The following is a 144,179-nucleotide window of genomic DNA, read 5'->3' as shown; positions in this document are numbered from 1 at the left end:
GAGAAGAAGACATTGACCAAGGGGCAGCAGAACCTGGGGTGTCTTGACCACAAGGTCCCTGCTCCCAACATCTGGACCCTGCCTGTCCCCCACCTGTTCCTCCTGGGCTCAGCACCCTTCTCACAGCGGGTGGGATGGATGGTCCTGTCTAACCTGGACCTTCAAGAGCTCACCCCCACAAAAGGGCCAGAAGTCTGGTCTTCCATGCCAGATTCCCCTACTTCTAGCCTTGGCAAAGCACTTCTCGTCACTGAGTTTCCATCTGATTATCTCTCTCTCTCTCTCTTTTTTTTTTTTGGTACAGTTTCTGCTCCTGTTCCTATTCTTTTTCCTTCCCTTCTTTTGTCCTTCACTTCCCTCTTCTCCTCCCAGTCATTCTATTTGTCATTCTGTCCAGCCAGGGCACCTGCCTTTTCTTCTTGCAAAACCTCCTCTCCCACCCGGCCCATCCTGAGTCTGTCTGGTGAACTCCTATGCATCCGTCAAAACCCAGCTTGGGCATGCCCCCCAGGTTGCCTTCCTGACTCCTCAAGGTTGGTAAGGTGCCCCTCCTCTGGGCTGTCAGGATCTGCAGGACAGGACTTGTCCTTTTCCAGGCATTTGTTAGGACTGTCTGCACACAGGGTTTGGTGGGTAGGTGGGCGAGTGGGCTTCCCCCATGGCTCCATGCAAGGCCAGTGCTGAAATGTGGCTCCAGGCATCCATGTGATCTCAGGCAGCCCTTGGTGGATGCTCTCAATTTGTCAGCTGCAGATCTTTGCTGGTAGGAGGCAAGGGGCCAGTGTCCACACCTGTCTTGGGATGAGGAAGGAGGAGCTACGCAGGGTTTGCCCTTTACCCGGAACTCACCCATGTTGATGTCTTTATAGATTTGGCCCCTCCCTTCTTTTTATTGCAGTGAAATACACATCACATAACATTTATCATCTTAACCTTTTTTTTTTTGTTTGAGATGGAGTCTTGCTCTGTCGCCCAGGCTGGAGTGCAGTGACACGATCTCAGCTCACTGCAACCTCCACCTCCCGGGTTCAAGTGATTCTTCTGCCTCAGCCTCCTGGGTAGCCAGGATTACAGGCACCCACCATTATGCCCGGCTAATTTTTGTATTTTTAGTGGAGATGGCGTTTCACCACGTTGGCCAGGCTGGTCTCGAACTCCTGACTACAGGCAATTCGACTGCCTTGGCCTCCCAAAGTGCTGGGACTACAGACATGTGCCACCGCTCCTGGCAAATTTTTATATATCTTTTATTAGAGATGGGGTTTCACGATGTTGGCCAGGATGGTCTTGAACTCCTAGCTTCAAGTGATCCGCCCGCCTCAGCCTCCCAAATTGTTGGGATTACAGATGTGAGCCACTGTACCCGGGCCCACATCTTAACCATTTTTAAGTGTCCAGTTCAGTATCATTAAGCACATTCCCATTGCTGTGCAACCATCACCTCCATCTGTCTCCAGAACTTTCTCATCTTCCCAAACTAAAATTCTGTTCCCATGAAACACTCCCTCCTCATTCCCCTCCCCAGCCTCATTCTCCTCCCCAGAAAGGTGGTACCCACCTTTCTACTTTCTGTCTCCATGAATCTGACCAGGCCTGGCGTGGTGGCTCATGTCTTGGAATCCCAGCAATCTGGGAGGATCACTTGAGCCCAGGAGTTTGAGACCCGCCTGGACAACATAACAAGACCCTATCTCTACAAAAAAATTTAAAAGTGAGCTGGGCATGGTGGGAGGCTCCTGTAGTCCCAGCTACTTGGGAGGCTGAGGTGGGAGGATCACTTGAACCTGGGAGGTCAAAGCTGAAGTGAGCTGTGATCGTGCTACCACACTCTGGCCTGGGTGACAAAGCAAGACCCTGTCTCCAAAAAAAAAAAAAAAAAAGCCGGGGGGGTGGGGGTTGGTAAATCTATGAACCCGACGAGTCCAGAGACCACCTACGAGTAGAATCAGACAGTATTTAATTTATCCTTTTCTGTCTGGTTTATTTCACTGAGCATAACATCCTCACGGTTCCTCCACATCGCAGCATGTGTCAGAATTTCCTTCCTTTTTAAGGTTGAATTGTATTCCATTGTGTGGATGGATCACGTCGCATTTATTCATCCATCCATCAACGGACACCTGGGCTCTTTCCATCTGTTGGCTCTTGTGAATAACGCTGCTATCAACATCAGTGTGCAAATATCTGTGAGTCCTTGCTCTCAGTTCTTCTGGGAAGATACCCAGAAGTGGAATTGCTGGATCATATGGTAATTTTATTTTTACATTTATTTATTTTTATATTTATTTATTTATTTATTATTATTTTTTGAGACGGAGTCTCGCTCTGTTGCCCAGGCTGGAGTGCAGTGGTGCAATCTCAGCTCACTGCAAGCTCCACCTCCTGGGTTCACGCCATTCTCCTGCCTCAGCCTCCCGAGTAGCTGGGACTACAGGCGCCCGCCACCACGCCCGGCTGATTTTTTTGTATTTTTAGTAGAGACAGAGTTTCCCTGTGTTAGCCAGGATGGTCTCGATCTCCTGATCTCGTGATCCACCCGCTTCGGCCTCCCAAAGTGCTGGGATTACAGGCATGAGCCACCACACCCGGCCCCTATTTTTTATTTTTTGAGACAGAGTCTTGCTCTGTCGCCCAGGCTGGAGTGCAGTGGCACCATTTCGGCTCACTGCAACCTCCGCCTCCTGGGTTCAAGTAATTCTCGTGCCTCACCCTCCTGAGTAGTTGGGATTACAGGTGTGCACCACCATGTCCGGCTGATTTTTCTATTTTCAGTAGAGACACAGTTTCATCATGTTGCTGAGGCTGGTCTCAAACTCCTGATTTCAGATGATCCTCCCCCGCTCAGCCTCCCAAAGTGCTGGGGTTACAAGCGTGAGCCACTGCGCCCAAACTAATTTATTTTATTTTTTGAGACAGCATCTCCCTCTGTCTCCTGGGCTGGAGTGCAGTATCACAATTGCATGGCAATTTTAGGTTTAACTTTCTTTTTTTTTTTTTTTTTTTAATTTTTTTGAGATGAAGTCTCACTCTGTCTCCCAGGCTGGAGTGCAATGGCATAACCTCAGCTCACTGCAACCTCTGCCTCCCAGGTTCAAACAATTCTTCTGCCTCAGCCTCCCAAGTAGCTGGAATTACAGGTGCCTGCCACAATGTCCGGCTAATTTTTGTATTTTTAGTGGAGACAGAGTTTCACCATCTTGGCCAGGCTGCTCTTGAACTCCTGACCTCATGATTCACCTGCCTCAGCCTCCCAAAGGGCTAGGATTACGGTCGTGAGCCACCATGCCCAGCCAATTTTAGGTTTAACTTTCCTTTATTTCTTTTCTTTTCTTTTTTTTTCCCTGAGACGGAGTTTCACTCTTGTTGCCTAGGCTGGAGTGCAATGGTGCGATCTTGGCTCACCGCAATCTCCGCCTCCCGGGTTCAAGCGATTCTCCTACCTCAGCCTCCCGAGTAGCTGGGATTACAGGCATGTGCCACCACGCCCGGCTAATTTCGTATTTTTAGTAGAGATGGGGTTTCTCCATGTTGCCCAGGCTGGTCTCGAACTCCCTACCTCAGATGATCCATCCGCCTCGGCCTCCCAAAGTGCTGGGATTACAGGCATGAGTCACCACACCCGCCTAATTTTGGATTTTTAGTAGAGACATGGTTTCACCATCTCGGCCAGGCTGCTCTTGAACTCCTGACCTCATGATTCACCCTCCTCGGCCTCCCAAAGTGCTGGGATTATGGGCATGAGCCGCCGCGCCTGGACAATTTTAGGCTTAACTTCCTAAGGACTCACTCTACTGTTTCCACAGCCTGCCTTCTTGAATCTCTCCTTTGTGGCCACTGTCCTCGTTTCCCTCCCTCCTCCCTGCTGACTCCTCCTCTGCCTCCTCTTTCTCCCTCTGCCTTTTGATCACCAGGGTCCCTCTTTCTCGGTCTCTTTCTAAAGAGCCACAGCTCTAGCTCTGGCTGGCCCTCATGTGACTTGGGCGGCAGCCTCCTTTCAAATTCCCACTTACCCCCAAATGGCTCCATTCCTACCCCCAGTGCCTGGACAACCTCCTACTGTCTTTTCTGTCGCTGCCCCCGAAGGATTTTTGTGTCTCTGGTTTTCATCCTCCTGTAAATATAAACACGTCAGGACAGGCTCTTGGCCTGGCTGAGCCTCCCTCTTTCTCCAGCATCTGGCCTCCTTCAGAGGAGGCAGAGGTGGGAGCCAGGCCAGAGATGGGGGTGGAGCTGGAGAGTGGGGAGCCAGGCAGTACAGGCTGTTCCAGCTCCCGTTGGTAGGTACATTGAGGGAGGGAGAGAGGGGGTGTCTCATCTTTTATTTTGGAGCTTGCACCTTTGTTCTGACATATCTTGGGCAAGAAAAGATGAGAGCCAGCCCAGTGGGGGTCTTTCCAGGTATCTGAGTAAGCATCGTACGCTACCCCGCTGGCCCTGACACCCCAGAAAGGATGCTATAAATCCAGGTTCCTGTTCCCTAGACGTGGGGGAGCCTTGGGGGATGGGATCCCCCATCAAACCCAGAGGTGAAACAGCCCAGGGTTCCCTACTCTTCGGAAGGGCTCACCACGCACAGTTTTACATAGTACATGGATAAATGCTTATTTTAAAAATGTAAATAGTTATTGATCTTGTTGTCTATTGGAAAAAGATAACACACCAAAGCAACTTCAAGCATAATGTGTCCCTGGTCCCATTTTGTCATGTAAAAAAGTGGCTTGATTTCAAACAAAATGGCAAGTAAATCATAGAGCAGATAGTCTTTCCTTCTCCTTCCTTCCTTTCTTTCTTTCTTTTCTTTTCTTTCTTTCTTTCTCTTTCTCTTTCTTTTCTTTCCTTCCTTCCTTCCTTCTTTCCATGTGTGCACTACCATGCCCAGATTTTATATATATATATAGATATAGATAGATAGATAGATATTTTTTTTTTTTGAGATGGAGTTTCGCTAATGTTGCCTAGGCTGGAGTGCAATGGTGCGATCTTGGCTCACTGCAACCTCTGCCTCCTGGGTTCAAGTGATTCTCCTGCCTCAGTCTCCCAAGTAGCTGGGATTACAGGTGCCCACCACCATGCCCGGCTAATTTTTGTATTTTTAGTAGAGACAGGTTTCACCATGTTGGCCAGGCTGGTCTCCAACTCCTGACCTCAGGTGATCTGCCCGCCTCAGCCTCCCAAAGTGCTGGGATTACAGGCGTGAGTCACCACGCCTGGCCCCAGCTAGTATTTTTTTATTTTTTGTAGAGACAGAGTCTTGTTATGTTGCCCAGGCTGGTCTTGAAATTCTGGGTTAAAGTGACCCTCCCACCTTGGCCTCCCAAAGTGCTGGAATTACAGACATGAGCCACCGTGCCTCGCAGGGCAGATGGTTTTCAAATGGTCATTGGGTAGAAAGACCTCAGTCAAGGTTTGCATCCTGCTACGGTAGCTGTTGTTAGCTTAGCATGACCTCCATCAAGTACCTAAAGCTCTCTGAGCCTCAGTTTTTTCCATCTCTAAAATGGGCATACTGCCACCTACTTGTAGGATTGTGTTGTGCAGGTGAAATGAGACGCTTGGGCAATGCAAGCCTCGGCTGATGGAATAATATATTGCTGTTTTTAAATTTCAGGAGTCAGGGGGCCAGGGCTGTGGCTCATACCTGTAATCCCAGTGCTTTGGGAGGTTAAAGTAAGAGGATCAGTTGAGACTAGGGGTTTGAGACCAGCCCGGGCAGCATAGCGAGATCCCATCTTTAAAAACAATAACAACAACAACAAAAAAAACTAGCCGGATGTGGTGGCGTGCACCTGTAGTCCCAGCTACTCTGGAAACTGAGGTGGGAGGGTTGCTTGAGTTCAGGAGGCAGAGGTTGCAGTGACCTATGATCACACCACTGCACTCCAACCTGGGTGACAGAGAAGACCTCGTCTCTACAAATAAATGATTAAATTACATAAAATAAATAAATTTCAGGAGTCAGGACCCTTCCTCTGAGCAAGCCTCTGACAGCCCCAAATGGAATCACACGGTCTCCCCTGTCCTCATGGAGCTAATTGGAGAAGATAGATGATTAAGCCAAACCGTTATAATCAAGAATGATAGAAGGTTCCAGCCAGCAGGCTGGGGAAGATCTGAGGGGGAACAGATTACGCTGTCCAAAGAATATCAGGGAGGGCTTCCTGGAGGAAATGGCAGCAAGTGAAGGCCTGAGGACTGAGTAGGAGCTGCCTAGGCAGATACTGCAGGTAAGTACATTCCAGACAGTGAAAGAACAGGACATCCAGAAGTCTGCAGGCTGGAGAGCTCATGGCACCTTTAAGCAACTGGCAAATGTTCCTATGGCTGGAGGTGTGGACAGTTGGGGAACACAAGTCTGGTTGGCCAAAGCATGGATTTAATCTGGAAGTTTCCAATAGTGGTGGTAGGGAGGGCAGTGATTGGCCTTCAGAAAGATTATTCAGCTTGCTGGCCGGGCGCGGTGGCTCACGCCTGTAATCCCAGCACTTCGGGAGGCCTGAGGCAGGTGGATCACATGAGTCCAGGAGTTTGAGAACAGCCTGGCCAACATGGCAAAACCCCATCTCTTCTAAAAATACAAAAATTAGCTGGACATGGTGGTGGGTGCCCTGTAATCTCAGCTACTTAGGAGGCTGAGGCACAAGAATCTCTTGAACCCGGGAGGCGTAGGTTGCAGTGAGCCGAGATTGTGCCACTGCACTCCAGCCTGGGTGATGGAGTGAGACCCTGTCTCAAAAAAAAAAAAAAAAAAATGTATTCAGCTTGCAGAGCAGAGATGGTCTTGGATGGGGCCAAGATGCAGGCAGGTGGCCCAGCCAGGACACTCGTGCAGATTACCTGGGGGAGCCGTGATGGGGACCAACACCAGGGAAGGGGAAGGAGGGTGCAATGCACAGAAATGGAGGGTCCTTGGGGTTCAAAATTCACAGGACTTGGTGCCTGATGGGAGAGGAAGGGACAAGGAAAATGCCCTGGTCTCCAACTCTGATGACCAAGTGGATGATAATAGAGACTCAGGAAGAGGGAGCAGATTTGCCAGTGGGTGGGGGCACAGCCTTGCTGCCTACTCACAGGCCTGCTGCTTCCCCAGAGCCCACCGTTCCCCCATTGCCGTGTTACCCACCCAACTGCCTGTATCCCATGGTTCTCTTTCAAAGAGGTCCAGATCCCAGGGAAGGCGCAGGGCTAAACTCCAGTCCTGGTTCTGTGATCCTTTACTCGGGACCTTCCATGACATCTGGACTAATTACTTCACTGCTTGCATCTCAGTGTATTTTTTTTTTCCTTATTCTATCACCCAGGGTGGAGTGCAATGGTGTGATCTTGGCTCACTGCAATCCCCACCTCCTGGGTTCAAGCCATTCTCTTGCCCCAGTCTCCCAAGTAGCTGGGACTACAGGTGCACACCTCCATGTCCGGCTAATTTTTGTATTTTTAGTAGAGACGGGGTTTCACCCTGTTGCTCAGGCTGGCCTGGGCTGGGCATGTTGCCCAGACTGGTCTCAAACTCCTGACCTCAAGTGATCTGCCCGCCTCGGCCTCCCAAATTGCTGTGATTACATGCATGAGCCACTGTGCCCAGCCCCTCAGTGTCCTCTTCCATAAAACGACAAGCGTGGGTACATGGAATGCCCTTTATGGCTTAACCATAACAGACCCTCCTTCCTTAGTGTAGCGGATGTTGTGGAAAGCCACTCAGATCCCCCGAGGCTGTGGGAGAAGGAACTGTCAGTTCTCAGCTCCCTTCCTGGGCAGCCCATCGGCAATGGTTGATTGACAAGGGGATCAACCATTGTCAATCAATGGTTGACCATTTCAGCCCAACTCCGTCTGAGTCTGCTTCCTGGAGACCCAACACACACCACCTGAATGTCTTGGTCCCTGGTGGAGCTGGAGCTGAACTATGTTTACGAGACCTCTCCCCGGCCCCTGCCCTCTCAAGGATGCACCTTCTAGATGCCACATCTTCCACCCCAGGAGACCTTCCCTGAAGCAGCCTGGAGGCTGTCACCAGGACCTTTGCCACGACCTCAGTCCCAGCCACACACCATTAGGGCTTGATGTTAACTGTGTCCCAACTCCACCCAGGGACCTCAAGCTTTCAGCGTCTTTCTTTTGAGACTGGAGCCTGGGTGCTGGCCTCCCCCACAGGCCCCTGGCATAAGCACTTAGAGAAAGTGTGATGAGAGCAGAGGGTATGGACGCAGGCTGCAGAGTCAGAATGGGCTTGAATCCCAACTCTGCCATGACGGGAACTCAGGCAAATCAGTCTACCTTTCTAGGCTGTATTTGGTTTTAGTCAGCCTTCCTTCCTTCCTTCCTTCCTTCTTCCTTCCTTCCTTCCTTTCTTCCTCTCACCCTTCTTCTCATCTATCCATTCACCCATCCATTATCCATCCATCCTTCCTTCATTCTTTCATTTATCCATCCTCCTTCCTTCCATCAACCCATCCATCCATCTTCCTTACTTCCTTCCTTCTTTCCTTCCTTCCACTCACCCTTCTTCTCATCTATCCATTCACCCATCCATTATCCATCCATCCTTCCTTCATTCTTTTATTTATCCATCCTCCTTCCTTCCATCAACCCATCCATCCATCTTCCTTCCTTCCACTCACCCTTCTTCTCATCCATCCATTCATCCATCCATTATCCATCTATCTTTCCTTCATTCTTTCATTTATCCATTCTCCTTCCTTTCATCCATCCCTCTTCCTTCCTTCCTCTCATCCTTCTACTCATCTATCCATTCACCCACCCATTATTTATCCATCTTTCCTTCATTCATTTATTCATCCTCCTTCCTTCCATCAACCCATCCATCCATCCCCCTTCCTTCCTTTCTTCCTTTCTTCCTTCCTTCTTTTCACTCCCCCTTCTTCTCATCCATCCATTCACCCACCCATTATCCATCCATCCTTCCTTCATTCTTTCATTTATCCATCCTCCTTCATCAATCTAGCCATCTTCTTTCCTTTCACCCATCCATCTTTCTTCCTTCCTTCTTTCCTTCCCTCTTTCCTTCCTTCCTTCCACTCACCTTTCTTCTCATCCATCCACTCACCCAACCATTATCCATCCATCCTTCCTTCATTCTTTCATTTATCCATCCTCTTTCCTTTCATCCATCCATCTTCCTTCCTCTTTCGTTTTATTCATCAATCATTCATGTATCCATCCACCCACATTTCTCATCTTTCTTCCTTCCATTCACTCACCTTTCTACTCTTTCATTCATCAACCATCTCTCCTTCCTTCCTTTAATCCACCCATCCTTCTACCCATCCATCCATACTTCCTTCTTTCCTTCCTTCATTCATCCATCCTCCTTCCTTCCATCGGTCCATCCATCTATCCATCTAGCTGTCTTCTTTTTATTCACCCATCATCCATTTATCCATTCACCCACACTTCTACCCATCTTTCCTCCCTTCCTTCTAGTCATCCATCATCCATTCATCCACCCAACCACCCTTCTATTCATCCATGTATCCATCCATCCATCCATGCATCCATCCATCCATCCATCCTTCTACTCATCTTTCCTTGATTTCCTCTTTCCTTCCATCTATCCATCCATCTATCCAGATATCCCCCCACCCATCCATCTATCCATCCATCCATTCATCCCTCCATTGCTCCTTTCCTCCCTCTTCTTATTTCAGAACAGATTCTGGTTTCCTCATAGGTAAAACAGGATAATAATGACTTTGCAAGTTTCGATGAGGATTCCCTGAGATAATGTACACAAAGTGCCTGGTAAAATGCAGGTACTAAACAAAGTGTACTTGCTGCCACTGTCGTCATCAGCTCCTGCCTGTTTCAGCAGTCAGACACCTGCCTGATCATCCTCCATGGCAGAGAAGTCTGGGTTCTCAGGTTTCCAGGATCCACTGCTGCTCTTGGTGGCTGAAGCCACAGCTCCAGAGTCAAAAGGCTGAACACATGACTTGGGCTCAGAGCCTGTGGAGAAAGGAGGGACAAGGTGTCAGGGATAAGCTGGGAGTGCTGAGGAAGCCAGGACCTGGATTCTGCATCTGTTGCTGGTCACCCTGGACCTCAGTTTTCTCATCTATAAAATGAGTTAGTGAGGGGAGGGGGAGGATGGTCTCAATGATCTTGAAGCCAACATACGTGTCACCTCTTCCCCATCCCAAGCCTGTGGCAGACATTGCTAGTCAATCACGAGGCAATTTCCTGCTTAGCCATTTGCCCCCTCAGGATTCTTCCCAACACACCAGTTCCAGCAGCCATTACCAGGTGATCCAAGTTGGCTTATGTATGAAATCAATTTGTTATGCCTGCTCTAGGAAGAAGCCCTCAGTTGATCAATGATGCTAATGGTCCCATAGACCAAATGCAAGTACCCAATGCCCACATTGTTTTTTCCCTCTCCTCCTCCTCCTCTTCCTCCTCCTCCTCCTCCTCCACCTCCTTCCTTCTTCTTCCTCCTTCTCCTTCTTCCTCCTCCTCTTCTTCTCCTTCCTTTCTTTCTTCCTTCTTCTTCTTCTTCCTCTTCTTCTTGTGTTCTTCTTCTTCTTCTCCCTTCTTCTTCTTCTTCTTCCTCTTCTTCTTCTTCGACAGACTCTTGCTCTGTTGCCCCCAAGCTGGAGTGCAGTGGCGCGATCTTGGCTCACCACAACCTCCGCCTCCCGAGTTCAAGCCATTCTCCTGCCTCAGCCTCCTGAGTAGCTGGGATTACAGGTGCACACCACTGCACCTGGCTAATTTTGTGTGATTAGTAGAGTTGGGGTTTCACCATGTTGGCCAGGCTAGTCTAGAACTCCTGACCTCAGGTGATCCACACGCCTCGGCCTCCCAAAATGTAGGGATTACAGGTGTGAGCCACGGCGCCCGGCCAGTGCTTTATTTGTTTTAGAGCTGAATAATATTCAATTGCACGGAAATACCACATTTCATGTATCCATTGATCTGTTGATGGACATTTGGGTCGTTTTCACCATTTGGTATTTCGAATCATGCTGCCATGAACAATCGCGTACGGATGTACGCAATTGCATGGATGTGTGTTTTCCATTGTCTTGGGTCGTTACCTAGGAAGGGAATTGCTGGAGTACATGCTAATCTATGCTTAACTTTTTGAGGAACTGCTGTTATGCAATCTGTTTTTTGAGACAGAGCCTCGCTCTGTTTCCCAGGCTGGAGTGCAGTGGCGCCATCTCAGCTCACTGCAACCTCCACCTCCGGGATTTGAGCGATTCTCCTGCCTCAGCCTGTTGAGTAGCTGGGATTACACGTGTGCACAACCACACCTGGCTAATTTTTTTATTTTTAGTAGAGACGGGGGTCTTGCTATGTTGGCTAGGCTGGTCCAGAACTCCTGAGCTCAGGCAATCCCCCCGCCTTGGCCTCCCAAAGTGCTGGGATTACAGGCATGAGCCATTGCACCTGGCCTAAAACCATTGAATTGTATGCTTTAAATGGGTGAAGTATATGGTAGCTCAATAAAGCTGTTCCTAAAAAATTTTTTGTCGGAGCTTCTTGCAGAGCTTTGGATAGGGCAGGTACACATGGGGTCTGAAGCTTCAGTTTCCATTGCTTCAAGGTAAATTTGCCCCCTGATGCCACCTGTATTCACAGATTAACTGGGCAATGCCAGGGTTTCCACCATCACTGCTTTCCAGGTTGCCCTCCCAGGCTGGTTGGAGGGACTCTGTTCAGCTGCTGTTGTTAAGCTTTGCATCTGTTCTCTTCCCCACCCAGAAGCTGAAGCAGCATCTATGACTCACAGAAACGAAACAAGCAGGCTGTGAAGGAGGAGGAAAGCCAGATGTAGGGGAGGGTCCTGGAGGTTGGTGGGAGCTTGGGAGGGGAAAGGCAGTCCCATTCCTCAGCCAAGTCCCCTCGGGGCTGGAGGAGAGCCTGCAGGGTTGGCTTGCTTCACTGGACAGGGTCCTTGTGGAGGCCTGAGGCTTCCTGTAGCCTGCAGGACCTCATGCCCTGTATCTGTGAACCCTGAAGGTCTGGGATCCAAAGATCAAAGGTGAAAGGCCAGGGTTGGCCGGGCCCAGTGGCTCACACCTGTAATCCCAGCACTTTGGGAGGCCGAGGCAGGCGGATCACTTGAGGTGAGGAGTTCGAGACCAGCCTGACCAACATGGCGAAACCTAGTCTCTACTGAAAATACAAATATTAGCTGGGCATGGTGGCATGTGCTTATAATTCCAACTATTAGGGAGGCTGACACATGAGAATCTCTTGAGCCAGGGAAGGGGAGGGTGCAGTGAACTGAGATTGTGCCACTGCACTCCAGCCTGGGTGACAGAGTGAGACTCTGTCTCAAAAAAAAAAAAAAAAAAAAAAAAAAGGAAAAGAATAAAAAAAGAAAAGAAAAGAAATTCCAGGGTTGTGTGATTGTGCATGTTTTTGTTGTTGTTGTTGTTGTTGTTGTTGTTGTTGTTTTGTTTCAAGAGAGTCTCACTCTGTCACCCAGGCTGGAGTGGTTCGATCTTGGCTCACTGCAATCTCCACCTCCTGGGTATAAGCGATTCTCCTGCCTCAGACTTCTGAGTAGCTGGGACCACTGATGTGTACCACCATATCCAGCTAATTTTCGCATTTTTAGTTGAAATGGGGTTTCACCATGTTGGCTAGGCTAGTCTTGAACTCCTGGTCTCATATGATCCTCCCACCTCGGCCTCCCAAAGTGCTGGGATTACAGGCATGAGCCACTGTGCCTGGCTGAGTTTTGTTTTTATAGGGAAGCTTCTGACCTAGGAACAGGTTGAGCTTGACCTGATGATGAACTCAACTCTAATCCTAGCTCCCAATGACTGACTCAACTCTGATCCTAGTTTTACAGATTGAACTCCAATCTTTGTGTCACAGACTGAGCCATGATCCTGGTGTCATATACTGAGGCTTGATCCTGATATCACAGACTGAACTTCATCTGGCTGTCATTGGTTGAGCATTCATTCTTGTATCATAGACTGAAACCCCATCCTAGTGTCATAGACTAAGCCTTTATCCTGGTGTCATATACTGACCCCTGATCCTAGTGTCATAGGCTAAGCCCTAATCCTGGTGCCATAGTCTTAGCTCTTATCCTGGTATCATAGACTGAGCCCCAATCCTGGTGTCATAGACTGAATCTTGATCTGGCATCATAGACTGAGCTCCAATCCTGGTGTCATAGGCTGTGTCCTGATTCCAATATTATGAGCTAAGCCCTAATCCCAGTGTCATAGACTGAGCTCTGTTAATTACCAACCACAATTGCCCCAAATGATTGCCAATCACATTTGTCACTGACCCTCAGCTACCAGTCTCTCCCCTGTAGTCCATCTTCTGTCCTGGAGTTGGTGTGTCCTTCTGATATGACCCTCTGATGGTCACTCCCCTTCTACTGATCCCCACCCCCATAGACTCCAGTCCCCTTAGAATGACATTCAGAGCCCCCCTCAGCCTGTCCTCTTACCTCCCTGTCACACACATGCACACCCAACTCACCATTCTCCTGGTATCTCTGTGCTGTTCCTACCACTCTTCCAGCCTGGCAACTGAGGGCTCTGTGTCAGATCCTCTGCAGACAATTTTAGCCACAGGACTTTGGATTGCTCTGCCTAGCTCTTTATAGAAAAGGTTTGCTGATCCATGCTCTAGAGCATGAGGTCTGTGAGGGCAGGCACGATATCTGATCTACTTTTACATCCCCAAGATCCAAGGGGTAAAATCTTGTATCAATCACTTTCTATATGTCTGGCTTAGTGCTAAGCCCATCATGTACTTTTCATTCTTCTATACTTACAACAACTCTGAGTCCTCATTTTATAGAAAGGGAAACTGAGGTTTAGAGAGGTGCACTGACTTTGCCAAGGCCATACCAATCTGGTATGAGGTAGAGCTGGGAGTCAAATTCAGGTATTTCTGAATTCAGAAAAGAACTCCCAATCACCAGGCTATCCTGTGCTGTGTTGGGTTGGGCACAGAGTCAGTGCCCATATATTTGGATAAATGGGTAGACAAATGGATAGATGGTTGGATGGATGGATGGGTGAGTGGATGGTTGAATGGATGGGTGGATGTGTGGAAGGATGAATGGATGGATGAATGAGTGGATAGACAGATGGGTGAATGGTTGGATAGGTAGATGGATGGATAGGTGGATGGATAAATGGTTGGATAGGTAGATGGATGGATAGGTGGATGGATGAATGAGTAGATAATTGGATGTATGAGTGGATGGGTGGATGGATAGGTAGATGGATGAATGGATGTTGAATGGATGGATGGTTGGATGGATGGAATAGTGGATGGATGGACGGATGGATGGAAGGATGGATGGTTGAAGAGTTGGCTGATTGGCTGGTTGACTGGATAGACAGTGGATGGCTGCATGGTTGCAGGGATGAATGGGTAGATAGTGGGATGGATAGGTTATATGGCAGTGTCTAGAGGCAGTGATGCATTACACTCAGGAGATGGCATTCTGAGGGGGTGAGGAAGGAGATGTAGAAGGAAGAGGGACAGAATTGTGGCAGAAGAGCCACACAGGAAGGAAACCAAGGTGAGCGAGGCACAGACTGCACTCATGAGACATGCATCAATAGATTGAGGAATGAATGAAAAAACATGAGAAGAATGGCTGATGGGGGCAGTTGATGGGGAAGGGGCACTGGGACCCTTCACTGAAAGTCTCAGTTCTCCTCTCTCAAGCCTTACTTGCCTCCCCAAGTCCAATCCCACCCTTTCCCCAGGAAATTCCTATTAGGTGCCCAGACAGCCAATTACAGAGCTTAAGAGGGTGACAAAAAGGCCATTCTTCCCTGCTTTCCAAGGCTAATGACAGGAGACACGCTGTAAGGGAGTCACTCTCCCAGGGGAGCTAAGCCAGAGGAGACATGAGGCCTCAGGGAAAGGGGCTCTGCTGGGGATACACCCTGCTCCCCACCCCCATGCTCCTCTCCAAGGAGCTGTCCATCAGCTTGGATTCAGTCCCAGGCAGCCTCCTCCACTATCAGCCCCTGCAGCATCACCCATAAAAGGGTTTAAGAGTCACTGTCAGTTCCCACAGCTCACTCCCCCACCTGCTAGCATATAAATCCTGGCCTCAACTACCTGGGCAGGGAGACAGGGTGAGCTGAGCAGCCACAAGACGGGCAGAACTTCTTAGGGACCTGGGTCACAGGCGGACACTTTGGTAATCCATGGCAGATACACTGATTCTTCAGGATCGCCATCCACCGTTGGATCTAAAAACCCTCCCCAGGCACTCCAGCTGCCCACATTGGCAGCTTTGTTCATCAGTCAGAACACATCAAAGTGGCCTCAGACAGAATCGGCTTCAAATTCCGGTTCCTTCAGCATATACTTGCTGTGTGACCTTGAGCAAGTCGCTCAACCTCTCTGAGCCCAACTTCATGAGAGCTCAACAGCCACCAACAACTTCTATCCTGATGATTACTCTTCTATTGCATCCCAGTTCCCAGGCCATCCTCTCTCCCCCTAACCCCAGCCCTTGGGTCCCCTGACACTCCCATCTGCTCGCTGACCCCGGCGCAGTGCCTGGTACACAATGAGCCTTCAAGGAGAGTCAGTGGAATGAATGAGCTAATGAATCTTCACATTGGCCCCCTCTTTCATGAAAACTCACTGCTACCCTGAACAAGTACGTGGCTCATGCAGGTGATGGTGGCCGTGACTAACAAGTCATGCAGGCTAAGCAATGTGGCTGGCCTGACCAGGAGGCGCTCATATGGGCAGTGGGGAACAGGGGACAAGAAAACCCATGAGGCAATGAGTGCATGACCAGCTCTTATTATATCGTCCGGCACTGTCCTCTCATGCCCTGTGTATCGGGACATCATCTGGTTATCTTCAAGGGCTAAACTCTTGAGCATTAAGAAGTGTCTCTTTGATGGCTGGGTGCGCTGGCTCACACCTATAATCCTAGCACTTTGGGAGGCCGAGGCAGGTGGATCACCTGCAGTCAGGAGTTCGAGACCAGCCTGGTCAACATGGTGAAACCCTGTCTCTACTAAAAATACATAAATTAGCCGGGTGTGGTGGGGGGCACCTGTAATTCCAGCTACCCGAAAGGCTGAGGCAGGAGAATCAATTGAACCCAGGAAGCGGAGTTTGCAGTAGTGAGCTGAGATCGCGCCACTGCACGCCAGCCTCGGCGACTGAGTGAGACTCGGTCTCAGAAAAAAAAAAAAAATAAGTGTCTCTCTTTGCAACAGCAGTTCACTCAGGCCTTTGAGACATAATAAAGGCTGTTATCAGTCCCCAAAGAGGTTACCTGAGGCCTGGGGACCCTGGGGGTTGAGACAGAGGGCACCAGCCGATGTGTGTGTATATGTGTGTTGGAGGGAGGTGTGTGCAAGGGAGGTGTGTGCCCCAGAGCTTCTAATCCCCCCATTTTTGTTTCTGTCCTGAGCCTCCTGTCCTGCAGCTGGGCCAGAAACCAACAGCATCTGGGACCCCTAGGAAATTGCTGGGCTGCCCCTAAGGAGTTCAGCGGCTGAGTTGAGGGCGGACTTTCTTTCTGCAAATTTACCGCCTGAGACAAATTCCTGGCTGAGTCTTGGGAGACATTTCCTCTGAAACAAGAGGGACCCCACAAGTCTGTGATAATTCCAGGGGGCCCTGGAGAATCAGGGGTCATGGAATCCAGGGCCGATGCCAGCGGAGTCAGCACCGCAGCCAAGAAAAAGCTCGAAGGGGGATGGCAGGCAGGCTGTCCTGGGATCCCCACCTGGGTGGATGACTCCCGCTGGTCACTGCCAGCTGCTTACCTCCCTTGGAGGCCCACCGCTTCAGCCACAGCTTGGAGAAGGCCGGCCAGGAGTGGTTGAGCACCGAGTCAGCCATGGGGGCCGTGTGTGCGTGTGAGAGCTCGAGTGTGAGCTGAGCTGGGAATCCCTGCCAGGATGGGGCTGCCAGTAAGAGGGGCGGAGACTGCCTCCAAGGTTTGCCAGATGCATCAGCTGATAGAAGCCTGGGGCTTCAGCAGGGAGGCTGGGGTTTCCAGCTCAGGGCTCCAGGGACCCCTGGTTTGAGGAGAAGCCAAGCCCTTTAGCACCCTCTGTCCCTTAAACCCAGTCTTACAGGCCTCTTACCCTGGCTGGACAAGACAATCTTAGGGAAATACAAGTACAAAATGTGTCCTTCGGGGAGCCTGGGTGTGCATGGATGTCTGAGTGTTTGTGTGTGTGTGTGTGCCATCGGCTTGGTGGGTTTGATGATGCATTTACATGTTGTGTAGAGAGCACGTGCTTTTGGGTTTGTGATTCTGTGTTTCAGGGTGAGTTCTGAATATCAACTTGTCAATGTGGGGGTGTATTTGATTATCTAGATAATTTTAAAAGTGTCTCTATGATTGTCTCTGTGTGTATGTGTGTGTGTGTGAGAAGCCCATTTGTATCTGTGGGGTCAGATCTACCTACATGACTCATCTGTGTCTTGGGGAGATCTGTTTCTAGTATCTGTGAGGTGGTTCTGGTGTCTGCCTGGGTTTCTGTGTTTCTACATATTTGTGTCTTCATCTGTTTCTGTTTTTTGTTTGTTTGTTTGTTTTGAGATGGGGTCTTGCTCTGTCACCCAGGCTGGAGTGCAATGGCATGATCACAGCTCACTGCAGCCTCCAACTCCTGGGCTCAAGGGATCCTCCAGCCTCAGCCTCCTGAGTAGCTAGGACTACAGGTGTGTGCCATCACACTGGCTAAGTTTTGTATTTTTTGTAGAGCTGGGGTCTCACTATGTTGCTCAGGCTGGTCTCAAAACTCCTGGGCGCAAGCGATCCTCCTGCTGCAGCCTCCCAAAGTGCTGGGATTGCAGGCATTGAGCCACATCACCTTTCTCTCTGTACCCAAGTGTGGGGTATGGTGTGTGTGTGTCAATGAGTGCTCATCCGTGCAGGTGCTGCCCCCTCGTGGTGGAAGCTCCTTTATCAGCATCTTCACTCCTTGTGTCTGAAAAATCCCTGCTTCAAATCCCAGCTCCTCCAGCACGTACTTGCTGTGTGACTCCCTCCTTCAGTCCCCCAATTCTTTACATTGCTTCCCAGCCCCAAATCACCCCCAGCCCCAAATCAGCCTCCCAAAGTGCTGGGATAACGGGCATGAGCCACCACGCCCAGCTGTTATTTTTTAAGTTTTATTTTTGAGACAGGATCTCACTCTGTTACCCAGGCTGGAGTAGGGTGATCTATAGCTCACTGCAGCCTTGAACCCCTTGGCTCAAGCAATCCTCTTGCCTCAGACTCCTGAGTAGCTGGGAATATACACGCATGCTATCACACTTGGCTATTTTTTTTTTTTTTCTTTTTTGTAGGGATGGGGTCTTCTATGTTGCCCAGGCTGGTCTCAAACTCCGAACTTCAAGTGACCCTCCTGACTCAGCCTTCCAAAGTTTTGGGATTACAGGCGTGAGCCATGGCACCCAGCCAAATCTCACTTTAAAAATACAACAGGGATATCTATTTATTTTCTTTTTCTTTTTTTTTTTTTAGACAGAGTCTTGCTCTGTCACCCAGACTGGGGTGCAGTGGCTGATCTCAGCTCACTGCAACCTCCAACCTCCACCTGCTAGATTCAAGCGATTCTCCTGCCTCAGCCTCCCGAGTAGCTGGGATCACAGGCATGCACCACCACGCCCAGCTAATTTTTGTGTTTTTAGTAGAGGCAGGCTTTCACCATGTTGGCCAGACTGGTCTTGAACTCCTAACCTCAGGTGATCCTCCCACCTCGGCCTCCCAAAGTGCTGGGATTACAGGTGTGAGCCACACCTGGCTAAATCTCACTTTAAAAAATACAACAGGGATATCTATTTCTTTTTCTTTTTCTTTTCTTTTTTTTTTTGAGATGGAGTTTCACTTTTGTTGCCCAGGCTGGAATGCAATGGTGCAATCTCAGCTCACTGCAACCTCTGCCTCCCGGGTTCAAGTGATTCTCCTGCCTCAGCCTCTCAAGTAGCTGGGATTACAGGCGCCCGCCACCACGCTTGGCTAATTTTTTGTATTCTTAGTAGAGATGGGGCTTTGCCATATTGGCCAGGCTGGTCTCGAACTCCTGACCTCAGGTGATCCGACCGCCTCAGCATCCCAAAGTGCTGAGATTACAGGCGTGAGCCACTGCACCCAGCTGGAATATGTATTTCAAATGATGGCAGGTTAGCTTATTGCAGATTTATCCTCCCACCAAGAACAAATAGAAAAGCTGGACAAAATTGGAAGAGTAAAAAATCACCCTTGCTTGGAAGGCATTGGCAGTCAGAGTTGGAAGAATCACGGCCCTGGAAAGAAAGGAAACCTAGGGGCCGGGCGTGGTGGCTCACACCTGTAATCCCAGCACTTTGGGAGGCCGAGGTGGGCAAATCACCGGAGGTTGGGAGTTCGAGACCAGCCTGGCCAACATGGTGAAACCCCATCTCTACTAAAAATACAAAACTAGCCAGGTGTGGTGGTGGGTGCCTGTAATCCCAGCTATTCGGGAGGCTGAGGCAGGAGAATCACTTGAACCCAGGAGACAGAGGTTGTGATGAGCCAAGATCATGCCACTGCACTCCAGCTTGGATGACAGAGCAAGACTCTGTCTCAAAAAAAAAAGAAAAAAAACGGCCAGGCACGGTGACTCACGCCTGTAATTCCAGCACTTTGGGAGGCCAAGGTGGGTGGATCATGAGGTCAGGAGATTGAGACCATCCCGGCTAACACTGTGAAACCCCGTCTCTACTAAAAATACAAAAAATTAGCCGGGCGTGGTGGCGGGCACCTGTAGTCCCAGCTACTCGGGAGGCTGAGGCAGGAGAATGGCGTGAACCTGGGAGGTGGAGCTTGCAGTGAGCCGAGATCGTGCCACTGCACGACAGCCTGGGTGACAGAGTGAGATTCCATCGCAAAAAAAAAAAGGAAACCTAGGAAAGTGAGGAGGACATATGCAATGCTTTTCTCTCACAAACAAGTTGTTGATTTGAACACAGTTCTTCAGTGAGTGGGAAGCAGACCAGAAAAATCCTGAGAAGCTGAATGTAGCTCTTAGCAATCTTATGTTGGATAAATAAACATTGGAATTCAGGGCCCACAAAGAGGAGGTGATTTAGACCCCTAAAAGACTACACCCTAGGAGCAAGGAGGGACCAGACATAGACTAGCCCTCACCAAGAGCAAAATCCATCTTCAAGTCAGCATAGGTCACAATCAGATTAAAGTGATCTTTCCTTTCTCTAACTGCCTGCCCAAAGCAAAAGTAAACCCTTTATGGAGGAGAATGACACCATAAAGAGACACAAATGATCCCTATAGTTTTTCACAAACAAGGCCTGGCATTTAATCAAAGACTACCAGGCATACTAGAAGACAGAACCTCATGACCAAAAAACAAGAAGAAACACAGACAATAGCAACAGCCCTACAGGAGATAAAGATGCTAGAATTAAAAATACAACAGGCCAGGTGCAGTGGCTTACACCTGTAATCCCAGCACTTTGGGAGGCCAAGGCAGGTGGATCACCTGAGGTCAGGAATTCAAGACCAGCCTGGGTAACATGATGAAACCCTGTCTCTACTAAAACTACTAAAATTAGCCAGGTGTGGTGGTACGCACTTATAATCCCAGCTACTCAGGAGGCTGAGGCAGGAGAACTGCCTGAACCCAGGAGGTGGAGGTTGCAGTGAGCTGAGACTGTACCATTGCACTCCAGGCTGGGCAACTCTGTCTCACTCTGTCTCAAAAAAAAAAAAAAAAAAAGAGAGAGAGAGACAGAGAGAAAATACAGTAGCATATGACACAGGGATGGGTGGATGTGATCCTTAAGAAGTCCACTCTAGCTGGGCACAGTGGCTCACGCCTGTAATTCCAGCACTTTGGGAGGCCAAGTTGGGCGGATCACGAGGTCAGGAGATCAAGACCATCCTGGGTAACACAGTGAAACCCCATCTCTATTAAAAATACAAAAAATTAGCCGGGCATGGTGGCGGGCACCTATAGTCCCAGCTACTCGGGAGGCTGAGGCAGGAGAATGGTGTGAACCCAGGAGGTGGAGCTTGCAGTGAGCCGAGATCATGCCACTGCACTCCAGCCTGGGTGACAGAATGAGACTCCATCTCAAAACAAACAAACAAACAAACAAACAAAAAAGAAGTCCACTCTAGCAGACTTGCTTACGGATTGAGATCCACCATGGGTATGACCCAGAACATTTCAGAAGATGGTGGGACTACTCAGGAAGGAAGGCTTGGGGACAAGGTCAGAGTATGAAGGCATAGGTGAGGCTGACAATGTTTTCTGATCTATTACGTGCCAGACACTGCACTAAGATCTCACAGACCAGACTTCATAACAGGCTGAGCGAGGTGGCTCATGCCTGTAATCCTAGCACTTTGGGAGGCCAAGGCAGGCAGATCACCTGCAGTCAGGAGTTCAAGACCAGCCTAATCAATATGGTGAAACCCTGTCTATACTAAAAATACAAAAATTAGCTGGGCATGGAGGCGTGTGCCTGTAATCCCAGCTACTTGGGAGGCTGAGGCAGGAGAATTGCTTAAACCCAAGAGGCGGAGGTTGCAGTGAGCTGAGATTGCACCAGTGCACTCTAGCCTGGGCGATAGAGCAAGATTCTGTCTCCAACACACAAACACACACACACACACACACCCCCCCCCAAAAACTCATAACAGCCTTTTAACAGATGAGCAAATGAAAGCTCAGAGCAGTTAAGTCATTTGCCTGAGGCCACATAGAGGCCAGGGAACTGGGATTTGAACACCCAGCTGTCCAACACAGTCACCATGTCTTCTACAACAGTATTGAGCATCAGCATATGCCCATCCCTTTGTCAAGGGCTAGGGGATGGCCAGGGAGGCATGGGAGACAGCCCAGACCAGAAGCATCTACTGGTTCTTCCAGGCATAGTGAAAAGGCTGCCTCTACCAGGAAGCCCTCCCAGAGTGACTCCCAGTCACAGCAAGGGAGTTGAAATGTGGCTGATTATGAGGTCAACCCTTTCCTGACCTCCTTTGGTTGTCAGGTTCTTTTCTCAGAACTGCAGGTGACCTGGCCTTGGAGCAGCAGCCCCCAGTGTCACTTACCAGCTCCATCCTCTCTGGCCCCAGCCGTCCACTCTAGCTAAATTCACTCCCTCCTGGTTCTGGGGCCACCTTCCTAGACCTCAGGGTGCCTGAAGCCTGCCCTGCAGCATTGGGGGCTGGCAGGAAACAACAGACTGGGTGTGCCCAGCAGAAACCACAGCCTTCCTCCCCCACCCCTCCCGGTCCCAGGCAGGCGGTGGTGTGGGAGGCCCCCTAAAAGGGGGCCATGAGAGGAGACAGGGGATGTCTCCCAAGGGGGAGAACCCCTCACCTGGAGGAAGGCTGCCTGGGTGGAGGGATGTGCTCTCTGGATGATTTCAGATCAGGACAAGACCCTTCTCAGGGCTGGTTGTCAGCCATCAGCCTTAAGTGTGAGTTTGTTTTGACAGTGGATTCAGAATCTGCATCAGGGAGGTTCTTGGGGGGCCCAGAATCTGCAGTTTAAGATGCAAAGGGCACCTGAGGCTTTGCCACAGCTCCCCCATTCATTCTCTGTCTCCTGTCTCCACGTAGGAGGGCCTTGGTTACAAGGAGCTCTATCCTCCTTTCTTTGCTTTTCTTTTTCTTTTCTTTTCTTTGTTTTGAGACTGAGAGGTTCACTTCAACCTCCGCCTCCCGGGTTCAAGCCATTCTCCTGCCTCAGCCTCCCGAGTAGCTGAGATTACAGCCGCCCGCCACCACAACTGGCTAATTTTTGTATTTTTAGTAGAGACAGGGTTTCACCATGTTGGCCGGGCTGGTTTCCAACTCTTGACCTCAAGTGATCCGCCCTCCTCAGCCTCCCAAAATGCTAGGATTACAGGTGTGAGCCACCGCGCCCGGCCTCCACCCTCCTTTCTTACCTAGCGGCCCCTCACGGATCTCCGTCCCCTGGGGTGACCTCTTGTGACCACAGATCTCCGCACAATGAACACAAGGGTCAAACAGCTTCCCCCACCCACTCAGGAAGCAAGGTGACTGCAAGGGGGAGAGAGACAGTGATGTCTGTCTGCTCGCTGTCCCCCTAGACTTCCCAGACCCCATTGCCATTCTGTCCCGATGGGTCCATCTCTCTGCACTTCCCAGGATAAGTACTTACCAGATGGAGCTCGGTTCTTCAACCTGCAGGCACCTAGCCTGGCTAACAGCTCCTGCAGCCCCCATGACCTACAGCCAGGGTTTCGAGCTGGCCCAAGGGAACCGCTGGCTGGGTAGAGCCTGGGATAACCACAGAATGACCCAACGGCACCTCGACTTCCTCTTTCTCAACGGCCTGCCTGCATGGTTGCCACTCTGCTCCCAGCTGCAGGCCAATCTAGGGGCCTAAAAAGAGCACAGAGGATGGGGGTTCTAGAGGCAGAGAGACCTGCTCCCACCCCTCAGCCCTGCGCATGCAGGTGTCTTGAGGAGGAGGGGTGGGGAGCTGAGGGGAGGCCCAGCGTCCTCAACCCCCACCCCAGCAGCTTCCTGTGGAACCAACTGCTGAAGAGGAACAGGGTGTGGGGGCCTCACCCAGGCACATGGGTGTATAGACAGCAACATATAGGGACATGCAAGTCATGTGTATCCGTAGAGACTCAGGCACCCAGACAAACACCAGCATGGTGGGTACACACAGAGAGACAGAAACACACATGGTTACATTGTTACATGGGTACCTGGAAGCTGGCAGAACAATGTGGTGTGCTGGTAATGTTTAACAACCACCTCTCCGATTTGTAGCCATTGCCAATTCTCCTGGTGTAAATACCCCCAGCATGGCTGATTTCACCTACCATGTGATATCACCGAGCGTGGAGTTGTAGGAAATGCTCAGATTTGGCTTTTTTTTTTTTTAAAAAAAACAACAACAACAACAACAACAAAACTGTTTATTTTATTTTTACAGATAGGGTCTCATTCTGTCATCCAGTCTGGAGTGCAGTGGAAAAATCATAGCTCACTGCAGCCTCAATCTCTTGGGCTCAAGTGATCCTTCTGCTTCAGCCTCCTGAGTAGTTGAGATTACAGGCACATGCCACCATGCCTGGCTAAGTTTTTTGTTTATAGATAATTTATATATACTTTATATATAATTATATATGTATTATATATAGACTTATATATAATTTATATATAATTTTTATATATAATTTTTCTTTTGAGACAGGCTCTCACTCTGTCATCCAGGCTGGAGTGCAGCGGGGGTGATTTTGTTTCATTGCAACCTCCAACCCCTGGGCTCAAGTGATCCTCCCACCTCCGCCTCCTGAGTAGCTGGGACCACAGGCACACATCACCACACCTGGCTATTTTTTTTTGGTTTGTATTTTTAGTAGAGACAGGGTCTCACCATATTGTCCAGGCTGGTCTCGAACTCCTGGGCTCAAGCAGTCCATCCTCCTTGGCCTCCCAAAGTGCTGGGATTAGAGGCATGAGCCACGGTGCCCAGCCTAAGTTAATTTTTTTTTTTTTTTTTTTTGGTAGAGACAGGGATTTTACTATGTTTCCCAGGCTGGTCTTGAACTTGTGGGCTCAAGCAATCCTCCCGCCTTGGCCTCCCAAAGTGCTGGGATTACAGGCATGAGCCATGATGCCCCACAAAACTTGGCTCTTGGGCTGGCTTCAGCCTGTCACTGGAGTGGGTACTCTACAAAAAATTTAAAAATTAGCCAGATTTGGTGGTGCCTGCCTGCAGTCCCAGCTGCTCCAGAGGCTGAGGCGGGGAGGATCACTTGAGCCCAGGTGTTCAAAGCTGCAGTGAGCTATAATTGTGCCACCGTACTCCAGCCTCGGTGACAGAGTGAAATCCCATTTTTTTTAAAGAAGGTTAAAATGGTAAATTTTACGTTATGCCTATTTTACCACATTTAAATTAATAACTTTAACATTATTTTTGCTGCATTTTCCATAATCTATGCTTTTCTTCCTTTTCCTTTTTTTTTTTTTTTTTTTTTGAGATGGAGTCTCGCTCTGTTGCCCAGGCTGGAATGCAGTGGTGCAATCTCAGCTCACTGTAACCTCTGCCTCCTGGGTTCAAGTGATTCTCCTGCCTCAGCCTCCCAGGTAGCTGGGATTACAGGTGACCACCACCACACCAGGCTAATTTTTGTATTTTTAGTAGAGACGGGGTTTCACTATGTTGGCCAGGCTGGTCTCGAACTCCTGACCTCAGAGGATTCGCCCACCTCGGCCTCCGGAAGTGTTGGGGTTACAGGTGTGAGCCACCACACCTGGCCTCATAATCTATGCTTTTGATGTTGCTTTTGTCTACGGAACCTGTTTGGTAGAAATATTGCATAATGGTTTGCTGCTGCCCATCTCTTTCTGACTCACTGTTCAGTGGCATCACTTGAAATTGGCTGTGGTGAGAGTATTTACACCATAAGAACTGGCAATGCTATAAATCAGTGCTCTCCACTGGAGAGGTTCAACATTTACCAGCACACTACTGCACAGTGGTGCACACAGACGGTCTTGGAATACTGCACAATCACGCCTCACACATGGTCACACATAGGCACAGGGACTCACAGAGGCAGGTACAAGTCTGCACAAGTACATGTAGGAGCCACCCCACACACAGAGGACACGAGACACATACACGTGCACAACAGAGCACAATAGCCCTGCACAACAGGGCTGCAGACTCCTGGAAACACGAAGCTCAAGGACACACCCAGAGGACACACAAGGAGATGCAAACACAGACACATGTGCTCACGGGCACAACTTCACACAGGAGCATGCAGTGTCATGTGGACACGCAGAACGGGCATGCAGACGCACACACAACAAACACCCCAACATGCATGTGGACTCACAGTCACACAGAACACACACACACACACACACGAGCAGATGCTGCTGGCCAGGCGCAGTGGCTCACACCTGTAATCCCAGCACTCTGGGAGGCCAAGGCGGGTGGATCACTTGAGGTCACACAAATCAAACACACACACACACACACACACACACACACGATAAGATGTTGCTGGCCGGGCGCGTTGGCTCATGCCTATAGTCCCAGCACTTTGGGAGGCTGAGGAGCATGGATCATCTGAGGTCAGGAGTTCAAGTCCAGCCTGGCCAACATGGTGAAAACCCATTTCTACTAAAAATATAAAAATTAGCTGGGTGTGGTGGCATGTGCCTGTAATCCCAGCTACTCGGGAGGCTGAGGCAGGAGAATGGCTTGAACCCGGGAGGCGGAGGTTGCAGTGAGCCAAGATCGTGCCACTGCACTCCAGCCTGGGTAACAGAGTGAGATTCCATCTTAAACAACAAACAAAAACAAAACAACAACAACAAAAAAAAAGAGCAGATGCTGGCCACCTCTGAGAACACCTCTGGAGACACTGACTTGCACACCGGTTGCCACAGGACCCCTCAAAATCACAAACACACAGACCCAGAAAGCCCTCACCACAAACACTCACTGACCCATAGCTCCACACTTGTCCCCGGGGACACAGGTGGGGCCATCCACAGAACCACACCAACGAGACACACACAGGACACAAGGAGACACAGATATGCACAGATTTGCACACACTCATTCTGTAACCAGTTGATTATTTCTTTCAGGCAACATGCATTTATCGAGCACCCACTGTATGCCAGGCACTGTGGCAGGTGTGGGATCACGGTGAACAAGACAGACACACACCCCCACCCTGCAGGAGCTCCAGCTGGGGGAGGCAAACCGTGAATCAGGAAACACACCTCGGAGATAAATTCAGGTGCTGTGAATTTCCGCAGCAGGAAGTAAACAGAGAGATGGATAGAGTGGGTGGGGGAGGTTGATGCTTTAGCCGGGAAGGTCAGGGAAGGCCATTTGAGCTGAGATCTGTAAGCTCAGAAGAAGTCAAGCATATAAATCAATGTCTAGCTGGGCGCGGTGGCTCACGCCTGTAATCCCAACACTTTGGGAGGCCGAGGCGGGCGGATCACGTGAGGTCAGGAGTTCGAGACCAGCCTGGCCAACATGGGGAAACCCCATCTCTTCTAAAAATACAAAAATTAGCCGGGTGTGGTGGCATCTGTCTGTAATCCCAGCTACTAAGGATGCTGAGGCAGAAGAATCACTAGAACCCGGGAGGCAGAGGCTGCAGTGAGCCGAGATTGTGCCACTCTACTCCAACCTGGGTGATAGAGTGAGACCCGGTCTCAAGAAAGAAAAAAAAATCTAGGGGAAAGTTATTCTGGGTGGTAGGAACTGCCAGAGCAAAGGCTTGGAGGCAAGACTGAGCGTGGGGTGTTTGAGGAACAGGAGGAAGCAGGCGTGGCTGGAGCCAGGCTGGAGGAGGACTGTCACAGGACCCAAAGTGCTGGGATTACAAATATGAGCCACTGCACCTGCCCTTTTCTCCCACTTTTGATAGAGACATAGCAGAGCGAAATATTTCTGTGCTGTAGAAATATTCTGTGCTGTTTGGGAGTGCCGTCCATACTTCCTGTCCACGCTTCCCCACTCTCTGAACCCTGGCCTGTGTCCCCACTGCCCCCTGGACACCTGATATTGGCCTTAAGGCTGAATGCAGAGGCCACCCCTTGGCTGTGCACACCTGGCTCCCTTCCTTCCCCTCCACCACCCCGTCCAGCCCACAGGGAGGCCACCACCTGCTCTACCCTTTACTGCTTGCGTTGGTGGGAAAAGACACATAACATAACATTTACCCTTTTACCTTTTTTTTTTTTTTCTGAGACGGAGTCTCGCTCTGCTGCTCAGGCTGGAGTGCAGTGGCACGATCTCAGCTCAACGCAACCCCTGCCTCCCAGGTTCAAGCAATTCTCCTGCCTCAGCCTCCTGAGTAGCTGGGATTACAGGCACCTGCCATGACACCTGGCTAATGTTTTGTATTTTTAGTAGAGACGGGGTTTCATCTTGTTGGCCAGGCTGGTCTCAAACTCCTGACCTCAAGAGATCTGCCCACCTTGGCCTCTCACAGTGCTGGGATTACAGGCGTGAGCCACCGTGCCTGGCCTTAACCATTTTTTTTTAATTTAAAAAATGATTTTAAAAATGTGTATACATTTAAGGAGTATAAAGGCAACTTTGTTACATGGATAGATTGCGCAGCAAGAAGCCTGGGCTTTAGTGTAACCATCACCCAAGCAATGTACATTGTAGCCATTAAGTCATTTCTCATCCCTTACCCCCTCCTGCCCTTCCTCCTTTACCCCTTCCGAGTCTCCACTGTCTAAAATTCCACACTATGACCACGTATACACATTATTTAATTCCTACTTATAGGTGAGAACATGCGGTATTTGACTTTCTATTTCTGAACTGTTTCACTTAAGATGATAACAGCCTACAGTTCCATTCATATTGCTGCAAAAAACATGATTTAATTCTATATTTTAACCCTTTGTTTGTTTGTTCTGTTTGTTTGTTTTTGAGACAGGGTCTTTGTCACCCAGACTGGAGTGCAGTGGTACAATCACAGCTCACTGCAGCCTCAATGTCCCAGGCTCAAACAATCCTCCTGCCTCAGCCTCCCGAGTAGCTGGGACTACAGGTGCACGCCACCATGCCTGGGTAATTTTTAACTTTTTTTGTACAGAAGGGGTCTCATTATTTTGCCCAGGCTGGTCTTAAACTCCTAGACTCAAACAATCCTCCCTTCTCAGCCTCCCAAAGTGTTGGGATTACAGGCATTAGCCACTGCCCCCAGCCCATTTTAACTTTTTTTTTTTTTTGAGATAGAGTTTCGCTCTTGTTGCTCAGGCTGGTGTGCAATGGTGCGATCTCTGCTCACTGCAACCTCCACCTTCTGGGTTCAAGCGATTCCCCTGCCTCAGCCTCCCAAGTAGCTGGGATTACAGGCACCTGCCACCATGCCCAGCTAATTTTGTATTTTTAGTAGAGATGGGGTTTCACTATGTTGGCCAGGCCGGTCTCAAACTTCTGATGTCAGGTGATCCACCTACCTCGGCCTCCCAAAGTGCTGGGATTACAGGCGTGAGCCACCGCCCCTGTCCCATGTTAACCATTTTTAAGTGCACAGTTCAGTGGCATTAAATGCTTTCAGATTGTTGTGCAATCATCTCCAGCACTTTCTCATCTCCCCAAACTGAAACTCTGTCCCGATGAAACCCTCGCTCCCCATCTCCCTCCCCAGCCCCTGGCACCCACCATTCTACTTTCCGTCTCTGTCAATCTAGTGACGCTAGGGACCCCCTATAAGTGGAATCACACAGGATTTGTCCTTCTGTGCCTGGTTTCTTTCACCCAGCGTAGTGTCTTTAAGGTCCATCCATGTCAGCAGGTGTCAGAATTTCCTTCCTTTTTGCGTCTGAATTATATTCCATTGGTGGATAATTGGGTTCTTTCTATCTTTTGGTAATTGTGAATCATGCTGCTAAGAACATGGGTATATAGGCCAGGCACGGTGGCTCAGGCCTGTAATCCCAGCACTTTGGGAGCCCAAGGCGGGCGGATCATGACGTCAAGAGATTGAGACCATTCTGGCCAACATGGTGAAACCCCATCTCTACTAAAAGTACAAAAATTAGCTGGGCGTGGTGGCGCTCGCCTGTAGTCCCAGCTACTCGGGAGGCTGAGGCAGGAGAATTGCTTGAACCCGGGAGGCGGAGGTTGCAGTGAGCCGAGATCACGCCACTGCACTCCAGCCTGGGCGACAAAGCGAGACTCCGTCTCAAAAAAAAAAAAAAAAAAAAGAACATGGGTGTACAAACATTTGTTTTTAATCCCTGCTTTCAACATTTGGATATGTACCGCTGTAGAGATTTTTTTTTCCTTCCTTCCTTCCTTCCTTCCTTTCTTCCTTCCTTCCTTCCTTCCTTGCTTCCTTTCTTTTTTTGTGATGTTGTTTGTTTGTTTCTGAGACAGAGTCTCACTGTGTTTCCCAGGCTGGAGTGCAGTGGTGCGATCTCGGCTCACTGCACTGCAACCTCTGCATCCTGGGTTCAAGCGATTCTCCTGCCTCAGCCGCCCGAGTAGCTGGGGATTATAGGCGTGTGCCACCACACCTGGATAATTTTTGTATATTTAGTAGAAACAGAGTTTCACCATGTTGGCCAGACTGACCTCAAACTCCTGGCCTCAAGTGATCCACCTGCCTCGGCCTCCCAAAGTGCTGAGATTGCAGGTGTGAGCCATCACGTCCAGCAGAATACATGCAATAGAACATAGGTCAGAAAAGTATAACCCTTAGGCCAAGTTTAACCCAACGCTTACTTTTGTAAATAAAGTTTTTATTCTTGTTGTTTTCTGAGAGACAGGGTCTCATTCTGTCACCCAGGCTGGAGTACGGTGGTGTGATCATAGCTCACTGCAGCCTCGACTTCCCAAGCTCAAGCCAGCCTCCCTCCTCATCCTCTGGAGTAGCTGCGACCACAGGCATACAACACCACGCCTTGCTATTTTATTTTATTTTTGTCTTTTTCAGACAGAGTCTCACCCTATTGCCCAGTCTGGAGTGCAATGGTGCAGTCTTGGCTCACTGCAACCTCCGGCTCCCAGGTTCAAGCAATTCTCCTGCCTCAGCCTCCCAAGTAGCTGGGATTACAGGCATGTGCTGCCATACCTGGCTAATTTTTTTTTTTTTTTTTTTTTTGTATTTTTAGTAGAGACAGGGTTTCACCATGTTGGTAAGGCTGGTTTTGAACTCTTGACCTCAGGTTATCGACCCACCTCGGCTTCCGAAAGTGCTGGGATTACAGGCATGAGCCACCCTGCCCGGCCTTATTTTATTTTTTGTAGAGACAGGGTCTCGCTATATTGCCCAGGCTGATCTCAGACTCCTGGGCTCAAGTGATCCTCCCACCTCGGCCTCCCAAAATGCTGGAATTACAGGCATCAGCCACCCCTGGAGGGTTTTAAGCAGGGGCCTGTGAACCTATTTTGCTTTCAGCTTTAAAAGATGCCTTGGCCAGGTGCGGTGGCTCATGCCTGTAATCCTAGCACTCTGGGAGGCCGAGGTGGGTGGATCATGAGGTCAGGAGTTCAAGACCAGCCTGGCCAATATGGTGAAACCCCGTCTCTACTACAAATCCAAAAATTAGCCGAGCATGGTAGCACACGCCTGTAGTCTCAGCTGCTCAGGAGGCTGAGACAGGAGGATCGCTTGAACCTGGGAGCCGGAGATAGCGGTGAGCCAAGATTGTACCACTGCAATCCAGCCTAGTGACTCCATCTCAAAAAAAAAAAACAAAAAACCGTTTTCCTTCCAGCCTTAGCTGCTATCATGGAGATGGCCACGTGGGGGCAGCACTTCCCCGTGGCTTCTCCTCTGGCCAGAAAGACCACAGAAAGCAAAACAGAAAAAAAAACCGACCCTTGTGGAAAGCCAGAAGGCTTACAGGGGCCAGGCAGCAGCCTGAGTTAGTGAGGGCCATGGGGTATGAGACACGGGTTTACCCTTCCTTCTACCACGCTTATTTTCTTCTTATAACGGAGTAGTCTCACTGTGTTGGCCAGGCTGGTCTCAAACTCCTGGCCTCAAGTGATCCTTCCTCCTCGGCCTCCCAAAGTGCCAGGATTACAAATGTGAGTCACCACACCTGGCCTTTTCTCCCACTTTTGACAGAGACGTGGCAGAGCGAGATAGTCCTGTGCTGTAGAAAACAACATAATTTCAGATGGGTTAAAGATGAAATGTGAACAATAAACCAATACAGATCATAGAAGGAATTTACAAGGCTATTTTTTACAATTGAGGATTGAAAACATGCTTTTTTTGAAATTGTTGTGTGTGTGTTTTAACTAAGACAGAAAACCCAGAAGCTATGAATGAAAACACAGAAATACTTAATACATAAAAATCTATATAAATGTGGCCGGGCGCAGTGGCTGATGCCTGTAATCCCAGCACTTGGGGAGGCTGAGGCAGGTGGATCACTTGAGGCCAGGAGTTAGAGATCAGCCTGGCCAACATGCAGAAACCTTGTCTCTACTAAAAATACAAAAATTAACCGGGTGTGGTGTGGTGGGCACCTATAATTGCAGCTACTCAGAAGGTTGAGTCAGGAGAATCACTTGAAACCTGGAGGCAGAGGTTGCAGTGAGCTGAGATCTCACCACCACACTTCAGCCTGGGTGACAGAGCAAGACCCTGTCTCAAAAACAAAACAAAACAAAACAAAACAAACAAACAAACAAAAACCTATATAAACATCTGTTAAAAATCTTATAATAAAAGTATATTAAATATAACTAACAATAATTTTATAAATTATCAGGGAAATATACACAAAAGCAATAAAGAAAGATGAATTGGTTGTCTGAGAAGGGTTAGTACCTTTATATGCAAAGAGATTTCACACATTGATAAGCAAAAAAACACAACAGAAATAGAAAATTAAGAATGTGGGGCTGGGTTCGGTGGCTCATGCCTGTAATCCCAGCACTTTGGGAGGCTGAGGCAGGTGGATCAGTTGAGGTCAGGAGTTAGAGACCAGCCTGGCCAATGTGCAGAAACCTTGTCTCTACTAAAAATACAAAAATTAACCGGGTGTGGTGTGGTGGGCACCTATAATCGCAGCTACTCAGAAGGCTGAGGCAGGAGAATCACTTGAACCCTAGAGGCAGAGGTTGCAGTGAGCTGAGATCTCACCACCACACTCCAGTCTGGGTGACAGAGCAAGATCCTGTCTCAAAAACAAAACAAAACAAAACAAACAAACAAACAAAACCTATATAAACATCTGTTAAAAATCTTATAATAAAAATATATTAAATATAACTAACAGAATAATTTTATAAATTATCAGGGAAATATATGCAAAAGCAATAAAGAAAGATGAATTGGTTGTCTGAGAAGGGTTAGTACCTTTATATACAAAGAGATTTCACACATTGATAAGCAAAAAAACACAACAGAAATAGAAAATTAAGAATGTGGGGCTGGGCTTGGTGGCTCATGCCTGTAATCCCAGCACTTTGGGAGGCTGAGGCAGGTGGATCAGTTGAGGTCAGGAGTTCGAGACCAGACTGGCCAACATGGTGAAACCCCATCTCTACTAAAAATACAAAAATTAGCCGGGCAGGTGGTGGGCACCTATAGACCCAGCTACTCGGGAGGCTGATGCAGGAGAATCACTTGAACCTGGGAGGCAGAGGTTGCATCAGTGAGCTGAGATTATGCCATTGCACTCCAGCCTGGGCAACAGACGGAGACTCTGTCTCAAAAAAAAAAGAAGAAAAAGAAAGAAAGAAAAGAAAAAAAAAGAAAGAAAGGATGTGAACAGGCATGTCTCAGAAAAGCACAGACGGGAGCCGAGAGCCAAAGAATGATGAAAATATAGTTCTCAGAAGCCCAGAGAGTGCGAATTTCAATAATAGGGAGCTGTTCACTTCATATCTAAGAGTGCGGCAATAGCAACCACCAAAAGGAATGTATCTAATTATCATCTTACTATAGTTGAAATTATATTGGAAATTAGAAAATGTATTTATGAAATTCTACAGGCTTAATTTGTCTATATGATTTCTAATATTTTCTTTTTTCTTTCTTTCTTCTTTTTTTTGGGGGTGTCTGGAGACAGGGTCTCCCTCTGTCACCCAGGCTGGAGTGCAATGGCACAATTTCAGCCCACGGTAACCTCAACCTCTCAGGCTTAAGTGATCTTCCCACCTCAGCCTCCTGAGTAGCTGGACAACAGGTGGCCACCCCAAGTGGCATTTCTTTTTCTTTCTTTCTTTTTTTTTTTTTCTTTGAGACGGAGTCTCACTCGGTCTCCCAGCAGTGGCACAATCTCGGCTCACTGCAACCTCTGTCTCCCAGATTCCAGCGATTCTCCTCCCTCAGCCTCCCGAGTAGCTGGGACTACAAGTGCGCGCCACCACATCCAGTTAATTTTTGTATTTTTAGAGACAGGGTTTCACCATGTTGGCCAGGATGGTCTCAATCTCTTGACCTCGTGATCCTCCCACCCTGGCCTCCCAAAGTGTTGGGATTACAGGTGTGACCCACCACACCCGGCCAAATTGTATATTTTCTTGGCAATTATGAATAATATCACTACAAACATTTATGTCAAGACTTCAATGTGAATATGCTTTCATTTATCTTGGTAAAATACATAGGAATAGAATTTCTGGGTCTTATGGCAAATGTATATTTAGTGTTGTAAGAAACATTTTAACTGTTTCTTTTTTCTTTTCTTTTCTTTTTTTGTGACAGAGTCTCCGTCTGTCACCCAGGCTGGAGTGTAATAACACGATCTCGGCTCACTGCAACCTCTGCCTCCCTGGTTCAAGTGATTCTCCTGCTTCAGCTTCCCGAGTAGCTGGAATTACAGGTGCATGCCACCATGCCCAGCTAATTTTTGTGTTTTTAGTAGAGACGGGGTTTTGCCATGTTGGCCAGGCTGGTCTCAAACTCCTGATCTCAAGTGATCCTCCAGCCTCGGCCTCTCAAAGTGCTGGGATTATAGGCATGAGCCACTGCACCCAGCTGGACTATTCTTCTTTATTCTTCTTTTGGTCCTCTTTCAGTTCTCTCTCTCTCTGTCTCTGTCTCTCTCTCTTTCTCTCTCCGTGTGTGTGTGTGCTTGTGTGTGTGCAGGCAAAAAGCTTAGATTAGCTAATTAGGCTGGGCACAGTGGCTCATGCTTGTAATCCCAGCACTTTGGGAGGCTGAGGCAGGAGAGTCAATTCAGTCCGGGAGTTCAAGATCAGCCTGGGCAGCATAGCAAGATCCTATCTCTACAAAAAATTTAGAAATTAGCCAGGCATGGTGGTGCCCACCTGTTGACCTAGCTACTCAGGAGACTGAGATGGGAGGATCCTTCAAGCCTGGGAGGTGGAGACTGCAGTGAGCTATGATTGCACCACTGCATTCCAGCCTGGACAATAGAGTGAGATCCGGTCTCAAAAAAAGAAAAGAAAAGAAAAAAAAGTAAAATAGATCTATATATATGCGGGAGATGTTACTTATTCAGACAAGTGAGAGTACCTAGCACACTTCTAGAAATAGGGTTGCCAGATCAAATATAGGAACCTGAGTATCTTATATATTTATCCGTTAAATGTGGCAAGCCAATTCAGGGACTCTTTGTGGTAGCATCTGTGTCCCCAGGGGCTGGTTCCCCAATTGTCATAATAACACGGGGTGGGGCAGCAGGCTGGGCTCTTTCTTTTTCGCATCCAGGCTGTTGGACCCCAGAGAAACCACAAGGGACTTTAGAGGCTTCAACAGGAAAACCACATCTTAATATAACCCAAGAACTGAACATTCTTGTAATGAGATGTCCACAGAAGCACAGCGCCATTACTTTACTTACTTCCAATGGCAAGATGTGTCCTGGCATGGCTTCTGGCGCTGGCTATGAATCATAAAAGAGAGGTCACCCCTCTCTGAGCACTTTCTATGTAGTTTATTTAATCTCATGCAATCTTCACAACCATCCAAGGAGGAAGGCCCTGTTGGCCCTATTGGCCCCATTCTGTAGATGAGGAAGCTGAGGCTCAGTGAGGCAAGGCTCTGTGACACACTGTCCCCCAGAGGCTGCAGTGTGCAGAACCCCTTAGAACATCTGCTTTGTTGACGGCATGTTGAGAGAGACAGCCTCTGGGAACCTGTGTTAGGCACGTTGGCCAAGGGTCCGGGCACCCGTATTGCTAACCCTGCCTGTCTCTGCCAGTGACCTGAACTCATGTGGATGGTGCAGTGGACAACCTCTGCCCACCACTTGCACCTGCAGAAGACTCATCGGGGGACACAGGGCCATGCCCCAGCAGTTCCCTTCCCACACTGCATTATTCAGTAAGCACAAAGCAATATGGCAGGTGTGATAGCTGGAGCCCGGGTGAGCAGCCCCTGAGCCCCAGACTTGGAAGTCCAGGGAGGCTTCCTCAGGAAGCAGTGCCCAGCAGATACCTGAAGGACGTGAGGGACCTGGGACAAGCACAGGACCACAGGTGATTGCACTCATCCACAGCAAGGAGAACCAAGAGGGAAAGTGGCTATAATGGGGGAAGCTGGAGACAGAGGCCATTGTGTCTGGGTCCAATGGCATAGCTTTAGGTTTTATCCCTAAGGCAATGGGGAGACATGGGAGGTTTTATGCGGAGGGGAGGCAAAGTCTGCTCTTTGTTTCAGAAAGCTCCCTTTAACTGGGCATGGAAGGAATGGATAGAGGGTATTATCCCGGAAGCTGGCAAGGTGGCAATGCTGTCATTCAGGAAGACAGGACAGTGGCCCAGGCATAGGAGGGAGAAAAGTGGGTGACTCTGGGGGGAATTTGAGAGGCAAAATGAGCTGGACTTTATGTAGATATGGTTGGATGGGGAGCGAGAATGCCACCCAGCTCTCAGCCTGGCTCCCCAGTGGACAGGGTCTGGGACAGGCTCCAGGGTCAGCACTTTTGACTGACAGCTTCAATTCCCACCAGTCTATGGGTGTAGTGTCCCTGTCCACTTCTCTCCATTCATCTATTTGCATTTCCTGAGCCTGGAACTTTCCAGCTGCTCCACTGGTTGCCCTGGAAGGGAGAGGGCTGGGAAGGAGGTTTCCCACCCCAGCAGCTGGCCCGCAAGGCAGAGGCTGCCCCTGGCTGACGCTCGTCCTTTTCCTCCAGGTAGCACTGTGCCAGGGCATCTGGGAACCCCAGAGGAAGGGCAGGGTGTCCAGCGGGTGGGCAAGGGGTCATGGCTATGGGCACCCCTCTTCCCATGAGCTCATGGGCTCAGCACCCTGCCCGGTGTCAGCAGGAGAGGGCTCAGGAATCCCAGGTGGACGGTGGGGGCTGAGAACCTGTGTTTGTCATCTGGACAGGTGTGTGGATGTCACCCTGGGGGCACATCTGGCTCTTTATCCTTTAGTCTGCTCAAACAGTACTCCCTCAAGGGACTTTGCCTCTCTCTATCTCTCTGCTCCCCTCCATACCTCCCCCGTTTTGTTTTCTGAATTGTCTTTATTTTATTTATACATTTATTTTTGAGACAGGGTCTCACTCTGTCACCCAGGCTGGAGTGCAGTGGCACCATTTCAGCTCACAGCCACCTCCGCCTCCAGGGTTCAAGTGATTCTCCCGCCTCAGACTCCTGGGTAGCTGGGACTGCAGGCTTGCACCACTGTGCCCGGCTAATTTTTTTTTTTTTAGTAGAAACAGGGTTTCACCATGTTTGCCAGGCTAGTCTCACACTCCTGGCCTCAAGAGATCTGCCTGCCTCAGCCTCCCACAGTGCTGGGATTACAGGCATGAGCCACCTTGGGTCCAGCCTAGTTGTATAATAATTTCATTATATATTACAATGTAGTAATAATATAATAATAGTGCATCATAGTGCACAATAAATGTAATGTTCTTGAATCATCCTGAAACCACCACCTTCCAATTGTCTTCCATGAAACTGGTCCCTGGTGCCAAAAAGGTTGAGGATCTCTGGCTTTAGCACTATCCCCTTTGTGCTATTCTTGTGATAGTGTGATAGTAAGTTCTCGTGAGATCCTGTCATTTAAAAGTGTGTGACACCTCTCCCCTCCCCTCACTCTCTCTTGCTCCTGTTCCTGCCATGTAAGACGTGCCTGCTCCTTCTTCACCTTCTGCCATGATTGTAAGTTCCCTGAGGCCACCCCAGAAGCCTGCTTCCTGTACAGCCTGCAGAACTGTGAGCCAGTTAAACCTCTTTTCTTTGTAAATTACCAGTCTCAGGTATTTCTTTATAGCAATATGAGAATGGACTAATACATCATCTATCCATCCATCCATCCATCCATCTAACTATGACTCTAACTATGTATCTATCTATGTGGTATGTATCTATTTTTTTTTTTTTTTGAGACAGGGTCTCGGGCTGTCATGCCCAGGCTGAGTGCAGTGGTGCCATCATAGCTTAGTGCAGCCTCAACCTTTCAAGCTCAAGTTATCCTCCCACCTCAGCCTCTCAAGTAGCTGAGAGCACAGATGTTTACCAGCACACACAGCTACTTTTTAATTTTTTTGTGGGGACAGGTTCTCACTATATCGCCCAGACTGGTCTCAAACTCCTGGACTCAAGGGATTCTCCCACCTTTGCCTCCCAAAGGATTACAGGCCTGAGCCACTGTGTCTGGCTCTGTCTGTCTGTCTGTCTGTCTATCTATCATCATCATCTATCTATGCATCCATCTATCTATAATTCTATGTATCCATCTCCCTCTCTCTGCCTCTCCCCCTCCCCGACACTCCTTTCCTATCTCCCAGGCTGTCATTCATACAACACAGGTTCTACCAGTCAAACCAATCCATAAAATCACAAAACCAACCCAGGTTCAAGGGCTGAGAGGTAGATTCCACTTCCTAACAAAATCAGACAAAATCGCAGTCATATTTTCAGGTCAACCAGAATAGCCCTTCCCCAACCTCATAGCCCGGGGCTTGGGTCTTGTGATGCTTCCCACAGTGGGGAGTTCAGTTTAAATGCCTTTGCTCCACCATTCAGGGGTTTCTACCCCTAGTTGGCACAAACATCCATTAAAATATAAATGGCCTCAGTTTTATTCTTTCTTTTTCTTTTTTTGAGACAAGGTCTCATTCTGTTGCCCAGGCTGGAGTGCAGTGGCATGATCTCAGCTCACTGCAGCCTCTGCCTCCCAGCCTCAAGCGATCCTCCCACCTCAGCCTCCCTAGTGGCTGGGATTACAGGTGTGCACCACCACGCCTGGCTAATTTTTGTATTTTTAGTAGAGACGGGGTTTCACCATGTTGGTCAGGCTGGTCTTGAACTCCTGACCTCAAGTGATCCACCTGCCTCAGCCTCCCAAAGTGCTGGGATTACAGCGGTGAGCTACCATGCCTGGCCCTTCAGTTTCTTAAGAACCCTGCCTTGAGCAGCAGTCATTGCAGTGTGCATAAATATATAGTCAATACATACAAATATTTTGGATAAAAATGACTTTTGAGCACTTTCTTTTTTTTTTTTTAAGTTTTTCCCTTCTCCAATGTGACTATTGTGTTTAAAAAAAAAAAAAAAAGCAGTCAGCTGTTTTTCTGACTGAGGTTTCTTAGGAGAATGGGAGGAGTGCTGAATCCCCAGCCCTCTTCCTGGAAGGTAGGTGGGGGTGACCCCGGGGCTGTGTTTGAGGACGTGAGAAAGAATGACTCTCTGACTGGTTCCCAAGCTTTCCTGAGCCAGACCTGGGAGAGGTTCCCACGGCAGACGATTCACATCTGAAGGCTAGAGGACTTCCCAAAGCTTAGCCCCCGGGGGCAGCTACGGAGGCGCCCACCTCTCAGAATGAAGTCATAACAGTTGTTGCATTTTGTCAGTGTGGGCTGAGTGCCAGGCCCAGGACTAAGAAGTTATGAACACTACTTTATATCTTCCTCTCAACAAATCGAACACACAGGCTGCCTTTTCGTCCTTCAGACAGACCTCTCTCCAGCCTCCGGGACTTTGCACATGCTGTTCCCTCTGCTCAGCGTTCTCTCTTCCAGGCCCCCTCTGCTTCCCAGATCTTCATGGATGGCCCCTTCTCATTCTCTAGACTTGAAGTCACAAGTCACCTCAGGCAGGCCTCCCTCCACATGCCCCTGACCCCGCTACTTTCTTTATTCTACTCTCACGACACTTTTTGACTTTATTCATTGTTACTGGGATTTATTCATTGTTCTCTCTCTGCAGCTGGAATGGAAGCTCGTACAATCAGGAACCTGTCCAGTTTATTTCCAGCCACATTCCATGCTCCGCTATTTACCACTCATGTGGGAAGGTTGCTTAACATCTGTGCCTCCTTTGTCTGATCTATTCACTGGGTACGATGATAATTTTTTTTTTTTTAACAGAGTCTGGCTCTTGTCGCCGAGGCTGAAGTGCAATGGCGTGATCTCAGCTCACTACAACCTCCGCCTCCCAGGTTCAAGTGATTCTCTTGCCCCAGCCTCCCGAGTAGCTGGGATTATAGGCATGAGCCACCATGCCTGGCTAATTTTTTTTTTTTTTGAGACAGAGTCTCGCTCTGTTGCCCAGGCTGGAGTGCAGTGGTGCGATCTTGGCTCACTGCAAGCTCTGCCTCCTGGGTTCATGCCATTCTCCTGCCTCAGCCTCCCGAGTAGCTGGGACTACAGGCGCCCGCCACCACGCCCGGCTAATTTTTTGTATTTTTAGTAGAGACGGGGTTTCCTCATGTTGGCCAGGCTGGTCTTGAACTCCTGACCTCAAGTGATCTGCCCTTCTTGGCCTCCCAAAGTGCTGGCATGAGCCAGCACACCCAGCATTTTTTTTTTTTTTTTTTTTTTTTTTGAGACAGAGTCTTGCTCTGTCGCCCAAGCTGGAGTGCAGTGGCGCGATCTTGGCTCACTGCAACCTCTGCTCCCTGGGTTTAAGCGATTCTTGTGCCTCAGCCTCTCAAGTAGCTGGGATTACAGGCATGTACCACCCTGCCTGGCTATTTTTTGTATTTTTTCACCATGTTGGCCAGGCTGGTCTGGAACTCCTGGACTCAAGTGATCCGCCCGCCTTGGCCTCCCAAAGAGCTGGGATTACAGGCGTGAGTCACTGCGCCTGGCCAGTGATAATCATTCATACTTCAGAGCAAACCCATGTAAAGTACTTAGAAAACAGTGTCTGGTGTGTGCACTCAAATGATATTCGCTATTATTTATTACTAAGTGCACACCTAAAAAAACCTTCATGGAAGGAAGAAATGGAAGTTAACTGCCCCACTCTGGGCATATAAATCCATTAGTTCAAGTATTTATTTGTTCAACCATCTTTGTTGAGAATCTACCATGCACTGGATTTCCCTCTCTGATCATCCTGCTTCCTCTCCCTTCCTTTCATAGGTGTTGGCCTCTAATAAATATCTTGCACCTAAAACTCTGTTTCTGTGTCTGCTTCCAAAGAGTCCCACTCTAAGACATGGAACTAACACTGACCCTCCCAGGACAATAAAGGGGAAATGCACAAACGGAATGTAAATCTCCTTCTGCCCACCTCTCTCCTGTCCTATGATCTACTGTGGCCCCCCAAACACATGCACCTGTTCACCAGCAGGGTTTCTCATGGTTTTTATATGAATCCCTCAACGCCTTGCCTCCCTCTCTCTTCTGTGGTGTCTCCTGTGTTCGTTTTGTAGGGAGTAAGCTAGCAGCCCACACTAGTGTGTCATCTTATCACGAACTGGATCATTATGAACTTAAAAATAGAACATAATAACAGCAACAAGAATGATAATTATAATAATGATGTTGGTGGTGGTGATGGTGATAATGTTGATGGTGATGATACTGATGATTATGATAGTGATGATGGTGATGATGAAGTTAATGATAGTGATGATGATAGTAATTACAGTGATGATAATGATTATGATAATGGTGGTGGTAATAATGATGGTGATTATGATGGTGATGGTGATATTGATGATTATTATAATGGTGGTGGTGGTGATGATGATGGTGATAATGACAATGGTGTTGATGGTGATGATGCTGGTGATAATGGTGATGGAGATGATGATGGTGATAGTGATGATGATGATGATGACAATGATGATGATATTGACTGTGGCAATGTTGGTGATAATGGCAGTGGAGATGATAATGGTGATATGATGATGGTGGTGATGATAATGAAGATGATGATGGTGATCATAATGATGATGGTGATGATGATGGTGGTGATGATGGTGGTGATGATGGTGATGACAATGTTGGTGATATTGATGGTGGCGATGTTGGTGATAATGGCAATGGAGATGATAATGGTGATATGATGATGGTGGTGATGATAATGAAGATGATGGTGATCATAGTGATGATGGTGATGATGATGGTGGTGATGATGGTTGTGATGATGATGGTGATGACAATGATGGTGATATTGATGTTGGTGAATATAATGATGGAAGTGGTTATGGGATGGTAATGGTGATGGTGGTGATGACAGTGGTGATGATGATGGTGATGACAATGATGATGATATTGATGGTGGCAATGTTGGTGATAATGGCAGTGGAGATGATAATGGTGATATGATGATGGTGGTGATGATGATATGCTGCTGATGATGATAATGAAGTGATGGTGATTATAATGATGTTGGTGATGGTGATGATGGCGATGATGGTGGTGATGACAATGATGGTGATATTGATGTTGGTGATGTTGGTGATTATAGTGATGGAAATGGTGATGGTGAAGGTAATGGTGATGGTGGTGATGATGGTGGTGATGGCAATGATGGTGATATTGATGGTGGTGATGGTGATGATGATGGTAGAGATGGCAATGGTGATGGTGATGATGGTGTTGGTGATGATGGTGATGACAATGATGGTGATATTGATGTTGGTGATGTTGGTGATTATAGTGATGGAGATGGTGATGGAGATGGTAATGATGGTGGTGATGATGATGGTGATGGTGATGGTGGTGGGTAGGAGTAGCAACAATAATGCAACAATTATGTGCCAGGCACATGATTCATCCATTACTATCATTCCTCCAACAACACAATGAGGAAACAGAGACTCTGAGAGATGAAACGTGATTCCTAGTCACAGTCACAGAGCTGAAAAGTGGAAATGCCAAGATTTGAATCTCAAGGTAGTCAGTCTAAAGTGCATGCTCTTTCTGTCTCAGGCTTGTGGAGTTTGGAATTGAAGAAACAAGAAATGGCTGGTTTGAGTGATTCTCGTGCCTCAGCCTCCCTAGTAGCTGGAATTACAGGCGCGAGCCATCACGCCTTGCTAATTTTTGTGTTTTTAGTAGAGATTGGGTTTCACCATGTTGGCCAGGCTGGTTTCGAACTCCTGACCTCAAGTCATTCACCCGCCTTGGCCTCCCAAAGTGCTGGGATTACAGGAGTGAGCCACCGCTCCCAGCTTGCTTTCTAAGATTTCTTATATATAAAGTGTCCTTTGGCAAATATGTTTCAAATATTCTTTTCTTGTTTTTCTCTTCTAACATTTTGAACATGGTTTCTGGCCCCTAGAAGCTTAAAAATTCTATCTAATCAAATTAATCGGCCTATTCCTTTGTGATTTATACCTTTGGTAAGTATTCTTTTAGCAGTGTGTTTGTGCAAATTTTCTACACTGAACTTTTATTTTTTTATCCATATAGTATTTATTTGGTTGTATGGGTTGACATGAAGGTCAAACTTATTTTCTTCCAAATGTTTACTCAGTTGTCCAAGACCCATTTATTGAATAAGTAGCTATTTGCATTCTGATTTAAAGTTGTTCATTTATAAATACAAATAGTTATCTATATTCGGGTCTGCTTAAGGATTTTCTTTTATTTTCTTTTTAATCTATCTCTCTTCTTGTCTGTATCATAGTGATAGCTTCAAAATATTCTTCCCAACCAGGTATATTTATTTGTTTAGTTTATTAGATTCCTTAAAATTTTGTGATTTCATTCATATGTCTTATACAATTATCATCAATTCTGTTCCTAGATTATACATATTTTGGGTTGCTATTATGAAATAGTTCATTTCCCCATTATATTTTCTGATTATGGGTAGTCTATCAGAAAGCTATTAATATTTAAGTATTTATTTTGTACCCTGTTGTCTTCCTAAATTCCTATTAACTCAAATAGTTTTTCAGCTAGGTTTTCTAGGGCAACTAGGTTAATCATCTGTAAATAAACATTATATGAGCCCCTTCTCTCTTAGTACTACTATTTCTTTTTGTGTGTATGTGCTATACTATGCTGGTCAGGACATCTAAATGTTAACTGATGAAATCAGAAATTCTAATAATGACAACATATTACTTCCTTAACTGTAACAAGAAAGCCTGTGTTTCCTTCTTATTTATTTTTATTATTATTTTTTAAGATGGAGTGTCGCTTTGTCACCAGGCACGATCTTGGTTCACTGCAACCTCCGCCTCCTGGGTTTAAGTGGTTCTCCAGCCTCGGCCTCCTGAGTAGCTAGGATTATAGGCACATACCACCATGCCTGGCTAATTTTTTTTGTATTTTTTAGTAGAGACAGGGTTTTACCATGTTGGCCAGGCTGGTCTCAAACTCCTGACCTCAAGAGATCTGCCCACCTCGGCCTCCCAAAGTGCTGGGATTACAGGCATGAGCCACCATGCTTGGCCCCCTTGTTATTTTTATTTTTATTTTTATTTTTTTGAGACGGAGTGTCGGTCTGTCACCCAGGCTGGAGTGCAGCGGCACAATCTCAGCTCACTGCAACCTCCATCTCCCGAGTACCAAAAATTCTCCTGCCTCAGCCTCCCAAGTAGCTGTGACTACAGGCACACACCATCACTCCCGGCTAATTTTTGTATTTTTTGTAGAGACAGGGTTTCGCCATGTTGCCCAGGCTGGTCTTGAACTCCTGACCTCAAGCGATCTGCCCACCTCAGCCTCCCAACATGCTGGGATTATAGGCTTGAGCCACTGCACCCGGACTCCTTGTTAAACATGATGCAGTGATTGAGATAGAACCATTTATTATCCAGAAAATATAATATTTTCCTATATTTAACAATTCATAGCACTAGCTACCATTTACTAGGTTCTTACTATTAATATTTGTCAGGCATTTTTCTAGCACTTTACAGGAATTATTTCACTTAATTCCTGCAGATAGCCTTCAGAGATAGGTACTAATATTATTTCATATGCATAGGAGAAAGCATAGGCTCAGAGAACCCAAGAAAAACCAGAAAGTAGAAGAATCAGAATTTAAACAAAGGCAATAGAACTTCAGAGCCTTTGTGTCTACCTGGGCTATACTGCCCCCACTAGACAATAAAAATATCCTCCCACTACTAATTTACTAAACTTTTATATCAGAAATGGATAAAGATTTTATCAAACAATGGCTGAGCACTGTGGCTCATGCCTATAATCTCAGCACTTTGGGAGGCCGAGGTGGGAGGATCATAAGGTCAGGAGTTCAAGACCAGGCTGGTCAACATGGTGAAACTCTATCTCCACTAAAAAAACAAAAATTAGCCAGGCATGGTAGCGCGTGCCTGTTATCCCAGCTACTTGGGAGGTTGAGGCACGAGAATCGCTTGAACCCAGAAGGTGGAGGTTGCAGTGAGCCGAGATGGTGCCACTACACTCCAGCCTGGGCAACAGAGTGAGACTTCATCTCAAAAAAAAAATAAAAGATTTTATCTAACAACTGTTTGACTTCTTTGGAGATGAACAGGCACTATTTTTTTTTCTTTTACCTACAGACAGTGAGTTTTATTTAAAAGATTTCCCAGTGTTCAAGAAGATGCTGGCCAATGGAAAAAAAGAAAGTCCCAAAGTTGCAGCATTTGCCAATTCCAGTGGTGTAAATACTTGCACTGTGGGTGATTCAAGCTACCCAGGATAATGGCACTAAGGGTAAGTTGGGAAGAGATGCTGCCCATTGGCCAGTGTGACCCATTCTGAGCCAGTTCCAACATACTGCTGCTTACATTGATTCATACATGTGTTCCTGGTATAGACCTCTAGGGTCTTAAATAAACTTTATTCAAGAAACAGAAAAAGAAAAATTCAATTATCTAAACAACAGAAAGGTGGCTATAAACTCAGATGTAGTTTTATTTTATTATTTATTAATTATTTATTATTTTATTAATTATTTATTATAATAATTTATTAATTATATATCATTTATTATTTTAATACACACATATATTCAATAGCGTGCATATAATGTGTTACTACCTAACGCCACTTATGGTGTATATAGGGGGACCTCATAATCAAGCACATTAATATTTCAGCAGAGAAAATCCATGAATATTCACATAGGTGTCATAAATAACATAAATAGGCTAATATCACTTTTAGTGAAGTTGGTTACCAACTTAGTTTTGGTACCAAATTTATGCCAAATATTTTGTGTGCCCAGAGCATTCAGGTTTTCAGAATTACCGATAAGAGTCTGTGAACCTTAGCCAGGCATGGTGGTGTGTGCCCGTAGTCCCAGTTACTTGGGAGGCTGATGTGGGAGGATCGCTTGAGCCCGGGAGGTGGAGGCTGCTATGAGCTATGATCGAACCACTGCACTGCAGCCTGGGCAGCAGAGTGAGACCCTGTCTCAAAGAAAAAAAGAGTTAGTGAACCTAGTTTTATTTACTTAGCTGCGTGTGTGTGTGTGTGTGTGTGTGTGTGTGTGTGTGTATCTATGAGAGAGAGAGAGACAGAAAGAGAGACAGAGAACTTGGTCTTAAAAATTTTTTGGTAGATAGTCAGGTTTTGTACCAGGATTGAGCTGTTCATAGAATGGTTAGGAAATTTCTCATCTATTTTAGGAATCTTTATCTATTTCTTGAACCTTTGAAGTTTAATGATTCCATAAACCTTAGAAATCTTTATCTATTTCTTGAACTTTTGAAGGTTAAGTGATCCCATAAACCATTTGGGATTGACCTTTTTGGAGGTTATTTTTCATAATATCTTTAGTTTCTTTCATCATTGTTTAGTTATGCATTCAGTACCTCTATTCCTTCTTGAATTAATTTTGATAATTTACATGTTTACAGAAAGCTCAGTTTCATTGAGATTTTTTAAATTTCAGCATAGAGTTGTATATAATATTTTTTAAAAAAAAAAAAAACTCTATATCTGAGTTTATAGCCACCTTTCTGTTGTGGCAAATTGAATTTGTTTTCTTTTTCTGTTTCTTGAATAAACTGGCTAGAGTTTATTCAAGAAACAGAAAAAGAAAACAAATTCTATTTCCCAAATTCATTTCTTTATTCTAGCGTTTTTATGTGTTTTAATGGATAAAGTTCCACTTTTGTTACCCAGGACAAATTCCTTTCTCAGCTTATTTCTCTAGGACTTCTTGAGTTGAATGCTTCAGTGGTTTATTGACTTCCATAGTATCACAGTGAAAGGAGGATCTTGTCTTCTGAGATGTAGTAGAAAAGTGGATCAAGGGAAGTAAACTTTAAGCTGGGTTTTGATGGGTGAATAAGAGTTTTCCAGGAGGAGAGATTCTTTCTGGTTGAAATAGCTGACAGTGGCAGAGGAATGAAAGACCAGCTGTGTTTTACTTTATTTAAAAATTGTTTTCTTTTTTATTTTCTACTCAAAAGAGAACTGGAGTGCCAGCTGAGTTTTAGAAAGAAGCACCAGTATGATAGGGTTGAATGTACCAGTGAATGGTACCGACTTCCATTTGTAAGAGCATATTTATTTGTGTAGTTGTTTGATTCAACTGTAAGCTCCATGAAGGCAGGGACCATTTTCTAGCGCCAACTCCAGGACCTGGCTTTCCCAGCCCAGTTAATGGGAGGAGCACTCTATGGATTATTATGTACTTAAAACAGAGAATTCCGTGGCTGTAGTGATGAGAATGGACTCTAGGGGGCAGGAGTGGACGCTGGGCCATCAAGGAGGAGGCAGCTGCCTCAGGTTGGTACAGGTGGGACGTGGAGGATTTGGAGAGAAGTGAACCAGGCTGGGCACGGTGGCTCATGCCTGTAATCCCAGCACTTTGGGAGGCCGAGGCAGGCGGATCACCTGAGGTCAGGGGTTTGAGACCAGCCTGGCCAACATGGTGAAGTCCCGTCTCTGCTAAAGATACAAAAATTAGCCGGTTGCGGTGGTGCATGCCTGTAATCCCAGGTACTCAAGAGGCTGAGGCAAGAGAATCGCCTGAACCCGAGAGGCGGAGGTGACAGTGAGCCAAGATCGTGCCATTACATTTCAGCCTGCATTTTCTAGTATTTCATATAAATAGAATCAAGGTGCATGTGCTAATTTTTGTCTGAGCATACAGTATGCTCACTCAACATAGTGATTTTGAGATTTATCCATGCTGTTGTTAGTGTCCATAGTTTTTTCTCTTTTTTTATTTATATATACATATTTTTTGAAGCAGGGTCTCACTCTGTTGCCCAAGCTGGAGTGCAGTGGCACGATCTTGGCTCACTGCAACCTCCACCTCCCAGGTTTAAGCAATTCTTCTGCCTCAGCCTCCCGAGTAGCTAGGACTAGGGGCGTGCCACCAAGCCTGGCTAATTTTTGTATTTTTAATAGAGACAGGGTCTCACTATGTTGAACAGGCTGGTCTTGAACTCCTGACCTCAAGTGATCTGCCCGCCTTGGCCTCCCAAAGTGCTGCAATTACAGGCATGAGCCACTGTGCCTGGACTATTCTCTTTTTTAATGGTAAAGTAATAATGTTCCATTGTTCAAATATACCATAGTGTGTTTATTTATTCTCCTGTTGATGGACATTGGATTTGCTTTTATTTGTTGGTGAATATAAATGGAGCTATGAGTATTCACCTGCAAATCTTTGTATGGATATATACTTTTACCTCTCATGGGTTGACAATCAAGATTGGAATGGTTGATTTGTACAGTAAGTGTGTGTTTAACTTCTCAAGAAACCACCAAAGTGTTCCCAAAGTGGTTGTATCATTTTACATTCCCCTTAGCTGTGTATGGGAGTTCCAGTTTCTCCACATCCTTGACAGCAGTTTATAGTGTTATTTTTAGTCTTAGCCATTCTAGTGGGCTTATAGTGGTATCACATTTGTGGGTTTAATTTGTTTTTTCTTAATGAATAATGATGGTAAACACCTTTTCAGGTGTTTATTTGTCATCTCTATATCTTTGTTGGGGAAGTGCCTATTCAAATCTTTTGCACATTAAAAAAAACTAGATTGTCAACAATATTAGATTTGTTCTCCTCCTCCTCCTCCTCTTTCTCTTCCTGTCCCTGTTCCTATTCCTCTTCCTCGTCTTCTTCCTCTTTTTTTTTTGAGACAGGGTCTTGCTCTGTCCCCCAGGCTGGAGTGCAGTGGCACAATCACAGCTCATGGCAGTCTCGACCTCCTGGGCTCAAGGGATCCTCCTGCCTCAGCCTCCTGAGTAGCTGGCACTACAGACATGCACTACTACACCTAGCTAATTAAAAATTTTTTTTAAAAAAATGTTAGGAGAATTGCTTGAACCCAGGAGGTGGATGTTGCAGTGAGCCAAGATCATACCACTGCACTCCAGCCTGGAGACAGGGCGAGGTAGAGATGAGGTCTTGTTATGTTGTCCCGGCTGGTCTTGAACTCCTGAGTTAAAGCATTCCTCCCACCTCTGCCTCCTGAAGTGCTGGGATTACAGACATGACCCACCACGCCTGGCCAGATTTGTCCTCTTACTGTTGAGTTGTAAGAGTTCTTTACGTGTTTAATACCCATGCCCTTTGTGGGGATACATGCTTTGCAAATATTTTTTCTCGATCTGTGCTTGCCTTTTAATTTTCCCACTAGTATCTTTTGAACAGCATGAGTTTGAATTTTGGTGAAAGCCAATTATCAATCTTTTATAGATTGTGGTTTTGTGGGCCCTGTTAGGATACTGCCATTTTACAGATGTAGAAACTGAGGCTCAGAGAGAGAAAACCTGTGTTTTTTTTTTTTGTTTTTTTTTTGCAACGGAGTCTCACTTTGTCACCCAGGCTGGAGTGCAGTGGCACAATCTCAGCTCACTGCAACCTCCACCTCCCGGGCTCAAGCAATGCTCCTGCCTCAGCCTCTTGGGTAGATGGGATTACAGGCGCCCACCACCATGCTTGGCTAACTTTTTGTATTTTTAGTAGAGACGAGGGTTTCACTATGTTGGCCAGGCCGGTCTCGAACTCCTGACTTCAAGTCATCCACCCGCCTCGGCCTCCCAAACTGCTGGGATTACCGGTGTGAGTCACCACGCCTGGCCAGGAAACCTTGTCCAGGTCTCTCTGGCTGCTCGAGAGCACCCCAACCCCATGCCGACTGGGACAGTGCCTCTGATTCCCCGCCTGCAAAGAGGGTTTGGACCCCAGGATGTCCAGATTCTGTCAAAATTCCATGTGGAAGCTGCACTCCTATCCTAAATTGGCCTGGGCTCTGGGGCATGGTAGGCCTGCTTTCTTTCATCCTCCCTTCCCAAAAAGCAAGAAACAATCAACTCAGGAACATGGCCATTGTTTCTGGCCTCTGTCAGGATTCTTGGAATCTTCAGCCCTGGTTCCCATCTCTCCAGAAGATGGAAAGGGGCACCCCTTTATTCCATAGGATTAGTTTGCCTCTCTGAGATCTCCCGTGTATAGCTGGAACCCCCAAATTACTAATGATGATTCTGAGGTTTTCCAAATATCCTCTTCCTCCACTTACATGAGGTCCCTGGAGTCATCAGATTCATAGAGACAGAAAGTAGGAAGGCGGGTGCCAGGGGCTGGGGAGGGAGGATGGGGAGTGAGTGTTTCATGGGGACAGAGTTTCAGTTTGGGAGGATGAGAATGTTCTGGAGATGGTGGTGGTGATGGCTGGACAGCCATGTGAATGTGCTTAATGCCACCGAACTGTGCAATGAAAAATAGTTACAATGATACATTTTATGTTATGTGTGATTTGCCACAAGTAAAAATTTAAAAAATTGCTGAATTGAAAAAAGCAATACTATATAGATATATACATTATATATATACACATTATATATATACACATTATACACACACATACACACACACACACACACACACATATATATATATGTATATATATATATTTTTTGAGACAGAGTCTCGCTCTGTTGCCCAGGCTGGAGTGCAGTGGTATGATCTCAGCTCACCACAACCTCTGCCTCCTGGGTTCAAGTGATTCTCATGCCTCAGCCTCCAGTGTAGTTGGGATTACAGGCACCTGCCACCACACCCGGCTAATTTCTGTATTGTTAGCAGAGTTAGGGTTTCACCATGTTGGCCAGGCTGGTCTCAAACTCCTGGCCTCACGTGATCTGCCCACCTCGACCACCCCAAGTGTTAGGATTACAGGTGCGAGCCACCATGCCCAGCCTTAGCAATACATATTTTAAAAAGAAATAACACAAAAATGTACAACGTGGAAGTCTCCTGTAGTGATCTCAACCACTATGAATATTTGTATATCCTCCTAGAATGCTATAAACACACACACAGACAACTACATATGTATTGTCTTATGTTCTCTATCTATACCCAAATAAATATATAATACCCACATTTTGTGAAAATGGTATCACGCTTTATACTTTTTTGCACCTTTAACACATTAATAGATCTTGCTCATTTTTCCATGTCATTGCATAGAAAACAAGACTTAGAGTGTTACTTTTAAAAAATGGTATATTATTATTATTATGTAAATTACTTTTTTTTGAGACAGAATCTCACTCTTTTGCCCAGGTTGGAGTGCAGCGGTGTGATCTTGGCTTACTGCAACCTCCACCTCCTGGGCTCAAATGATTCTCCTGCCTCAGCCTCCCAAGTAGCTGGGATGACAGGTGCCCACCACCACGCCCAGATAACTTTTGTATTTTTAGTAGAGGTGGGGTTTCACCGTGTTGGCCAGACTGGTCTCAAGCTGGGCATGGTGGCGCGTGCCTGTAATCCCAGCTACTCGAGAGGCTGAGGCAGGAGAATCGCTTGAACCTAGGAGGTGGAGGTTGCAATGAGCCGAGATCACACCACCGCAATCCAGCCTGGAGACAGGGCGAGACTCTGTCACAACTGGGATGTAGCTGCTATCGGAATCAGGGTGGTAGAGGCCGGGGTGCCATTCAATGTCCTCCCATGCACATAGCATGGTCCCTATGCAAAGAATTATGCAGTCCCAAGTATCCACAGTGCTGCGGCCGGGTAACTCTGTTCTAACGGAATGAACTCTACTTGGAGTCATTTTATTTATTTCTTTCATGTTTTTATTTTTCTGTGCTGTTGAACACATTCTCGTCTCTGGGCCAAGGAGAGGGACGTGTCTTTCTATTTAGGGCAGGGCCGGCTGGGTGATAAGCTGACCTTTCTCTACTCAGAATAGAGCCGGCTTATCAGCTCCTGTTTGTTTTGGCCTTGCCTGGTGGGTGGATAGAGGATGTGACTTCAGAAGTGACCTTCGGGTTCTCTTGGTTTGGAACATGCATGCGTTGAGGTCTCCCTCAGACAGACCCAAGAACTGTAAAGCTGGAGCTGTTTTAGGGGGTTGGTTGGCTGCTGATCGTCTGGTGGTGATCACGGAGATGATGATTTTATGACTGGGGTTGTTTACGATTGTCTATTTTTTGTTGCAATTTAGAGAAGACTTTTTTTTTCCCCCTGTGGATGGTCTCGAGACATAACTCCTGGCTGTTGTTTTTCTTTTTTTAAAATTTTAACTTTTGGCCGGGTGCGGTGGCTCACACCTGCAGTCCCAGCGCTTTGGGAGGCAGAGGCGGGTGGATCACGAGGTCAGGAGTTTGAGACTAGCCTGGCCAACATGGTGAAACCGCGTCTCTACTAAAAATACAAAAAATTAGCCAGGCGTAGTGGCAGGTGCCTGTAATCCCAGCTACTTGGGAGGCTGAGGCAGGAAAATCGCTTAAACCTGGGAGGCAGAGCTTGCAGTGAGTCAAGACCCCACCACCGCACTCCAGCCTGGGTGACAGAACGAGACTCCATCTCAAAAAAAAAAAAAAAAAAAAAAAATTAACTTTTAAGTTCAGGGGCAAATGTGCAGATTCGTTATATAGGTAAACTTGTGTCATGGGAGTTTGTTATATGGATTATTATTATGATTTTTTTTTGAGACACAGTCTCACTTTGTCGCCCAGGCTAGAGTGCAATGGTCTGATCTCAGCTCACTGCAACATCCACCTCCCGGGTTCAAGCAATTTTCTCACCTCAGCCTCCCGAGCAGCTGGGATTACAGGTGCCCACCACCATGCCTGGCTAATTTTTGTATTTTTAGTAGAGACAGGGTTTTACCATGTTGGCCAGGCTTGTCTCAAACTCCTGACCTCAGGTGATCCGCCTGTCTCGGCCTCTCAAAGTGCTAGGATTATAGGCATAAGCTACTGTGCCTGGCCATATACCATATTTTCTTTATCCAGTCTATCGTTGGGCATTTATGTTGATTCCATGTCTTTGCTATTGTGAATAGTGCTGTAATGAACATACACTTCCATTTATCTTTATGATAGAATGATTTCTATTCCTCTGGGTGTACACCCAAGGTTTGGGCCCAGGGATAGTCAGGGAAGTCTTCCCACAAGAGGTTAGCATTAATAGACAAATAAGAGTTAGCTGGGCCAAAGAAGAGACCTTTTAGGGAGAAGAGCAGCAGATAGAAAAGTTAGGAGGCTGAAAAAAGTTTGTTCTGTTCACTTCTGCAATGGTTTATTGAATATGACACAAAGTGGCTGGGCATGGTGGCTCATGCCTGTAATCCCAGCACTCTGGGAGGCCAAGGTGGGTGGATCACTTGAGGCCAGGAGTTCCTGAAACCCCGTCTCTACTAAAAATACAAAAAAATTAGCTGAGCGTGGTGGCGTATGCCTGTAGTCCCAGCTACTTGGGAGGCTGAGGCAGGAGAATTGCTTGAATCCAGGAGGCGGAGGTTGCAGTGAGCTGAGACTGCACCACTGCACTCCAGCCTGGGCGACAGAGTGAGACCCTGTCTCAAAAAATAAATTAATTCATTAAAAAAAGAATATGACACAGAAGTATGGGCAATAAAAGCCAAAAATAGACAAATGAGATTACTTCAAACTTAAAATTTTGTGTGTGTCAAAGGACACAATCAACAAAGCGAAAAGGCAACCTACGGAATGAGAGAAAACATTTGCAAATATATACCTGATGAGGGGTTGGTATCCATAATACATAAAGATACCTTCTGCAATTCAACAACAAAAATCCAATAATCCAACTAAAAACTGGGCAAAGGATTGGAATAGACATTTCTCCAAAGAAGATGTACAAATGGCCAATAAGGATGTGAAAAAGATGCTCCACATCATTAGTCATTAGGGAAATGCAAATCAAAAACAATGATATATTGCCTCACACACACATATACATGCATATATATCTCCTCGTAAATATATATACTGATATATATTGTATATCGTATATGTATGGTATATACCAGAGCTCAGGAGTTCAAGAATAGCCTGGGAAACATAGCGGGACCCCTTCTTTACAAAAAATACAAAACTTAGCCAGGCTTGGTGGCACACGCCTATGTCCCAGCTAGTTAGGAGGCCAAGGTTGGGAGGATCACTTGAACCCAGAAGGTGGAGGTTGCAGGGAGCTGAGATCATGCCACTGCACTCCACCCTGAGCGATAGAACCAGACCTTGTCTCAAAAACAAAAAGGAGGCCAAGCATGATGGCTCATACCTGTAATCCCAGCACTTTGGGAGGCTAAGGCAGGCGGATCACCTGAGGTCAGGAGTTCGAGACCAGCCTGGCCAACATGGTGAAATCCTGTCTCTACTAAAAATACAAAATTAGCCAGGCATGGTGGCACATGTCTGTAATCCCAGCTACTCGGGGGGCTGAGGTTGGGAGGATTGCTTGAGCCCTGGAGGTGGAGGTTGCAGTGAGTCGAGATCATGCCACTGCACTCCAGCCTGGGTGACAGAGTGAGACTCCATCTCAAAACAAAAATGAAAACAAAAACAAAGATGGCACTTGTACCCAGTAAATTTACACAAAGAAAAAAAATATATACAATCTATGTGACTAATAACACTATATATGATCTAATATGCTAATATAATAACACTATATATATGATTATATATATATGATATATATTAGAAAATAAGAAGCATGGGGAAGATGTGAAGAAGTTGGAAATTCCCATTATCAGTGAGAATGCAAAATGGTACAGCTGCTGTGCAAAACAATATGGCGTTTCCTCAAAAAAGTAAACAGAATCATCATATGATCCAGCAATCCTACTTATGTGTATATATCCCAAAGAGTTTAGAGTATCAAAGAGATATTTGCACACCCATGTTCATAGCAGCACTATTCACAACATCCAAGAGGTGAAAGCAACCCAAGTGTCCATCAACAGATGAATGCATAAAAACAAAGTGGTATATCCATACAGTGGAATATTATTTAGCCATAAAAATGAAGGAAATTCTGACACACGCTACAACATGGATAAATCTTGAGGACATTATAGCTCAGTGAAATTAGCCAGTCTCAAAAGGACAAATCCTGTATGATCCCACTCATAGGAGGTCCCTAGAGTTGTCAGATTCATAGAGAGAGGAAGTAGGATAGAGGGTGCCAGGGGCTGGGGAGTGGGGATGGGGAGTGTATGTTTCATGGGAAGAGTTTCAGTTTGGGAAGGTGTGAAACTTCTGGAGATGGATGGTAGTGATGGTCACTCAACCAGGTGAATGTATTCAATGCCGCTCAGCTATGCACTTAAAAATGGTTAGGATGGCTGGGTGTGGTGGCTCACACCAGTAATCCCAGCACTTTGGGAGGCCAAGGCGGGTGGATAACCTGAGGTCAGGAGTTCGAGACCAGCCTGGCCAACATGGTGAAACCCCGTCTCTACTAAAAATACAAAAATTAGCTGGGCGTGGTGGCGGGTGCCTGTAATCCTAGCTACTCGGGAGGCAGACGCAGGAGAATCCCTTGAACCTGGGAGGTGGAGGTTGCAGTGAGCCAAGATTGCGCCATTGCACTCCAGCCTGGGCAACAAGGGCAAAACTTTGTCACACACACATACACACAAACATACACACACACACACACACACACATAAACAAAATGATTAGGATGGCTGGGTGCGGTGCTCATGACTATAATCTCAGTACTTTGGGAGGTCGAGGCAGGCAGATCACCTGAGGTCAGGAGCTCGAGACCAGCCTGGGCAACATGTAGTGAAACCCCGTGTCTACTAAAAAATACAAAAATTAGCTGGGCATGGTGGTGCACACCTGTAGTCCCAGCTACTTGGGAAGCTGAGGGAGGAGAATCGCTTGAACTCGGGAGGTAGAGGTTGCAGTGAGCTGAGATCGCACCACTGCACTCCAGCCTGGGTGACAGAGCAAGACTCCATCTCAAAAAAAAAAAAAAAGATGGTTAGGATGGCCGGGTGCCGTGGCTCATGCCTGCTGTAATCCTAGCACTTTGGGAGGCTGAGGTGGGTGGATCACTTGAGGTCAGGAGTTTGAGACCAGCCTGGCCAACATGGTGAAATCCTATCTCTACTAAACATACAAAAAATAACTGGATGTGGTGGTGGGCACCTGTGATCCCAGCGGTTTGGGAGGCTGAGGCAGGAGGATCATTTGAGGTCAGGAGTTCAATACCAGCTTGGCCAACATGGTGAAACCCCGTCTCTACTAAAAATACAAAAATTAGCAAGGCATGGTGGGAGATTCCTGTAATCCCAGCTACTCAGAAGGCTGAGGCAGAAGAAATTCTTGAATTCGGGAGGTTGCAGTGAGCTGAGATCGTGCACTGCACTGCAACCTGGGCGACAGAGTGAGACTCCATCTCAAAAAAAAAAAAAGTTAGGATGGTAAATTTTATGTTATATGTTTTTTACCACAACAAAAGAAGAAAAGCCGGAGTAACACCAAATAGAGATGTATTCCCAGAGTCAACCGAGAGAATTTAAGAGGCAATCGTGCCCTCACTGTGTGAGAGGATATCATCACACCTTTATGCCACCTCGAGTCACTTATCTTATTAACAGTAATCCATGCCCAGCACCTTGGGAAATGCCCAGTTGATCATGGATGGTTCTGTGCAAGGTTCTTCACCAGGGCATTGATGAGACATGATCATTCCTAGGAGAGCACTCCTTGGTCCGTGTCCACAGCACTGGAGCAGAGGAGCCAAGGCTGGAGGTCCAAGCCTCACAGGAAGCCTAATGCCCCAGAAAGATAACAGAGCTGTGCACACAGCAATAAAAAGCCATGACCGGCCATGTGCAGTGGCTCATGCCTGTAATCCCAGCACTTTGGGAGGCCAAGGCAGGTGGATCACGAGGTCAGGAGTTCGAGACCATCCTAGCCAAGATGGTGAAACCCCATCTCTACTAAAAATACAAAAATTAGCCAGGCGTGGTGGTGCAGGCCTGTAATCTCAGCTACTCGGGAGGCTGAGGCATGAGAACCACTTGAACCTGGGAGGCAGAGGTTGCAATAAGCTGAGATCGTGCCACTGCACTCCAGCCTGGGTGACAGAGTGAGACTCAGTCTACAAAAAAAAAAGGACAGACAGGATTTGTTGAGACTGGCTAATTGCACTTTTCATTGAGCATAATGTCCTCAAGGTTCATCCATGTTTTACCATGTGTCAGGATTTTCTTCCTGTTAATGGCTAAATAATATTCCACTGTATGGATATACCACATTGTGTTTACCTATTCATCTATTGATGGACACTTGGGTTGCTTTCACCTCTTGGCTATTGTGAATAGTGCTGCTGTGAACATGACCCTGTCCTCTCAGCAATACTGCTGAATGCTACCGACGTTATGTTGAGCAAAGGGAGCTCAACCCGTACCAGACCACAGGATTCTATTTCTATAAAGTCCTCTAAGAGATCAAAGGAGTTTAACATGATGGAGAATCACAGTTACCTCTGGATGTTGGGGAACCCAACAGACAGGGAAGAGACATGAGGGAGATTTTTGGAGTGATGGAAATACTCCACATATTTCTTTTTTTGTTTATTTTTGAAGCAGATTCTCACTCTGTCGCCCAGGCTGGAGTGCAGTGGAGCGATCTCGGCTCTCTGAAACCTCCACCTCCCGGGTTCAAGCAATTCTCCTACCTCAGCCTCCTGAGTTTACAGGTGCTGCTTGGCTAACGTTTTTGTATTTTTAGTAGAGACGGGGTTTCACCATGTTGGCTAGGCTAGTATCGAACTCCTGACCTCAGGTGATCCACCTCCCTCGGCCTCCCAAAGTGGTAGGATTACAGGTGTGAGCCACTGCGCCTGGCCAATATTTCACATCTTTTTAAAAAACAAGTTTACACATATAGCGTTTTTTACAAAATATATGTAAATGTATGGGGAACAAGTGCTATTTTTGATTCTGAGACAGGATCTCACTCTATCACCCAGGCTGGAGTGAAGTGGTGCCATCTTGGCTCCCTGCAATCTCCACCTCCTGGGTTCAAGCGATCCTCCCAACCTCAGCCTCCTGAGTAGCTGGAACACAGCCATATGCCACCACGCCTGTCTAAGTTTTGTAGATTTTGTAGAGATGGGGACTTGCCATGTTGCCCAGGCTGTTCTCCAACTTCTGATCTCAAGCCATCAGCCTGCCTCAGCCTCCCGAAGTGCTGGGATTACAGGCCTGAGTCACCATGTTCAGCCTTGCCATTTTGTTATATGCATAGTTGTGCTCCTAGTGGTAAAGTCGGGACTTTTAGGATATCCATTACCAAATAATGTACATCATACACATTATGTATTTTCTCATCACCCACCACCTCTCTCCACCCTTTTGAGTCTCCATTGTCAATCATCCCACTCTCTACATCCAGGTGTACACATTGTTTAGCACCCAGTTATAAGTCAGAACATGTGATATTTGTCTGTCTGTGTCTGGCTTGTTTCATTTAAGAGAACAGCCTCCAGGGCCGGGCGCGGTGGCTCACGCCTGTAATCCCAGCACTTGGGGAGGCCGAGGTGGGCAGATCATGAGGTCAGGACTTAGAGACCAGTCTGACCAACATGGTGAAACCCCGTCTCTACTAAAAATACAAAATTTAGCCAGGTGTGGTGGCGGGTGCCTGTAATCCCAGCTACTCAGGAGGCTGAGCAGGAGAATCTCTTGAACCCGGGAGGCAGAGGTTGCAGTGAACCGAGATTGTGCCACTGCACTCCAGCCCGGGTGACAAGAGCCAGACTCCATCTCAAAAAAAAAAAAAAAAAAAGAGAGAGAGAGAATGGCCTCCAGTTCCATCCATGAACCTGCAAAAGACATGATCTCATTATTTTGCAAAGAATACTACACTATTTATGGCTGAACAGTACTCTATGGTGTATGTATACCACATTTTGTTTATTCAGTCAACAATTGATGGACACTTAGGTTGATTCCATGTCTTTGCTATTGTGAATGGTGCTGCAATAAACATAGGGGTGCAAGTATCTTTTTGATATATTGATTTCTTTTCCTTTGGGTATATACCCAGTAGTGGGATTGCTGGATGGAATGGTAGTACTATTTTTAGAAATATTCTATATCTTGATAGGGGTCATGGTTAAAAGGTGTGTATGCTATCAAGGCTCATCAAACCTTCTGCTTACAGTTTACATAAACTTATTGCATGTAAATTACACCCAATTTAAAAATAGGTCTGTTGCAGTGGCTCACGCCTGTAATCCTAGCATTTTGGGAGGCAGAGGTGAGCAGATCATTTGAGGTCGGGAGTTCTAAGACCAGCCTGGCCAACATGGTGAAACCCTGTCTCTAATAAAAATACAAAAATTATGGTTCATGCCATTCTCTTGCCTCAGCCTCCCGAGTAGCTGGGACTACAGGCGCCTGCCACCACGCCCAGCTATTTTTTTGTATTTTTAGGAGAGATGGGGTTTCACCGTGTTAGCCAGGATGGTCTCGATCTCCTGACCTCGTGATCCGCCCACCTCGGCCTCCCAAAGTGCCTCGGATTACAGGCATGAGCCACCGCGCCCGGCTGAATTTTGTTAATTATGCACTAAGAAAATAGCACCAATTGTTTGTGACAAGGATGAGGAAGCATCATTTTTGTTTGTATGTTGTTGTTGTTGTTGTTGTTGAGAGGGAGTCTCACTCTGTCTCCCAGGCTGCAGTGCAGTGGCATGATCGTGACTCACTGCATCCTTAAACCCCTGGGCTCAAGCGATCCTCCTGCCTCAGCCTCCTGAGTAGCTGGGACTATAGGCACGCACCACCATGCCCAGCTAATTTTATTTATTCTTATTCTTTTTTTTTTTTTGAGATGGAGTCTCGCTCTGTCACCAGGCTGGAGGGCAGTGGCGTGATCTCAACTCACTGCAACCTCTGCCTCCTGGGTTCAAACGATTCTCCTGCCTCAGCCTCCCGAGTAGCTGGGATTACAGGCACCCGCCACCACGCCCAGCTAGTTTTTGTATTTTTAGTAGAGACGGGCTTTCACTATGTTGCCCAGGCTGGTCTCAAACTCCTGGGCTCAAGCAATCCTCCCACCTTGGCCTCTTAATGCATAAGCCACTGTGCCTGGTCCTGTGTTTCTTTTTTCACTCCTCATTTTACAGAAGAGGTGCGTCTGCCTCTCATACAGCCAGGATGTGGAAGAGCTGGGATCTGAGAAGGCTGAGTCCACAGCCAGGGGAATGGAGCAGAGAGGCTCAGGAGAGACAAAATGGCTGGTGGATGCCAACCTGGAAGTTGCAAAGGGACAGGCCCAGGATGGAGGGGAAGGGCCGACCACAGCCGGGAACAGGGAGGAAGCAAGGCCATGAGGTGGGTGCGGATGGAGTCCCGGGTAAAGATTGGGAAGGCGTGTAATGGACTGCGTGACTGTTCTTCCTCTTGGGAGCAAGGAAGGCCACCAGCTGGTGTGTCTCAGGCAGGGGTGGGAGGTCTTGGGAGCTGAGAAGAATGGGAGGGCTTGAGTCAGGTTGTGTAAAGTGAGTGGGGATGGTTGACCAAGAATTAGGGAAAGGAGGCCAGGCGCATTGGCTCATGCTTGTAATCCCAGCACTTTGGGAGGCCAAGGCGGGCAGATCACCTAAGGTCGGGAGTTCGAGACCAGCCTGACCAACATGAAGAACCGTCTCTACTGAAAAAAAAAATACTAAAAAAAAATTAGTTGGGCATGGTGGTGCATGCCTGGAATCCCAGTTACTTGGGAGGCTGAGGCGGGAGAATCGCTTGAACCCAGGAGGCGGAGGTTGTGGTGAGCAGAGATCACGCCACTGTACTCTAGCCTGGGTGACAAGAGTGAAATCCATCTCAAAAAAAAAACAAAAAAAAGAAAAAGAATCAGGGAAAGGATGCTCCCATGCTCCCAGGACCTGGATATCTGCTATGTACACCGTGGCTTATGCTAGCAGAAAGCCTCCTTCCCGGGCCATCTGTGGCCCAAAGGCATTCGGAAGATGGAGCATTCAGGAGGGAATCTGGGAAGCAAAGTGGTTAGAACTCAGCTGTGGAGCTTAACAGTCACCCAGTGGGGTGCTCTGGAAGCAGACACCAAGAAGGTGTTGGGGTGCAGGATGTGTAGGCCACAAGGCAAGGATGGGGAAGAATCGAAATTCCGGTGCAGTGATGGTGGGAATATAAAATGGTGCCACTGCTATGGAAAAGGGTACGCTGGTTCCTTAAAGAAATTAAACATAGAGTCAGGCCGGGCGTGGTGGCTCACGTCTGTAATCCTAGCACTTTGGGAGGCCGAGGCCAGCAGGTTGCCTGAGTCAGGAGTTTGAGACCAGCCTGGGCAACGTGGTGAAACCCCGTCTCTACTCAAAATACAAAAAAATTAGCTAGGTGTGGTGGCGGGTGCTTGTAATCTTAGCTACTCAGGAGGCTGAGGCAAGAGAATCGCTTGAGCCTGGGAGGTGGAGGTTGCAGTGAGCTGAGATCACGCCATTGCACTCCAGCCTGGGCGACAGAATGAGACAGTGTCTCAAAAAAAAAAATAAAAGGAAAAAAAAGAAACATAGAATTACCATATGACCTAGAAATTCTGCTTCTGGGTATACGCACAAGGGGCTTGAAAGCAGGGACTCAAAGAGACACTTGTACATCCGTGTGCACAGCAGTGCGATTCATAACAGCCAAAAGACAGAAGGCACCCAAGTGCCCAGCAAGAGACGAATGGATAAACAATGTGGTCCCTCTGTAGGGTGGGATAGGATTCAGCCTTAAAAAGGAAGGACATTCGGCCAGGCGTGGCGGCTCATGCCTGTAATCCCAGCACTTTGAAAGGCCGAGGCATGTGGATCACTTGAGGTCAGGAGTTCGAGACCAGCCTGGCCAAAGTGGTGAAACCCTGTCTCTACTCAAAATACAAAAATTAGCTGGGCGTGGTGGCGGGCACCTGTAATCCCAGCTACTTGGGAGGCTGAGGCAGAAGAATCACTTGAATCCGGGAGGCCGAGGTTGGAGTGAGCCGAGACCACGCCACTGTACTCCAGCCTGGGCAACAAAAGCAAAACTCCATCTCAAAAATAAAATAAATAAATAAATAGGAAGGAAATTCTGGCCGGTTGCGGCGGCTCACACCTGTAATCCCAGCACTCGGGGAGGCCGAGGCAGGCAGATCACTTGAAGTCAGGAGTTCGAGACCAGCCTGGCCAACATGGTGAAACCTCGTCTCTACTAAAAATACAAAACTTAGCCAGGTGTGGTGGCACATGCCTGTAATCCAAGCTAGTTGGGAGGCTGAGGCAGGAGAATCACTTGAACTCTAGAGGCAGAGGTTGCAGTGAGCCGAGATCACGCCCCTGCACTCCAACCTGGGCAACAAGAGTGAAACTCCATCTCAAAAAAAAAAAAAAAAAAAAAAATCTGGCATAGGGAAATTCACAGAGACAGAAAGCAAATTACTAGTTGTCAAGGAGGGAGTGGAATGGGGAACAGCTACTTAATTAATATGTGTGAGGTTTCCCTTTGAAGGTGATGAAAATGTTCGGGAACTTGATAAAAGTGGTGGTTGTACAACATTGTAAATGTACAAAATACCACTAAGTTATTCACTTTAAGATCCATGATCTTATTTTATGGGAATTTCACATCAATTAAAAAATACACACATATGGCTGGGCGTGGTGCCTCACGCCTTTGAGAGGCCAAGGCGGATGGGTCATCTGAGGTCAGGAGTTGAGACTAGCCTGACCAACATGGTGAAATCCCGTCTCTCAAAAAAAAATTAGCCAGGCCCGTGGTGGTGTGCGCCTGTAATCCCAGCTACTCAGGAGGCTGAGTCAGGAGAATCGCTTGAACCCAGGAGGCGGAGGTTGCAGTGAGCCGAGGTCGTGCCATTGCACTCCAGTCTGGGCAACAAAAGTGAAGGTCTGTCTCAAAAAAAAAGAAAATACACACACACACACACACACACACACACATTTCTTGCTTCTTCTCACTTCTGGTGGCTACTGGCATTCTTTCGTTTGTGGCTAAATCACTCCAGTCTCTGCAACTATCTTTACGTGACCTTCTCCTCTTCTTTCAAAACTCTCTCTGACTCCTTATTTTATTTATTTATTAATTTTTTTAGAGACAGGGTCTCACTCTGTCACTCAGGCTGGAGCGCAGTGGTATGATCATTGCTCACTGCAGCCTCGATCTCCTGGGCTCAAGCCGTCCTCTTACCTCAGCCTCCCAAAATGCTGGGACTATAGGGATATACCACCATGACTGGCCAATTTGAAATCTTTAAGAGATGGGGTCTTGCTATGTTGCCCAAGTGGGTCTTGAACTCCTGGACTCTAGAGATACTCTCGCCTTGGCTTTCCAAAGTGGTGGATTACAGTGTGAGTCACTGCACCTGGATACATGCATTATTATTATTATTATTATTATTATTATTATTATTATCATCATCATTATTATTATTGAGACAGAGTCTCACTCTGTCGCCCAGGCTGGAGTGCAATGGCGCGAGCTCAGCTCACTGCAACCTCTGCCTCTCAGGTTCAAGCGATTCTCCTGCCGCAGCCTCTGGACTAGCTGGGATTACAGGTGTGCACCACCATACCTGGCTAACTGCTGTATTTTTAGTAGAGATGGGGTTTCACCATGTTGGCCAGGCTGGTCTTGAACACCCGACCTCAGGTGATCCACCTGCCTCAGCCTCTCAAAGTGTCGGGATTACAGGCGTGAGCCACTGAGCCTGGCCGGTGCATTATTTATTTTTTTTTCTAGGAAGAAGGTATATTTATTTATTTCTTAAATTTTTATTTTTATTTCAGTAGTTTTGGGGGCGCAGGTGGTTTTTGGTTACATGGATAAACTCTTTAGTGGCGATTTCTGAGCTTTTGGTGTACCTGTCACCCAAGCAGTGTACACTGTACCTAATATGTAGTCTTCTATCCTTCACCCCCCCATTTTCCCTGCCCAGGTCCCCAAAGTCCATTATATCACTTTTTTTTTTTAAAGACAGAGTTTTGCTCTTGTTGCCCAGGCTGGAGTGCAGTGGCGTGATCTCGGCTCACTGCAACCTCCGTCCTCTGGTTTCAAGCGATTCTCCTGCTTCAGCCTCCCGAGTAGCTGCGATTACAGGCATCTGCCACCACGACCAGCTAATTTTTGTATTTTTAGTAGAGACAGGGTTTCACCATGTTGGCCAGGATGGTCTCGATCTCCTGACCTCGTGATCCACCCGCCTCAGCCTCCAAAGTGCTGGGATTACAGGCATGGAAATGGAATCATGTACCATGCATTTTTTTTTTTTTTTTTTTTGGCCTGGCTTCTTCTAAGTCAGCAGAATTTCTAAGATTTTCTGGAATCATGTACCAAGCATTTTTTTTATGGCCTGGCTTCTTCTAAGTCAGCAGAATTATTTTGAGATACATCCCTATTGTTGGATGTATCAATAGTTCCTTCCTTTTTATTGTGAAGCAGTGATCCATGGCATGGTTATAACACTGTTGGTTTATCCATTCACCTGTTGATAAAAATCTGGGTTGCTTCTAGTTTTGAGCTATTGCACATAATGAAAGCATGGACTTTTACGATTGTTCTAATGCAACTAGAGCATCTCAGAGAGGGAAGGGAGTAGAAATGTCTTCCTCTGACAGGTAATAAGGCAAGGTGATTTAAGAAGTCAGATGGGGCTGGGCACAGTGGCTCGTGCCTGTAATCCCAGCACTTTGGGAGGCTGAGGTGGGTGGATCATCTGAGGTCAGGTGTTCAAGACCAGTGTGGCCAACACGGTGAAAACCCCTCTGTGCTAAAAATACAAAAATTAGCTGGGCGTGGTGGTGCACACCTGTAGTCCTAGCTACTTGGGAAGGTGAGGCAGGAGAATCGTTTGAACCTCGGAGATGGAGGTTGCTGTGAGCTGAACTTGTGCCACTGCACTCCAGCCTGGGCGACAGATTGAGAACCTGTCTTTTAAAAAATGAAAAGAAGGGCCGTGTGCAGTGGCTCACACCTGCAATCCCAGCACTTTGGGAGGCCGAGGCAGGCAGATAATGAGGTCAGGAGTTCAAGACCAGCCTGGCCAACATGGTAAAACCTCATCTCTACTAAAAATACAAAAATTAGCTGGGCATGGTAGTGCATGCTTGTGGTCCCAGTTACTCAGGAGGCTGAGTCAGGAGAAACGCTTGAACCTGGGAGGAGGAGCTTGCAGTGAGCCGAGAACCTGCCACTGCACCCCAGCCTGGGCAACATAGCAAGATTTAATCTCAAAAATAAATAAATAAGAAAGAACTGAAAGTGAAGGAAGCAGGTAGAGAGGTGTTCAGAGGGCAGAGTAGGCAGCGGGTCTTGCAGTGGACATCCAGGGTCTGGGATTGGTGATTGGGTTGATGAAGGCAGTTCACAGCCACAAAAGAGTTGTTCTGGAGAAAGAGCTAGTGGTTGAGGTACTCTACTTGGTCTCGGCCAAACATCTTGGTCTAGCAGCAGAACTGGGATGTGAGTCCATGCTCCTGGTCACTTGAGGTCAGGGGTTCGAGACCAGCCTGGCCAACATGGTGAAACTCTGTCTGTACTAAAAACATAACAAAATTAGCCAGACACGGTGGTGGACACCTGTAATCCCAGCTTCTCGGGAGACTGAGGCAGGAGAATCACTTGAACTCAGGAGGTGGAGGTTGCAGTGAGCCGTGATTGCGCCACTATAGTCCAGCCTAGGTGACAGAGCCAGACTCGGTCACACACACACACACACACACACACACACACACACACACACACACAATACAAACATTCTACAATGTGCAGGATAGCCTTCCACAACAAAGAATTATCCATGCCTCAGTGTCCATAGCCCTGAGGTTGAGAAACCCTATGCCAGATGAACTTCAGAATAATTTTTCTATACTCTTTTAGGTATAGATTTTGAAGTTTTGTTTTTTTTGTTTTTTTTTTTGAGACAAGATCTGGCTCTGTCACCTGGGCTGGAGTGCAATGATACAATCATAGCTAACTGCAGCCTTGAACTCCTAGACTCAAGTGATCCTCCCACCTCAGCCTCTGGAGTAGCTGGGACCACAGGCAGGCACCACCACATTCAGCTAATTTTTACCTTTTTTTTTTTTTTTTGTAGAGACAGGGTCTTGCTATGTTGCCCAGGCTGGTCTTGAACTCCTGGCCTCATGTGATCCTCTTGCCTGGGCCTCCCAAAGCCCTGGGATTATAGGCATGAGCCACTGTGCCTGGCCTCCAATATTCTGTTCTTTTTCCCAGAAATAATAAGGCACATTTCTGTATTTATTCAAGTTATAAAGCATTAGTTTTTTTAAAAATTTAGGTTAGAGCCATTGCTGTTAAATGTTTTTCTAAGTTTTTTTTTTTTTTTTTCTTAGGAGGTGGGGTCTCCCTATGTCAACCAGGCTGGAATACAGTGGTATTCAGAGGCGGGAACATGTTTCTCTATATCCTTGAACTCCCAGGCTCAAGCGATCCTTCTGCCTCAGCCTCCGGAGTAGCCAGGACTACAGGCGGGGCATACCACGCCCGGCTCTCTTCGTATTTTATTTTATGTCACTTTGTAGCTATGGTGATGCTGTTCTGAAAAAAAAAATGTAACTGTCTCGTGCTGTGTTTTAAAAAGGGTATTAATATACATGGTTAAAACTCTTCAAACAGACAAAAAAAGATTGCCAGTTTTGAATGTGTTTTTGGAGACGTACTTCAAGATTCTGGAAATATCTGTGAATGCGTATAGGTTAGCATGCGTGGCTGTACCTCACCGCCCTTTAAAATGCAAATGATAGTGTTTCAGGTACATGGTTCTGCATTTAATTTTTTTTAGGTAGTAATATATATATATTGGAAGTTCTCATCTCAGGACATGTAGATGTAGCTTGGTCTTTTCTTGAAACATGACATTGTTTCACTGAATATCTTTTCAGTGTTTATGTTGCAAAAATAATTTTACTTATAAAATTTTACATAATCATTTTCTACCTAGATTCAGGTAACTACCTCTCTCAGCCAGTGGGAAAGGGTCTTGTACATTTGCAAAACAAATCCAAGAAGTGCTTTTGAGAAATGAGAATATTTTACATAAATTTTGTCTTCGTCTTTCTTGAAAAGTGCACAGAGGAGAGGGAAATGGGAAGAGAGAGAAGCAAAGACCATTGCGCCAGTATCTCCAGATAAATTGGTAATACTTCCTTTATATTCTTTGCCTGATTCAGGCACAAATAGTTTGACATAGAAGCCCTGCCCTTCCCTTTCCCTTCTTCCCTTCTTCCCTTCTTCCTTCCTCTCCCCTCCCCCTCTCCCTCCCCCTCCCCTCCCCCTCCCCTCCCCCTCCCCTCCCCCTCCCCTCCCCCTCCCCTCCCCCTCCCCTCCCCCTCCCCTTCCCCTTCCCTTGATTTCCTTTTTTCTATTTCTTTCTTTCTCTCTTCTCTCTTTCTCTCTCTCTCTCTTTCTTTCTCTCTCTCTCTCTCTCTCCCTCTCCCTCTCTTTCTTTGTTTCTTTTTTTGAGACAGGGTCTCACTGTCATTCAGGCTGGAGTGCAGTGGCTATTTTTGTACTTTTGGTAGAGGCAGGGTTTCACCATGTTGCCCAGGCTGGTCTTGAACTCCTGAACTTAAGCAATCCACCCACCTTGGCCTCTCAATCATTTTATTTATTTATTTATTTATTTATTTTGAGATGGAGTCTCGCTCTGTAGCCCAGGCTGGAGTGCAATGGCACAATCTTGGCTCACTGCAACCTCCGCCTCCTGGGCTCAAGCGACTCTCCTGCCTCAGCCTCCTGAATAGCTTGGATTACAGGCTCATGCCACCACACCCAGCTAATATTTGTATTTTTAGTAGAGATGGGGTTTCACCATCTTACCCAGGCTGGTCTTGAACTCCTGACCTCAGGTGGTCCACCCTCCTTGGCCTCCCAAAGTGCTGGGATTACAGGCGTGAGCCACCGCGCCTGGCTCTCCCAATCACTTTCTAAGAGTTTTATATGTTGAGCCCAGGTAATATCTGTGCTCTCTCAAACTCTTTAACATGAAGCCTCAATTCTGATCACGGCCCTAGCAGCATAAGACACTGGAGGAAGCGGCCGGGCACGGTGGCTCAAGCCTGTAATCCCAGCACTTTGGGAGGCCGAGGTGGGCGGATCACGGGGTCAGCAGTTCAAGACCAGTGTGACCAACATGGTGAAACCCCATTTCTACTAAAAATACAAAAATTAGCCAGGCATGGTGGTGGGCCCCTGTAATCCCAGCTACTCTGGAGGCTGAGGCAGGAGAATCGCTTGAACCCGGGAGGCAGAAGTTGCAGTGAGCCGAGACTGTACCATTGCACTCCAGCCTGGGTGACAGAGGGAGACTCCATCTCCAAAAAAAAAAAAAAAGAAAGAAAGAAACTGGAGGAAGCTCATCGCCCAGAAATTCCTGTGGGTTGCACTTCTTTTATTTTTCTTTAAGTTTGTGTTTTTAATTTTTGTGGGTACATAGTGGTTGATTATATTCACAGAGCACACGAGATGTTTTGGTGCAGGCATGCGATGTGTAATAACCACTTCATGGAGAATGGGGTCTCCATCCCCTCAAGCATTTATCCTTTGTGTGACAAACAATCCAGTTATACTCTTTTAGTTATTTTTAAATGTGCAATTAAGCCGGGCGTGCTGGCTCACGCCTGTAATCCCAACACTTTAGGAGGCTGAGCCCGGCAGATCACTTGAGGTCAGGAGTTGGAGACCAGCCTGGCCAACATGGTGAAACCCCATTTCTACTAAAAATACAAAAATACAAAAATTAGCTGGGTGTGGTGGTGGGCACCTGTAATCCCAGCTACTCAGGAGGGTGAGGCAGGAGAATCGCTTGAACCTGGGAGGCGGAGGTTGCAGTGAGCCGAGATGGCACCACTACACTCCAGCCTGGGCAACAGACAGAGACTGTCTCAAAAAAAAATTAATAATAAAAAAAGTACAATAAAATTATTATTGACTATCGTGGTTTGCACTTTCACATTGCAGGCTTCAAAAAGCATGGATTTATTTAGGCGCAGTGGCTCATGACTGTAATCACAGCACTTTTGGGAGGCCAAGGCGGGAGGATCACTTGAGGTCAGGAGTTGGAGACCAGCTTGGCCAACATGACAAAACCCTGTCTCTACCAAAAAATACAAAAATTAGCCGGGCATGGTAGTGCACTCCTGTAATCCCAGGTACTTGGGAGGCTGAGAATCGCTTGAACCAAGGAGGTGGAGGCTGCAGTGAGCCGAGATAGCGCCACTGCGCTCCAGCCTGAGCAACAAGAGTGAGACCTTGTCTCAATAAATAAATATATAAATAAATAAATAAGCATGAGTTCAAAATAGGAGTGTGGAATGGGTCTGATCATCCAAACTCTAAGGAATGATGGAATATCATTCAGCCATAAAAAGGAATAAAGCACTGGTTCAGGCAACGACAAGGATGAACTTTGAACACATTATGCCAAATAAAAGTAGCTAGTCCCCAAAGCTCGCATATTATATTGCTCCATTTATATGGAGTTTGCAGAACAGGCAAGTCCACAGAGATTAGCGGATTAGTGGATGCCTGGGGCTGGGGAGCGGAGGTGGGGAGTGAGTGCCAATGGGGACAGGGTTTCTGTTTGGGGTGATGAAAACATTTTGCAACGAGACAGTGACAATGGTTGTACAACATCGTGAATGTACTGAATATCCCTGTGTCATACACTTTAAAATGGTTAAAATCATAAATTCTGTGTTATGTGTATTTTACTATAATAAACAAAAACAAGGAGGTATATTTCAATTCTCCCAAAAAGCTCTCTTAGTCTTTCATTTTAAATTTCTGGAGCACAATGTACATTATTTGGGTAATGGATGCACCAGAAGCACAGGCTTACCATGATGCAATATATCTGCGTAACAAAATTGCACTTGTACCACTTAAATTTGTACAAATAAAAAAAAAATCTCATTTCTGACCCTTAAGCTTTTTTTTTTTTTTTTCCTTGAGACAGTGTCTTGCTCTGTTGTCCAGGCTGGAGTGCAGTGGTGCAATCATAGCTCACTGCAGTCTCGAATTCCTGGGCTCCAGTGATCCTCCCACTTCAGCCTCCCATGTAGCTGGGATGATCCATGCACATCACCACACTCAGCTAATTTTCACATTCTTTGTAGAGACAAGGTCTCGCTATGTTGCCCAGACTGAATGCATGCGTTTTATCTGTTGCATATACTTTCCTCACTTAAAACGTCTGTCTTTTGAACAAATATCACATGTTCTCACTCATATGTGGGAGCTAAAAAAGTGGATCTCAGACGGGTGCAGTGGCTCATGCCTGTAATCCCTGCACTTTGGGAGGCTGAGGTGGATGGATCACTTGAGGTCAGGAATTCGAGACCAGCCTGGCCAACATGGTAAAACCCCATCTCTACTAAAAATACAAAAATTTAATCGGAGGTGGTGGTGGGCACCTGTAGCCCCAGCTACTCGGGAGGCTGAGGCAGGAGAATCGCTTGAACCCAGGAGGTGAAGGTTGCAGTGAACCAAGATCGCACCACTGCACTGCAGCCTGGGTGACAGAGCGAGACTTCGTCTTAAAAAAAAAAAAAAAAAAAAAAAGTGGATCTCATAAAGATAGACAGTAGCCGGGCGCGGTGGCTCACAATTGTAATCCCAGCACTTTGGGAGGCTGAGGCAGGCAGATCACCTAAGGTCAAGAGATTGAGACCACGGTGAAACCCTGTCCCTACTAAAAATACAAAAAATTAGCCGGACTCGGTGGCGGGCGCCTGTAGTCCCAGCTACTCGGGAGGCTGAGGCAGGAGAATGGCGTGAACCCGGGAGGCGGAGCTTGCAGTGAGCCGAGATAATGCCACTGCACTCCAGCCTGGGCGACAGAGCAAGACTCCATCTCAAAAAAAAAAAAAAAAAGATAGACAGTAGATTGTTGGTTTACCAGGAAGGGTAGGAGAAAGAGGGAGATGAAGAGAAATTGATTATTAGGTACAAACGTACAGTTTGATAGAAGAAATAAGACAGTGTTTGTTAGATCAGTAGGGTGACTATACAATAGCCTATTGAATATTTCAAAATAGCTAGAAGAGAAGAATTTGACTGTTTCTAACATAAAGACAAGACAAATATTTAAGGTGAAGGAAATCCCAAGTGCACTGATTTGATCTTTACAAGTTATATGAATCTATTAAATTATCACATGTACCCCAAAACTATGTACATCTGTTATGCATCAACAGAAAAATTTTTCTTTTCTTTTCTTTTTTGAGATGGAGTTTTGCTGTTGTTGCCCAGGCTGGAGTGCAATGGCGCGATCTCGGCTCACTGCAACCTCTGCCTTCTGGGTTAAAGTGAGCCTCCTGCCTCAGCCTCTCAAGTAGCTGGGATTACAGGCATGCATCACCACGCCCAGCTAATTTTTTGTATTTAGTAGAGACCGGGCTTCACCATGTTGGTCAGGCTGGTCTCAAACTCCTGACCTCAAGTGATCCACCTGCCTTGGCCTCCCAAAGTGCTGGGATTACAGGCGTGAGCCACTACACCTGGCCAAGAAAAACTTCTTTAAAAATCTGTCTTTTGACTTGATATATGAGACTTTTTTTTTGGCTATTCATACAATCTTAATTTCTACATAGCCAAGTTTGTTATTTTACAAAGTTAAACTTGGGATTCACGTCTGGCTTGGAGAAACTTTCCTCAGTCTGAGGATTATAAAATAAAATTTTCATATCATAAAGTCTTATGGTTTCATATCTGAATGGCTGTGAAGTTTACCAAATGCATTTTTAGTATCATGGAGATGCAAATCTTTTTTTTTTTTTTGAGATGGAGTCTCCCTCTGTTGCTTAGGCTGGAGTGCGTGGGGCGATCTCAGCTCACTGCAGCCTCTGCCTCCTGGGCTCAAGCGATCCTCCTACCTCAGCCTCCTGAGTATCTGGGACTATAGGCACCCACCACCATGCTTGGCTATTTTTTTGTATTTTTGGTAGAGACAGGGTTTTGCCTTGTTGCCCAGGCTGGTCTCGAACTCCTGGGCTCAAGTGATGCACCCACCTTGGCATCCCAAAGTGCTGGGATTATGATTACAAGCATGAGCCACCATACCCAGCCCCAAAGCAAATTTTAATATGGCATATTCTAGGTTCTGCACTTTTTATAGTTGACCTTTCAATAGTGTTGTGGCTACTGGTGCCAATTCACCCCTACAGAGTTGAAAATCTGAATGTAACTTTTGACTCCCTGAAAACTTAACTACTTATAGACTGCTGTTGACCTGAAGACTTAGCAATAACATAAACAGCTGATTAACAGGCATTTTGTATGTTACAAGTATTACATACTGTATTTCTTTCTTTCTTACTTTATTATTATTATTATTATTATTATTATTATTATTATTATTATTATTTTGAGATAGAGTCTAACTGCATCACCTAGGCTGGAGTGCGCTAGTGGCATGATCTCAGCTCACTGCAACCTCCGCCTCTTGGGTTCAAGTAATTTTCATGCCTCAGCCCTCCAGAGTAGCTGAAATTACAGGCACATGCCACCACACCTAGCTAACTTTTGTATTTTTAGTAGATACGGGGTTTTGTAATGTTGGCAGGCTGGTCTCGAACTCCTGACCTCAAGTGATCCACCTCCCTCTGTCTTGCAAAAGGGCTGGGATTACAGGAGTGAACCACCGTGCCTGGCCTCTACACATTGCAGTCTTACAATAAAGCAAGTTAGAGAAGAGAAAATGTTATTTAAAAAATCACAGCTGGGCATGGTGGCACGTGCCTATAATCCCAGCTCCCTGGGAGGCTGAGGCGGGAGGATTACCCGAAGTTAGGAGGTAGAGGCAGCAGTGAGCCCTGATGGTGCCACTGCACTCCAGCCTGGGCAGCAGAGTGAAACCCTGTCTCCAAAAAGAAAAAAAAAAAAAGAAAATCACAAGGAAGAGAAAATACATTTACAGTTACAGAGCGCTACAATATTTATCAATGCCATAAATATGTTTACAAGATGAATTGTCTGTCTGAAGCAGACAACCGCAGCTGTAGAGCTCCATTTTTGTTATGTAGCAAGCAATTCAACTTTTTCTTGTCCTGTCCTGACTTTTCTCTGCTTCTCGGGAGCATTTCCAGCATCACTCGTGGCACTTTACATGGGTCTCAGGATGTTATTCAATGTTTGCGGTATTGCACTAAACACAGTGAAAGATATGCGGGAACCGCCAAGAGATCCCTTTTTACTGGGGCACAATTTCCTGGAGAGGCGAACTGCCCACAGGGAGATAATTAATGTAACATGACATTTTAAGCGGATACTTGCAACACTTGCACTCACTCCAGTAGCAACAGGAGGTGGCTATGAAATTGTTACAATAACACAATATATTCTACAGTTAATTTTATGCAGTTATGATTGAATGCTGCGTCTTTACGTTTATTTACATTTTTCTTGACTTGGAATAACACCATGTATGGTTTGTAAGTGTATGTTTACGTTTTAATACATTTTAACTTTTTATAACAGATTTGTATATATTTTACGCTAGCAAATGATAAAATAGGGCTGGGCATGGTGCCTTATGCCTGTAATCTCGGCACTTTGGGAGGTAGAGGCGGGAAGATCACTTGAGTTCAGGAGTTTGAGACCAGCCTGGGCAACATGGTGAGACCTCGTCTCTATAAAAATAAAAAAATTAGCCAGGCGTGTTGGTGCTTGCCAGGAGGATCGCTTGAACCCAGGAGTTGGAAGTTACAGTGAGCCATGATTGGGCCACTGTTCTCCAGCCTGGGCAACAGAGCAAGACCCTGTCTCTAAAAGAAAATAATAACAAAAATAATAAAACAGACTAGTATCTACATATATTTTATGCATTCATGACATACCTAACTTAATTTTTTTTTATATTTCTTGACTACCAAGTTCATCTGCAAGTCTTTTCAAACTATTGCAAATCTCTAAAAATGTTTCCAATATATTTATTGAAAAACATTCTGTTTAAAAGATGACCTCACTTTGGGAGGCTGATCAGATCAGCTGAGGTCAGGAGTTCGATACCAGCCTGGCCAACATGGTGAAACCCCGTCTGTACTAAAAATACAAAAATTAACCGGGTAAGGTGGCGTGTGCCTGTAGTCCCAGATACTTGGGAAGCTGAGGCAGGAGAATCACTTGAACCCGGGAGGTGGAGACTGCAGTGAGCTGAGATTGCTCCACTGCACTCCAGCCGGGGTGACAGAGCGAGACTCTGCCTCAAAAAAAAAAAAAAGATGTGCATGGTTCAAACTCATGTTCAAGGGCCCACTGCAGTTCTTACCCATGGCCTCACTTTCTCCTCTTTCTTTTCTACAGCTACAGTGAGTGCCTGGTTCAGTTGCAAGAATGCCTTGCCCAGCCTCCTCTGGGCCTTTGCTCATGCCTTCCCCTTACCTGAAACACATCCCTATGGCTTCCCTAGGCTGGCTCCTCTTCATTTTCAGAGTTAAGCTCAAAACCACGTCCTCAGTCATGTGCGGTGGCTCACGCGTCTGTAATCCCAGCACTTAGGGAGGCCGAGACAGGTGAATCTCTTGCGGTCAGGAGTTCAAGACCAGCCTGTCCAATATGGTGAAACCCTGTCTCTACTAAAAATACAAAAATTAGCCGGGCGTGGTGGCATGCCCCTGTAATCCCAGCTACCCTAGAGGCTGAGGCAGGAGAATTGCTTGAACCTGGGAGGCGGAGGTTGCAGTGAGCCAAGATCGTGCCACTGCACTCCAGCCTGGGCAACAGAGTAAGATCCATCAAAAAACAAACAAACAAACAAACAAAAAACCCCATGTCCTCAGCAAACTCCTCCCTATGCACCTCCCATTCCCCTCAACTCATCACACACTCAATTATTTTAAGGGCTCTCCCTGGCTCAGCTGTGAACTCCATAAGGAAATGGGTCATGTTTATTTTGCTCACTGAAAAATCCCCTATTACTTATTGCTTGTTGATTCTCCCACTCAACAAATATTTATTAAGCGACAGATATGTCAGGCACTGGGTTTAAGCAGTGAAACAAGACCGAAAAGATTTCTGCCTTCAGGGGGAGGGGAGAAGACACAGAAAACGAATAAGAATTTCAAGGCCAATCACAGTGGCGCATGCCTGTAATCCTAGCACCTTGGGAGGCCAAGGCAGGAGGATTGTTTGAGGCCAGGAGTTCAAGGCTGCAGGAAGCTAGGATTGCACCACTGCACTCCTGCCTGGGTGACAGCAAGATTCTGTCAAAAGGAAAAAAAAGAAAGAAAAGAAAAAAAAAAAAAAAACCAATTGCAGGTAGAGGGGTAAACATGCTATGAAAATGAGAGAGAAGGGGCCGGGCGCAGTGGCTCAGGCCTGTAATCCCAGTACTTTGGGAGGCCAAGGCCGGTGGATCACCTGAGGTCAGGAGTTTGGGACCAGCCAGGCCAACATGGTGAAATCCCATCTCTACTAAAAATACAAAAAATTAGCCGGGTGTAGTGGTGCATGCCTGTAATCCAAGTTACTTGGGAGGTTGAAGCAGGAGAATCGCTTGAACCCAGGCAGGTGATGTTGCAGTGAACTGAGATCTGGCCATTGCACTCCAGCCTGGGCAACAGAGAAAAACTCCATCTAAAAAAAAAAAAAGAGAGAGAGAGAAGGAAACAGGGAACTGGGGGGAGGATTTGCAAAAATATGGTTAGGGATGGCGCCTTGGAGCAGAGATGAAGCCATCTTGGAGTGTTACAGGCAAGGGAAATGCTGGGGCAAAGGCCCGGAGGCAGGAATAGGTTTGGCCTGTTGCATGAACAGTGGGTCCAACTCCTAGCAAACTATTTATTAAATAAAAGAAGAATGAATGCCTTCGGTCTAGGGTTGTGATGGGCGCCTTCTTAAGTTTTCTTTCCCGGGTACCTCCCCAGATCTGGCATGCAGGTATTATTAAACCCATTACACAAGTGAAAGTGAAACTGGCCCAGAGACAGTAAAGTCTCTGGTCCAAGACCACACAGGAGTGAGGGGTGGAGGAACCCTCCTCCCACTGAGTTCTGGTTTTCCTATACTGAAAGCCCCTTCCTCTCCTGCAGTAAGGTAGGTGGAACCACTGTCCCGCCTTGTTGGTGAATGTCATTGCTAGACGTTCAGACACATACAGGCTGGTCTGCTGAAAATCAGAGATGTCCACCCGCGCCCTAGTCGAGGTCTCCGGCGTCTTCTTTAGCGTCTTCTTTGCCCTTTCAGAAGCGTCTGCACATTTTTCCAGGTGTCATTTCTCCAACTTGAACACAGGGAGCGCACTGGGCACGCGGGCACGTGGCTGTCCCCAGGGGCCTGGCTTGGGTCTCGCCCCTGGGCCGGGGCGCACGCGCGGGCGGGACATCTGGGGGCGCCCACGCGCTCTGGGACGAGTGTCGCTGGTCAGGCCCGGACTGAGGAAAGGCGAGTGAGACACTACTCGCCTGGGGTGCAAAATTTAAGGGAGTGCCAAAAAAAAAAAAAAAAAAATGGAGAAGAAAGAAACCAAAACCACCTCGAGTCACCAAAATAAACATTTTAATGCAGTATTTTTTAAAAAATCAACAGGAATCCTCCAAAGCCCACTATGAACAAAATAGCAAAATGGTCGAGAAAGGATCTGTGCCGCTGGGTCGGGCCTGTGGGGCGCCTCCGGGGGTCTGAAACTGGAGGAGACTCGGGGTTGTAGGGCGCGCGGATCTGGGGCGCCCCCTCTGTCCCGGCGCGCCCAGAGCCTCCAGCGCGGGGCCCGGCACAGGGAGGCGGGGAGGCGGGCGGGGCGGGGCGGGGCCGGGCGGCATCTCCCTCCCCTGCAAGATTTCCCTCCCTCTCCTGGGCGTCTCCCGGGCGCAGAGTCCCTTCCTAGGCCAGATCCGCGCCGCCTTTTCCCGCGGCCCGCACGAGGACCAGCTGACGGGCCGCGTTGTTTACGGGCCCGAGCAGCCCTCTCTCCCGCCGTCCGCCCGCCACCCGCCAGCCCAGGTGCCCGCCCGCCAGTCAGCTAGTCCGTCGGTCCGCGCGTCCCTCTGTCCCGGAGCCCGCAGATCGCGACCCAGAGCGCGCGGGGCCGAGAGCCGAGAGACAGTACCGGGCGCAGCGCGGAGCTCCGGGCCCCGAGATCCTGGGACGGGGCCCCGGCCGCAGCGGCCGGGGGGTCGGGGCCGCCACCGCGAGAGCCTCCGCTCAGTATTTGTAGCTGGCGAAGCCGCGCGCGCCCTTCCCAGGGCTGCCTCTGGGCCCTCCCCGGCAGGGGGGCTGAGGCCTTCGGGTCGCCGGCCTGGAAGAGAAGGACGCGCGGCCCCCAGCGCCTCTTGGGTGGCCGCCTCGGAGCATGACCCCCGCGGGCCAGCGCCGCGCTCTCTGATCCGAGGAGACCTCGCGCTCCCGCAGCCATGGGCACCGGGGGCCGGCGGGGGGCGGCGGCCGCGCCGCTGCTGGTGGCGATGGCCGCGCTGCTATTGGGCGCCGCGGGCCACCTGTACCCCGGAGAGGGTGAGTCTGGGGGCGCGGGCGTGGGCGGAGAGCGTCGCGATGGGAAGAGGACCCCACCCAAGCCAAAATCGAGCCCCAGCTTGTGGACTGAGAACCCTCCCCGGGGGCGGGGGGCGGTGGCCGGGATGGTAGCTCCTGCATCGCGTTGGGGGGCGGGAAGCCGCTGACCGTGGCCTTTGCCCGCCCGGGCTCGCGCCTCCGCGCCCCGCGTGCCCGACCTGAGCCCGAGGAACCTTGCCCCAGTGCCCGCCCCGCCGCGGGCGCCTCTCTGGAGCGCGCCTCCGACACGTGCCCCGGCCCCTCCGAGCCCAAGTCCCTCCGGAGACACGACACGCGTCCTCTTTGGGTCGCGGCCGGGAAGGGGGGTCACTGGGTCTGGACAGCCCCGGACAGCCAAGTCCCCCGAGCGCATATGGTGTAGTAGAGCCAAGCGCCCTGAGTGCCTCAGAGGTGGGTGACGCTGCCTGGGGTCGGGGACTGCAGAACCCCCCTCTACCCAACTACCTTGGATCTAGGCCCGTGGCCACCCCGGACTCTAGGTCCATGTTTACCCTTTTGGGTTCTGTTTCCAGATGTCCGGAGGCAAATTCTAAAGCCTTAGCAATAGCAGCAATTGTAGCAGAAGGAGTGGCGGTTTTTTACCCTATTTATTGTAATTGGTATCACCGCATGCCACAGGCTGGTCTATCTTATCTCTCTGGACTGTCACAGTGGCCCCCGGAGGCAGATACAGTTATGCACCCATTTCACAGAGGAGTAAACTGAGGCTCAGGTAGGACGCATAACTCCCTTGCCCTAAAGTCAGTGCCAGAGCCAGGACTTGAACCTCTCTGTGTCCCGTTCTGCCCAAGAATCTGGACTACTGTCCCTTGTCTGCTGTCTCCTTGACCCCTCCTCTCCCCTCAGCCCTGCCCTTCATGAAGGAGCCTTTGACCTTGAGTGAGCCTTTGGTTCCCTCTGACCTCATGGGCCCCTCTCCCACGTGTGGGCAGCATCTTCCTTGGGCTTGACAACAGGCACCTTTGGGGTTGTAGGATGAAGATGGCGCAATCATTTAAGAGAATATAGCCTGGGTTTCCCACTGTGGGGTCTGAGGCCCTGCTTTAAAAATATCTGTTGGGTTACTGTTTCAGATTTCTCCATAAAAGGAAATCAGTCGTGATGAGGAAGGGGTCAGGGAGGGAAGGAATTGAAGCTCTTAAATGTATTGATGGGGAACCGGGTGCATGTAAAATCAGGTGCTACAGTGGACCAACGGTGTTTGCTGAGTCGACTCTGTCAATCACATAATGTCTAAAAGCCCCGGGCCCACCCCCCCCCCCGCCCCGCCCCCAGGTGCCTGGGAGACAGTAGGTGCTCAATGAAGGGTGGCGGTTAGTTTGGGTTCTTGTTAAGAAAATCTGGCCAGCTGCGGTGGCTCAAGCCTGTAATCTCAGCATTTTGGGAGGCTGAGGCGGGCAGATCACGAGGTCAGGAGATGGAGACCATCCTGGCCAACATGGTGAAACTCCCTTCTCTGCTCAAAATACAAAAATTAGCTGGGTTTGGTGGTGTTCGCCTGTAGTCCCAGCTACTTGGGAGCCTGAGGCAGGAGAATTGCTTGAACCCGGGAGGAGGAGGTTGCTGTGAGCTCAGATGGCTCCACTGCTCTCCAGCCTGGCGACAGAGCGAGACTTCGTCTCAAAAAAAATAAAAAAAAAGGCTGGGGGCGGTGGCTCACGCTTGTAATCCCAGCACTTTGGGAGGCCGAGGCGGGTGGATCACGAGTTCAGGAGATCGCGACCATCCTGGCTAACACGGTGAAACCCTGTCTCTACTAAAAAATAGAAAAAATTAGCTAGGCGTGATGGCGGGCGCCTGTAGTCCCAGCTACTCCGGAGGCTGAGACAGGAGAATGGCGTAAACCCGGGAGGCGGAGCTTGCAGTGAGCCAAGATCGTGCCACTGGGCGACAGAGTGAGACTCTGTCTCAAAAATAAATAAATAAATAAAATAAAAAGAAAATCCAAGATGAGTGGTTTCGAACTATGCCAGATTCTATGTGTGCGTGTGTGTGGTTCCCTGCTCTTCTGTTCCTTGTAGCTTTGGTAATTAATTGTGGATCTGTGCCTGTGCTTTCAGGGTCAGTAAATGGATTTACTATTTCTTTGCACATTTATGGCTTCCATATAGGCAGGGGTTTATGGTTTGTTGTTGTTGTTGTTGTTCACCGTTGCATTTCTAGAGCCCAGAACGGTGCCTGGCACATAGTAGGTATTCAGTAAATATTTGTTCTGCAGTGGGGCACAAGTGGTGGAATTCCTGGGTGTACTGGGCTCCTTTATCATCTTAAGGAGTTCCTTATTCTCTGCATAATACCTTCCTGAGAATTAGAAGAGCAAGCTCTCAGCAGGTGCTGTTCTATGCGCTTTGCATATATAATCTCAGTTAATCCTCAGGGCAAAACCCCACGAGGTGCAGTTTAATCATCCCTTTTCACAAGTGAGAAATCTTCGCTTGAGGCCAGCAGGCAGCAGGGCTGGGACTGGAATCTAGCTAGTGTGGCTGCAGAGCAATGGTTTCTTAACAAATCTTTGTTCTTTTGAGTCTGAGCCTCCATACCCCCCACGCTTGGGGTGATGGTGAACAAAATCCTATCAAATAAATGGGCTGTGATGCCTCTTGAAGGCTTGGGGAGGGGCAAAGAACTTTTCAGATCATTAATCTCTAATGTCAACCAATATGGCGTTTTTTTTTTTTTTTTTTGAGACAGAGTCTTGCTCTGTCACTCAGGCTGGAGTGCAGTGGCACGATCTCGGCTCACTGCAACCTCCACCTCCCAGGTTCAAGGCTTCACTGTGTTAGCCAGGATGGTCTCGATCTCCTGATCTCATGATCTGCCTGCCTCAGCCTCCCAAAGTGTTGCGATTACAGGTGTGAGCCACCGTGCCTGGCCTTTTTTTTGTTTTTTTTTTTTTTGAGACAAGGTGTCACTCTGTCGCCCGGGCTGGAGTGCAGTGATATGATCTTTGCTCACTGCCCACTTCGACCTCCGCCTTTCAGGTTCAAGTGTGTCTCCTGCCTCAGCCTCCTGAGTAGCTGGGATTACAGGCGTGTATCACCACCCTTAGCTAATTTTTGTATTTTTAGTAGAGATGGCATTTCGCCATATTGATTAGGCTGGTCTCAAACTTCTGACCTCAAGTGATCTGACTGCCTTGGCCTCCCAAAGTCCTGGGATTACAGGCGTGAACCATCACTCCCAGCCCAATATGGCATTTTGATTGGGATGAAGGGTGGAGGAGAATCAGTGTGATTTTTGTATCTATCTAACTAGTTATCTATTATTTTTTGAGATGAGGTCTTGCTCTGTTGCTTAGGCTGGAGTGCAGTTGGGCAATGATGGCTCACTGCAGCCTCGACCTCCTGGACGCAAGCCATCCTCCTATTTTAGCCTCCCTAGTAGCTGGGACCACAGGCACACGCCACCCTGCCTGGCTAATTTTTACTTTAATGTGTAGAGCTGAAGTCTTGCTATTTTGTCCAGGCTGGTCTCAAACTCCTGGCCTCAAGCGATCTGCCCGCCTTGGCCTCCCAAAGTGCTGGGATCACAGGCATGAGCCACGGTGTCTGGCCTCTGCAGTTATTCTTATTCTTTGCTTCTCTCCTGGAGACCCGCTTCTTGCCCTTCCCCATTCATGCATAGAGACTACAGGGTGTGGGCTGAGTCCCCGGGGGTCCCCACCTCACCCCACTCTACCCTTGACTTCCATTCCTCTTTGGTTTAAGCACAGCTTTCAATCTCGGCACTGCTGACATTTGGGGCTGGATCATTCCTGTTGGGGGGCGCTGTCCTGTATGTAGAGTGTTGAGCTGCAACCTTGGTCTCCACCCACGTGGTCCTGGTAGGATCCCCTTCCCCCTAGTCATGACAACCACAAATGTCTCCAGACATTGCCAGGCACGGCACTGCAGGAGTTAACCTTTTCCCTGCCTGAGACATTTACCCATCTGGGCTCTTGCTCTTTCTCTTCTCTTTGTTCAAGAATCCTTGGCCGGGTGCAGTGGCTCACGCCTGTAATCCCAACACCTTGGGAGGCCGAGGTGGGCGGATCCCCTGAGGTCAGGAGTTCGAGACCAGCCTGGCCAACATGGAGAAACTCTGTCTCTACTAAAAACACAAAAATTAGCCAGGCGTGGTGGTGGGTCCTTGTAATCCCAGCTACTTGGGAGGCTGAGGCAGGAGAATCACTTGAACCTGGGAGGCAGAGGTTGCAGTAAGCCGAGATCCCACCATTGCATTCCAGCCTGGGCGACAGAGAGAGACTCTGTCTCAACAAAAAAAAAAAAAAAAAAAGAATCTTCATTTACCCACATGCTTTTTCAGCCTCTAAACACCCAGTACCCCCCGATCCCCATTACCCACCACTGACCTCCAGCCTCCACCCTGTCCAGCTTCCCCCGGCCAGTCCTCCCTGCCCTTTCTATCTCACTCTTTTCTCAGTGTTCTGCCCCCAGCGTCTGGCTTGCATCTCCGCCGCTTTACCGATGACTCTCAAAGTTAATCTCTCATCTCCCAGTTTCGTCTCCTGCAGCCTCACCTCACTTGACCCCTCTGGGTTTGACACTGCCAATCCCTACTCCTGGAAGGCTGCGTCTCCCATCTTACCTGTGCCTAAGTTCTTCAGTTTTACTGTTCTCTTCTCCTTCTACCTGGGCTAAGATGTTGGCTCTCTCTTCTCAGAGGGTCAGTGTTTCCTTTAATCTTCTCTCAGCTCACACTTTTTTTTTTTTTTCACTTCTTCACCCGGGCTGGTGTGCAATGGCATGATCTTGGCTCACTACAACCTCCGTCTCCTGGGTTCAAGCAATTCTCCTGCCTCAGCCTCCCCAGTAGCTGGAATTACAGGCACGTGCCACCCCACCTGGCTAGTTTTTGTATTTTTAGTAGAGACGGAGTTTCACCCCATTGGCCAGGCTGGTCCCGAACTCCTGACCTCAAGAGATCCACCCATCTCAGCCTCCCAAAGTGCTGGGATTACGGGCATGAGCCACCATGTCTGGCCCTTTTTTTTTTTTTTTTTTTTTTAATTTTTATTTCTTTTTAGAGACAGGATTTTGCTCCATCACCCAGGCTGGAGTGCAGAGGTTTAGTCCTAGCTTACTGCAGCCTCCAAGTCATGGCCTGGAGCAGTCCTCCCACCTAGGTTCCCCAAATAGCTGGAATCACAGGCAGGTGCCACCATGCCCAGCTAATTTAAAAATTTGTGGAGACAGAGTCTCGCTATGTTGCCCAGGCTGGTCTTGATTTCCTGGCCTCAAGTGAGCCTCCCACCTTGACCTCCTGAGAAACTGGGATCACAGGCAGGCACCACCATGACTAGCTAATTTTTAAAATTTATTTGTAGAGACAGAGTCTAGCTATGTTGCCCAGGCTGGTCTTGAATTCCTGGCCTCAAGCAACCTGCTTGCCTCCGCCTCCTGGGGACCTGGGATCACAGACAATCACCACCACGCCTGGCTAATTAAAACTTTTTTTTTTTTTTTTTGTAGAGACAGGGTCTTGCTATGTTGCCTAGGCTGGTCTTGAACTCCTAGCCTCAAGCAGTCTTCCCTCCTGTGCCTCCCAAGTGCTGGGATTATAGGCATGAGGAACCACTGCACCCAGCTAAGAAATTTACATACATTCTGACTTCTTCTTCTGAACGGGGGTCAGCAAACTATGGCCCTCAGGCCAAATCCCACGGTTTTTGTAAATGCAGTTTTATTGGCATGCAGCCACACTCATTTGTCTACTCATCATCTATGACTGCACAAAAATACCCCCACACGGCAGGTTGAGTAGTTAAAACAGGAATTCCACGGCCAAAATATTTACACTTTGGCTGTTTACAGAACAACGTTTGCTGACCTCTGATCTGGAACAGACGTCTTGAGGTTTCATTCATGATAGCATGCCTAATAGCTTGTGTGGTCCCTGGTACAACGTGAGTGAAGCAAGTGAAATGAAACGCTATGTCTTTCTCTTTACACCGCAAGAGACGTTAAAGAAACGTGTATTATTTGTTGCACTGAATGTACGGATTCCAAGGATGAGAAAAATCACTGTGATGTTGCCTACTTAGCCATGTGTATGATCTTCTAATTTATGTATTTAAACAGCTATATTGGCATTGAATGAGGATTTCACGCTCTCAACCCTGTATCTAGAACCCAAAATATAACTGGTGCATATAATGAGATTTTTTTTTTTTTTCTCAAACCTCTCTTGTGTTAATTTCTATTAAGAATACTTCTGGGCCAGGTGTGGTGGCTCATGCCTGTAATCCCAAGCACTTTGGGAGGCCGAGGTGGGTGGATAACTTGAGGTCAGGGTTTAAGACCAGCCTGACCAACACAGTGAAACCCCGTCTTTACTAAAAAAAAAACAAAATTAGCCAGGTGTGGTGGCACATACCTATAATCCCAGTTAGTTGGGAGGCTGAGGCAGGAGAATCGCTTGAACCCAGAGGTGGAGATTGCAGTGAGCCGAGATTGCGCCACTGTACTCTAGCCCGGGCGACAGAGTGAAACTCCATCTCAAAAAAAAAAAAAGAATATTTTTGGCCAGGTGCAGTGGCTCATGCCTGCAATCCCAGCACTCTGGGAGGCTGAGGTGGGAGGATTACATGTGTCCAGGAGTTTCAGATCAGCCTGGACAACATAGCAAGACCCTGTCTCCACTAACAATAAAACAAAAATTAGCCGGGCATGGTGGCATGCATCTATAGTCCCAGCTACTTGGGAGGCTGAGATGGGAGGACCTCTTGAGGCTGGAAGGGCAAGGCTGCAGTGAGCTGTGATTGTACCACTGCACTCCATCCTGGGCAACGGTGAGATCCTCTCTCTCTCAAACAAAAAAAGAATACTTCTTGGGGTGGGCTGGTTGATATTTTGCAGCTGCACTGTATTTACGGTTTTTAATTAAAATAGTGACGGGTAATGCATTCTCATTGCAAAAAGAAAAATTACAAAAGTGTAGAAAGGAAAATAAACCACAAAAGTCCTTCTGCAAAATCTTGTGGTGGGGTGCAGTGGCTCACACCTGTAATCCCTGGACTTTTTAGGAAGCTGAGGTGGAAGGAACACTTGAAGCCAGGAGTTTGAGACCAGCCTGGGCAACATAATGAGACATTGTCTCTAGAAAAAATTTAAAAATTAGCTGAGCATGGTGGTGTGTACCAGTAGTCCCAGCTACTTAGGAGGCTGAGGTGGGAGGATCGCTTGAGCCCAGAAGGTTGAGGCTACAGTGAGCCATATTCATGCCACTGCACTCCAGCCTGGGTGATAGAGCCCGACCCTGTCTCAAAAAGAAAAGAAATAATAAAAAAAATCTTGTTCCCCTGTCCCCAAAAGCATTCCATTCATGTCCAGGGAGGTAACTGTGCCATTGGTTTATGTACCTTTTTAATGTTTAATAATTTTTTAGGCCAGGTGTCATGGCCCACTCCTGTAATCCCAGCACTTTGGGAGGCCGAAGCAGGTGGATCTCTTGAGCCCAGGAGTTCAAGACCAGCCTGGGTAACATAGCAAGACCCCGTCTCTACAAAAGCCTACAAAAAAATTATCCAGATACAGTGGTGAGCACCTGTGGTCCCAGCTACTAGGGAGGCTGAGGTGGGAGGATCACCTGAGCCTGGGAAGTCAAGGCTGCAGTGAGCTGTGATTGCACCACTGCATCCAGCCTGGGTGACAGAGTGAGACCGTGTAACAACAACAACAAAATATTTTAAGAATTATCATACAGTAAAACTGGCTTTTTAAAGATGTACCGTTTTATGATTTTTAAGCCATGTGTAGAGTTGTATGGCTATTGCCACAGTTAGGATAGAGAATAGTCTCATTGTTGTCCAAACTCCCTCAATTCACCCCTTTATCACTAAACCACCTCCACCCCTAATGACAGATCTGTTCTCCATCCCTATAGTTTTCTCTAGACTTTAAAAGATTTTATCTTATAATTGGATTAATATTCTTAAAGTTGAAATTTTAAATTGAGTCCAGTTGATCCTCATCATTCCCAGATCCCATATTTTCTTTTTAAAATTTAAAATTTAAATTTTTATTTTGGGAGGCAGGTTCTTGCTCTGATACCCAGGCTGGAGTGCAGTGGTGTGGTCCTAACTCCCTGCAGCCTCCAACTCTTGAGCATCAACGATCCTCCTGCATCAGCCTCCTGAGTAGCCGGGACTACAGGTATACACCACCATGCTCAGCTAGTTTTTATTGTTATTTATTTATTTATTTATTTTTGAGACAGAGTCTCACTAACTCTGTTGCCCAGGCCGGACTGCAGTGGTGTGATCTGGGTTCACGGCAACCTCTGCTTCCTGGGCTCAAGTGACTCTCCTGCCTCAGCCTTTCTAGTAGCTGGGGTTACAGGCGTGCCACCATGCCAGGCTAGTTTTTTTTATTTTTAGTAGAGATGGGGTTTCACCATGTTGGTCAGGCTGGTCTCAAACTCCTGGCTTCAAGTGATTCGCCCACTTCAGCCTCCCGAAGTGCTGGGATTACAGGCGCGAGCCACTGTGCCCGGCCTAATTTTTAACTTTTCAGTAGGGATAAGGTCTCGCTATGTTGCCCAGGCTGGTCTCGAACTCCTGGCCTCAAGTGATCCTCCCATCTTGACCTTCTAAAGTATTGGGATTACAGGCATGAGCCACTGCACCCGGCCCCAGACCCTGTATTTTTGAATTCACTTACTCACTAAAATTTATTTGTAACCCTCAAACCAGCATGCTCAGTGCCTTTCTCGTCATTTTAGGACGCTCATAAGTGCGAGTCTCAAATTTGAGGTGAAGTAAGGGGGCATTCCACCTTCTTGCTTCAGCCCTTATGCGTCAGATTCATACAATCTGCACATTGAGGATTAAAACTAGTCCTTTTTGAGCAGGCACGGTGGTTCATGCCAAGCGCTTTGGGAGTCCGAGGCAGGTGGATCACGAGGTCAGGAGATCAAGACCATCCTGGCTAACATGGTGAAACCACATCTCTACTAAAAATACAAAAAATTAGCCAGGTGTGGTGGCAGGCACCTGTAGTCCCAGCTACTCCAGAGGCTGAGGCAGGAGAATCACTTGAACCCAGGAGGCGGAGGTTGCAGTGAGCCGACATTGTGCCACTACACTCCAGCCTGGGCGACAGGGTGAGACTCAAAACAAAAAAAACCCGAGTCCTTTTTGTGGTTATTTGGTGCCACATTTTTAGCATTTTTGTGCTTTCACTTGGTGATGGGGCTGTTTCATATGCCCCCCAGGGTGCTGAAGCGCAGCTCTCTACTGTTCCTTGGCTAAGGAAGGCTGTCAACACCCTTGTGGAGAAAAGGCAGTGTGGCAGGGCACGGTGGCTCACATCTGCAATCCCAGAACTTTGGGAGGTTGAGGCAGGTGGATCACTTGAGGCCAGAGTTCGAGACCAGCCTGAGCAACATGGTGAAACCCCATCTCTACTAAAAATACAAAAATTAGCTGGGCGTGATGGCGCACGCCTGTAATCCCAGCTACCTGGGAGGCTGAGGCACAAGAATTGCTTGAGCCCAGGAGGTGAAGGTTGCAGTGAGCCAAGGCGGTGCCACTGCACTCCAGCCTGGGCAACAGAGTGAGATGCTGTTTCAAAAAAAAAAAACAAAAAACCAAAAAACTCCAAAACCAACACACACACACACACACAAAGGCATGTGTTACATAAACTTTGTTCAGGCATGAGTTCTATTACTGTTGGCTGTAAGTTCAGTGTTAATGAATCAACAATATAGATTCAATAGTGTCTTTCAGCAGAAACACACATAAAACAAGGCTAGGTATTGATCCATGGATAAATGTGTTGTGGCCAGAAGTTCGCAGGTGCTTACCCTCGCATTTTCCTAGGAACAATGGTTCAGTATTCGCTAGTTCAACATTCAAGGGAATTTCACAGAGCCAAACTACCACCAATAACAAGAATCGGCTGCAAGTGGTTTAAAACTGGTGAATCTGTGGCTCATGCCTGTAATCCCAGCACTTTGGGAGGCCGAGGCAGGTGGATCACCTGAGGTGGTGAGTTCGAGACCAGCCTGGCCAACATGGCGAAACCCCGTCTCTACTAAAAATACAAAAATTAGCCGAGCACGGTGGCTTACGCCTGTAATCTCAGCTACTCGGGAGGCTGAGGTGGGAGAATTGCTGGAACCCGGGAGGTGGAGGTTGCAGTGAGCCGAGACTGCACCGCTGCATTCCAGCCAGGGCAACAGAGCAAGACCCCATCTAAAAAAATAAAACAAAACAAAACTGTGGGTTTGTCATTTTCCGTTTAGAATCCTTTGAATGCAAATGACCTTTTTGTATTTTCATCTGCCTGGAAACCGCTGGGTTGATACCTTTTGGAAAGTTCATGAGATATCCAAAAACCTCTGGCCCGTGTTTCAGGGAGGGGAATCCCTGCCCTCTGCCAACACCGGTGGCAGGGAGAGGCAGCAGTGGCTCTCAGGATTTTATTTATTTCATTTACTCATTTATATTTTTTTGAGAAAGGGTCTTGCTCTTTCGCTCAGGCGGGAGTGCAGTGGCACAATCACAGCTCACTGCACCCTCAACCTCCTGGACTCAAGTGGTCCTCCCACCTCAGCCTCCTGAGTAGCTGGGACTACAGGTGTGTGCCACCACGACTGGCTAATTTTTGTATTTCAGTAGAGATGGGGTCTCACCATGTTGCATATTATTATTATTATTATTTTTTTTTTTTTTGAGATGGAGTCTCGCTCTGTCGCCCAGGCTGGAGTGCAACGGCATGATTTCAGCTCACTGCAAGCTCTGCCTCCCGGGTTCATGCCATTCTCCTGCCTCAGCCGCCCGAGTAGCTGGGACTACAGGCGCCCACCACTGCCCCCGGCTAATTTTTTGTATTTTTAGTAGAGACGGGTTTTCACCGTGGTCTCGATCTCCCGACCTCGTGATCCCCTGCCTCGGCCTCCCAAAGTGTTGGGATTACAGGCTTGAGCCACTGCGCCCGGCCATGTTGCCTATTATTATTATTATTTTGAGCTGAGTCTTACTCTGTTGCCCAGGCTGGAGTGCAGTGTCACGATCTCAGCTCACTGCAACCTCCGCCTCCGTGATTTAAGCAATTCTCCTGCCTCAGCCTCCTGAGTAGCTGGGACTACAGGCATGTGCCACCATGACTGGCTAATTTTTGTATTTTAGTAGAGATGGGGTTTCCCCATGTTGCCCAGGTGGGTCTCAAACTCCTGACCTCAAGCCATCCACCTGCCTTGGCCTCTCAAAGGTCTGGGATTACTGGTGTGAGCCACCTTGTCCAGCTGCCTTGAAGGGTTGTTATTATTATTAGTATTACTATTGTTTTGAGATGGAGTCTCACTGTGTTGCCCAGGCTGGAGTGCAGTGGCACGATCGCGGCTCACTGCAACCTCTGCCTCCCGGGTTCAAGCAATTCTCCTGCCTCAGCCTCCAGAGTAGCTGGGATTACAGGCGTGTGCCACCACGCCCGGCTAATTTTTGTATTTTTAGTACAGACAGGGTTTCACCATGTTGGCTAGGCTGGTCTCAAACTCCTGACCTCAAATGATCCACCCACCTCGGCCTCCCAAAGTGCTGGGATTACTGGTGTGAGCCACTGTGCCCCGCCGGCTTGCAGGATTTTAGAAACATGTTTTGTTTCCAGAAGAACAAGGTTTGCTATTCTGCAGTGCCACGTACAGACTGGCTCTAAGTTCCTGTTGGAGTTCAAAGCGGACTTGTGAGAATGAATGTTTAATTTCACATCTGGCATTTTCTTCCAGTTCCTTAGAAGTTGGGTGTCTCATCAGGTTTATATAAAAGCCCCTGACGTACGTTCAGGAAAGGCAGGATGCTATCATTCTTATTTCCTTTGCCTTTGTGGGAATGTGGAAACCATAGGTATTGTCTACCAATTACCCTTGTTATCAATGCAGGCAAAAGTAGTCAGACAGGAAGGGACTTGACAGTAGGGATGCAACTGCTTTTTTTAATTGATTTTAAAATCTCATTTATTTTTATCATTAGAGACAGGGTCTTGCTCTGTCGTCCCAGCTGGAGTGCGGTGGTGTGCTCATTGCAGCCCTGAACTCCTGGGCTCAAATGATTCTCACGCTTCCTCCTCCCAAGTAGCTGGGACCACAGGCATGCACCACCATGCCTGGCTAGTTTTTTTATTTTTATTTTTTGCAGAGACAGGGTTTGGCTGTGTTGCCCAGGCTGGCCTCAAACTCAAGACCTTAAGTGATTGTCCTGCCTTAGCCTCCCAAAGTGCTGGGATTACAGATGTGAGCCACTGTGCCTGGTGGGATACAACTGTTTTCTGACTGCCTGTGTGTGTGTGTGTGTGTGTGTTGTTGTCATTCTACTCTCAAGGATGTATCTTTTTGTTTCCTTGCAGAAGATCAGAAAAGAGAGGACCTCATATGTTCCCTCCTAATTATACCCAGTTACACGGTCTCCATACCACCTGTTACAAAGTGCCTTTCTGGTCTGGCAGGACTTCTCTTGTTTTTCCTCCTGTCTTCTGTGTCCTGTCTGCTCCTGTCTGTATACATTTCAGGACTCCTGAAATAGCATGGAAGCCCCCTTCTAATCCTGTGGTTTGATGTTTGATATTGTTAGGATTACAAAACTATGTAATAGACTAGAGGAGTCAGACATTCCAGAGCTCACAGAAGGTGTTGGTGTCCGGGTGGCTGTGGGACACAGGTGCCCCTCCTAGTCCCTGGCCCTTTATACTGTGCCCCCTGGACCTCCTCTTTCTTTCTTTTTTCTTTTTGGAGATCGAGTCTTGCTCTGTCACCCAGGCTGGAGTGCAGTGCATTGGCACGATCTTGGCTCACTGCAACCTCTGCCTCCCAGGTTCAAGCGATGCTCCTGCCTCAGCCTCCTGAGTAGCTGGGATTATAAGCGTGCACCACAATACCTGACTAATTTTTGGGTTTTTTTTTTTTTTTTTTTTGAGATGGAGTTTTGCTCTTCTTGTCCAGGCTGGAGTGCAATGGTATGATATCGGCTCATCACAACCTCTGCCTCCCGGGTTCAGGTGATTCTCCTGCCTCAGCCTCCCAAGTAGCTGGGACTACAGGCATACGCCACCATGCCCAGCTAATTTTGTATTCTTAGTAGAGACGGGGTTTCTCCATGTTGGTTAGGCTGGTCTTGAACTCCTGATCTCAGGTTATCCACCCGCCTCGGCCTCCCAAAGTGCTGGGATTACAGGTGTGAGCCACCATGCTCGGCCTGGCTAATTTTTTATATTTTTGTAGAGACGGGTCTAAAACTTTGGCCAGGCTGGGCTTGAACTCCTGACCTCAAGTGATCCACCTGCCTTGGCCTCCCAAAGTGCTGGGATTACAGGCGTGAGCAACCGCACCCGGCCTTTGTTTCTGTTTTTGTTTTTGTTTTTGTTTGGAGGTGGAGTCTCACTCTGTCGCCCAGGCTGGAGTGCAGTGATGCAATCTCGGCTCACTGCAAGCTCCGCCTCCCGGGTTAATGCCATTCTCCTGCCTCAGCCTCCTGAGTAGCTGGGACTACAGGTGTCCGCCACCACACCAGGCTAATTTTTGTATTTTTAGTAGAGACGGGGTTTCACCTTGTTAGCCAGGATGGTCTCGATCTCCTGACCTCGTGATCTGCCCGCCTTGGCCTCCCAAAGTGCTGGGATTACAGGCGTGAACCACCATGCCCAGCCTTGTTTTGTTTTTGAGACAGGGTCTCGCACTGTTGCCCAGGCTGGAGTGTAGTGGTGTGATCTCAGGCCTCTGCAATCTCCATGTCCCAGGCTCAAGCAATCTTCAACCTCCCGAGTAGCTGGGACTACAGGTGCACACCACCACACCCATCCAATTTTTTTTTTTTTTTTTTTGGTAGAGGTGGTGTTTTGCTATGTTACCCAGGCCGATCTCAAACTCCTGGGCTCAAGCAGTCCACCCACCTCAGCCTCGCAAAGTGCTGGGATTCCAGGCGTGAGCCCCTCTTTCTATCCTTTTCTTCTCTCAGTTGTCTCCGTGCTACCTTTCCTGCAATATCACCTGTTGTCACTGCGTCCACCAGCATCCGTACCTGTTCCCCCATCTTCCCAATGCCATGGGACCCACATCCCTGAGTATCTCAAAGCCCTCACAGACTCAATATGCCGCCAACTCAGCCTGTTGTTCTTGCCACTCTAAACTGTTCCTGTCTTGAATACTTCAGGCTCATTGATGATCCCTCCTCACTCTCTTCTCCCTCTTCTCTTCCATTTCTCCTGGGTATGAAGTCCTGTTCACACAAACTGCCCCCGGTTTCTGTGGTGCTATGCATGCTGTCTTCAGTACCTTCTTCATTCTGCTGCCAGAAGGCTGTTTCTCTCTTTCTTTTTTATTTTTTAATTTTATTTTTATAGACATGGGGTCTTACTGTGTTGCCCAGGTCGGTCTCAGATTTCTGGACTTAAGTGATCCTCCTGCCTCAGCCTCCCCAAGGGCTGGGATTATAGATGTGAGCCACTGTGCCCTGTCTAGAGGGATATTTATTTTATTTTATTTTATTATTTTATTTCTTTTCTTTTCTGAGATGGAGTGTCACTCTGTTGCCCAGGCTAGAGTGCAGTGGCGTGATCTCAGCTCACTCAACCTCTCCCTCCTGGGTTCAAGAGATTGTCCTGCTTCAGCTTCCTGAGTAGCTGGGATTACAGGTGTGCACCACCATGCCTGGCTAAGTTTTATATTTTTAGTAGAGATGAGGTTTCCCCATGTTGGCCAGGCTGGTCTTGAACTCCTGACCTCAGGTGATCCTCCCACCTCAGGCTCCCAAAGTGCTGCGATTACAGGCACATGCCACCACACCAGGCTAATTTTTGTATTTTTAGTGGACATGGGGTTTCACTTTGTTGGCCAGGCTGGTCTCAAACTCCTGACCTCAGGTGATCCACCCCCCTCGGCCTCCCGAAGTGCTGGGATTACAGGCGTGAGCCACCGCGTCTGGCCTTGGTTTTTTTTAGAGATAGGGTCTCACTCTCACCCAGGCTGGAGTGCAGTGGTGCAGTCATAGCTCACTGCAGCCTCAACCTCTTGGGCTCAAGCAGTTCTCCTGCCTAAGCCTTCTGAGTAGCTGAGAGCACAGATGCACCTCATCACGCCTGGCTACGTTTTGTATTTTTAGTAGAGACAGGGTTTTGCCAGTTGCCCAGGCTGGTCTTGAGCTCCCGGGCTCAAGCAGTCCACCCGCCTAGGCCTCCCAATATGTTGGGATTACAGGCGTGAGCCACTGCACCCGGCCAACATCTCTGCAGTTCTTTGTTTTAGTACTTTGTCCTTTAGCTCTGGTGGTAGCTTATCACAGTTATTTAGGTGCATCTTTCCTTTACTTAGCTGTAAGAGCGCAACCTTATTTGTCTCGAGAGTCCCCCTGGGCCTGGTACGATGTCTGGCCCACCGAGATGCCCAGCAAATGTTTGTTGAGTGAATACAGGAATGATTTCCACATAGCTGACTTGCCGGGTCCAGAACCTGCGTTTGATCCACGACGCCTCCATTCCTTCTCGCAGAGGTAGATTTGAAAGCTATTCTTGCAGGAAGTTGGAGAATCTTAAGGACCTCTGACACCCCAGTGTGTCCAAGCTCTAATTTCTGGAGGTAATAAATCTGGAAATGGATTCCATCTGGCTAGGATGGGAGACAGAACAGGTACACACAGCCAGAGACCCCAGTTCTCATCTCTTCTTTGTAGCTTTCATTATGTTGTTGTCATCATTTAAAGGAAACTGAGGCCAGGCACGGTGGCTCACGCCTGTAATCCCAGCACTTTGGGAGGTCTAGACGGGTGGATCACCCGAGGTCAGGAGTTTGAGACTAGCCTGGCCAACATGGCAAAACCCCGTCTCTACTAAAAATACAAAAAATTAGCTGTGCGTGGTGGCGGGTGCCTGTAATCTCAGCTACTCAAAAGGCTGAGGCAGGAGAATCGCTTGAACCCGGGAGATGGAGATTGCAGTGATTCGAGATCACGCCACTGCACTCCAGTCTGGGAGACAGTCTGGGAGACAGAGACAGTCTGGGAGACAGTCTGAGAGACAAAAAAATAAAAATAAAAGTAAAAATAAATAAATGAATAAATAAATAAAAAGGAAACTAAGGCGTGCAGAGGGGTTGAAGATGTTGTCCAGGATCACACAGTTGGCAGGTGACAGAGCTGGATTGGTAAGCCAGATTCGTCAGGTTTCTAGTGTGCCCCAAAACTGGTATAGGTGGTGGCCTCACACCAGAACCCAAGACTTGTTGAGGCAGGACATCCTGAATTTAAGATGAAGCAGTTTGAGGACTGGAAAGAATGTAGAAAGGGACGTGTGGGCCCCAGAATAGGTCAGCAGGGAGCATTTTAAGAATGCTGTTACTGGCCGGGCTTGATAGCTCACACCCGTACTCCCAGCACATTGGGAGGCTGACGCAGGATTGCTTGAGCCCAGGATATTGAGACCAGCCTGGGCAACATGGTGAAACCCCGTCTCTACAAAAAATACAAAAATTAGCCAGGCATGGTGGCACGCAGCTGTAGTCCCAGCTACTTGGGAGGCTGAGGCAGGAGGATCACTTGAGCCCAGGAATTCGAGGCTGCAGTGAGCTATGATTGCACAACTGCACTCCAGCCTGGGCAACATAGCAAGACTCTGTCTCAAAAAAAAAAAAAAAATGCTGTAACTGAAGAACAAAGATCTTTATGATTGAAAACAGAAAGTAGAAAACTCTTAGCATTGTAAAGGATTTCAGAATCTTCTAGAAAGTTCTTTCTCTGCCCTGCTCCCAACCCATCTCCCCTGCTGTTTTCATGATGGAGAGAAAATCAGGGAAGAAAGGAACACTTCCTAAGATGGCTCTCATGTCCGCCTTCTCTTCTTCTGGAAAATTCTCACATTCAGGACCAGCATGGTCCAATACAACTCTGCTTTGATGGAAATACTCTGTATCTGCTCTGTCCAGTACGGCAGCCACCATCCACGGGTGGCTTTTGGGCCCTGGAAGTTGTGGCTGGTAAGACTGAATTTTTTTTTTTTTTTTTTTTTTGAGATGGAGTCTCGCTCTGTCATCCAGGCTGGAGTGTAATGGCACAATCTCGGCTCACTGCAAACTCTGCCTCCCGGGTTCAAGTGATTCTCCTGCCTCAGCCTCCCTAGTAGCTGGGATTACAGGCATGCGCCACTCCCCCCACCCCGCTAAGTTTTGTATTTTTAGTAGAGACGGGGTTTCACCATGTTGCCCAGGCTGATCTCGAACTCTTGACCTCAGGTGATCCACCCACCTTGGCCTCCCAAAGTGCTGGGATTACAGGCGTGAGCCACCGCACCTGGCTGAAACTGAATTTTATTTTCACTTTAATTCATTGAAATGTCAATGTAAACTTTTATTTAATTCATGGAAATATAAAAAAAATTAGTACTCAGTTGTGTTACTGGAAAACTCTTGCATATATTTGGAACAACTTGGTTATGTGAACTTGAGGTAGTAGGCGGGACTCGCCTCCAGAGGCCGGGATCCATCCCTGGACCAAATTGAGGACTAGCTACAAGGACAGGGCTGGCCAGGCGTAGTGGCTCACGCCTGTAATCCCAGCACTTTGGGAGGCCGAGGCAGGTGGATCACCTGAGGTCAGGAGTTCGAGACCAGCCTGGCCAACATGGTGAAACCCTAAAAATACAAAATTATCTGGATGTGGTAGTGCATGCCTGTAATACCAACTACTCGGGAGGCTGAGGCAAGAGAATCACTTGAACCCAGGCGGCGGAGGTTGCAGTGAGCCGAGATCATGCCATTGCATTCCAGCCTGGGCAACAGAGTGAGACTCCCTCTCCAACAACAACAAAAAAAAGGTGCTGTCTAACACCACCAGCTTGCGCTCGAATTCTTTCCTGGGTGAAGCCAAAAACCCTCCCGGGGTAAGGCTCAATTTTGGGGCTTGCCTCTTCTACATCAAACCTACATTTTCAATGATACCCTTTATAAAATCTACATAGACAAATCAAGTTTTTTTTTGTTTTTTGTTTTTTTTTGTGAGACAGAGTCTCACTCTGTTGCCCAGGCTGGAGTGCAGTGGCGTGATCTCGGCTCACTGCAAGCTCCGCCTCCTGGGTTCATGCCATTCTCCTGCCTCAGCCTCCCGAGTGTAGCTGCGACTACAGGCGCCCGCCACCACGCCCAGCTAATTTTTTTTTTGTATTTTTAGTAGAGATGGGGTTTCACATGGTTAGCCAGGATGGTCTTGATCTCCTGACCTCGTGATCCGCCCGCCTCGGCCTCCCAAAGTGCTGGGATTACAGGCATGAGCCACCACGCCCGGCCGACAAATCAATTATTTTTAAAGAAAAAGAAGCCTCCGTTTCGAGATGGGCTGCCAGGGTAAAGCACACACCATATCTCGTAGGCGTCATGGGAAAAAAATCCTGCAGACCAGGGATCCCCAACCCTTAGGCCACAGACCAGTAGCAGTCCATGTCCTGTTAGGAGCTGGGCTGCGCAGCAGAGGTCAGCAGAGGGCAGGTGAGCGTTGCCGCCTGAGCTCCGCCTTATGTCAGGTCAATGGCAGCATTACATTCTGATAGGAGCTCCAATCCTATCGTGGACTGTACATACAAGGGATCTAGGTTGCCTGCTCCTTATGAGAATCTAACTGATGCCTGATGATCTGAGGTGGAACAGTTTCATTCTAAAACCATCACCACCCATCCCCTGTCCACGGAAAAATTGTCTTCTGTCATTGGTCCCTGGTGCCAAAAAGGTTGGGGACCACTGCTGTAGACTATCTCATTAATCATTTTTTTTAGGATTGATTACATGTGGAAATGATTTTTTTTTGAGGTGGAGTCTTGCTTTGTTGCCCAGGCTGGAGTGCAATGGCATGATCTCAGCTCACTGCAACTTCCATCTCCCGGGTTCAAGCGATTCTCCTGCGTCAGCCTCCTGAGTAGCTGGGATTACAGGCATGAGCCATGGTACCTGGCCCATTTGGCATATTTTAGTACGGAGATGGTGGTCAGGCACGGTGGCTCACGCCTGTAATCCTAGCACTTTGGGAGGCCGAGGTGGGTGGATCACCTGAGGTCAGAGTTCGAGACCAGCCTGGCCAACGTGATGAAATCCCATCTCTACTAAAAATACAAAATTAGCCAGGCGTGGTGGCATGTGCCTGTAATCCTAGCTACTCGGGAGGCTGAGGCAGGAGAATTGCTTGAACCCCGGAAGTGGAGGTTGCAGCGAGCCAAGATTGTGCCATTGCACTCCAGCCTGGGCAACAGAGTGAGACTCAGTCTTAATTAAAGAAAAAAAAAAAAAAGAAAATATTAGCTGCCACTAGCACCCTCTTCCTCATTGCCTTTTTCTACCTGTACAAAGAGTGGCCATTAACCAGGTACCCATTATGAAGAACTTGAAGCATCCTTCACTCCCACTCAGAGATGTTAAAAGGCAGCAGAAGTCCTTGCGTCTCTTTCTGCCTTCATTTCTAACATCCTCTGGGTATTTTCTGTCCCAGTGGTAAACTGCTCTATTGTCTTTCACTAATAGGGGCACATACGGCTTTAATGAATTAAGAGTTAGAGTCATAGGAGATTTAAAAAGAAAAGCAATTCTTGATTGTTCCCTACAATTATAGCTGTTTAATCTTTACTCATAACAACTTTAGTGAGATAGAATTCACATGACATACAGTTCACCCATTTTAAGTGTGCAGTGAGGTGGTTTTGAGTACATTTACAGTTGTGCAACTGTGACCACAGTCAGTTTTAGAACATTTGCATCATCCTCAAAGAAACCCTGTACCCTCTAGCTGCTACTTTCCATCCCCCATTTCCCTAGCTCTTGGCAGCCACAAATCTATTTTCTGTCTCTATGGATTTGCCTCTTTCGGATTTTTTTGTATGAATGGAGTCAGACAACATGTGGCTTCTCTGTTTGACTTCTTTTATGGAGAAGGTTCACACCTGTAATCCTAGCACTTTGGGAGGCCAAGACTGGAGGATCGCTTGAGTTCAGGAGTTTGAGAGCATCCTGGGCAACATAGAGAGACCACTATCTCTACAAAACAAATTTAAATTAGCTGGGCATGATGGTGCATGTCTGTGGTTCCAGCTACACTGGAGGCATAATTTTGTTTTGTTTTTGTTTGTTTGTTTTTGTTTTTGTTTTGTGGGTTTTTTTGTTTTGTTTTTTGTTTTTTGAGATGGAGTTTCGCTCTGTCACCCAGGCTGGAGTGCAAAGGCACGATCTCAGCTCACTGCAACCTCCGCCTCCCGGGTTCAAGCCATTCTCCTGCCTCAGCCTCTGTAGTAGCTGAGATTACAGGCATGTGCCACCCTGCCCAGCTAATTTTTGTATTTTTAGTAGAGACAGGGTTTCACCATGTTGGCCAAGCTGGTCTCGAACTCCCGACCTCAGGTGATCCACCTGCCTCGGCCTCCCAAAGTGCTGGGATTACAGGAGTGAGCCACTGTGGCTGGCCTTTTATTTACATTTATTTATTTATTTATTTAGAGACGGAGTCTCACTCTTTCATCAGGCTGGAGTTCAGTGGTGCAATCTTGGCTCGCTGAAACCTCCAACTCCCTGGTTCAAGCGATTCTCCTGCCTTAGCTTCCCAAGTAGCTGGGACTACAAGCACTCGCCACCACGCCCAACTAATTTTTTTTGTATGTTTAGTAGAGATGGGGTTTCACCATGTTGTCCAGGATGGTCTCAATCTCCTGACCTCGTGATCCGCCCACCTCGGCCTCCCACAGTGCTGGAATTATAGGCGTGAGCCACTGCGGCCAGCCTGTATTTACTTTTGAGACAAGATATTACTCTGTTGCCCAGGCTGGAGTGCAGGGGTACAAACACAGATCACTGCAGTCCTGACCTCCTAGGCTCAAGCGATCCTCCTGCCTCAGTCTTCCATGTAGATGGGACCAGAGACACACACCAGCATTCCTAGCTAATGTTTTAAATTTTTATAGAGATGGAGACTCGCTATGTTGCCCAGGTTGGTCTTGAACTCTTGGGCTCAAAAGCGATCCTTCCGTCTCTACCTCCCAAAGTACTGGGATTACAGGTGTGAGCCACTGCACTCAGCCTCAGCTATTATGGATAATGCTGCTATAGACATTTGTGTACACGTCTTTGTGTGGACATATAGTATCATTTCTCTTAGGTAGTTACCTAGAAGTGGAATTGCCAGGTCATATGGCAATTCTTGGTTTAATATTTTGAGGAACTACCAGAGTGTTTTCCACAGTGGCTGCACTGTTTTACATCCCCATCAGGAATGCAAAAGGATACCAATTTCTCTACATTTTATTTTTTCTTTGAGATGGAGTCTCGCTCTGTCGCCCAGGCTGGAGTGCAGTGATCTTGGCTCACTGCAACCTCCACCTCCCAGGTTCAAGTGATTCTCCTGCCTCAGACTCCCAAGTGTCTGGAACTACATGTGCCTGCCACCACGCCCAGCTAGTTGTTTTTTATATTTTCAGTAGAGACGGGGTTTCTCCATGTTGGCCAGGCTGGTCTTGAACTCCTGACCTCAGGTGATCTGCCTGTCTTGGCTTCCCAAAGAACTGGGATTACAGGTGTGAGCCACGGTGCCTGGCCCATTTCTCTGCATTCTTTGCACTTGTAATTGTCACTCTTTTTGGTTTTAGCTATCCTAGTGGGGATAAAGTGGTATCCCACTGTGGTTTGAATTTGTATTTCCCTAATGTCCAACAGCCAGTTAATCTTTGGTTTTTTTTTTTTTGAGACAGAGTCTTGCTCCGTCGCCCAGGCTGGAGTGCAGTGGTGTGATCTCAGCTCACTGCAAGCTCCGCCTCCCAGGTTCATGCCATTCTCCTGCCTCGGCCTCCCAAGTAGTTGCCACTACAGGTGCCTGCCACCATGCCTGGCTAATTTTTTTGTATTTTTTAGTAGAGACGGAGTTTCACCCTGTTAACCAGGATGGTTTTGATCTCCTGACCTCGTGATCAGCCCGTCTCAGCCTCCCAAAGTGCTGGGATTACAGGCATAAGCCGGCCACCACGCCTAGCCGTTGTGTTTTTTTAATTGAGACAAGGTCTCACTCTGTTGCCCAAGCTGGAGTGCAGTGGTGTGATCATAGCTCACTGTAACCTCCTATTCCTGGACCTAAGTGATCCTCCTGTCTCAGCCTCCCAAGTAGCTGGAATTACAACCACATGCCACCATGCCTGGATATTTAATTATTATTATTGTTTTTTAGAGTTGGGGTCTTGCTATGTTGCCCAGGCTGACTTTGAACTCCTGGCTTCAATCGATCCTCTTACTGTGGCCTCCCAAACTGCTGGGATTACAGGCATGAGCCACTGTGCCCCGCCCTAGTTAACCTTTGAATGCATATTCATGTCTGATTTTGGTTCTGCCATAGCCTAGGGAAGATGGTGGGCAAATGTTCTTTCTACCTGCAGTGTGTGTGTGTGTGTGTGTGTGTGTGTGTGTGAGAGAGAGAGAGAGAGAGAGAGAGACAGAAATGAAATATAGTGTGGGACTCAGGGTTGAGAAGCCCAGGGCTATGGCCAAATCTAAGATTAGGATGCCAGCCAGGCATGGTGGCTCATGCACGTAATCCTAGCACTTTGGGAGGCTGAGGCGGGTGGATCACGAGGTCAGGAGATCAAGACCATCCTGGTCAACATGGTGAAATCCCGTCTCTACTAAAAATACAAAAATTAGCCAAGCTTGGTGTTGGACACTACTTGGGAGGCTGAAGCAGGAAAATCACTTGAACCCAGGAGGTGGAGGTTGCAGTGAGCCAAGATCATGGCACTGCACTTCAGCCTGGGCAACAGAATGAGACTCCATGTCAAAACAACAACAACAAAAACCCCCCAAGAATTTCATAGAAACAATGAGTAATTTTTTTAGGGTAAGTATATCCCAAACATTACATGGGATATACTTATCTTAAAAAAGGTATTGCTTATCTGAAATTCAAATTCAGCTGGGCATTCTGCATTTTTATTTGCTAAGTTTGGCAACCCTTCCACTCACTGGTGAGTTGTGTGTCCTTGAGTGATGGGCTTTGCCCCTTGGAGCTTCAGTTTTCTCATCTATGGGATGGGGACAGAGCTTGCTGGGAGGCATCAATGGCACGCGGGGTCCTTTGACATCTCTGGATGTGGAAGCTGTTGATGTGACTGTGACTGGGAGCCTCAGACTGGGGTTGGGTCCCTGACTAGGAGGGGTTGGGGGGGCTGGGACTGGCATCCTTGTCCCCTTGAAGCTGCCTCCCAGCCTGAGCTTGGTCCCTGCAGGGTTCCTGCTTGGTTCAGACCCCGGGCAGCCAGTGTTGAGGGGAGGGTGGAGATTAATCCACAGTTGTGTACTGGGACTTTCCTGCAACTTCCTAGCAAGCAAGTGTGTGTGTGTGTGTGTGTGTGTGTGTGTGTGTGTGTGTGTGTATTTTCTTGACTTAGCCTAATCCATTTGCTGCATGGAATGTGATTCAGGATCATTGCTGCTTTTTTTTTTTCCCCATTTGTTTGCTTTTGCTGTGTTTTGTTGTTGTTGTTGTTGTTTCTAAGTTGTGCTTTTTTTGTGGGAAATTATAAGGGTGGATTTTTTTTTTTTTTTAGAGGATTTACTATTCTTCTTTAGAACGATCTGTTTTCCTCAAAGATATTGGTGAAAGGTGTAGTGTTTTGGAACAAAATAAGCAGGGGTTGTATACTGAGCCTTATATTCTAGGTGCTGAGGACTGTGGTGTGTGTGTTGGGGAGGTGGTGTGTGTGTGTGTGTGTGTGTGTGTGTTGGCAGAGAGAAGCCATCTAAAGACTTCGATTTTGAAAAATGTTAACTCAAGTGTAAGGGACACAAGGAGGAGAAACACGCAAATAGGTGTGCCAAGGAAAGGAAATCAGGGACGGCTGCCTGGAGGAGGAGGCAGCATTTGAACTGGATATCTTGAAGCATGATGGGCTGGATTTAGAAATAGGGAGCTAAGGTACAAAGCACTTCGCCAGCCAAAAGATAGACTAGCCTAGAGATGCCTAGAGATGACTGTTATATGTTTGGGGGAATAAACAACAGCAACAACAACAACAAACAACAAGATAGCTGACATTAATGCAGCACTTACTATGTTTCAGGCACTGTTTGAGTGCTTGCCCTGAGTTGTTTCACTTCTTCTTCCACATAAGCCATGTTACAGAGGAGGATAGGAGTCTTGGAGTTGTGCAAGAGTGGTGGGCAGGCCTGTTTAGTGGGGTGCAGGGGATGGAGGGGCAGAATCTTGAGGGAAGTACAGGGTGATGGGGAGCCATGGTGGACATTGGGGCCTGGGAGGGACTGCCTTCAGGAGAATGAGAACTCAGGGCATTTGGGCACTGGAGATCGGGCTCCCTGGGAAGCTCTCACCACACCCAGGTAAAAGGTAATTAGGTCTTGGTTGCAGACCAGGAGAGCAGTCTGGGAAAGAAAGTCAGCCAGTAAGGTGGGAGGATTGACAAAACAAATACATTCAGCTTTTCTTGCCCCATTTCTGACGCGGGCACCTTTATCCCCGTAAATTATCTCCTGAAGATCTTCTATGTTGACGCACTGGAGACAGTTCCCCTTTCGCCTTCTGCACCTGCCGCGTTGCTCAATCCCCTGTAATCCCATTGTCCCGACTGCATCATTTCAGAGGTGACGATTTTAAGGATTTTAACAGGGCTTGCCTAAAGAATTATTTTCTTGGCCTTTCGAAAGTAATTACTTAGGCATGGGTACTTTACAGAGAAAGCTACTCATCCCGGCTGGCTGCAGAGTTTACAGGGACCGGGGTGAAAACACAGGGCCCAGGTTTCGTGTCCATGAAGCCGGCTCTGCCCCTGATCCTTCTGATGCATCCACCATGCGTCTGCTCACCTGTCTTGCTTTCTGTTCATTTTCTCTTCTAGTGTGTCCCAGCATGGATATCCGGAGCAACCTCACTAGGTTGCATGAGCTGGAGAATTGCTCTGTCATCGAAGGACACTTGCAGATACTCTTGATGTTCAAAACGAGGCCCGAAGATTTCCGAGACCTCAGTTTCCCCAAACTCATAATGATCACTGATTACTTGCTGCTCTTCCGGGTCTATGGGCTCGAGAGCCTGAAGGACCTGTTCCCCAACCTCACGGTCATCCGGGGATCACGACTGTTCTTTAACTACGCGCTGGTACTTTAGTTGTGTCTCACAAATTTTGATGTGTTGTGTTTTCATTTGTATTTAGTTCATTTTTGTTTTGTTTTAAGAAATAGGGTGTCACTATTTTGCTCTTGTTGGCCGTGAACTCCTGGGCTCAATGGATTCTTTTGCTTCAGCCTCCTGGGTAGTTGGGACTACAAAAACACACCACTGTGCCCAGCTTACACTTTCCCTTTGACCTATGGATTATTTAGAAGTGTATTGTTTACTTTTCAGGTGTTTAGGGACTTTAAATTTGTTGTAGTTTGGTTTATGACTAATACGGTAGTCTATTTTGGAATATCTTACATGGGCACTTAAAAAGTGTGTATTCTGATTCTGGAGTGTTCTATAAATGTCAAGTCTTTTTGGTTGATGGTGTTTTTGGGTTCTTCTATCTTGGTGATTTTCTGTCTAGTTCTTCTATCAGTTGTTGAAGGATAATGAAGTTTCCAACTGTAATTGTGGGTTTGTCTATTTCTTTCAGTTTTATCAGCGGTTGCATCTCAAATTGTTTAGCTTTTTTGTTTAGTGCGTATTTAGGATTACTAAGTTTTCTTGATGAATTGACCTTTTTGGCATTTCATAATGTTCTTCTCTGTCTCTGATAATTTTCCACTTTTTGTGTATGTGCTGCCAAAGCAAACACTCTGATAATTTTCTTTCTTCCCAAGTTTATTTTGTCAGATACCCTTTTTATTATTTTTTATATTACATAGTTGTGTGTATATATCTGTATTTTTTACTACCTATATTATTATATTTGTAGTGAGTTTCTTACAGACAGCATATAGTTGGGTCATGTTATTTAATTTATTCTACCTGCCTGTCTTTAAATCATGTATTTGTACATTTACATTTAATGTAATTATTGATATAGTAGAGTTTAAGTCTGTTAAAACAAAGTCTGCCATTTCGCTTTTTGTTTCTTGTTTGTTCGTTTACTTTGTGTTTCTCTATTTTCTCTTTTCTGCCTTTCTGTGGGCTAACTGAACATGTTTTTAGAATTTACTTTTTCTTTGTACAGCTTTTTTTAGTCATTACTCTGAGTGTTACATTACACATATATTATAATAGACTACTGGTGTCATCATTGTACCAATTCAAGTGTAGAAACTTTTACCTTCCTTTACATTCCTTTATTTGCCTCATTTACATTATAATTGTTTTAAATATTTCCTGTACATACAGTGAGAACCACATCAGTGTTGTAATTTTTGCTTTAACTGTCCAAAATAATTTAGAAAACTCCAGAGGAGAAAAAAAGCCTAGTGTATTTCCCCATATTTTTTACTTACTGTGTTCCTTCCTCCTTCCTGATAATCTAACAGTCTTCTTTTATGGCTTTTTTCCTATTTAGAGGGCTTCCTTTGGCCATTTCTTTAGGGTAGGTCTGCTAGTGACAAATACTCTTCATTTTTCTTAACTGAGAATGGCTTGATTTCACCTTCATTCCTAAAGGATATTTTTGCTGTTATAGGATTCTGGGTTGACAGTTATTTTCTTTCAGCATTAGAAACACATTGTGATGCTTTTTTTCTGGTGTCTGGTTTCTGATGAAAAATCTCCCTTCATTCAAATTGTTTTTCTCTATGTATAAGGTGTCATTTTTCTCTGGCTGCTTTCAAGATTTTTTTTGTCATTTGTTTTCAGAAGTTATCTATGATGTGCCTTGGCAACTATTTGTTTGCATTTGCCCATATGGATTTTGCTCAGCTTCTTTAATCTGTAGATTTAAACCACTTGACAAATTTGGGAAGTTTTTAGCCATTATTTATTTGAATACTTTTTTAGCTCCCCGCCTCTTTCTCTTCTGGAATTCCAATGACACAAATGTTACGTCTTTTATTATAATCCCATGGGTCCCTGAGACTCTGTTCATCTCTTTCTAGTCTATTTTCTTTCTGTTGTGCTCAGTGAATAATTTCTTTTTTCTTTTTTCTTTTTTTTCTGTTTTTTTTTGAGACAGAGTCTCGCTCTGTCACCCAGGCTGGAGTGCAGTGGCACAATCTTGACTCACTGCAAGCTCCACCTCTCGGGTTCACACCATTCTCCTGCCTCAGCCTCCCGAGTAACTGGGACTACAGGCACCCACCACCACGCTCAGCTAATTTTTTTTTTTTTTTAGTAGAGTTGGGGTTTCACCATGTTAGCCAGGGTGGTTTCAATCTCCTGACCTCGTGATCCACCCGCCTCAGCCTCCCAAAGTGCTGGGATTACAGGCGTGGGCCACTGCGCCCGGCTGTCAGTGAATAATTTCTATTGCTTGTCTCAGTTCACTGAGACTCTGCCTCCATTCTGCTGCTGAGCCCATCCACTAAGCTTCTTATTTTAGTAATTTGGTTTTTCAGTTCTGATATCTCTGTAGGACTCTTCTTTGTATCTTCTGTTTCATCACTGAGGCTTTTTATTATTTCATTTGCTTCAGGTGTCTTCATGGTGGCTCATTAAAATATTTTTATTGTGGCTGCTCTAAAATTGTTGTAAGATCGTCTTGATATCTCTGTCATCTCACTATTGGCATTTGTTGTTTCATTCTACTTGATATCTTCTGGTTCTTGATATAAGGGATATTTGATGGAAACCTAGACACTTTCATATTATGCTGCTGTAGTCCATGTCTAGTTTAAGCCATCTCTTTTATTTGGCTTTCTCTGACATGGTTCCAACAGGGGAAGGGGCTGGGGGACTGCTGCCTCATACTGCCAGGAGGAGGAACAATTCAGGGCCCCTACTCGGCCTTCATTGACATCATTGGGGGTTTCTTTGTTGCTGCTGGGTGATGGTAATAGTCCTGACTCTCCACTCGCCCTCCTATGACACTGCCCAGGAGGAGATGGGGAGGGTGCCCACTACTCCCAAGTGCAGGTGGAAGTTAGGGCTCTCCATGTGTTCTTTGCTGACACCACAGTGGGGGTGGAGGGGGTCCACTTGTTACCAACTGATAGGAATAAAAGGCTCAGCTTCCTACTTGGCCTTCCCTGACAACACCCTAGGAGGGGTGTCACCTTGTTACAGCCTCTCGAGGGTCAAAGTCTAGGTTCCCTGCACAGCCTTTGCTGACATGGATGGGGCTGGGTACCCCTCATTTTTTTCTGTGGTGTTTGGCTACAGTAGAATAGTCATTATCTAAAAGTTTTCTATCTAGCTGGGCTGCCAGTATTACTTCTCAGGGCAAAATAATGGCAGAGTAATGTGTCAGTCAAATCAGAGATGCCACTGATGATGAGGCACACCAGTACTTTATGTTTCTTAAAAAGAGAAAAGTATGTGAATAAACTGATAGGTCATCCATAGTAAGATGCATGCTGATTTCAGAGAGATTAATATATAGTGAGAGTGTGCTTCTTGGAATAGATTAAATATGGTAGTTATGTGAAAAGGACTCGTGGATGAAGAGCAAACAATGATGTATAAATATTCAAACATGTTTTATTTTTTGCTATGCTCATGTTAACAATCAGTGATTGGTCAGCTTACAAAAACAAGCATTCCTTTTTGAGAATGTTGACAAGACCCTTTAAACCCAATTTGGTGGATCTCTTTTCCTTGCAGAGACAGAGCTGCCTGCTTTGCTATTCAGAAAGGATTACAGGCATCCCGTAGTGACATTAAGTTATTTAAGCATAATGACATGGCTGACCTCGAGCGACTACTAAAAGAACAAGAGATCGAAGATCAAAAGGTATGATTCTTTTGAAGAAAATTATACAGTTCTTTTGTACTTTCTAACCAGCTAAATTATATATGAAATGGTAATTTGTCATGAAAACTTGCCTGTGGATCACATTTGGATATTAAGGTGTTCCTGCTTATTAAATGTACTTCGTGTTGGAGAGCCAAGTCTGATTGTAATTGCCTTGTCATTGCCGTAATTACATATAGCAAATTGGAGGGAAGTAATCCAAGCAGCTTTCTAAGAGATCAAGAGAGGCTGAAAAACAGCATGTGCTTAGTGAGGCGGGGAGATGTCTACTCAGAGCTGGGCATAATGACACCAAAACTTGCTAGGCCTTTAATGACATGTACCTAGTGAATTCAGAATAGGCTTATTCATACCAGAATAAATCATGTATCAATTACATGAGGAAAGAATGGCAGCAAGCTTATTATATTAATATATGAACAAAGTGAAGCTCTTTCTCCCCATCCCACCTGTATCCTGCTCTGAGCAGCTGCTGCCTGTGGGAAATGACTGCCCCTAACATGGTCTCCTTCCAGCTTGCAGCCCTGTTTTCAGCTCTTTCCTCTCAAGAACCTAACATAACCCCAGGGGATGGTGGTTTGGAAGTAGCTCCTTGGTGTTCTGATTAGGGTGAAACAGAGGAAGTGTGTTCAGAGCATCGTTGTTAAAATTATAATTTATTTTCCCCTGATGACATGGGTAAGTAAAGTAGCTCAGGTCTGTGGTTCTGAGCAGGGCACCATTATGTGTGTCTTCATCTCAGACACAGTTTCAAGTGGACTTTGTCAGTGCAACTCATTCATAACTAGAATAAATGATAAAAATGCTCATCACATTTCTTAATTTTGTGTATTTTGTGTTAATTTTCAATTTTCCAAATATTTGCATTATTCATTTAGGATTCTGTCATCTTTGTTTAGGTGTCAGCCTAAGTGCATCACTTCATGAATATACACATTCTCATGATGAATATGCATGATCTTGCCATTTTATACTAAATCTGCTGTAGGCTAACATTTCACATTTACACAATTTAGAAAAATCTATAGGCAAAATCTGAAAACAGCCCATTCCACTGGTTAATTTCTTTCTACAAAGTATAAAAAGATGTTTCTTATGATGATGCAGTAATAGAAAGCTAGTCTGTATTCAGTAATAGAACTGCAGTCTGCTGCCATTTGTTTTGCCAAGTTAGTACTGTATAAATTTGGAAAACATCAGATTCAAGTTTTGTATGTGCTCTTTTTCTACAAGATCTGTAAGCCATAGAACTTTTTTTTAAATGAGCAACAAGAAGTAAAATTAAATATCTTGAAACTTATTTCTACTTTATAATTTTTACTTTTTTACTAATTTATATTTTTCTTGCTGAGAGCAGGCTTTCTAAGTAACTCTACATTTTGGTTTTTAGAAATATTCATTTTCAATTTCATTTTCACATAAATAATCTGGTCGTTAACACTTTGAATGTTTTCTTTGTCCATTTCCCAAGTGCTATGGTTCATGAATTGTTTTTTATCCCCTTTACTACAGGGTTCCCATAATGGTCAGTGGTTATGAACAGTAGTTCATAAAAGGAATACACATAACTATGAACAAGTGAAAAATAGCCTGGCCTCAATAATAATTAAGGAAATTAGGCTAGGAGTTTTGCCTGTTACATTAGGGCATGTTTTTGGTAGTAATAGTCAGTGCCAACACAGGTGTAGTGAGACAAAGAGTGTTCCTATGACACTGGAAAGAGTTTAAATTGGCACTGCCTTTCTAGAAGGCAAATGGGCAGATACATTCCAGGATCCAAGTAATTCCATGCCCTTTGACCCATTCCTGTGGTGCTGTCTTTAAAAACTTACGAGAAATGATGTCACATATTGAAGGATATTCATATTGTGATATGAAAAAGCAAATGAGGGAAACAACTAAATCCAGCATTAAGGAAATAAGTAGTTTATAGTATACCCACAGGCAGTACGTCTCCATTAAAATCATGTAATCCGAAATAATTTAGAAATGCTCACAGCATAGTGTTTTTAAAATCAGGTCCTAAAACTACAGTAAAATCCTGATTCTGAACAAAGTAATTTATATGTTTATACAAGAAAGACAAAAATTATCACCATGTGGTATGATTAGCTAATTTATTTAATTGTTTTTTGTACTTTTCCATTTCCCAAGAATCCTACATTGAATATTTTTAAATCTAAGAAAATGTTTTTCCTTAAAGATAGGCAGAGGTAGCATGCCCTGTGTAGAAATTAGGGTGGCATCTCTTCATCAATCACTTCTAACATATTGCTAGCTCCCCAGCTTTCAGTTGTGAGTTGACAGAGTAAAGATGATTGAGCAACATCAGTGATGTATACTTTTTATTCCTCAACAAACTTTTTTTTTTAGTGCTACTGCTGTGGGTTGTAAAATACCCCTTAAAGCATTGCTCTGATACTTTCTAATTCTGATCATTTCTAATTGACCATTGGAGCAGAAGCTTAGAGGCAAGAAACCTCTGAGTAAGAAGGTAATGGCAAACTCTATCTGTGGATCTCAGTATTTTTTGCAGTCCACACACCTGAACCATGTACAGTTTCATACATGTGAGAGATTTATTAGTGACTTGCTCTGAGCAGAGTGTGTGAAGGTGTGTGTTTTTTGAAAAGAAGATCTCTGCCGGGCGCGGTGGCTCAAACCTGTAATCCCAGCAGTTTGAGAGGCCGAGATCAGTAATCAAGAGGTCAGGAGTTCAAGACCAGCCTGGCCAACATGGTGAAACCCCATCTCTACTAAAAATACAAAAATTAGCTGGGCGTGGTGGCGGGAGGTTGCAGTGAGCAGAGATAGCGCCACTGCACTCCCACCTGGGTGACAGTGAGACTCTGTCTCAAAAAAAAGGAAAGGAGACCTCTCTACCCCACCACCTGGGGACATCATTGGACAAGCTCATAGTCAAATTTTACTTGATCCAATAATACGTCAGTGGGGAGTGAGGAGGGAACAGGGTTGCTCCTTTTTTTGGGAGGTGAAGGAAAACGGTTTGAGTTTTTTAACTTTTTGTTAGGAAAAATGCCATCATATAAGAAGGAAACACAGTGGTATAGTGAAGCCCCCTGTGCCCTTCTCCCAGCTTTGTTATCAGCATTACATCATTCTTGTGCCATCTGTTCCTCACCCCACCTTCATGATGATGACCTTCATTATAGTTGTTTTGGGTAAAATTGACAGACATTGAATCACATGAATACAGCCGTACAATTTTGACCAGTGATTATACCCATGTAACCCAGGAATGTCAGCCCCATTATGATGTAAAACATTCCCATTTCTTTAGAAAGTCCCTTAGGCCTCTTCCCAGTTGGAGGTGGGAGGGTTTTGTTTGTATTTTAATATTCTCAGAGTGCCTAATTAGTTTGTGTGTGTGTGGGGTCACCTAGCTAATGCTGTGAGCTGAAAAACAAGTCTGAGAGAAGATAGCACTGTTGTTCATCTCAAAATAACCCATCACAAACGCCGAGCTTTCAATTCATTCAGAATATTTTTTTAGGAATAAATCTTGTAAGGTGAAAGTGCTGGGGAATATGTAACAGATCTTTTCTTTAGAGTTACTGAAATGTAAGATGTCTGCTTTTTCTCTTGTAAAGAATCCTCATGTAACTCAGCGTTTCATTGTAGTAGAAGGATTGTATATGAATACTGGAACTATTTGTCCTCTTCCAGAATTGGTAAGCAACCATGTTCAGCCGTAATTTTAATATTTGGACTATTTGACAGATGTGCCTTTTGTTTATGACCGCTTTTAGTGTATAACATCTGCGTTGCTTTCACATTAGGCCTCATAAGCATGTTTTGCTCAGATTAGGGAAAAAGAACAACACTGAATGCCAGTGCTGGCCTTCAAAGAGTAATCAAGACTGCTCTGTTGCCCAGGTTGGAGTGCAGTGGTGTGAACACAGCTCACTGCAGCCTTACCCTCCTGGGCTCCAGTGATCCTTCCACCTTAGCTTTCTGAGTTAGCTGGGACTACAGGTACATGGCACCACACCTGGCTGATTTTTCCCTTTTTTGTGGAGTAGGGATCTCACTGTGTTACCCAGGCTATTCTCAAACTCTTGGGCTCAAGCGATCCTCCTGCCTCAGCCTGCGAAAGTGCTGGTATTACAGGTATTAGCCACCACACCTGGCCAAAACTTAGCTTTAGCTTTTTTTTTTTTTTTCAAGACAGAGTCTTGCCCTGTCGTCAGGCTGGAGTGCAGTGGCCATCTTGGCTCACTGCAGCCTCCTCCTCTGGGTTCAAGCAGTTCTCCTGCCTCAGCCTCCTGAGTAGCTGGAACTATAGGCGTGTGCAACCACCCCCAGCTAATTTTTGTATTTTTAGTAGATACGGGGTTTCACCATGTCGGCTAGGATGGTCTCAATCTCTTGACCTCGTGATCCGCCCGCCTGGGCCTCCCAAAATGCTGGGATTACAGGCATGAGCCACTGCGTCGGCCATACGTAGCTTTTAAGATCCAGCTTTATTTAGGCGAAATCAACGTATAAAGTACACCTACTTTAAGGGTAAAGTTTGATAAGTTTTGACAGATGTATATACATCTCTATCACCACAGTCATCACCACCACAGTCAAGATACAGAACATTTTTGTGTAAGACAATGTTTATCCAGAAAGAAAACTTTATCCAGAAAGCTTCCTGATGCCTCTTGGTGGTGCGTACCCATGTTGGCCCCAGACAGCCATTAATCTACTTTCTATTCCTGTAGATTAGTTTTACCTTTTGTAGAATTGCATATGAATGAAAGCATAGCTTGCTTTTTTGTTTTTTTTGTTTTTTTGTTTTTTGTTTTTTGTTTGAGATGGAGTTTCACTTTTGTTGCCTAGGCTGGAATGCAATGGCACGATCTCGGCTACCTCAACCTCTGGCTGCTGGGTTCAAGCGATTCTCCTGCCTCAGCCTCCCAGGTAGCTGGGATTACAAGCATGTGCCACCACGCCCGGCTAATTTTGTATTTTTAGTAGAGACGAGGTTTCTCCATGTTAGTCAGGCTGGTCTTGAACTCCCGACCTCAGGTGATCTGCCCTCCTTGGCCTCCCAAAGTGCTGGGATTACAGGCGTGAGCCACCACGCATGGCCAAAACTTAGCTTTTTAATAGTGAAAGCAACATAACTGTTTTTAGAAACCATGACCATTGAGATTTCCTTTATTGAGGTGAAATTCACATAACACAAAATTAACCAATTTAAATTGTACAGGACAGTGACATTTATTGCATTTACCATGTGTGCAGCCATCAACTCTAGGTCAAAAACCTTTTCATGACTGGCAAAGAAGACCTCAAACCCATTAAACAGTCGCTCCCCATTTTCTTCTCCCTCTAGCTCCCAGCAACCACCAATCTGCTTTCTGTCTCTATGGATTTACCTTTTCTGGTTATTTCCTATAAATGGCATCATATAATATATGACCTTTTCTTTCTGGCTTCATTCACTTAATGTTTTTAAAGTTCATTAACATTGTATACCATGTAACAGTATTTCATACCTTTTTAATGCTAAGTTATAGTCCATTGCATGGATAATACCACGTTTTGTTTTATATGTTCATCCACAGATGGATATTTGGGTTCTTTCCACCTTTTTGCTATTGCGAATAGTGCTGTTGTGAACATTTGTGTACAGGTATTTGTCTGAATTCCTGTTTTCAGTTCTTTTATGTATATATCTAGCAGGGTAATTGCTGGATTATATGGTAATTCTGTGTTTAACTTAATAAGGAACTGACATACTGTTTTCCACAGCGATTGCACCATTGTACATTCCCATCAGCTATGTACCAGGGTTACAGTTTCTCTACATCTTTGTCAGCACTTATATTTTCTAGGGGTTTTTGTTGGTTTGTTTTAGCCACCCTATTGAGCATGAGGTAGTATCTCACTGTGATTTTGAGCTGTGTTTCCCAAATGGCTAATGATGCTGAGCCTCTTTTCTTGTTTTTTTGTTTGTTTGTTTTTTTGGCCATGCATATATCTTTGGAGACATATCTATTCAGGTGCTTTGCCCATTTTTTAAATTGGGTTGTTTGTCTTTTTGTTTTTAAAAGAATTCTTTGTATATTCTGGATACTAGATTTTTATCAGATACATGATTTGCAAATATTTTCTCCTATTTTGTGGGGGTTTGTTTCATTTATTTGATACTGTCCTTTGACACACAGTTTTTAAAAATTTTGATGATGTCCAATTTATGTGTTTTGTTGTTGCTTGTGCATTTGTGTTTTATTTTAAAATCTTTGTTTAATCTGGCTGGGCACGGTGGCTCACGCCTGTAATCCCAGCACTTTGGGAGGCCGAGGCGGGTGAATCATTTGAGGTCAGGAGTTCGAGACCAGCCTGGCCAACATGGTAATACCCTGTCTCTGCTAAAAATACAAAAAAATTAGCAGGGCGTGGTGGTACACACCTGTAATCCCAGCTACTCTGGAGGCTGAGGCAGCAGAATTGCTTGAACCCGGGATGTGGAGGTTGCAATGAGCCGAGATCATGCCAGTGCTCTCCAGCCTGGGCAACACAGTGAGACTCCGTCTCAAAAAAAAAAAAAACTTTATTTAATCCAAAATTATCAATATTTACTGCTATGTTTCCCCCTAAGAGTTTATAGTTTTCAATCTTACATTTAGGTCTGTAGTTCATTTGAGTTCATTTTTCATATGCGATGATGAAGAAGTCCAATTTTATTCTTTCACAAGTGGTTATCCAGTTTTGCCTGCATCATTGGTGAATGTTTCCCCATTGACTGGTCTTGGCACCCTTGTTGAAATTAATTGACCATAGATGTGTGGGTTTATTTCTAGACTCTATTCTGTTTCATTCTTCTATATGTCTGTCCTTATGCCAGTACCACACTGTGTCAATTATTGTAGCTTTGTAGTGAGTTTTGAAATCAGGACATGTGAGTTCAACTTTGTTCTTTTTCAAAATTATTTTAGCTATTTGGAGTCTCTTGAAATTCCATTTGAATTTTAGGATTAACTTTTCCATTTCTGTAAAAAGTATTGTTGGGATTTTGGTGGGGATTGCATTGAATATGTAGTCACTTTGGGAAGTATTACCATCTTAATGATATCAAGTCTTCCAGTCCTGAACTTGGGATTTTTCCATCTATTTAGATATTTCCTTCAGCAATGTTTTGTGGTTTTTAGTGTACACGTCCTGCACCTCTTTGGTTAAATTTATCACTAAGTATTTGATTTTTTTATGCTACTATAAATGGAATTGTTTCCTTAATTTCCTTTTTAGATTGTTTACTGCTAGTTTATAGAAATACAACAGATATTTGTGTATTGCTTTTGCATAATGTAACTTCTGCTGAATTTATTAGCTCAAATAGTACTTTTGTGGATCTTATTCTATGTATAAGATTACACCACCTGTGAATAGAGATAATTTTACTTGTTTCTTTTCAATTTGGATGCCTTTTATCTTTCTTGCCTGATTGCCCTGGCTAGGACCTCGACTACAGTGTTGACTAGAGGTGGCGAAAATGAGCATCTTTGTCTTGTTCCTGATCTTATAAGGAAAGCTTTCAGTCTTCTACCATTGAGTATGATGTTAGCTGTGAGTTTTTTATAATAACCTTTTATCAGGTTGAGGAAGTTCCTTCCCATTTTTAATTTATTGAGTGTTTTATCATGAGAGGTTGTTGGATTTTGTCAAATTTTTTTTTCTGCATTTATTGGGATGATCATGTGGGGTTTTTCCCCCTACATTCTTCTAATATGTATGTAATACATATTTGATTTTTCCATGTTGAACCACCCTTGCATTTGGCCATTGAGATTTTAATCTAGGAGTCTATTAATTGAATAAGGATTCAAAATAAGGGTTCCATATGTTATTTTTAAATGTTTTCACTATTTCTGAGGAAATCTAAATATATTTTAAATATCAATAGAAGAGATGTATTTGTTTTCTTCTTTCTGTTTTTGTAAGAGTGTCAGCGGTTGATAGAATAATGGGAGGGAGGTAGTGAACCAGAAGGTACTAGGACGTATATTATAGGGCTACAGTAATGAAGCAGTGCTGATGGACAGATACAAAACTAAAGATGAAGTATAGGAACAGCTCAAGTGTAGATAAGCACTGAAGCTGGGCATGGTGGCTCACACCTTTAATCCCAACACTTTGGGTGGCGGAGGTGGGAGAATCACTTGAGCCCAGGAGGTCAAGGCTGCAGCGAGCCATGATCCTGCCACTGCACTCCAGCCTGGGTGGCAGAGCAAGACTCTGTCTCAAAAAAAAAAATCAGTATTGTGCTGTCTGTTGTTAAGTTGAATTATTCTAGACCATCTAAAGGACAATTGATTCTCATCATTCACCCTACTTATATTCTATAAAGTTGCCATGAACACTGGAATAAGAAATACTAAACTATTGCTGCTAGGGCAAATAATTGGGTTAGGTTCCTCTGCACCTCTGGTTACAACATTTTCATCAACCAGTTGACACAAAACTTGCTTTATGTGTATTTTTGTTTAAAGGTGTCTTATTTAATGTCTGTTGATCCATTGCACTACAACTCATGCCTGAACAAAGCTTCTCTAACACACAAATTTTCTCCATAAGGGACATTACAGCACTAGGAGTAATAGACGGCACTTTAGCATGACACTTGGGGGCCACTCTAAATAGCAAAATCACCAACAAAACACAGAAGTCCAAAAAAGTGGCAATAAATAGGCCATGAAAAGGATACTTTTTCACAGGATCAGAGCTGAAACAGTTGCCTGTTCACCTTCACCTGGGAAAACACGTGTCAGGTAATTCAAATTCTTCACAGCTCTGCACATGCACATATCTGTGATGACAGGAAAAAAGTATTGATTTGGAGGTTGCAAATAAATTGTAATAAGTAGATGAATTTGCACGTATAGAATTCACAAGTATTGAGAGTCAGCTGTACATACTTTTTAATCTTAATTTTTTTCTTCATAATATGTTCTATATGGTGCTAATCATTAGTATTTTAACCTTTATATAACACTTAGGTTAAGTTAAAATACAAATACAAAGCAAGAATCTTCCTGGAGGAAAGCCTTTCATTTGGAGTCCTAGGAGAGCATGGCCGAGGAGTCACTGAACACTATGGAATCAATGTAAGTTCCCCTTTTTTAAGAACGTTTCCCCTCTTATAGGAGACATAGGAGACATGTAGTTCCATTCTGCTAGGCATATACTTTTATAGGCACAAGACAGTGCTCCTTATCAGTTTGAAGGGTCATGAAACTTTGGTGTCTGTCACCTCAGTGAGCCCAGGATGAGTCTAGTCAGCCAGACCAGGGAACCCCATCTTCCTTCTGAACTTATAAACTCAGAGTGGGTAGTCATGGTTTGTGCTCTGTTTGCAAAGTTGCATTTGAATTGGCTTTTAGTGTCTCTTCTGTAGAAATGGTTAAATTTTGCCTTCCAATTATTTCTTAAAATCATTAGGAATTTCCTGTGTAGTTTTTTCAGAAGTGTTCATGATGGCAGAGAAAGGATACTGTTTCTAGTATTTAAAAATCTGTATTCTATATAACTTGTTTGTGGGAGGTAGATACAGTTATGCGTGTGTGTGTGTGTGTGTGTGTGTGTGTGTGTCAGTGTGTGTCAGAAACACCACTGGCATGCATTCAGCAAAATCTCTTAAAGTCCCAAAAAGAATGAGGTGTCATGTTACCTTTTCTGAGGGAAACGGACCCAGACTGCCCGCAGTGCCTAGTGGGTTTTGCTCCTGGAGCCTCAGGGCAGAGGAAGTCAGCCAGTCTTGAACAGCTGTCTTACCAACCACCACGGGAAGAGTTACAGAAAGCTTTTTCTCCAGAACATGCACATAAGAGCTGTGCAACCTGTGTTACAGAGCTGAACTGTAAAACGTAAAATTGCCTTACATTATCGACATCCCACTACCATATAGTCCCAGAGAAAAATGTAGAGCAGAGTGAATATCCCGGGAGGTTGGATGGAAGCACCTCCTCCAAGGCAGACTGACATTCAGCAGTTACGTGCACCGAGGAAGTAAATGGAATAAATGGAAAGGTAAATGTAAGTGTAATTCAAGCAGATTTAGCAGTATACTACAGCCTTTTTTAAGGCATGAAAATTTTTATGGAGGAAAAAACTCGAACTTCACTGTTGTAGTTTTGTGAATGCTTCCAGCAGTTGTCACTGAGGAAATACTCACAAGCGCCTGAGAGTAGAGAGCAGAATCTACGGGCTTTATTTGGATCCTGATTCAAACAATTGCTGTTAAAAGAAAATTTGGTGAGACAATCAGAGATATTTGAACACCGAATATTTGAATATATTTAACATCAAATTTAAATTTAACATTTAAAAATTGTTGTCTTAAGTATGATACTAGTTTTGTGATTATATTTTGAGAGAGTTTTTATCTTTTAGAAATACACAGTGAAATGTTTATAGATGAAACCCCGTGAAGTCTGGGACTCACTACAAAGAAATGATGAGGGTGGTAGGGGATATAGGTGAAGCAAGGTTGTCCTTGAGTTGATAATGTTTGAATCTGGATGATGGGGATTCTTTGTTCTGTTCTACTTTGTTCAGGCTTGAAATTTTTCATAATGAAAGGTTTAAAAATGCTTTTTAAAAAGAGCAAGAGTGCAGAGTTTCTCAAAACTCTGCTGGATCTATGAAACACTAAGGAAAACACTAGCTGTGTTCTGACAATCCATTAACATGGCCATCAGTAAGTAATGATTGAATGCCTACTGTGTGCCCAGAATGGAACTTGGTGCTGAGGGCTGGACCCAAAGATGAGGACTGAAGGAGTTCTGAGTGGTCAGAAAGATGTAGGACTCAAAGCCCATTAGGTCATTAGAGCACATTAGGTTCTTCTGCTGTCCAGTTGGTCAAAAATTCCATCGCCATGACGTTTGGATAAATTGACTTATGAAATGCTGAGAGGCAAACTGAATACAAGAATAAAATGCTCAAAACTTCGATAGGCTTGTTTTTATTTCTCAGTGCCTCCCATGAAGAAGGGCGGCTAGACAACTGTTTTAGCGAGGAAATAGTCTTATTTTGTACCTGTGACTACGTTTAATATCGAACAGCTTTGGGTTTTATCTTCTTATAATTTATTTGTCTTTGCTGTGAGTTAATTTGTCATGTATAATGAAATGGTAAAAATGTGTAAGATGAGACAGTTTCAGAGATGGGCCATGAAACTACAGTTCATTCAGCGATAGATGTTATATGGTTTATTTTTTATTTTCATGTAGATAGGTAGTTTGAATCCAGATATTAACAGACAGTTTAATGCTGTTAAATTTTGTCTCTAGGCTTGAAGTTGGCCTTTTTTTCTTTAAATTGTGGAATAACTGTCACTCCTCCTTTTCCGGCAGATTGATGATATTGATCTTATCAGTGCTAACATGGAGAATGCACTTGCTTCTATTGGAGGTTTCTGCTGTGGCAGGTCTTTTGTAATTGATCATCAGGTGGGTTCTTTTTAAAAACAGGAGCTAAAACTGAAACTAATTTCTCCATTGGTCACCTCAAAATATAACTTCGAAATACAAAATTTTACTTAATCACACAATTTTTATTTAAATGTCAATTTTTAAAGAATCACTCAAAAGATTTCTCTTTAGAAATGATCTCTCATTTAACAAAAAGTCTTGTTTCTGTTACACATATAATGTTTATTTATGGCTGGATCTTACCCCCCTCACCACATGTACACACTGTTTAGTAGTTGTTCTAGAGAACCGATGCCTTTCAAATGTTTACCTAGAAAGGACAGAGAATGTGTATATGTCTTCAACTCATTTGTTTCTTCTCAGCGACTTTCCGGCCAGGGATACTGCTTTTCGGCTTCGTTACCTCCCCTGTTAGCTGCTGCAGCAATTGAGGCCCTCAACATCATGGAAGAGAATCCAGGTATAACCCTTTAAAAGCCCAAGAAATCAAAGAGATTTCAGGTTACATTAGTTGTGTTACTGATTTACTTACTGGAGAAATTATTTGCCAGACAAAACTGGTTTGCAGTTACATTATATGGCATTCGTAGGAAGAATGGCAGTGAAGAAGCTATTCCTGCCCCAAGGACTTGGGGTCAGAGCTTTTCTCCTGTGCTTGGAGCCAGAGCCAGAGCCAAAGCAAGGCTAGCTCAGATAATGGGTGGAGATGCTGGGAGGAGGAGGGGCTCTCAGCCAGTTCTGGGCCTAAACGTTCCATTGGTGTAAATAAGCCAGTCTTTATTTGGTTAATAGTTTTTTGAGAAATCAGCTGAAGCATGCTGCTTTTTTATCTGTGCAATTTTATAAATATTGTGAGTTTTCGCCTTTAGCCTTTGAATCATCAGTTGGTACTGAGGCCAAGCCGGGTTTACCAGCAAAGAACTTACTCAGTGGGAAAAATAAAAAGTCTACTAAGAATTTAAAATGTGGCCTTTGGCTACGACAGTGCCACCTTTGCAAAGCTTAAAACGGAAAGGGAGCAGCAAGCCCTACCTAGTACAGTATTTCTGAATCTTCATCACTGATACTAATTCAGAGAACCAGAAAATGTGTGTCTCTGTGCTCATTCATATGCTTGCTTCTCAGATGGCCTGGCACTCCTACCTTCTGATCAGATACTTTAGTTTTGGGATTTTCCTTTAATAAAAAAGGAAAATATCAAGAAATATTGTAAAAATTACTTTACTATAGTTGATTTTTTACCAAATTGTTTATGATAAAGAAATAAGCAATAAATTTGTACCCTTTGATTCTTGGCCAGATTAGGATCTTGATGAGAGCAAGAGGCATTGATTGCTCTTGAAAGCATCATTCCAGGTGTGTTGAAAGTGGGATAGTGAGGTGAGAAGGGGCGGGTTAGCACCAGAGAGAGCTTGGGCCTTCAGGGGAGTGTGGATTCCTGGCTCTGTTAGTATGTAGAAGGATTTGTAGCATTTTAAATTGATGAGCTTGATCTGGGTCTTCAAAAATATTTTTAGGTTAGTACTATCATACGTTTCAAATAGACTCTCAAATGTATTTTTTTCATCTAGGTATTTTTGCAGTGTTGAAGGAAAAGTGCAGACAAATTCATAAAGCTTTACAAGGGTGAGTTTTATATATTTTCAACCAACATAAAGTTTATCTGCACCACACTTAACAACTAATGGAAAGTTTTAAATTTAAATTTAAATTTCCAACTAATGGAAAGTTTTAAATTTAAATTTAAATTTCCAACTAATGGAAAGTTTTAAATTTAGGCCTGGGTCAGTTTGACCAAATTGCAACTAAGAAACCAAAAACTTAGTTCACTCACATTGGTTTATTTGTATAAAACCAGATCATCTGTTTTAAAGAATCGTGACTTTGTTTTTCTGAAAATGAAACAAACTCATTAATAAAATATTACAGCAGTACAGAAGATAGAAAGATGAAAATAACAACCCAACATCTTACCACCAGAAATAACCAGGGTAAACACTGAAGCATCTCTCCATGTCTGCACACACAGGGATGCCATTATATATTATGTAATTAGATGACTGGGTTCATACCATCTGTATTACTTTTTAATAAATTACTAAGTTTTAACACAAGAAAAAGAAACAAGTGAAATTTTATCAGTGTTTCTTTTTTTTTCTTTTTTTAAACTACACAAGAGTCACTCTTTAAGATTCCTCTGTAGTTAAAAAAAAAAAAAAAAGATCGAGGTTGGTGATTCTCCAGGCACATTTCTGGTCTTATAGGAAGTGATTTCACATTGCCCGGGGTCTTTCTTTTTGCCTTTCCTAAGGTGAAGCATGCTTTCTTGGTCATGAAAGTCCTATCTCTGTTCCAGATATGGAAACTGGAGACTTAACTGAAAGAAAAGGACAATTCATAAATGAGTACATCACAGCTGTTCCAGATAAAGAAGGGGCAGAGACAATTAAAGTTCTGGGTGTGTCTGTGTGATAGTAACAGCAGTTCTTGCATGATTTATGGTAGAGAGATATATTTGTATTGGTTCCAGTTCCATTGTTTGTGAAATATTAATATGCCAACACAGCCTAGCATATTGGAGTCACTGGAAATTCATCAGTGCTAGCCTTATATGCCCTTCACTCTATGGTGTTAACCTGCCTTTTTCTAAGTCCAATCTCCACTTACCCCAGCTCTATCACACTTTTTCTTTCCAAAATTCCTAATCCTCTTGTCTTCACTCCCCTCACTTTTAGCTAACAGCCTGGCCTTATGCTGTCACTTGGGACTCTGTCATATTTCCTGACAAATCTACACACCTGTGGGTATCTGAACCAGTCTTCCCTCCTGTAGGCCAATAAATGTTGCTCCAACTACCACAGGCCCTTTTTTAAGGACTGAGTGCCTTTGCTTGTCCCTGCTACTTTGTCCTCAGCCTGTCCCCTTTCTTGTGTCATTTGATTAGCAGTCACGTCCACTTTAAATTCCTCTTGCCTGTCACCCAACATTTCCCTCTGCAACTCCCCATGTCTTTGCTCCTCTCAGTAGCTATCATCTCCACATCTTCACTTACACTGGCAGCTCTGAGACCTGGCTTCTGCTACTGCCCTTCGCCTGGACTGTTTTTGTGGAGGTCTCCACTGACTGCTGAATCCAGTGGACCATCTTCAGAGCTCATCTTCTTGATGTCCCCATAGTTTTCAGCACAGGTGACCAATCTTTCCTTCTTTGGACTCTGCTACACTGCACACCTGGATTTCCTTTTACATCTTTGAATGGCTCCATCTCGGTCTCCTCTGAAGGCTTTCTTTCAACACCTTGCTCTTCAAGGCTTTGTCTGTGCTTCTCTTCTTCTCGTTACCTTCTTGAAGAATGCCTTCTTCCACAGCTGGAGCTGCACATCGTTTCATGACACGTGTATGTAGACAGCTCCCAGCTTCATATCTCCACCCTGGACCACTGCAGCTGCAGGTCTCACACCCAGTTGCCTACTCATTATCCACAGTTGGAAGACTCCATGGCACCTCATAGTAAACACGCATTCAAAAGGGTCGCAGGGGCAAACCGTGCTGGTATCTAGATGGTTACAGAGAACAGTAAACAAAATAGCAAAGAGGCCAATGTGACAGGAGGGAAGGAGTGGGAAATCTGGTGGAAGATGAGGGCTGGGTCATGGGCCATCCGCACACAGGGACTTGTGAGCCGTGATGAGGGCGTTGGCACACAGAGGAAGCCCTAGCATGGTTTTGAGCAAAAAAGTGAAACAGCCTATCTGATACCATAGCAAAATTACTTTTGCATGGTGTGAAAAAATACATTGAACAGCAATAAGAACAGAAGCAGGGAGACCAGTTAGGAGATTCACTCAGGTGAAAGGTGATGGTGACTCTGACCATGTTGGGAGCCATGATGTGTGAAGTGTCTGGATTCTGGGTATCTTCTGAAGGAAGAGCACACTGGATCTGGCAGAAGTTCATATGCAGGGTGAGTGAGAAAGAGAAGACTCCAGGTAGAGCTTAGGGGGTTTGGTCAGAGTAAATAGGTAGAGTTGCTAATGAGTGAGAGGGACAGAACTATGGAGAAATACTTTCTGGGGAAGGTCAGCAGTGGTTATGTTAAGCCCAAAGTGCCCATCAGACATGGAGTGCAGAGCAGCAGCTGGATATACAAGTCTGAAGTGTGAGGGAGAGTACTGAGCTAGAGATAAATTTTTGAGTCTTCGGGTATGGATATTATATGAAGCATTTCAGTGTGAAGAGGTCAGAAACTAGCGAAGACTAGTCCGAGAAAGAGTGGCCAGTGAGGAAGAGGCAGGCTAGAAGAGACTAGGGTCCTGGAAACCAGGGAAGAAATTGCTTATGTAGGAGGTCAGCCTGTGACATGCCACTGCTGACAGGCCAGACCAGATAACAGAACACTGATCCTTCGACTTCGTCATGTAGAGGTATTATGACTCGGTGAGTAGTTTCAGGGGAGTGTGGGGTAAAATGCCTGCTTGAAGGAGGTTCCAGACAGGTGGACACGGCTTAGATGACTGTTTTGAGGAGTTTTTCTCTGAAGAGGAACTGAGAAACAAGATGGTGGCTGGAGAAAGAAATCGGTCAAGAGAAGAATATTTCAGTTTAAGATTACTGAGATCAATTTCTGAATAACATCTGGCTAAGTATAAAACATCCTTTCTCCTACTGGTTGGCAGTACTGTATCATATACCAGGTTCCCATTTGTACCTAGATCTGTTTTTAAACTGTCTCTTCCATTCCATTGGTATATTTGCTCATTCCTCAGACTCTTTTGATTTTGTCTGTTTTTATCACTGTTCTGGAATACAGGTTTATCACTAATGTCTGTTTTTATTGCTGTTTTGGAATATGGGTGTCTCCAAAATTATTACTAGAATCTTAATTGGAACTGCATTAAATTTTCTGATGAATGTGGAGGGAAATGTCATCCATGAACATGAGCTCTCTATTTAAATCTCCCTTTGTGTCCTTTAATGGAATTCCTATAAAGCCCTTGTACCTTTATGGAACCTTTAAAGGGAATTTTCAGACATCCTATAGATTTTGTTGCTGTTATGAATAGAGTTGTCTTTTCTGTTATATTTTCTACTTGATTATTGCTGATTCATAAGAATATTATTATTTTCTCTAAACTGACCTTATATCCAGGAGTCTTTCTAAACTCTTAGTATTTCCAGTAGTTGTTTCATTCTGTTATAATGACGTGCATGGAAGTCCTGTTGTCTGCAATAATGGTGTTCTCTCTTTCCTTCGTAATGCTTTTACATCTTAGTTCATTTTCTTATTTTATTGCTTTGGTCTGAGTCCCTAATCTGTATTGAACAGTGGCAATAATAGCAAACATTCTTTCCTTATTCCCAGTATAGAAGCACTTCTTCATTAAGTATAAAACATCATGCTATGGGTTTTTGGTGAGTAGCTTTTATCGAATTATTCCTAGTTTTGTTTTGTTTTGTGGTTTTTTTAAGAGACAGGATTGTGCTATGTTGCCCAGGCTGGAGGGCAGTGGCTATTCACAGATATAGTCAACACACTATAGCCTCAAACTCCTGGACTCAAGCACCTCCCAATTAGTTGGGACTACCGGTGCGTACCACTGCACCTGGCTAAATGATTCCTAAATTTGAAGGCCTTTTTTTAAAATCATAAATAGATGTTGAACTTTATCCATTTTTTTTAACATCTATTAAGGTAAATCATAAATTTGTCTTATGGCTGAATTACATTGAAATATTTTCTGATGTTAAACCATCCCTGCATTCTTGAGAAAACCATTACTTCATTATAATATCTTTTTCTACACTGTTAGATTTATTTAGCTAATATTTTAATTTGACTTTTTATATTTATGTTTATAATTTAAATGGATCTATAACCTTGTACCAACTTTACGTAACATAGGAGTCAGTGTTAGGGTAGCTTCAGTAGATGATTTGGCTATTTGCCACTCTTTCTGCTTCATGGAAGCACAGAGTAAAACAAGGCTTGATCGTTTCTTCAAAAGTTGAGAGTAGGTCTCCCACTTTACGGCCATGTAGGCTTGGGGCCTTTGGTTTGGGAATAGTTGTTGATTATCTCTCATATATCTATATTATTTTAACTTTTTATTTATATAAATTTGGTTTTGTGTGTTTTCATCAGTGTGTTTTCTTATTTTTATGCACTGTCTCATTGCACTGTGTTCTTACTCTTCTTCAGCTTCTTACATTTAGCTTTTGGTTTTATTTCTCATTTTCCAATAAATATGTTAAAGATAAATATTTTCAAAGGCAGTATCTTCAATGTTTAGTTCTGAGTAATTTTTTTGTTCAGTTTTTCTCTAATTTCTCACTACTCTCATCTCTGAGATTGAGTTTGGGGAAGGAAGTCAACATCCTATGCTGGTTTGCCTCTGTTTTCATTGTAATAGAGATAGTTATTGGTGTCAGATTCTCCCTATAGACTATAAGCACACAGTGGAGACCGTGGCTACCTGGGTGATTGCTCTGTCCCTGGGAGCTAGCCCAGTGCTCGTTTATCCACTGGGATAAGATGATATGTTTGGCAAAGTCTTTTGTTAAAGAGTAGTGTAATAGACTCTGAAACACGGCTCCTCTGAACTCAAGCTACAAACGTGTCCATTTGGTTTTAATTAAACTCATCTGACATTCAGCATCTGGGCAACCAGAGATAGGGCATTTTGTTTAATTCCTTCTCTCACCAGCATGTGAGATGAGACCTTTTGATCAAAAAGCACAAGTTAGATTTGGACCTCAGGTGCCTTGTATTTCTTTTCTTTTCTTTTCTTTTTAGAGACAGAGTCTTGCTCTGTCACTCAGGCTGGAGCACAGTGGCACGATCTCAGCTCACTGCAACCTCCACCTCCCAGATTCAAGTGATTTTCCTGTCTCAGCCTCCTGAGTAGCTGGGATTACAGGCACATGCCACCACACCTGGCTATTGTATTTTTAGTAGAGATGGGGTTTCACCATGTTGGTCAGGCTGGTCTTGAACTCCTGACCTCGTGATCCCCCCAACCTTGGCATCCCAAAGTGCTGGGATTATAGGTGTGAGCCATCGCGCCTTGTATTTCTTGAGGAAAATTGAGGCCATTTGATTCATATGAAATGCTATTTGGAAAGCAGTTTTTTTGTTGTTTTTTTTTTTGTTTTTTGTTTTTTGTTTTTGTTTTTGTTTTTGTTTTGAGACAGAGTCTTGCTTTTGTTGCCCAGGCTGGAGTGCAGTGGTGCGATCTCAGCTCACTGCAACCTCTACCTCCCAGGTTCAAGTGATTATACTACCTCAGCCTCCCAAGTAGCTGGTATTACAGGTGCCCACCACCGCACCTGGCTAATTTTTATATTTTTAGTAGAGACAGGGTTTCACCATGTTGGCCAGGCTGGTCTCAAACTCCTGACCTCAGGTGATCTACCTGCCTTGGCCTCCCAAAGTGCTTGGGATTACAGGCATGAGCCTCCACACCTGACTGAAAGCAATTTTTTAATACTGTGAGAATACATGACCTTTAAAAAAAAAAAGATACTTGATATATGCGTTTAACATGGTCAGAATTTACACAGGAAATGGGTTTTCAAAGTGTATTGCTTAGTTTCTACATTAGTAAGGAACTAATCTAGAAGGTTCCCCCACATTCCACATGCCCAAGATTCCATGATTCAGACCTGTGGCCTGCTTTATTGAGAGATATAGCATGATGTGTTGTATTTAAAGAAAGGAGACGCTAATTAATAATGTTCCAAGGGTGATTGGAAGGCCAGGTCAGATGAGTTTCCAGAATTCACATTATTGTAACATACAGTAGTCATTCTGTAAAGGCTTTTTGAGTCCTAAACTGGGAAGATTCAGTTGTGCTACCTAGTACTTTTTATTGTCATTTCATTCTGAGGGAAAAACAAATCGTTTTAGGTGAAACAGACTAAATGAAAGGAATCTAAAATGTTTAGCTCAGTTTCAAATAGACATATATCACATTTGTGTCCTAGGAGGTAGGTCAAAAATCAAATAATATTTGTTGTTATAGGAGAAAATAGACTTTAAATGAACCTGACTAGATAGTAGCCGAGATCGTGCCACTGCACTCCAGCCAGCCTGAGTGACAGAGCAAGATGCCGTCTCAAAAATAATAATAATAATATGGAATAGCATCTCATGGCAGCTGTAGTAAAAATACAGGATTAAATTTAATTTAATCTAAAAATACAGGATTTGGCCCCTAAAGATCTACCTTTCTCCCTGAGAAGCTACAGATTTTTGTGCTGTTAATCCTAAGTAAAAAGAAAATAATTTTAATCCAAGTAAAATCTAAAACTTAACATGCAAATAAGGACATTTTTCTATCTAAACATATTGCTGTTAGTCAAAATATAATGTATGTTTGGTATTTGTTGGGTTTTTCTTTGAGACAGAGTTTTGCTCTGTCACCCAAGCTAGAGTGCAGTGGCACAATCTCAGCTCACTGCAACCTTGACCTCCTGAGTTCAAGCGATCTTCCCACCTGAGCTTCCCAAGTAGCTGGGACTACAGGCGCAAGCCACCACACTCGGCCAATTTTTTGTTTTTTGTTTTTGTTTTTGTTTTATTTGTAGAGATGGGGTATAATGTTGTTAATGTCAGAAATCATCCCTGTAATTTATGAGAGACAAAATAAAAACTAAAGACATAGATAATAAGCAAGGAAGCATAACATAAACTGTAGTGAGTAGCTTGTGAAGGATCCAGACAGGATGAAAAATAGCAAATGATGGAGCAGAGCCTTCCCTAAAGTGGGTGATGAAGAAGGCCCCAGCAGCAGGCAGTGCAGGAGCTGGGCCCCGGCGCGTGCAGCCAGCACAGGGAAGAACAAACATCGGGGGCGAGGGAGCACATGGCAAGGGGATGATAGGCCAAGGTGGGGCCCGGAGGGCCTGTAAGGAGGCACAGACTCCCTGGTGGGAGGCTGGGGCCACGAGACCCGGTCCTGCGCTCGGGAAGCCACATCGCAGGCAGACTTTTTTAGATGAGGAAGCACTGCCCAGAGTGCCTCGTTTCCCTTTCTTTGTTGGAATTGGAATGATGCTTCCCGTCATCGCAAGCTTCTGTACATTCACTGTGCCTTGACGTTGCGCACTTCTAACATTATTTCTCCGTGAGCGATCTTCAAGCCTGGAAGGGACTTACGGCTGTGTGTGTTTCCCTTCTTCAGCATTTCTGGATTAAAAGTGGTGGGGGAGTCCCTTTCTCCAGCCTTTCACCTACAACTGGAAGAGAGCACTGGGTCTCGCGAGCAAGATGTCAGACTGCTTCAGGAAATTGTAGATCAAGTAAGTATCCGTTGACTTGAGGCAATCCCCCCACACCACTTCTGCCCTTGCCCCAAGCAATTTTTTAATGTTAGTTTTTAAGAAAAGTCTCTTTGCCCTGAGAGAGAAGAGGGTAGAAAGGAAGATGCTGGTGACCCACTCTTGACGTGGAATCCTAATCCTCCAGGTCCTTCCTAGCTTCTAGGAGGCAGGACCCAATGGGAGCGCCATGGTAACAGGCAGCAGGCCCTCCCATTGGGTCAATATGTGGCTCCCTGCAAAGATACAGTTTTGTACCACTTTGCATTTAAATATACTTGGCCTCTCCTCTGAAAAACTAGCCTTGCAGAAAACTCACTTGCTCACCATTTTACAAAGCCAGGCTTTCCTATGTGTAGTTGGGGGAGGCATTGTGTGTGGGCATCGCACACATTCCTGGATGGCTGGCTGTCCCCGCAGCACAGCTCAGGGACAGTCCACTCACAGTCACCCTGAAGTCAGGATGCTCTTGTAAACGGAAAGGAAGACCACGTTTTATAACGTGCCTGTTTTTGAAACTGCATTTATGAGGAGATTTTGGGGAACAGGGTTAAATGGTGACAGAATAATGTCCTTTGTGAGTATGTGAACATGGAATAATTGGGATAAATAAATAGGGTTTATGATTCATTGATTACTAATTCTTGCTACAGTATGATGAGGGAAATAACATGTTTGAAAACTTAACCTTAAATTTTTGCTAATTCCAGTAGTAGCAAAATATTTATATAGCCCTAAATAAATTTTGGGGAATCAAAGGAGTGATACATAGTAAGTGAATACATATAAAATGTTGATTGCAAACAAAAGAAAGATGGTTGAGAGAATATAATTTGTCAGGGCATTTTATTTGTAGGACATCATAAAACTGGACAATAATATCTATCTCATACAGTCCTTGTGAGTATTAGATATATTAATCTTATAAAGTACATGAAAGAATGCTTAGCACATAGTATTTGCTGTATGAGTATTATTTATTATCAATAGTATTCTTATTAAGTATCTAGATTTAGAGCTACCCTCAGGCTGTACTGAATACAGTACATAAGAAATTTCTCACTGTAACTTTCTCTTTTCTGTTTTGCACACATTTCTTGTAGGATTACCTGAAGAAATATTCTCAGTATTGTTCCACATCAAGATGGCCACTAGTGGCACTGAGCTTATATCTTACTAGCTAAGCTACTTTTTCAGAAAATGAACATTGTTTTCCTCAGTAATTTCAACAAAATTTTTAGTTAAGTTTCTCATTGGACTAGGTTGGATCATGAGCATATTACAAAATAAACCATATGGTTAATGGGGTAGCATCTTTATTTTGGGCAGGTTGAGACATATTATGACCACTGCCCATGATGATTAGGTCCATTGCTCTCACATGGTGTGAACTAGAAGTGAAAGAGGGGTAGAACTTCAAAAAAGATTGAAATGCTGCTACAGAAGAAAAAGAAAATACTGAGGTCTCTGTAATCACAGATATTTATAAGAAAGCAATACAGATTAAAAATTAGGTAAGAAAATTGATTTACTAATAATCTTGATCTCTAGCCACATTTCTCTGAAATAAATTTGCTATGAAACCGTGATGGGGATCAGCAAGCTATGTTTTCCAAGTTCCTTCAAGTGGGATCCTGCTAGGTTCTGCTATTGGGAGGTACTAGAGAAACATAGGCAAGAGAATGGAAGAATAGATCTCCTTTTCCTGTTTGCTTGCGGTCCTTGCCGATGTTCTCCCAAGAACATCCCCTTGCCCTAGGAGCAGTAATTGTTTCAGTTTACCAATTTTTTCAGAGCCCCAGAAAGTGCCTCTTCAGAGGTAACAGCAGCAGTTGAAACATATCTCTCCCTCAGAGGTCTAGCCTCAGCTCAGGAAGGCTTTTACTCTGAGTTTACAAATTTTAATAACTCCAGTCTCTTCCCTTTATTCATCTAGGCTTCTGAGGAGGTCCGTATGTGGCCAGGAGATGGTGGTGATAGCTGCATCTTGCAGTCGTTTTCTTTGCTTTCCACAGTGTTGTTACTCTTTTCTCCTATTTCCTATGTGGTCAATTTTTTAATATTAACTCATAGTCGTAGTATAGTATTCGTACTTTATGTGAAATGAAATGTTTTTTATAATGTAGCCATGGCCAACCAATAGCATATTTTCTTTTAGATTTCATAATATATATTTTGCTTCAGTGACTTTATATCCTTTTTTGTTGCCCAAATTAGTTTTTTGTATACAAAACATCCAATATTACCCTGGTCCCATCATTTATTCTGATATCCATTGTCCTGTGATTTCTCCTGGAAAGTGAATTGTTTATCTGTCCATTTCACTCTGTGAAGTCATACAGGTCTATCTATACAGAACTCCTGTGCTCCAATTTATTCCTTGTGTGAAACTGGGCAATTTTTTAATCTCGGAATATGTTTCTTCATATGCAAATCAGATATAACACTTGCCTCACAACATTGTTTAGAGCATTAAAAGAAATATAATATGATATCATTCACACAGAATTTCCCTGGGTGTGAATTGAACAATGTCAGTGTTTCTCCCATTTAATGTGAAAACTAACTATATAAATAAACAAAAAAAAGTCTAAAAGAAGAAAAATATCAATAAAAATCATTATAAAATGTATATATATTAAAATATTATCAAGAGTCCTATACAAATTGAGTTTTTCATGAATAATAAGGATTGTAACTTTTATGTTGCAGTTAATGCAAGAAGCATTATCAAGGAGAATCACATGTCTAGAGCAAAGTGATATTAATAGTGTTTATGTTTGAGCCAGATGGAACTCCTCATAGGAGCACACAGTGCTCATCTCCTCCCAACTTTGCATTCAAAGAAATCATATTTGTAAGCCAAAATTGGTCCTAGAGGAAATATTCAACACCACTAAATTAAGCAAACTAAAAATACAGCAGTTTTTCTCAGTGTACTGGTTGTTAAATACATACTAAACCACCACTAGGTGGTATAGGTCCTCATAAATGGCAAAATAAAAATGGGACTGCTTAGTTTCTATTTTGTTACTCTTTTTATTTCTGAAGAGAATGAGTTCAAATTTTAACAGCAGAGAAAAAAATATAGTTGTGAGAGAATCAGACTTTCAAGTATGTGGGGCTATTTTAAGGAAGGACATAGATGTTCTAAATTTATCCTAGCCAAGAAAAAAAAAGTGCTTGGTTGGCTACAAATGAAAATCATTAAAATCCTCCCATGGGATTATTGATCAGTCTAAACCAAGAGTCAATTTTTTTTTAAAGGGTCATATTGTAAAAATGTTGGTCTTTATTGGCCTGTTTGTGTCTCAACTAACAGACTCTGCTGCATTAGTGTAAAAGTAGCCATAGACAAAGAATGTAAATGTAAATGAATAAATATAATTGTGTTCTAATAAAATTTTATTTGTATATCAAAATTTAAATTTTAGTGTGTCATGATAAGTTATTCTTTGGGGTTTTTTAAATGAGTAAACAATGTATAATCTACATTTAGTTTGCTTGCTCTACTAAGTGAGGTGGGGGCCAGATTCGGCTTGAGGAGGGTGGCTAGCTAACTCTTAGTGTAAACAATATATATTATTCAGTATTCCTTTGAAGTGATCAACTTGGTTATAATCATGGTAAGCTGGCAAGTGAGTTGTAAGATAAGGACTATATTAGTTAAGGTTCTCCAGAGAAACAGAACCATAAATGAGATAGATAACTAAGACAGATGTAGACATAGAGGTAGAGATATAGATAGAGATAGATGAGATAAAGATACAGATGATATAGATGACACATAGATACAGATACTGATACAGATGAGATAGATAGAGACAGAGATAGCTAGAAGAAGATAATTCTTGGGAGGAATTGGCTCACAAGGATGTCGAGGCTGAGAAGTTCCACAATCTCCTGCCTGCACAATGGAGGCCCAGGAAAGTTAGTGATATAGTTCAACCTAAGCCCAAAAGTCTGAGAACCAGGTGTTCCAATATCGGAGGACAAGAGAAGATGGATGTCCCAGCTCAAGAAGACAGACTAAATTCACCCTTCCTCTGCCTTTTTGTTTTATTTGGGCTCTGAATAGATTGAAGGATGCCCATAGATATTGGTGAGGATGATCCTCTTCACCCAGTCTACCTATTCAAATGCTAATTTCTCTGGAAACACAGACACACTCAGAAATAATGTTTTATCAGCCATGTGGGCAACCCTTAGCCCAGTAAAAGTGACACATGAAATTAACCATCACAGGGAGGTCTGGGACAATTCATGTCTTTGTTAATTTAAATAGACACATGAAGAAATTATTTTTTTTCTTTTTTCCTTCTTTCTCTTTCTTTCTTTCTTTCTTTCTCTTTCTTTGTCTTTCTTTGTCTTTGTCTTTCTCTTTCTTTTTATTTTTAAATAAAGGACATTTTGTAAGCACATGAAACCAGAGAATTGCAGTAGCCATATGACTACTATGAGGTGAGAAGAAGGAAAGTTTTTGCATCCTACAGATCTGCCCCATCTGTGGTCTTTGTGTTAGCTGAGACGACAAATATGTTACTATCTAAGCTTCCTTTAGTAACGTCTTCCACTACCTTTATGTTAAAACATTTTAAAAGATAAAATTAAAAGTACAAAATTTTGTCCTTTTAGAGTGGAATAAAGTTGGCTTCCATAAGCTCAGATGTGAATTTTACACTGATTCTGGCCAAATTTTTCAGATAATTTTAGAAAATTGTCTAAAAATACTCTGTAAATCTAGTGTTCATTATTAGACATTATTTTTTCAAATGTTATCAATATTATAGTGTTAGATGAAGAAAGCATAATCACTAGGGATGAGTTTAATTTCTTTAAGAAAGACAGATATCAGGATCCTCTAATAATACATTAAATGCCCACTAAAGTCAGAGGTATGTATTTGGTAATGTACCTTACTATATTCTTGCGGACAAGAAGGAGCAATATGGATTAGGTAATGGAATAATTTGGTAAATTATTTAATGGCTAATTGATATACTTACATATTACTAACAAAATGGTTTTAACTTGAAAATTTCATTTTTGTTTATATTCTGGTAACATTTTCATCAGTGTTTTAGACATGTTCATCTGTCAAACACATGAAGAATGAAACAGAACTCTAAGGATTAGCTAATAGGTTGAATGATAAAATAAAAACCTATATAGATGTCTGTGCATTATAATTATGAAACAGCTTTTAGTTAATAAAACTAAATAGGAAAGACCCTTAAATATTACATATTTAACAATAAACCACACACACATAATGACAATACTAGGATGAGAGACATGTTTTAAAAAGCAAGATTTTACTACAACAAGCAGTGTTTAGCTAGCTAGGCTGTAAACCAAGGGTTGGCAAATTATAGCCTGCAAGCCATAACCAGCCAAGAGACTGGTTTTGTAAATAAAGTTTTATTGCAGCATGGACACACTCATTCATTTGTGTATTGTCTATAAATGCTTTCTCACTGCAACAGCAGAGTTGAACAGGTGTATAGAGATCATATGGCCCACAAAACCTAAAATCTTAGCCTCTTTCCCTTTACAGTAAAGGTTTATTAATCCTGCCTAAAAACAATTTAGCAGAGTAATTTGGTTACAGGAAAATAATGATTTTCTCTCATAAGTTTAATGTCTGGACAAGGTTAATGAGAGCTATGTTTTTCTCCAGGTAGAGTATCCTGGACGTGCAGTTTTTATGCATATTTTAACTGGAAGACACTAAAGAGTGTTCAAATATAGGATATCCAAATGACATAGTGATTTAAAATAATATTGTCAACTGTGGCTAACAAAACTAGGGCCATGCTTTTCCTAAAAAATGGAGGAAAATGGCAAGATAGGATAGTTTTGGCACATAAATTGCATCACATTTTTGAGAGTGTCATTTGAAGGCATGGTTTAGTCTAATCTTGGTTTATCTCAAATGTAAGTTCAGTAATTATGGATGTTACAGCAAGACATAATTTGACTGTAAATCAGCAAGTACTTGCAAATATTCAGAACTATCTGGAAGTGAAAACGGCTTCCTCTGTAGACAGCAAGTTTCTTATCCCAGAGCCCTGTAGGTAGACCATCTGTGCAGGTTATAATCAGGAGATTCACGAATGTGATAATGATGACATAGTCACATTGACAATGAGGCTTTTAGTCATACAGATTAAAGTAAATATATACTCTATTGTGCAAATCTCCTAGTAATTGAGAATAAATTTAATCTTGTGCTACAAGTAGATACAAAGTATTCCCAGTTAGATTTTACATGTATACATTTTGAAACTATTAATTTTTAAAAAATAAAGCAATGACTTTTTAAAAAGTTTTATTTATTTATTTATTTATTTATTTTTATGGAGTCTCGCTCTGTCACCGAGGTTCGAGTGTAGTGGTGTGATCTCGGCTCACTGCAACCTCTGCCTCCGGGGTTCAAGCGATTCTCCTGCCTCAGCCTCCCGAGTAGCTGGGACCACAGGCATGTACCACCATGCCCGGCTAATTTTTGTATTTTTAGTGGAGACAGGGTTTCACCATGTTGGCCAGGCAGGTCTTGAACTCCTGACCTCAGGTGATCTGCATGCCTCAGCCTCCCAAAGTGCTGGGATTACAGGCGTGAGCCACTGCGCCCAGCCAATTTTCCCATTTTTGATACACTAATTCTAAAGTAAACTTTCCCCTTTATTACTTGAAGATTTATTTCAGGTGTTTTTCAATTCTTCCTAATTTCAGCTCCTCAACTGAAATTCGGTTCACATTAATGATGGTTATCTGTTCTTGACACATAGAAAATACAAATATAGGACTTTTACTGAATTCTATTTTTTAAAAATTCTAAGGAAAAAGCTATTACATCCACATATATGTGTAAAATGAAACGTGGACCTAAGAACTACTGTGAATAAACAGTTTGACTTTTAATAAAAGAGAGTATATTGAATTTATGTTAAAGCTAAGAATCTGGGAATTCTTGAGTACTGTCTGCTAGGAACACTATTATGTCAAAAATAACAAAAGGGGTTATTTGACATGATTTGCTGATCACTAACCCCACTGAGGGAAGCCCTCCAAGGTTCATTTGAGAAGTAGTCAGTTTGTTTTTGTCTTACTGGTGCAGAAGAAATGCTTTTTATTGCCCATGGTCTCCAAGGATGACACTGAGCTCCACAAAGCAACCACTGGGGAATATCAGGTAAATAGCATGAATCTGTTGTTATAAAACAAGCACACTGTTTTAAAAACATATTTAAAGTAATTCATGAGTTGGATGTTTCTTGATAGGTATACTTTTCATTGATAGGTATACTTTTCAGTTTAGGTATTTAAAAAGAAAAGGTCTGCTGTGTAGCTTTATTTTCACTTTTACTTTGGTGTTTTTCATTTTGTTTTGTTTTGTTTTTTGAGACGGAGTTTCGCTCTTGTTGCCCAGGCTGCAGTGCAATGGCACGATCTCGGCTCACCGCAACCTCCACCTCCCAGGTTCAAGGAATTCTCCTGCCTCAGCCTCCCGAGTAGCTGGGATTATAGGCATGCACCACCACGCCCAGCTAATTTTTTGTACTTTTAGTAGAGATGGGGTTTCTCCATGTTGAGGCTGGTCTCGAATTCCTGACCTCAGGTGATCCGCCCGCCTCGGCCTCCCAAAGTGCTGGGATTACAGGCATGAGCTACCGCGCCCAGCTACTTTGGTGTTTTGATGTCTATAGAAATGAGCAGTTTCTCTACTTTCCCAGAAATTTATCTCCAATGCTGACATGAGCACAAAGACCTTAGGTACTGTGCTGGGAAATATTTTGTGTCTTAAGAATAAAAATTTCCATTAGAGTTAGTCCATGCATCACAGATATTATCCTTCCTGACAAGAGGAACACTGAAGCACAGACACTGTGTTGGGCTATAGTTCTCAATGGAAAAATTAAGCTTTTCAAAATGTTAGTCACTACCATGCTAGATGTTTAAGTCATTTTTACAACCTGTTTTGATAGATTCTAAGAATCAGTCTTATGTTATATTTTCTATGGCTTACTGTTAAAAATCTTATTCATAAAAATAACTATCGTACGTAGAAGTAGTATATACCAACATCATAAACCAGAAAGTAATTTATATTTAACCCTCATAACAATACGTCAAAGTAGAAATTAGCTCATATTGTAGAGGAAACACAGGCTCAGACAGGATATAAATTGCCCATATCACAAAATAAGTAAGTATTGGAGCTAGAATACAAACAAGATCTGCCTATTTACACAAATCAATAATTTTTCCTCTATAGCATGTTGTCATTACAGGCCTTTGGTTTTCAAGTGAAAGCACTCAACTTCACATTTTAAAATATGCCACAAATGTACCTATAAAGTAAGTGAACATGACTATTGAGTGGGATCACAATTATTAAAAAGTTTGCCTTGGGAAAAAAGACAGTATACTGACCCTCAGGGAACTGAATTACGTAACCAAAGGGGACATGTGCCATGTACCTGGGCTCAATGGGGGTTTCCCAATGCATTCTTTGTAAATAGGTGTTGCACATATTTCTGTTTCTTTAAGCTTTCCTTTATAATTTCCAGACCTACTTCTGATGGTGATGAATTTCTTTCAAAACCTAACCCTAGATATGGGGTCAGCTTTAGGCAAAATTGAGAGTTGCTAGCTAACAAAAGTAGCTAATATTTTAATCAAATGTCTTGTTAATAAGCTAAATGCCAAACACTATTCATTATATGTATTAATCAATTATCACAATTTTATGAAGTAGATATGACCATCATTTTTATTTATCAGTTGAAGAAACTAAGACACAGAAAACTTAAATACCTTACCCAAAGTCATGTTGCTTGTGGAGAAGTTGGCAATTCATCTTGGTTATCTTGACCTAGAGTCTGCATGCTGGATATTTTAGACTGTTATGTGTGCATGCAGAGTTCAGGGTTTGTCGGGTCCCACTCCCTCCTACCCTTCTGTCCTCTAGTGACTTCATCCTGTTCCCTACTTCTCAAGACTACTCCTCTTCTTGGACACTTTTTCATATTTCAGAACTAATCATTCTGTTTATTTTTTTTCTGCTCATCATGCCAAAGTTAGCAGGGTAGCTGAAAGAAAGGAATTCATACTAAAAAATGGCATGCTCAATTTGTAAAATTTTCCAGAATTAACTAGGTAGAGTGAAAGATTTCTTCTTTGAAGAAAACAATGTTGAATTTTACTTAAATGAATGATAAATATAATTTTGACATGTATTTGTGATCTCTGTGAGTAATATCATATCCTATCCTGCTTCACATTCTCACACTCTTATACCATTAATGATCTCTACATCTATCCCCAATCAGCCACCACCTCTCTTCCTCAGCTATGTTATGTCAGGTCTGAAAATTAAATTTTAAAAGTAGTTCCTACGTTTTAAACATTTTTAAATTTTTTTCCTAGAAGGACATGATGAGTAACCTGATTGTCAGCAAATGCGTTAGGTATTAAGGAGAACAATCATAATGGCAATAGCTAATATTTTTTGGCAGAGCCAAGTTTCAGTATCTGTTTGTAACTGTGTGACATCATGATCATATTAATTCTTATTACAAACCTATGAAGTGGCTATCCACTTTATTTTAATTTTATAAGGGAAAAAACAAGTCCTTAGAGAGTCTAAGTAACTTGGCTCTGGATTTGAACTTCAATCTGGCTATCTCTATAACTTGACCTGTAAACATACCACCTTATATGTCAAACTTACCTTGAAAACCAACAAGTAAATCAAATAAATAAAACAATAAGAACAACCTATAATAAAAAGCCTTCTCAGTCAGGTGCAGTGGCTTACACCTGTAATCCCAGCATTTTGGGATGCTGAGCGGGGAAGATGCTGTGAGCCCAGGAGTTTGAGACCAACCTAGGCAACACAGTGAAACCCTGTCTCTACAAAAAAAAAAAAAAAAAAAAAAATTATATAGGTGGACATGGTGGTGCTCACCTGTAGTCCCAGCTACTCAGGAGGCTGAGGTTGAAGGATTTCTTGAGCCCAGCAGGCAGAGGCTGCAGTGAGTCGAGATAGTGCTACTGCACTCCAGCCTCAGTAACAGAGAGAAACCATTTCTGAAAAAAGAAAAAGAAAAGGACTTATTATCCAATTCAGTATATTCTATAATAATCAAAAAATACCATTGAATGAATGTGGAAGCAAATTAAATCAGCTGCTGTGAAGTCAACTTGTTTACTCCTGATCAAGAAATAGCAGCAGATTATGCCTCTGTGGTATTAGTAAAATATATCTTTGTGCCAGGCGTGGTGGCTCACGCCTGTAATCCCAGCATTTTGGGAGGCTGAGGCGGGTGGATCACGAGGTCAGGAGATGGAGACCATCCTGGCTAACACGATGAAACCCTGTCTCTACTAAAAATACAAAAAATCAGCCGGGCGTGGTGGTGGGCGCCTGTGGTTCCAGCTTCTCGGGAGGCTGAGGCAGGAGAGTGGCGTGAACCCAGGAGGCGGAGCTTGCAGTGAGCGGAGAGATAACACCACTGCACTCCAGCCTGGGCAACAGAGTGAGACTCCGTCTCAAAAAAAGAAAAAGAAAAAAAAAAAACACAAAAAACCTAAATTCTGGCAGCTGGGGTAAAATTCATATAAGAAAAGAATAGATACAGCACTCACTTTTTCTATACCCCCAAGTGTTTTAATTATTTCTATATTTGAAAATGAATTCATAATCTATTAGTCACATTATTTGAAATTTCAAATTATAATTTTATTTGTTTCAGATAAAAGCCTCATCCTTTAAAAACATACGTTTGGATGAATAAACAAAGCAAACTTTCTATGACTTTCATATCAACTACTTTATCATCCTGTATTGCTCCATTGAGTTACTGAGGCTAGGATTTTGATAGAATGAGAACATTTATACAGTGGATTGCAGACATATTTGCAGGTTTTTAAAAATGATGTTGGCTTTGTCTAGGGCTGAGGGTGATGTTGCAGGGCAAGTGTAAAGGACAGAGTCACATAGAGACTCCTGAGAACTAGAAAGCAACCAGTGAGTCCCAGCATCTGAAGGGCAAGGAAGTGTCAATGTAGTTCCGTATAAATTTAGTAAAACATAAGGCAAGCACTCAATTGTTTTCCAACACAATATGCCAATTGGAGTGGCAGAAATGTATGGTAGAAAGAACATACAAATGACAAATATATTCACAACACTGTGCCAAGTGCAATGAGAGGTACAGTGACATAAAGACATGCATTTTCAGACATTATAGTCGGTTTGAGGATTTAATATATTAATCTTGTACAGAGATCTAAAATTTCCTTAAGTATGTATTATGCATGTTGAATGGTAGAAAATGTGTGCTAAGTATTTTATTCTGGATTCTCTCAAATAAAACTGACCTCATAGCTCTGAGTTAAGTAATTTTATATTTACTATATAAGAAAATTGGAGTACAAATGAGGAAATCGAGGTACAGACAGATTAAGCAACTTGTCCAAGACTATACAGCTGCTACACAGAGCACCTGGGATTCAAATCTAGGAATGAGTGAAGAATTTTATTACTAACTGCATAAGTAAATACATACATCTAAGCCAGTCATATATTCTTTGTTGGTTCTATGACCCAATATTGCAGAAAATAATTATAGAATTAGATTTTCTGTTTGAGTACAAAATTTACTTAACAAAATTATAATTCTGTTGTTTAAATGTTGAATGTATGGTATGAATTATTATCTAATAGTAGTATCTGTTTTAAAGTCACATATTGGTAAATATTGCCTTAATAATGATTATGAGTCAGGAACTGTTCTCAGTACATGTTATATCAATGAATCCTTTCAAATAATTAATGTGGTAAGTGTAGACCAAATCAACCAATAATTAGCTAAGCCTCAGTGGATCTGAGTACTGTATCTATATTTACATGGCCAGTGAGTAGAGAGGTTGAGTCTTAATCCCAGTGATCTGACAGCAGTGATCTCATTTGTGTGTATGATTCCAGAATCACTGTGAGAGAATGTGAACCCGTATTTAGACAATGCATAGCTCCCAGCAACTACTAGCGTCTTATCTTGCTCTGGGAGTGCAGAAAATACTTTATGATAACTTGGTAGTATTGTAATGTGAAAAGCATAAAGAGAATAACTCACAAGAAAAATATTAAGAAGTTTTCTGAAGCACACTTCTCTTGTGGCTTCCAGATTAATGTGCTTTCATATTCTAAGCAGTGTTTTCCACAGACAGATTTTCTGTGTAAGCAGAAATTGGCTTAATTTAAGGAGATACAAAGGATGGTAGAGTATTTTGTGTTCACTACAGAGGTTGGCTGCCATTTGTTAGTGCAGTAAAATTTTGTAAAGCTGCTCTGAGATTCTTTGAAATTCATTTATAACAATGAGACTAGATACTTTACCATCTGCTGCAAATGTTTTCTAGGAGACTTAGTTACTCCTGTTCCTACTTTCTGTAGTTTATTTCCATTCTATGATTATCTTTTGAAATAATTTCAACAATTGAATCTGTTTAATTTATCTGGTTCTGAGAAAACATTAGCTAGATGACAAATTTAACAGTTTAATCCAAAGGCCTTGAGTGGTATATATCTGCATGTGCTACTAAAGGAGTCCAGAAATTAAATCCAGCTCTTAAACATTGAAAAAAGAAAAAGAAGGTAGGGGAGACAATCTTGATAGCCACTGTGGTAATGACACAAAGTGAGAGAAAATATCATCCTGGAGCTCAAGGGTGAGTACACTTAATGGCAAAAGAAGTGAGAACTGACCATCTGCTCATCCACATGGTGAGATATGGACAAATACCTCTTCTTGAGAATGAATGAGTGGCTATATGAATGAGTAGGTGAATGAGCAAATGAAGGCCTATCTGTGAATAACCAAACTGGAAACCCACAGTCAGTTTACAAGCCTCTTGAAGATATGATCATAACTTGAATATCTCACTGAGAGCTAACCCTTTATATGAACTTAGTTCATTTACTTTCCCATTTGTTGTTGAAGGTCCTTCATACCCTGCTCGAAGGCTGGATTCTTAAAAATATACTACCACCATTAAAAAAGAACAAAAGGAAATTTTTGGAGGTGAATGTTCAGTACCTTGGTTGTGATGATGGTATTGGTGTATGCACACATGTCCAAACTCATCCAGGTGAATATATGAAAGGTGTACAATTTTTTTACACCTCAATAAAACTTCTAAAAAATGATTTAAAACTAAACAGGAACAACAGCAAAACACTTAGGAAACAACAGAAGTTTCTGTCCCTGTTCTAAATGTTAATTTTAAAAGTTTGATTAGGAATTTATTTTTTAGTGCAGAAACATGATTTTCTTTTTCAAAACACAAACATTATAATACAGAGCTAGTTAAAATCTACACATTTCCCTTCATAAAGGCAGAGGCCCTCATGCAACAATCATCTTTAGGAAATAAAAGTCCCTGTAAAACCACAATGCCTGGTTTTTTGACTGTTTATGCATTAACAGCTTTTTTTTTGTTTTTAGCCTTGGAAATACATCAGAAATAGATCTCCTGACTGTGTTTGCATGGGTCCCTTAGAAATGACTTAAATATAAGCAAACCATATTACTTAAACAATGTTAAGCTATGCTGTAGCACTGTATTACTGCTTTGAGAAATTCATATAGTTCAACTAAATATTGTAGCAGTAATTCATGTTAATAGAAAAGTCAATCAAAGGTTTTCACAAGTTCGAGGCAGGAAAGGAAATAAAGTTCAGGCATGGTATTGCAAGTTCCCTATTCTAAATTGTAGTTCTTACAAATAGGCTTCTGAGGTCCCATAGCTTTAGCAGGCCTCTTACATATGCCTTCATTGTCTCTTCTTTCAATGACATTCAGACATTTATTTCTTTCTCCCTCCCATTGTGTCTGAGTCCCTCGCACTGTTGAACTTGTGCCTCTCTCGCCTCTTCCTTCTGTCTCTCTTTTTAATACCTTGATGCAGCAGCAATGGATGGTGGGATGCATTTTATTCAGCTCTCAAGGCAGTCAGAGTTCCACTTGAGTTCATGTAGCATCTGTTATAACAGGGTTAAAATTATAGAAAGTACACGATTTTATTCCCTTTAGCTGAAGAACAACAAAGGTGGATTTCCATATTTCCTTGTAAAGTGCTGCTTCCGAGAAAGCATATTTTGGTATCCACTAATCCCAAGTAAAGTGACTTGGTTCCTAATGTTGGTTTTGCCATTGGCCTGGTGGTTTTATTAGGTTATTTATTCTTTAAGCCCATCAACCCTTCAGTTAGTCTCCATTCTACCTACTTGTTGGTGAAATTTAAAAGGCCTCCTAGTAGCTCCAATAGTTACAATATAATAGAAACAAGCAAATACTCCTTTTAAAAAAAATTCTATGAGGGTAAAAACACTTGGATTCAAAAGTGAGTTTGGACAATATCTACCAAGTGATAATTAGGTATGCTCAGACTTTTGAACTAAAAATACACCACAAGACTATTGCACACTCCTACTAAGGTCCCAAGGATTATTGAAAAGTAGAAAGAAAAAAAAATAGTGGGAACTTCTTTTAGTTAAAATGCACATCTTATCAGGATTACCATAATAATAGTAATTGTGACCTTTAGTTTGAATTTCTTTTCTGGAAATATAAAGTCTTAGGGAATTGTGATATAAATCCCAAGGCTAAAATAGGTGTCCACTGATCATTCTGATTTTTATTTGATAATAGTCTTCCTAAATAGACTACTATTCTTATAAAATGGAAGGAGCAAGCTGGAAAGCTTAAGAAAACTCTGAAGAGCAGGCATTTCTAATTAGGAAGCTATAGGAGAAAAGGCTTATGACTATCCAAAGCACTTAGGCATCTGGTGTATTATATGGAATGTCTTTCTCTTTTTCCTCAATTATCAGAACAAGTTCAATGGTATTAAAACAAGAAAAAATAGTCTTAATTGGATTAAATAGGCCTTCAAAGGGCTCTCTGACAGATACACTCATGAAATTATGACATAACTCTGCAAACTTAATCTATGTGAAACAGAAAACATGTAGAAGACACAAAATTCTAAGGGAAACTCAAGGATTTTCTAAGATTGCTTTACATAACTGCTTCTGCTTTCCAAACTTTACCTTCTCTAACAAGCCATGATATAACAGCATCAAAGGCTAGACAGTCCAATGGCAAGAATGCTGACAAAGGTAGTTGTATAAGAATGAGTCATATTTTGAATGACAAAATGGTTAATATCTTCTGTCTTGCTTTTTTATATTGGCAATTTTTTTCTGTTTTAGAGGAATTGAGAATTAGAAGGTTATTTATGAGAGTATTTGTAAGAGTATAGGCAAATTTAACTCAATTCATTAAATAGTTATTGAATCTGCAAAACATTGTGGAGGATATAGAAAATTGTTACAATATGAATCTTATCCTCAAAGAGCGTAATTGTTTTATTTCAGCTGGAGTTTTTTACGACTTAGATGGAGCTTAACTTCACTGAATGCAGACCTTAAACACTCTTTATGCCGAGTTTTATTAGCTTGGGTTTATCGTATGGCCGCAGTGGCTGGCACAAAATTTACCAACCATAAATATTAGTATAGTTTAGTCATATTTTCACTTATTACTTAAAATTTATCACTGCTTTTTCCCATGGGGGTGTGGTTGAGCAAAGTGTTTTGAGCTGCATTTATGCGTGCTTGATACCTGCTCCCTTTGATCCAGGTGATCTGGAGGGCATTCTCACTGGGGTGGGGATGCTTGCATGTGTAATTTTTTACTAAGAATTCAAAAAAAAGGCCAGGACCAAACTTCTATGTTTACCAGGTTGTGCGGACCCATCTAGGCATTTTCAGTGCCTTGCTTTAAATAATTAAGCTACATTAACTGGATGAAAAACATTTGAGTGGTATTTTGAAATACTAGGGGTATGTCAGGGTAGGATCTTGTTAGGTATAAATCTAAAGTGGTCCTTTACAGTCCTGGAAATTTAGGGCCTTTAAAAAAGTTGAGATAGCAGAGGTTTTTGCTGAGGGGCCATTTGTAGTTGAAGTTATATTTGATTTAGGACTATAATATCTGGGATACACGCTTTTCAGAGCGGGATACCTGAAGTATTATATAAGTAGTAGGACAGAGATTTAGTTAGCATATAAATAGGAGATTTTATTTGGTTGGAGAATATTAGGATTTTTTTAGAAAATTTCGTTAATCGAGGGGCTAGGGTTGGAGTGTTCACGGTTAAATTATGATTTTTAGGGCTCTGACTAGGTTCAATTTAAGTATCTTGTTTGTGGGGGCTGGCTTACCTAATTTAACAATAAACTCAGAGATGGGGGAGGGCAGATCTGCAGATTTAATCGGAAGCAGTCCTTTAAATAGTGCGTGAACGTACATGTGCGTGAACGTACGTGTGTGCGTGAATGTGTATTGATTTTTATGGCCTTCAAGCATGAATGAATTAGCACCTTATGGTTGGGTATGTTGGCTCAGAATATTCAAGATAAGTCCAGCTACAGTCGATTCCGCAGGGATCAGGCTCCAGCCATGGTAAGTGGCAGCATCCCAAAAATTAAAACATACCAAATGCATGACAGTGCTCCCATGACTAGTTATTAGGGTGATAGTCACTAGTACATTGAGATATAAGGTTTGCAAATATTTTCTCCCAGTTTGTAGGTTGCCTCTCCACCCTCCACCCTCCTGTTTCCTTTGCTCTGCACAAGCTTTGCAATTCTAAGTAATCCTGTTTATCTATTTTTGCCTTTATTGCCTCTGTTTTTGCTGTACAAACTAAATCCTCAAAAACCTGTATTATCATAGTTATAAGATTTATTTTGATAATATTCCAAATAGTTTAAAATGCTTTTGTTTGTTTGTTTGACATAATGGCATCAGATATAACATGGCATAATGTCATACTATTACTCTTTCACTTAAAAATCAAAATGTAAAAATTTTTAAATATGGCAAAAATGTACATTAGAAATACATTAAATGGTAAATAACAAACTGCTCTTAATCCCACATATAATCATGGCTTACTTTTATAATACTTTGAACATTATAAAGTGATTTTATATCTCTTATTATATTTTATAATAACCTATGGGAGAGCTGGAGTAGATATTATTTTCTCTGCCTTACGTGTGCGAAAAACGAGAGAGGGAGAGAAGTGAAGTGACTTTCCCCATATTGCAAAGACACAATGGTGCAGAGCTGAAACTTTACTGATTATTTGAAATACTTTACAATTGTTCTAAAACATAGTGAGATCTA

General features: G+C 44.7%; 1 protein-coding gene across 1 annotated transcript; it reads left to right on the top strand.

The window, feature by feature from the left end:
* The first annotated feature begins 60,776 nt into the window (after window positions 1-60,776).
* Window positions 60,777-130,340, top strand: LOC100436909 (uncharacterized). The gene is made up of 12 exons (XM_063727231.1): window positions 60,777-60,985; window positions 76,006-76,207; window positions 76,633-76,965; window positions 77,144-77,271; window positions 105,998-106,127; window positions 109,760-109,840; window positions 115,160-115,267; window positions 117,518-117,613; window positions 117,959-118,055; window positions 119,167-119,221; window positions 126,777-126,894; window positions 128,849-130,340. The coding sequence occupies exons 1-12, from the start codon at window positions 60,777-60,779 to the stop codon at window positions 129,017-129,019; spliced, it is 1,728 nt and encodes a 575-aa protein (XP_063583301.1). The 3' UTR covers window positions 129,020-130,340.
* The last annotated feature ends 13,839 nt before the right edge of the window (window positions 130,341-144,179 follow it).

Source organism: Pongo abelii, chromosome 8, assembly GCF_028885655.2.
Source record: "Pongo abelii isolate AG06213 chromosome 8, NHGRI_mPonAbe1-v2.0_pri, whole genome shotgun sequence".
Classification (NCBI taxonomy): Eukaryota; Metazoa; Chordata; class Mammalia; order Primates; family Hominidae; genus Pongo; species Pongo abelii.
Note: the sequence above shows the minus strand (reverse complement) of the source record. Positions and strands in the feature narration are given on the sequence as shown.

Bases quoted from the DNA above. Each gene is read 5' to 3' on its own strand.
- LOC100436909 (XM_063727231.1), top strand. From the start codon at position 60,777: ATGGAGCATTCAGGAGGGAATCTGGGAAGCAAAGTGGTTAGAACTCAG. The intron at 76,208-76,632 runs GTGAGACACTAC...TCCCGGGCGCAG, and splicing joins CCCGGACTGAGGAAAGGCGA to AGTCCCTTCCTAGGCCAGAT. The intron at 109,841-115,159 runs GTAAGCAACCAT...TATAACACTTAG, and splicing joins TTTGTCCTCTTCCAGAATTG to GTTAAGTTAAAATACAAATA.